Source organism: Pteronotus mesoamericanus, unplaced genomic scaffold (assembly GCF_021234165.1).
Source record: "Pteronotus mesoamericanus isolate MK-2021 breed Mesoamerican mustached bat unplaced genomic scaffold, CSHL_Meso_final scaffold_705, whole genome shotgun sequence".
In the NCBI taxonomy this organism is placed as follows: domain Eukaryota; kingdom Metazoa; phylum Chordata; class Mammalia; order Chiroptera; family Mormoopidae; genus Pteronotus; species Pteronotus mesoamericanus.
In genome coordinates, this window is record NW_026555326.1 from 10,196,573 (window position 1) to 10,318,645 (window position 122,073).

General features: G+C 44.0%; 2 protein-coding genes across 2 annotated transcripts; one reads left to right on the forward strand and one right to left on the reverse strand.

Moving 5' to 3' along the window:
• Window positions 1–11,565: 11,565 nt before the first annotated feature.
• On the reverse strand, window positions 11,566–91,012 carry KIRREL1 (kirre like nephrin family adhesion molecule 1). Its single transcript, XM_054563113.1, has 15 exons — window positions 90,652–91,012; window positions 28,497–28,732; window positions 26,488–26,637; window positions 21,792–21,949; window positions 19,811–19,961; window positions 18,681–18,786; window positions 18,419–18,567; window positions 18,083–18,210; window positions 17,299–17,473; window positions 17,116–17,216; window positions 15,468–15,666; window positions 14,087–14,194; window positions 13,773–13,912; window positions 13,121–13,198; window positions 11,566–12,867 (listed from the first exon to the last, which is right to left on the reverse strand). The coding sequence occupies exons 2-15, from the start codon at window positions 28,726–28,728 to the stop codon at window positions 12,391–12,393; spliced, it is 2,352 nt and encodes a 783-aa protein (XP_054419088.1). The 5' UTR covers window positions 28,729–28,732; window positions 90,652–91,012; the 3' UTR covers window positions 11,566–12,390.
• Window positions 47,839–50,905, forward strand: LOC129062086 (non-histone chromosomal protein HMG-17-like). Its single transcript, XM_054562849.1, is given in 4 exon segments — window positions 47,839–47,957; window positions 50,355–50,439; window positions 50,695–50,828; window positions 50,830–50,905. Coding segments are annotated over 4 exon segments (414 nt in total).
• Window positions 91,013–122,073: the final 31,061 nt, after the last annotated feature.

A 122,073-nucleotide genomic window follows, 5' to 3' on the forward strand; every position in this document is an offset into this window, starting at 1 on the left:
GCACTGAAGGCAGAACAATAGCCATTGGGTAAATATTGCAAAGGAACAGATTCATACTCAATAGAAAATTGCAAGGAAACAGATTCATACTCAGTAGAAGAAATTTCTTCCAATTAATACTGCCAAATAATAGAAAAGTCTGTTTTTTAAAGCAGTAATTACAAATTGACAATATTACATATTTAGATCTATCAGGTTGAACCATATAAAATTTCTGATGTTCAATCATTTTTTTTTTTTTTTTTTACTTTTAACTGTCTTTTAATCCTCACCTGAGGATATATCCATTGACTCCAGAAAAAGAGGAAGGGGGAGAGAGAGATAGAGTCATCAATGTGAGAGAAACACCAATTGGTTGCATCTAGTGCAGGCCCCAACCAGGGACAAAACCCACAACCTAGACATGTGCCCTGACTGGGAATCAAACATACAGCCTTTCAGTTTATGAGACAATGCTCTAACCAACCAACCCACACCAGCTAGTCTCAACCATTTCTGATCTAAAAAAACCAATAACTTCATGTAGCTTTATTTACTATGTTTTATGGTTCCAGAACTATTTCCGAACTGTTTTAATCAGCTACAAATTCTCACAAGATCTGTTCTACCCCATTCCTTTAACAGGATTTTCTACCACTTCTCCCAGCTGGACTCCTTGCTGGTCCTCAATTATTCTGCCTCAGGGTTGTTGCAGTTGCTGTTCCCTTTGCCTAGAATATTTTCCCCAACCTCTCTGCCCTCTTATCTTAGAGACTTTTTCTGAAAACCCAATGTAAAATAACATACCCCTTTTTCCTGAAACCCCTCACAATTGATCTTACCTATCTTATGTCTCTCCATAGCTTGTATCACTATATGACATACTTTATTTGTTTATTGTCTCTCCCACTGTTGGCAGCAAAATGAGCACCAGGTGTTAGGCCAGTAGAGTCAGGCTGGACCTTAGTTCAGCAACCTTGGTACTTGAGTCTGTCTAAGAAAGAATTCAAAGTCAAGACTCAAACGATAAGAAAGTCATGGAGCAAGAAATTTGAGCTGTAGAAGAAATGGGCTTAGGAAACAAGTTACAAAGGCAAAAGTAGGGCCCTTGGAGATTAGGAGAAAGAGAGAAGCAAGAAAAATGCATCTGGGGGAAGGGGGTGGGGAAAGGCATGGCTGAGCTGTGCTGTATCCTCTATATTGAGGGTATTTATCTGGAGATTTCAGGGGAGAATCCCATTAGACTGGGTGTCATCAGCTTTCCAGGTGTGTCCTTTCAGGGTCATGGTCTCTAGCGATTGGTCAGCACTGGGGCAGGGGGTCATTAGTCAATGTAGCTTGGTCCTGATGTCAGCCATGGCATTGCTTTTCTGTTTTTTTTCCTTCTTGGGCCTGCAGCTAAAACACAATTGAGGTCTAGAGTTAGCTCCAGGGATTAATGCTTAAGGGCTATTTTTCGGCCCCCTTGTTATTTCTCCTCTAAGGGGGTCTAACCCACATGACTAGTGACATGCTAGAGGAGAAAAGGTTAGGGGGAGGATTTGAGCTACATGACCAGTCATATGAAAGGTCAGGGGATGTAAACTTCATGATCATTTTAGGGGAGGAAAAGTCACCCTGGGGGGCAAGGGCCTTATTTTCTCAGTTTTGTAGATAGGCAGCCATGTCTCTCCATCTTTCTTGTTCTGCTCATGCCTAACTGCCTACAGTACCACCATTATAGTGTAAGTGCCACGAGAGCAGAGAATTTGTGTTTTTTTCTGATGTAACCTTAGAGTTTGGAATAGTGCCAGACACGTGGTAAATGTTCAATAACAATTTTTTTGTATGAATAAAAAAAAGATTTCATTAATAAGGAAATGGAGTCCCAGAGAGGTCAAATAATTTTCTCAAAGGTACAGAGTTGGTGCCTAAAGAAACTGGAGGGAGCCCAAACATTCAGGTTCCAAAGTTGGGACTTCATAAAAAGAAATCCTGCTATTCCATACCCTGATGTTGTTGATGTAGAAACCATTTTTCTCTAAGGCAGATGAGCTTCTACATTGGGTTCATAGTTAGACCAGGTGGCCCCAGAGGTACCTTCAATTTTTGAAATTGTATCTACAGTTAAGCATCTATTTTAGTGAGGGCTGTAAAAAGAAAAGGTTTTGGTTATTGCTCAGGCTACAGCATGACTGAGGTGCCAGACCAGGAGTATTGACATGATACTATTAAAAAAGAATTCTCAAACAGTGTCCTTTGGGGAAGTGAGACATTAATCTGAGACTCAACATATGAAATATTCCCCAGTTTGCAAATGAATGCTGAGTGTGTTGGCAAAGCGACCATCAAGAGAGCAGTACTACGTGCAGAGAAAACAAAGACAAAACTCCTCGGTTCAATTCCAGGAGTTGATGGCTCTGTTCTCCCCAGGAGATTGCCTCTGTGTAGCTAATTACAATGAATAAAGGAAATGGAAAAGTAAGTGTAGATGAAGTGATCTTTCTTCTTCCCGAGAGCCCTGCTTTGCTAAGAGCTGGTCTTTTGCTTTTAGAGTCCTAGGGGCTGGAAAGATCTGCTCTCTTGTGCCCAGCTGGTTGGACACATACTCCTGATATCAGGTCACTGATAGAGCTGCTAGTGTATGAGTGTGTGTAGAGGTGGTGGCATGATTGTGGCAGCCAGTTGTGTGGTGTGGAATGCTGCAGAGAATGGGGATGGGTTGGGGGTGGGGTGATACAAAAATATTAATAGATCAAAGTAATCAACTCTCATTTGAATACCATTTAGCAATTTACAATGGGCGCTTGTAAATCTCAACTTCTTGAGCACTCACAACATTTTCCAGATAAGAAAAAGTAGCCCAGAAATGTGTGCTGACCTGCCCTGAATTGTCAAATTTCACTGTAAAGTGCTGGGATTTCAATCAGATTTCATGCTCTTGTCATAAACCCTGGACAATTGTTGACATCTTTCATGATGTCTCTAAGAAAAGAGGCAAAGAGGTAGGGGGCAAATGCCCACTGTCCCCCTTTCTCTAGGCTCATACAAGTTAATATATATATTGAGTGCTCATGTACTAGTTTTGTCAGGGGAAATGAGGTCCTTTTATGGAGTTGTGAGAAAAGCATTTTCAGGGACACATGAGTGCTCCCAGGTTGCCAATGTCTCATCTCTACTCATCCTGCTGTAGAAAAATTCCAGCCTTCTCTTCATCAAGCCCAACAGATAAGGCCAGGGTCCAAAAATTCTGTGCCATCAGTTCAATCCACATCAAAACTTAGTCTAGTTTAGCCTTTGCCCCTGTCCAGCTAGCATAGTCTCTGTTCCTGACTGCACTCCAGCTGGAGCTGCATTGCCATACCCAGTCTCACATTTGGAGCCTGCACTTGGAATTTGTGCACCTACTGAGCCCCAGACAGCTGCTAGGCCAGTATGGCTGCTACAGAGAGAGAGTGCATGATAGCAGAAGTGTATAAAGGAATGGGCAAATGAGTGTTGAGAGGAAGAGAGAGAGATTGTTTTTGTTTGGATTGGATTATGTTACCTCAAGCTTTGAAAGGACCACACACTCTTTCAAAATAACTAATCAATTTCCCAGTTCTTTATGGGTTTGCATTGGGTCCTCCCTCTAACCAATTCCATTATCTAAGTCATCTGGGATTCTGTGTCCTATATCCAATCTGATCCTTTTCCCAGGCTAAATAGATAGGTCTTTATCGTTGCCACCTTGGCTTCTACTACACATGTACCCACAGTGGAAACACGCTCCCCTGTACCATCTTGGATTCTATTGTGCATGAGCCTAGCAGAAGAATTTCTGCTCCTCTCCCCAGTAATCTTGTACCAGGTCAGTAGTTCCCAGGGAGACTCTTCCTGCCCATGAGGAGATTTATCAGGGATTGCCCAGCGATTAAGCCCTGAGGGCAGAGGATGCAGCCATCTCCTGTAACATGTGAGTGAGACTATGAATGCTATAGCTGTCTAGTGAATTTGATTCAGCTTCCCAGTTTGTTAGACTTAATATTTGTTTCAATTCCCAAGTTTACTATACTTAATGCCTAACTCCCTTTGCTCCATTCCTTTATTAATATCTAACTACCTAAGCTAATACTAGAAACTCTGCTAAACATTTTATATGGGATAGGAGCTATTATTCACTTCACAAAGGAGAAAAGTGAGATGCAGAGAGGTAAAGTAACTTACTTAAGATGAGGTAGGAGCAAATGGTGAAGCTCTATATTGATCAGGAGACATTACGTTGCAGTAACAAACAACTCCAAAATTTCAATATTTTAATAAAAGCTCTATCAGTGACCTGATATCAGGAGTATGTGTCCAACCAGCTGGGCATAAGAGAGCAGATCTTTCCAGCCCCTAGGGCTCTAAAAGCAAAAGACCAGCTCTTAGCAAACCAGGGCTCTCGGGAAGATCATTTCTTCCACAAACTGTTGGTGGTAATAATGGAACCAGGTCTTAGACCAGTGGAGTCAGAATGGACCTTGGTTCAGCAACCTTGGTACTCAAGTTCTGGCTAAGAAAGAATTCAGAATCAAGGCTCAAACTATAAGAGAAAGTTTATTTGGAAAGTCTCAGAGGTAGATGTGAGTAGTAGAAGAAATTGGCTCAGGAAATAAGTTACAGAGGCAAAAGAAGGGCCTCTTGGAGCTTTTAAGAAAGAAGGGTAACAAACACCCTTGGGAAGGTAAGGAAAGGGGAACAGGAAAGGCACAGGAAGGCTCCCAAGAGGGAGAGTGCTCTGGGTCCTCTGGCCTAAGGGCTTTTAAGGGTGGAGACTTTAGGGGAGGTCCCAAGGGAGGATCTTAATAGAATATTCATGAGCTTTCAAGGTGTGTCCTTTTAGGGTCATTGTCTCCTCTGATTGGGCAGTGGGGGACAGGGCGTCATTAGTCAATGAAGCCTGTCTTGATGTCAGCCATGGCATTGTTTACGTGGTATTGCTCCTTTTCTGGGCCTAGAACTGAAACACAGCTGAGGCCTAGATGTATTTAATATGGGTCAGAACCTCACTGTCCTGGGAACTTAATGCTTAAGGGCTATTCTCTAGCCCCCTTGTTCATTCCTCCTCTAAGGTCTAACCTGCATGACTAGCAACATGCGAGGGGAGAAAGGTCAGTTGAAGATCCTAATCACATGACCAGCAATATGCTAGTGGAGGAAAGGTTACCCTGAGGGCAAGGTCCTTTTTTCCCCAGTTTTGCCCACTGTTAGACACCCAGGAATTTCTGCCCTGGTGACCTTCTGTACCTGGCCCATCGTCCTTGATCTGCTCATGTCTGTCTAACCACCTACTGCAAAACTACATGTTCATAATGGTTTGGCTGTGGGGCTCCACTTTGCACAATCAGGAGCCCAGGCAGAGAGGGACTCCACCAATATGAAGCTTTACCACATGGAATAAATGAGCTCTTGTCATTATGGGAAAGAGCAGGAAGGTCTCACGCTAGCAATTAAATGCTTTGGTCTGGAAATGATGTGACTTCTGTTTATAGAAAATTGGCCAAAACTAGTCAGGCAGGCCTTTTCTAACAGCCAGGGGACTCAGAGAGAACCCAATATTGGTAAGTATTGGTAATGCCTATCAGCTTAGCAGACTAACTTGAGAGTCACAGCTTTTAGTCAACATGCTATACCATTTCATCAAGCATGTGACTCCTAGGTTAAATTCCCTTTATACATTGCATTTATGGTTTATTTCCCTTCCTTTTTCCTCACTTCATCCCTGCATTTCTCCAGCACATATTGAGCAACTAACTATATGCCAGATACTCTGTTGAATGATGAGGATATTAAAATAAATGATACATGATCTCTGCTGTTAATTGCCCTTATTTTAAGAGAAAGTGCTAATGTGTGATATGCAAAACTCTGTGATAAAATTAAAGTAGACAGTTATATGAGGTCAGCAACATTCAGCTCACCTGTCCTGGGATTTCCCCTGAGGGAGAGAGGGTGAGTAAATAATTGCAGGCAAGGTTTCCTGGAGGAGATAGCTAGTAGGTAAAATTTGGAAATGAAAAGGTGAAAAGGCATGGGCATTCCAGCTGAGAAAGAGTAGGTACAAAAGCACAGAGGGGCAGGAAACTGCAAGGTTATACTACAAACAAAGCACAATTCCTCTTGATTGTGTTGAAATGCTGAAAGAAGTTTGAATGATTTGATTCTTTAGGAACTAATGTTTCTTGGGGACTTTGAACTTTCTCATATTTTGGTGGTAAAGTACAGCAGGAGCATGTTTGCGCCTATGGCAAGAGCTCCTGTTGTGAGGCAGACAGATAAGGAAGTGGCTTGATGATAAAGGGGCTTTTGGTGTCATTACTTATCTTCAGTCTAGGGTGACATGAGGGAGAGGTTTGGGTTCCTGGCAGAGGAAGAGGCCTGAAAAAAGGTGCAAGCTCCTGTGGCCTGTCTTATGCCTAGAGAAGAGGGTGCATTTGGTTCCTTGGAGCCTCGTGTGGTGCTCTCCTGCTGGCGCTGTGCTGAGCTCTGGGGATGCAGTGAAGAATAAAATGCATCGCAAGTGGACACTGCACAGAAAGTATCCTACCTAACACTACATGGTCTAACAGAATATTGCTGGGCCTCCATGTTTGCACAAACTTGCTTTTTCTCCTGTTTTTTTTTTTTTTTCCCCCTCCACCCTATTCTGTTTCCTTTTGGATCCCAACTATCATGCCATGTTTTACCTGTGCCAGTTCCACTTACCTTGCTATAACCTGCACCTGGGCCTCTTTCCCAACCAGGTTAGACTTACCATGGGCTAACTACAAGCTCTTGTCCTGGACTTAGGCCTCTAAACTGCAGCCTCTACCGCTCTGCCTCTCCCTCAGTAGTAGCTCTGAGCTGTAACCCCCAACCTTCTTGGAAATGGGTTGAAATACCTCTATTTTTTTCAACACTTACATCTCTGTCTCAGTCTCTGATGGTGTCCTATGTCCCATGTGTACAAAAAGGCTACTGTCAACACCTTTAGTTTGGTTGGCTGTTAACTAGATGAGAAAAACAGTAAACACTTCTATTGATTTATGGCATTCAAAAATATTATCTGAAAATAGCTTTTTCAATTATCCTTAAACACTCTTGTGAAATAAGCAAAGAGAAATCCTTGCAATCTCTATTAAAATAGAATTTAGAATTTCTTAGGATGGTCTTTGTGTGTAAACCTTTTTTTTGTTTTTTCATTTTGTTTCACTACAAGTTCAAAGGTTGAGACCTGATAACTTTGCTTTTGACCAAAATCACTGCATTTTAAAAATGAACCCCATACTGCTCCCACACCTACTCCCAAATCCTTTGGAATCTGGGTCTCAGATTCTGTCTCCCACTTTCCAATCCACATAGTCAGGTGCGACACTGAACATTTGGATTCTGTGTTCAAAAACAATGGAAGCGTGAGCTGTTTGTACATGGTTAGGGTTCTGCAACAGTCACAAACTGGTGAATAAAATGTGCTTGTCCCTCAGCCTGTAGGTGACACAAATATAGTCTTTGCAGTCTCAATCCAAACACCTCCTATCTTTTTCACAAATTTTTACCATTTCACCCCAAATCAGGCAAGCTTTTTAGTAACTAGAGCTGTTCCTGCATTAATAACACAAAACAAGGTGCTTTTTAGAACATTTATATTTATAGATATAAAAATTAAATATATAATATATAGTTTGAGACTAAAAATATAATACATAATATTTAAAAAAAGGAAAATGAAAAAAGTCAGAATAGCAAAAGTTGTGAAGGACACAGAGATACACATTGCTAAAAACTACGATGGTCTGTCCTAACAAAAATATTTCTCTCTTAATTATTATCATGGATCCATTTATTATTAGGGTTTCAGTGGAGAAAATTCAATTGGAGCCAGAAATAGAGGTTTTAATCCTAAGAGTAATTGGAGTAGAAAATGTGACCACAGGGAGCCCTGGATCTCTTTCTGGTGGAATTGGAAGCAGCCAAATCTTCTGGGTTACTATTGCTAACAAAATTGTGTGGAGCTTTTGACAGTACTGGTACTGTGGTTGCTCTATCCCCAGAGTTAGGGGTATTTACAGTGGCAGCATCTAAAAATCTCCATAAGTTAACAAACGAGCCCATGGCCCACCAACACTTGACAAGGCCTCTGATTGGGGCCACCAAAAAGTCAGGAGCAGGGGTCGGGATATTGGTAAGAATGATAGTTACATGCAAATAGAGTTATTTTATAAAGGGCAGTCTTGTACCAGAACCACCCAGTATACACAGCAAATATTTCTCCAGGAACAGGACCAGGAGCTCCTTCATAGTGATGCAAGAAAATGGGATTCTGCCCTTCCTTCCATCTCCCAATCCACACATTTTTCTGTCCTCTCCACCAGCCCAGAGATGGAATATCAGGACTAAGCTGATAAAGGTAAGGCCTTTCAGAAAGAGGCTGATCTCTGGGAGAGGAGAGAAATTTGGGGGGGGCGCAGGGGAAGCAGTTGGGTAGAGGAAGGCAGAGAAGGGAATGGAATGTTTAAATGCTAATTTTATAGACTCTTCATAAAAATAAATGCCTTTCCAATTATATCCCTGGGTCTGTGCACATCAGTGTTTCATTATCACTTCCTCAGTGTTCCCGTCAGTGTCAGCAGCTTCTCTAATGCCTTTCCGGTGATTCCCTCAATACAGAGCTCTAAAATGATTGAGAAGCCAGGGTTTCTGAGGCTGGGGTTACCATGGTAGTCCAGCAGTGGGGATTGTCCACACAGCAAGGAGAGGCAGTGGCTGAGTCAGTTCATTCCAACTGGGGTCTTGGCTCTAACATAATTTTCTTTAAACCCTATACTGACAGACCACCTGATTCCATTTTAAGGAACCCAGAACTCATGGCTCCTGACAGACTGCCAACTGGTTAATGACAGGGCACAAGGGCAAAGAAATTCCAGGCCAGTGTGCTCCATTCTGTAAAGCAGAAAGGCTATCCCCTCAAAGTGATGAGGGAAGTAGCCACTGCTGAGATAAGACACAGTACCTGGAGACAGGGTGGTCAAATTAACCATTTTCATACAAAGCAGACATTTCTAAGAAAATAGCACCGATCCCATCCCTGGCTGCTTTCCTTCTTGACTTGCTTAATGTAAACTCCGTGGTTGAGCTTTGAGGGATCCAGGACTTAGGATGCAGGCTAGGCCCTCCATGAAGAAACAAGGGCTCACTCAGAATCATAAGGACCTCTTCAAGATCCATAGGTTATGTCAGAACTGATGAACTCATCTACTCTTCCACATGCTCCTTTACAGAGGGATCAGCTGTACTCATGCCTTGCCCTCTGGCTTAAAACACCTTAGCTTGCAGGTTTGTTTTCGTAAGTGGTCCCTAGCCAGGAAAATGATCCTAAGGACTCGGGTACTCCTATTTGTCACCATGGAAGTTGGATACACAGTGGAGTCACCATGCCCTGCCTTGGCCATAGAAACCCTTGCAAAACTATTAGTTTTGAGTGGGGAGCAGTACAGTTAACCCAATGGTCAAAAGATAACCCCATATTAATTTTACTGAGGTTTAAGGTATGTGTTTGTTGTTTAGGGTCAAGGGTTTCCTAGTGGACATTCTTTCACAACACGTCTGACAAGATAATGAAGCCAGTGGTGAAAGCTTCTTTCAAAGGAATGTTTCAACACTTCCATCCTTCAGCTTACTGTTCTCAACTCCTTGCAAGGGATGGCCAGATGTTCCACTTCACCAAATGAATAGAGAATGAGCCAAATAATTCTAGTTTGTGCAACCGTTATCCCTCATTTTACAGGCCAGAATCAGAGGCAGGGAAAAGATTATGGAAGGTCACTAAGTAAATGACAATTTCAGAATGAGTTTCCTGACTCCTAGCCTCTTGACTGAAACAAAACTGTCAAAAGTGGTCAGGAAACCAAGGTGACCACATCAAGTACTGAAGCACCATACTGGAGGACTCCAGCTTTAGACAACAAAGCTCTATGTTCAAGGACACCTTCCACTCCCCAGAAAAGTGGTTCCATTTGGCCTAACAGGCAGGTCCCAATTCAGATTCTGATTGGACCAGAGTGCCAGTTGCAATGAACAAAGATGGTCTTGGTGGCTGATGTCTCCCTGTGCCTTGCACTTCAACACTTGCTTGATACCCAGAACACCCCAGTTAAGGTGCTAAGAAACACAGAATAGTGTAGTAGCTCTGTATCATGGCTCAGAAAACTAATGGACCCTAAAACATCACCTGAGTTACTTGGTGAACTTGGGCCCCCTCCTCCCCATCATTTCAACAGAATAGGCCCAACACTTAACACAAATGGGGGAAATAAGAGAATCTGACCAAACCTGGAAAAGGAGTTTTGAAATGTTTCTGTTTAGATTTTAACTGGATTACCCATGGCTTTTGGTTTCTGTGAAAATAATCAAAATATGTGTCAATGTCTCCAGAGGAATCTTCATCCTTAACAAGCCTTCTCACTGAGCTTACATAAAAGGATTGCGCAGGGAGGTGTCAACTTCTGAGGTGGATATGGGTAAGAGCCTGGATCATGTTTCAGAAAGGGTAGGTCCATGGAGCTCTAGCCCCTGCTGGAGGACAAAGAGGCAGCTATGAGGCCAGAGATGGAGCTATTTTATTCCTGGGCATTAGCTGATCCTTACCAGTTGGGTGGTGGCAAAGAATGTCACCCCTCAGACCCATCCGAAAAGGTGGTGATGGCCCATGGCTGATGAGTGTTTAACTCATTAAAGTGAATATGACTAATGAAAGGTGACCATGAGAAAATGCAATGTATATTCTGGGCATGATACAGAAAGTCTCACCTGTGTTGTCAGGACTGAGCGAGTCAGGAGTGCACTCCAAAGGAGAGGCTGGGCATGGATTCTCTTTGTAGCACCGGTTCTCTTTGGTTAGCAGGTAGTGGCTGAGAAGGGCCATGGGAATGTGTTGCATGCATGTGTGTGTACATGTGTAGGGGGTGTCAGCATGGGCCATGGTTGCCTGAAGTGCCCTCTGCACCACCTTACCCAGTCTACCCTTCCTTTTACAGGGCTCCCTTGCCAACCTGTTCCCTAAACTCTGCAACACTTGTCAGTGTGTTCGGGGCTCACAATACCCACTCCCTGCAGAGCCTTCCACACACAGCTGGTCAACAAGGCTCAAGGCACTGCCAAAAGGGGGAATATGGTTGACCAAAGAGGAAAAGAAGACTTAGGCAAAACCTGTGTAAAGAGCACATCTCCCATGCCCCCTGGAAGATGGCCTCTAACCAGCTGTGGGCTTCAGGGGTAGTACAGGGTGTTTGAGAGCCAGGCCCCTGCCCTAAGCCTGTCAGAGCCCATCTGCAAAACACGTCTCACCACCCAAATGTTTGAAAATGGATTCAGAAGTGCTTGGAAACTCAGAGTAATGGAATGTGTTAGGAATCTGGTGGAGAAGAACATGTACCCCTTCTTTCCTTTCCATTGGAAATTATATTTGGGTGGGGGGATACCTACAGCTTTATTATTTTTTTTCCAAATGAGGTTTTCATTTTATTTTTTGAAAAATAGCCTACAACACCCCTACCCTTTCATCTACAACTTCTTAGGCAAGCTCGAGTTCAAATCAGTAAGTGAGGCAGATTGGGGAGAAAAGGGGGCTTGGGTGGGATCCCCTGGTGTGGATTCTAAAAACTGATAGGTAATACACTGCTGTCTTGCTGGTGAAATAGGACATGGTTCCTAGCCTTTCCTTCTTCCACCATGACCTCCTGACTTACCTGGCTAGCCCAGCATAAAGGAGAAGGAAAAGGGGCAGCGCTGATGGAAGCACCTGGACCTCTCTGCAGACTGACAGACAAGTGTCCATAGTGGGCAGCCAGGATGACTGGCATTTTAATCTCAGCTGAATGAGGGCTGGGTTTGAACTCAGTGCCAGGCTGTTCTGTAGAAAGAGATAGAGTAAGGTCCCTTCTGCAGTCCTGAAGGAGAGATGCACTAGGGTATAAGTGCAGATGACAGAGGGCTGGCTAGGCCATCATGTTTCTATTTGTATGTGCCAGAGCCACTCAGCCCTACACTTCCTGTCTCCTAGGCCAAAGTCTACCCATTCCCACATGAATTCCCCCCCCCCCCCATTCACTTATGGGAGACCAGAGGGGTAGGATACAAAGGAAATGCTAAAAAGTGCCCCCTATGCTTTTCACAACCCTCACTTTACCCATCCTCAGGTGCGAGTGCAGGTCAGAAAACACAGATCCTCTCAAAGAAGAGGGAAGGGCAGGCCCAGGAGGTGTGCATAGAGCACCATCCTTGGATGGGGTGTTTCTGGGAGACCTATTTCCCACCTGCCATGGCCGGAGGAGGAAGGTTGGTTGGGGACAGGAGCAATGAGCAACGCACGCCCCTGAATATCAGGGAACAGCTTCTCCTCTGCCCCGCAGAGATGCTCCAACTAGGCTCTGGCCCCTACACGTGAGTCTGCATGCGCTGCTGGAAGCGCTGGCCATAGTCCGAGTGCTGGGATGTGTAGGAGAATCGAGTGGCTGTGGCATACTTGCCAATGGGGTCATATGCCTCAAATGGGGTCCGCTCCAGGGCAGAGGGTGGGGCTTGGGGGTAACCCAGTCGGTAGGTGGGGTACCCTGCTGCCCCAGGGAAGGGATGGGAGCTGAACTTCTCATAGTTCTCGTAGGACAGCTGGCTGGTTGTGTCGGTGCCAGCTGTAGTAGCTGGGCCAGGGGCTGTGGGCTCAGGGCCGTAATCGGAGGCTGGGCCCCGGCTGTAGGTGTTGAGTTGGGCATAGCCGCTGGAGTGAGAGAGACGGGAAGAGGGGCGGCCGTCGAAGCGGGCAGGGCCAGGGGCACGGTAGTCAGCATAGAGTACTGCTCTGGAAGAGGGTCGGTCTTCGTGGGCACGCACGTTGTAGTAGCCATTGGTGGGGTCCTGGGGCAATGAGAGAAGATGATGGAGGAGGGAATTCCCTCTAGTGGGGGTCGGGGGAGGGGGTCAAACCTCACATGGCCCTGAGGGCTCTGCCTTGGATTCCCAGCCAACCTTTCCACCTCCTTTGCTCTTTCAGGAAACCTCCTGACCTTTTTCTCTAACCTGCCCTCCTCTCCATACTCAAGCCCTCAGAACCCTACACTCCAGCCCAGCCCTGGTGCCCCTACCCCTTCCTCCTTTCCCCCTTTCCCACCTTCATCTCATACTCCTCCCGGGTGTCAATGGTATCACAGCGCAGCTCCTGCTTCAGGTCCACATCATCCTTGAAGGACTGCAGAGCAGCAGGTGTGGGGCATTAGGAGACCAAAGTCCTGCTCTTATACCCCAAAAACACCAGCCCCACACCCAGAGAACATCAAATGGGAAGGTTCTGGAGTCATGGGCAGGCTTGAGTTCTGTATCCTCTCCCAGCAAAGTCCCTGGAATGTGGTGGGAAGAAGCCAGAGACCTGGGTTCTAGCACCAGTTTTGTCACTAACATACAATGTGACCTTGGGTGTACTACTGCCCCTCTATGGAATCCAGCAATGAGGCAGTTGGGTACGAAAAATTTGAGGCGTTTCCAATTCTGACACTATGTAGGAAAAGGATGGGGCAAAGAAAGCCTATGGGAGCCCCACCTGCCTATCTTCTGCTGGAGGGAAACCAGACTGGGAGTGTGCATGTGTGTAATCGTGCATGCATGTAAGCATGTGGGGATGTATGTGCCCATGTGGGTGTGTGGCAGGACCAAGGTAAACTGAGTGAGGGAGGAAAGAGTGACAGTGGTTATTAAAGAGAATTGAGATAGGGCCAGTCCTGAGAGTGTGATGAGGAGAGTCAGCCAGGGAAGAACAGGACCCTTACTGAGTAGATGGCTTTCATGACTCGAGTCGCTGTGGAGACGCTGGCAGTATCGTCCTCCCGGTCAGAATGCATTGTGAGTGGCTCACGGTTTACTGTTTCCACCTTGATGTCCAGTTTCCTTAGGGTCACATCCTTGCGACCTGGGACAGGGGGAGGAAGTCTGGATGCTTTCTGCCAGCCTCTGCAGTAGGTTGTTTCTGGACCTAGCTTGGCTGGGACATGCAACTGCCACCCCCTAGCCCATCTGAGGCCCTGCCTGCTGGGGGCCCAGGCAATGGTAAGGGAGGGTTGTAGCCCATGGAGTCCATACTCACTGCCTTTGCGGCGCCGGTAGAGGAAGAACACCAAGGCAATAAAGAAGAAGGTGAGCAGGATGCCTGCACCAATGGTGGCCCCAGCGATGATGCCCACGGGTAACACCTCTTCAGATGAGGAAAGAAAGAAAGTGGTAAGGATGGAGATACCCTGGGGATCTGAGCTCAGTGTGGGCTAAAGACCAACCTTGCCACAAGGCCACAAGCTTCAATGGCATCCCTGGATTGTGTCTGGGGTTGGTTTAAGTCAAGGTGGGATTTCAGAGGAAGGCCTGCATTGCGTTTGGGTTTGGGACAGAGCTTACGTTTGATCACAGTGGAGGTCATGGTGATGTGTCATCTTAGCTGTTGGGGCATGAACTTGACCCTGGTCTTGGTGATCCATCTGTCCCTCTCCTGTAGCCCACCTTCCTGTGAGGCTTGGTCTCTCTTTTCTGGGTTGGGCTCGTTTGAAGTCAGCTGTCTCAACTCTCTGATCTGCCTGTGTGTTCTGACCTCTTTTATTACCTTCCCCACCCACACCATTGTGAAGGCCCCATCCACACCTACCCACCCAGAACTTCAACAGTCTACCTTGATTCCCCTTGTACCCCAGAGCTGGCAAGGACCTGGGACTCTTGCCTCTAGTATTTTTCCCCTTCCTGGAAGTCCTGGGTTGGTCAAATCTGTATAAATGGCCTTCTCCTGCAAAAAGCCTTGCCTGATGAGCTCTGCCTTATTATATCTTTTCTCTTCTTCCACACCACCCCCCATCCCCCCGCTGGTGCCCTCAGCTAAGACAGAACTGATAGATCCTCAGTTATTTTTCCCCATCTCCAATGTCAATATGACTAGTTCAAAAAAAAGGAAAAGAAAAAAAGAAAAGTCAAACATAATGCTGCTTTTGCCATATTAGAAGTGTAATAGGGAAGGGAACATGTGTCTCCTATCAGACAAATGATTCTTAAAGAGGTGAGGAACCAAAACTTATTGGGCCTCTATTATATGCCAAGTATTTTATAAATATTCTCTCATGTAAAATCCTCACACAAATACAATGAGGTAGGTAGTGTTATTCCCTTTCACAGATCACTTGACATTTCTCCATCTGAAGTCATTTGCTGCCACTGTGTAAGTTTCTGCACTAAACTGAAGTTCCTTAGGTTCCATGAGAACTGTGTTCACATCAGTCCCTGCAGCACCTAGTGCAGGGTCTGGCATATAGCAGGTGCACAATAAATGTTTTAAAAAGTAAGCAGATTTCCCCAGCTGAGCAACAAGGCCAGGTTCTAGTGGAGAGGCCCAAGACAGAGTTTTCTCCCTCTGAGCCTGGCCCCAGGAGATAAGAGGGAGAATCCCTAGGCCACCCTGCTCCCTGGCAACCAGCCAGAACTGCTGTCACCTCGTTCTTCCAGTTGGATGATGGCTGTGCCCGGCCCAAAGCTGTTCCAGGCAGTGCAGTTATAGTGGGTCTGAAAGTCAGCCTCCATGACGTTGTTGATGGTTAGTGTGGACAGCACTCCGCTGCCTGAGTTGGTCCTCTCCACTGTATAGCGTTCCAGGGTCCCCACCTCCAGGAAGTTCTCCTTCCATGCCCATGCCTGCAGTGGGAAGGGCAGGGGGTGGTAAGAAAGGATCAGGTGGCAAGGACACCTGACCTATCCTCAAAGCATTCTTACCCCATGTGCCCTGTGTATCTCTAAGCCCACTCTAACACATTCTGCAACAAATCTAAGCCACAGCTACTTTCTCAAACTTTGGCATTGAATCTTCAATCTAGGAGAAGCAGTGGCTCCCAACATTCAGATATATCTAGGGAGATTCTTTAGAATGCCAATTCTTGGGACTTATGTCCTAAATAGGAATCTCCCACAGAAAGGCTCAATTATTATTAAAAAATCTCTATTTTTATAATATTCTCATGTAATGTGGGTTCAGCTCATCCAATGAACCAACATTTGGGAACCCCTGATGTTGTAGAAAAATTCCTGGATTGAGGAGTCAGGAACACTGGGCTCCAGGCCTGGTTTTCCCCTCAAGTCCCCATGTGGCCTTTCCCTCTTTGGTTCTCTGTTTCCTCATCTGTAAAGTGAGAGGACCAGACTAGCTAATGACTAAGGTTTCTTTCACATAAGTCAATCTTTAATCTTAGCTTTAACTAACCCAGAGGCAGCCCCACACCAACCTGCTTGGCTAGCTTTGGAGACCCAGCCACAGACTCTCATAGTTGTGAGGAGTTATCACTGCAGTGGGGTATCCCAGGCTGTTTCACCCTGATCTCTAGGAAGGCAGTCCCCCTTTGCGACCCCTCCCTCTAAGTAGAGCCTGAAGAGTGGATAATGGCGAGTACTGGCCCCTTTCCTGGATTAGCCATCCTCATTCTGTAATCAAAGCCCCTGGGAGCCAAGTCACTCCCTGTCTGGGCAGCTGTGGTAATGAAGTGTCCCTGGGCAGCCCTGGAGTCAGCCAAATGGTTATTAAATGTGATGAGAGGTTTGACGGTTAATGGTCATAGAAGGAATTAATGGTTCATAGTGTAGGAAAGAGGAGAGAGAAGGGAGTGGAGCAGTGAGGGAGCTGGTAGAGAGGAAGACAGAAGGAAGGGAGAGGGACGTGGGTAAGGGTGGGAAGAGAGCTGATGGGGTAGCGCTGAAAAGAAGAGGGAAGAGAAGGGAGCAAGGAAAAGATCAGGAGGAAAGGGAAGGAGACGAGAGAGAGCAAGAGTGTTAGCCTAGGGAACTAACAATGAATCAAATGAGGGGCCTTCCACACCTGCTGTTATTATTACTAGTCAAAGCAGCCCTCTTAGTGGGGGATCACTGTCCCCATTTTATGGATGAGGATACTGAGGTTCAAAACACTTAATTTGTTCAGGGTCACACAAGAGAAGTGGTGGCATTTGAGCCAGGAAAGGGACAGAAAGTTGGAAGATTAGAAGTAGACACAAGTAGGAGCATAGACAGAAAATGGAAGGAGACTGAGCTGGAGTAGGGAAGTAGGGAAGTATGTGACTGGCTCTCCTCACACCCTATGCCAGTCCCAGCACTCACAATGCGGTCTGGGGGCGGTGTGCTCCCGATGAAACACTCCACCTTGCCACCGTCACCCCTAACAGCATACTGCACTGCCTCACTGGAGATAATGGGGGGCCCTGCAAGCAGAAGATTCAGTCAGGGTCAGCTGAAACCTACAGCGCCTGCCCACCCAGGCCTAGCCCCTCTTAGGTCACTTACCATTCACATAAAGTGGCACTTCCCTCTCAGCCACTCCTATACGAGGCACAATGGCCCGGCAGGTGTAGGTGCCCGCATCTGCCTGGGTCACGGACTTCAACAGCAGCTGGTTGCTGTTACTCAGTACCTGGGCAGAGAGAGCAGCCTCGGGTGGGGAGCCAGGAGGCCTGGGCCCCTAGGTCCATGTGGGCCCCGTAATGGATATATTGGAAAGAAAGCAGGAAGGGCCACAAGTGAATCCCCAGAAGGGAAAGAGGGTCCTGAGTCTCTCTGGTCCTTCCCTTGATTCTAAACACACCAGTTCTGCAGGAGACAGATGGGCCAGGGGGCAAGTGAGATCATAGAGAATGCAGTCTCTTTGCATGATCTGTTCTAGTGAAAATTTCACCCTGAAATCCCTCTTCCTGCCCAAACTGTTTAATGCAGGTCTCTGTAGTGCTGTAGAATTAAAACTTCTCCTATTTAGTGACCCATCTCAGTTCCCCTACCTTCATACATATCATTCATTCACCACATCTCCTGCCACCCCCAGAACCTCCACTCAGGCCCTCTTCCCTCCTTCCACATACAGGTCAGGAAATCCTTTCCACTGTCACTAAATCAGCCAGCTACTATTCTTTGAGGAGGGTGGGGGTTGATTGCAAGCACTGTCCTCCAAATCCCAAGACTCCAGAAGTGTCCAAGGTTCAACTTGAAAAATAATGCTTCACCTCCCTTGACACCTCCCTCACTGGTGTCCAAGCTCTTTTCTCCCAGTATCTAGGAGAGGAAGCAAATGTCTTACCATGTTTGAGTCCTTTTTGGTCCAGGTGAGAGTGAGGGGGGGATTCCCAACCCAGACACATGTGAGAGTCACATCAGAGCCAATGTCTGTAGTCGTAGGTTTAGGGTCAACTACAATCCGAGGGGCAACTGAGGTAGAAGGGAGCAGCTTGTTAGGGTCTCAGTGTTATTGGGATCAGCTCCAACTGACCTTCTCTTCTCTCTCCTGTCCTTACTGCGCCTATTCCCCATCTTCTCAGCTTCATGGAGCCTACCCAACTCCACCCCAGGCCTGCCCTCTGCTCCCATGTCCCACCCCTGCCCTCAAGTCCCTGCCCCTGAACTTGCAGCTACTCACAGTGGACATTTACTAAAGTGCTGACATTGGTGCTGCCCACTTTGTTGTAAACCTCACAGGACACAGGTTCCGTGAAGAAGGAATAATCAACATTTGTCTCATAGCGACTCTCATGGGCATCTTCAATCAAAAAGCCCCCCTTGGCCCATCTGAGGGAGAAGGCAATACAAGGGTTAGGGCTTGGAGTCTTCTCACACACATCCAGGGACACTGCCCTCCCTAGTACCCTTCCCAGAGTGCTCCCAGACTCTGCTCTTCACACCTGTAGCCCAGGATCTCAGGGTTAGCCATGGCCTGGCATGTAAAGACAACGCGCTCTCCCTCTTGCACCGTCTGTGGCTCAATGGACAGGGTCACCGTAGGCGGGTCTGCAAAGCAGGGGACAGGCAGTCATGGTCTTTTCTGTACCTCAGGTTTCTTTTTCTCTCCTTAGCTCATATACTTGGATACTACCACTGTGCAGTGGTCTGGGAATTTGAGTTTGCAGTGGACCAGCTCCAATAAATATATCTGTCTTCCTCATCTTTTCCCTATGGAATCTAGGGGGTTATTTAGGGTGATGATGAAGGATGATACCAAAGGAACAAATTCGGTGTAAAGGCCAATGGTGGCCATGAGGCGTAAGTGTGGGCTCCCCTGGCTGACTAAAATGGATTGGAGTAGTCATCCTTCAATTGCTGACCATGATCCCACCCCACCCAGGGCAGAGGTAATCTATTAAGCATGTACTTGCTAGCATACTCCATCCTAGATATGCTTATACTATATCTCATTTAATGCTCACAACTCTGAGAAACAGGTACAGGTCCAAAATCCCTTATCTGAAACCCCTGAAACTATGTGTTTTAGAATTTGGAATTTTTCAAATTTTAGAAGGGTAATAGTGTGCATGAACTGCTTACTATGCAAGACCTCCAGCAGGGTCTGGGCAACACCCCCTAGTAATGTACATTAATACTTCTGCAGTGAAACATGTGACTAGTTAAATTAAGTATATTAAATAAAAAACTATTTTATTGAGTGAGTTAAATAAAAAGAGACTTGGTTAAAGTTTTGCCACCAAATCACTTTTACTTTCAAATTTTGGATAAGGAATTGTAGGTCTGTGTTTTTTTTCTGTAGCTATACAGAATTGGAAACTGAGGCTCAGAGAGATTAAATAATTGTCTAGAGCTACACTCTGGTTTAGACCCGGGAACTGCTCAACTCATAGCCAATGCCTCTTCACCAGTCCTCAGGGCCCGTGGGTCAAATCAGAGAAACTTCACAGGATGAAGAAGGTGAGCCTCTGTCCTGGGGCCCCTGAGGTTTCTTCTGTACTTCTCCATGGTGACCACATTCCCTTCCCCATCCCATTCCTCCAGCCTGCTCTCCCCCTGGGACCCTGCTCACGGTGCACATCAAGCTCAATGGAAGTCTCCTTGCCACTCGGGATGGCTTCATTCACACTCCGGCAGGTGAAGACACGCCCAATGTCCAGATCTGTGGGGTTAATGAGCAGCTGGCTGATGGTGGTCTCCCTCTTCCCATCCTTCAGCAGCTCCTGGGGTGAGATAAGGGTGGAATACATAGTCAAGATAAAAGCTCCTCCTCTGCTTTCTGCATGACCCAACTCAGATCTGGACTTGCACTGGAGGGACACTTTAACCTGAAGCTCAGCCACAGCCCCTAGACCCAGTCTCTCCTCCAGATTTTGTTTGATTTTAATTAGTAGACTTTATTTTCTATAAAAGATTTAAGTTTACATAAAAATTGGAAGACAATATAGAGAATTCCCATATGTCCTCCTCCTCCACTCCACAGTTTCCCTGTCATTAACAGGAAGCATTAGTGTGATAAATGTATTACAACCAATATTAACACATTATTACTAACTAATGTCCATAGTTTACATTAGAGTTCACTCTTTGTGCTACAGTTTTCTGCCTGGTTTTGAGCTTGATTCCTGGAATTCTTTGATTCCAGTTTTAGTCCCTCCTCTTCTGCAAAGTCTCCCTTGGCCATCTCAGCCTTCAGAACTCTATCCCAGCCTGAACTTTTGCCTCTTATAAACAATCTGTCCTGCACACGGCTCTAGGCACATTCTGCCTTGCCTCTTAGATACTGTGCCTGAGCGTTTCTGAGTTGGGTATCTCCCGCTAGACTGTGAACTCCTTCAGGGCAGGGAATGGACTCACAGACTCGAAGTCTCATTGGGTCTCAATGGTATCTAGCCTGAGGTCCCCGAATATGATCAAAGGAGCCCTGGGGCTGCAAACTGCCTAAGGTATACTATACTATTAGCCAAAGTAAGGCCTGCCCTTTGACAACAATACACACATCTCTCCTGGGCCTGAACAGTACCAGCCCAGTACAATAACAGTGGCTCCCTTGTGCTGCTTGGCAATATAAAAAAGTAGGGGGGGGGGGAGTAGTGTATGACAAATGGTCATTAACAAATCAGCCTGTTAGGTTGACAAAATATTTCAAAACATGCAGCCCTGAAAGAGAAAAATAACAGAGTTCTTGGTGGTGAAAAAATTAAGCACCACTGAGGCCAAATTCTCAATTGTCAAATGGTGAAACTAAGGCCAAAGAGAAGTACATTGTCCAATGTGTCAAGGGCATAGCTAATACAAATTTGTCCTGGAGCTGCTCTCCAAGGCACACAGGTGAGCATCTCTCTCCCCACAATGGGAAGTCTCTTGCAGCACCTAGCAAAGAGCTGGGTGCGCATGTTTGTCCACAGCTGGCAGAAGGAACTCCAAAAAGATCACTTTTAACTTTGCCAGGTGATCCTGGGCAAGTCGTTTGATGTCTTTCTCTACCACAGGTTCACCTATGAAGTGTACATAATGATCCTCCATCCTTAGTCTCTTAACTGGGAAAAGGTTCCAACTAGAGGATGAGAGAAGGAGGTTGAGATGCTCAGTAGGCAGAGCACAGTCTGACCTAGGTATAAAACCCAGCACTGCTGCATATCAGCTGTGTGACCAGGGGCAAGTCACTCAAACTCTCTGACCATCAAGTTTCCTCATTGTGAGTGGGAAATAACACCCAACTTATGATACTTCTGTGAGGATTAAGATACACTGTCCACAAAGAGTTAAGTGTACACCATGCCTGGCACATAGTAGCTTCATCAATGTAGGTATTATTACTATTGTTCTTGGTCTCTGCTCAGCTACTGAATGGCATCATGAACCTGGAAATTCACTTTTCTTCTCTGGGGCTATATGTTCTCAACTGTATAACAAGAGGGTTGGTCCAGGTAACCTTAAAGTCCTCTTCTTTCATCTGCATTCCTGAGTCAGATCATGGGGGAAAGAAAAGGTGACCTGGGACAAAGCCCAAGAAGGGCCGTGGGAGCATGCAGGGTTCAGCTAGGTCTCACCGTGCTGGCCACAGCACCCTCCTGCTGAGTCCCATCCCGAAACCAGATGATGGTAGCAGCAGGCTTGGCATTAAAGGCTCGGCATGTGAGGTTGTGGGGGGTGCCTGCTTGCAGAAGAAGTACAGGACCTCCATCAATCCTAGTATCTTCTGGAGGGACTGTGAGGGAGAGCAGAACAAAGTCAGTCCAGGGTGCAGTGTGCCCAACACTGCCCTGATGACCAAAACCTCTGCCCCTGGAGGCATCCTTCCCTTGGCATGCCCACCCCTGGGTAAGGCAAAGGCCTCCGCTTACATAGTTTTCATGTCTTCCATCAGTTATGCTTTCACAGCCTGTACTTTATTCTGGTACTACATTTCCTGCCATTGCTCAAGGTTACATACAGATGAGGGAAGTGGCCTCAACTTAGGAAGGGGCTGGACTATCTCAGGGTTTGAGTACAGCTTATACCTTGGCGGGGGGGGGGGGGCCTGTCATAGAAAGGTGGCTACCTCCTCAGAGCTTCTTCCATTCCCTCTTGTCTGTTCCTCTGTCCTAAAGCAGCCAGTTGGGCAAGTCTATTACAGCAGCCTTCCAAATGGACTCTGACTTCAGTCCCTGCTGGCCCCAACCCATCCATTACTGCTGGCAGGTTATTTTCTCAATAGAGCATTTCTGTGCTACTGTGCTACCTCTTTGTTCAAACATCTTCACTGGCTACCAACTTCCATGAGCATGAGTTCCAACCACCTCAGCCTACTGTTGGGGGCTCCTCAGGCTAAGTCCTTGCACTTTGACATCTCATCTTTGCTTTTGCTTTTCTTTCCTTCATGGCTTCTGTTGAAGTGCTATCCATCCTGTTTGCATCCTAGTTGCTGTATAAGGCCTTCCATACCATGTCCCCCTTGCTCCCCAACTACCACCTAAGTAGTCTTGGCTAGTCAATCAAAGTTCCTTTCACCATTTACTCTGTGTTTGGGTTACTTATGATAATTAACCACCCTGTTTTGCAACCAAAATCATTATTCCTGGAAAAGTAGGAACCCTGTCTCACCAATATTTACAACCTCTAATGCTGAGGATGTGGCTGAGGCAGGCTCTTGATAACTACTTAAGAAATTGAAACGCACATGTTCGATACCCCCATAGCCTTCTAAATGCTCTGGTGAACGAGACTACGTTTCCTACTTGTTGTGCTCAACTCATGCATACAGAGTGGTAGGAGGGAAAAACATTAGGCTACTTTGGTTTTAAATCCTGGCACCTTCGTTTTCTTGTTTTGTGATCTTGGGTGAGTCCCTCAAGTCATTGAGTCTTAGTTTTTCAACAGAGACATAACAGTGTCTGCCTATGTGACTCTCATGCAGGTTAGGTGAGGCATTGTATGTGGACTGTAACGTGGACAGCACAGATGACATGTGAAATGTGTTCATTTTACTGCTCAGACAAGAGTCAGCCGTGCTTCCAACTCCTGGCTAGCAAATCATCCACTGAATGCCTGGCTCTTCCTCTTTGTTGTGGTGTACCTAGTTTCAGTGCCAAATGAATGCAGATGTGGAAATGGGGTGAGAAGGGGAGAAAAGTGCGAAGACATGGATAAAGAGCTGCCACTCAGGGTCTTCTCCTTGGACCTTTCAAAAGGACCATCTATTTGTCACTTCTGCCACTAGCCCACCTTTTTCTTCAAACCTGGGGCAAAAGAAAATAGGCTATTGAAGTATCTGCTTAGCTATAAGTTATATAGCATGTGTTCAGACATATGTTTGTTTATGAACAAATTTTTATCTTTGTGACATTTGCATATCAATATGTACATGACATTGGCCTCTGTTTCCTTCTTTGTAAAATTTCAAAAAGAACATTGATACCTATTCCCTAGGATAGTTATTGTGAAGGGGAAATGAGATCAAGAATGAGATGGTATCTATAAATTCTAATGTGATTGATAATATTTCTACCACCTGTTGAATGCTCACCAGGTATCAGTCAAAGTACCTTGTGTATATAATGTCACTTAATCCTGACTACCAAGTATATTTCATTAGTCCTTCCATGAATCCCAATTTATAGATAAGGTACTGAGGCTCAGGGAGGTTAAGCAAATGTGCTCAGAGATAGGAGAATGAATTAAATGGCAGGGCTAGGATGTGGAGTAGGCCCACCAACCCTCAGTGCTCATCACTGCTGCACTTGAGTTGTTACCACTGTGAATAATGAAGGAGCTGTAAGTCTGTAGATACTATATTATATCTGTGTCTGTGTCAAAGGGGTTGAGAGGCAGCATCTCTAAATCTTGCTGCAGGAAGAATGAAAGGCCAGTCTATGAAGAAGGCTAACCTGGGGTGGGTTTTAGAGGAGAGAAAACTGAGGGGTAGGGCTACGAATGTAGGGAGTTGATGAAGCTGGCTCTGTGCAGGCAGGCTCATACCAGGCACTGCACACAGTCCACTCTTGATTCTGCCCTGTCCAATGTCTGAGCCCCCCGGCTGCCATGAGAAAAACCTGTGTGTATGCAGGTAAACAAGGAAGGATGCAAGAAATGTACTGCCTTTTTATTGCCTCCTTGAGGCTGCAGGTGAGAGGTAGTTTGAGAATTCAAGAGAGACAAAGAGGGGAAAAAAGCGATCAGGCTAACCTTTCATCTCTTCTATTCTTGGGGCCTTTTCTTGCTCCTCTCATCTATCCAAATCATTCAGATAGGCTACAAAGGTCCACACCCTCAACACAATCGCCCTCCAAACAAGCTCTCCTACTTATGTGGTTCTCCCTCATTGGCTTTTGAGCTTTTTAACAAGGCACTCTTCCAAGTAGGTCTCCATTTATAGTCTCCTCTTCCGGGAAGCCTTCCTTGATAGAACCAAGCCACTGGATACCAGTATGAGCCTTGTTCCTGCATACCCAGGGGCTTGGTTGGCCTTTCTTCACCTTTTTTTTTTTTTTTTTCTGTCTATGCTCAAGTAGGAAAGGGAAGGAATGATTATCAGGGCCTTCTCATTACAATGGGAGTTCTCCAGGGCACATATTCTAGCACCCCAAAACAGAGGCAGTCAGGGTAGGAAAAAGAAGAAAAAAGGCCTCCTAAGAATTTCATGGTTCCTTTGGAATGCCTGGTCCAACATGGGGTTCACACACACACACACACACACACACACTAACAAGGGATGGAAGATGATTTCTTGTCTTCCCATGCACACCCTGGCGGTCAACTAACTCTTGCTCCCTCACCTAAATCCTGCTCCTTGCGAATTCTTCCCATTATGTCCATTCCAGAAATGAAAATAAAGTCTTACACCAGCCTTAAGCCCTAGTCCTTCATGGAACTTTACGTCCAACATATTGGTTGTGGGGTCCCTCCAGTCCTCATTTATTTTGAGACCTCATATTTTCCCAGACCTTCAGTTTACAATTTCTTGCATGGGGAGCAACAAAGCGGCAGTTGTTAGGAAAGGGTAGTATCATTATGCCATGTCACCAATAAGAAAACTAATGTCCAGAGGTTGCAACCTCTTTAGACTGTTGGTGCAGAAATGGCTCAGGTCTCTTGACTCCCAGTCTAACCCTCTTCCTGTCATACTCTAAGTATTTGTCATGCCCCAGTAAAAAACTTCCTTGTGTTCAAGCTCACTGATTTCCTCATTCCTTCCTCCCATCCTCGCTGGGGGCTTCCCCAACTTCAACAAATTCTGATGAGGGGAGGAAAAAGAGAGGGTGCATGATCAAATAGAGGCAGGAAAAAAGAACAGTGTTGATAACAAAAGGGAGGAGGGAGGGTCACCAGTGATCACAATCAAGCACAGACAGAAGCACAAGAGAGACAGAGGCCCAGTGAGAGCCCCTGAGCTTGTGTGAAACAGAAAGACTGAGAGAGCCAGAGGTCCTGCAAGAGAGACATGGCAGAGGTAGGGAGCACATCAGAGCTAGTCTCATTTCTGTACTGTGTGCAGCTGGAGAGAGTCCCGTCATTATGAAAATGGCCCCCAGTGTTAACGCAGAGGAACATCTGCTCTGTGCCTCTTGGGGGGCAGCTGAGAGATATTACCTCCTCCAGAGCCCATCCAGATGCAGGCAGAATCCCCTCCCAGTCCTTAGCCCTCAGCCCATTTCTTCCAGTCCTGCTTCCCTGCTTTCTAAGGAAGTGTCCAGGTGATTCTGAGGAGGAGGAGGAGGAGGAGTGAGCAATGAGGGAGGAAAAGAGGCAGAGAAAGAGAGGCAGGGCTGAGTGAGGCTGAGTCAGGAAGAAAAGGATCCAAGAAGGCAGCTTCTGGGTCTCAAAGGCAGCAGACTGGGAGAAAGGATAGGAGAAGCTCCCTCAACAACAGGCCTGTCTGCCAGGAGAGGCTAGGCAAATGAGAGCTGGGTCTCTATCACCCTAGCATTCCTCTGCTCTGGCATGAAGAGCCTTATATTCAGAAGGCAGAGCCCAATCCTTGAACAGCCTGGGCACAGGATGCCAGACCTCACACATCCACCAGTAGCTGTCCACATCCCCATTTTGCTTCCTATAATTTGAACCTGGCTTTAGAAGAAGTTATAAGAAGGAGTTGCGGAGGGAAAGCTAGGGAGATACAGGGACAGTGGGGACAGGCACGAGGCCAGGAACAGAGAGTGAGAAGTGAAAAATGAAAGAGGTAATTGGAGAACAGGAGGGACTTCCAGGATGCCAAGGGAAAGAGAGAAGAGTGGGCCGAGGGCATGGAGGGATGTTGAGGGCTATTACTGAGCACGGTGAGTTTCGCCCGCCTGGAGCGCAGGGCAGCCTCGGTGGCCTGACATTCATAAGAGGCATCATCAGAGAGCTCGGCGTCAGTGATCTCCAGGTTGTACTGCCCGGCGTCTGCAGAGCCAATGACCCGGTACCGCGGCCATGCTGCAGGAACAGAAAGGGGGAGCCCAGCGTGAGCCCCATTCCAACCTGGGAGCCAGCCTGAATGACTGGGCATATTCTCTGCCCACCTCTCATCCCCCCACATCAGGGATCACATCCCATTCCAGGCCAACACTCCACCCTCTGCCCTCTCTTGGGATCCCATCCCAGTTGATAAGGATGAAGTCCCAGATGTGGACACTGTGATGTCATAAAATTCCACAGTGAGGCTAGGAACCATAAAGCAGGAGGAGGAGGGGACAGGGTGCGGATGGGAGGTTGGGGAAAGGTGTGAGAGCAGATATAGGGGATGATCAGGAGCAGATGAAATCTCCAAAGCAGTTTGAAGAAAAATGTATCATAATAGAAAAGGGGGGAAAAAAATAAAGGTGACAAGAGAGTGAAAGGAGAGGAAGAGATGGGAAGATGCACAGCACTAGGTAATATAGGGCGTTGCAGCATAGACATGAGCTCACTGGGGTCAGAGGAAAGTTCAAGAAGGCCAAGGTCTTACTCTTAACTTGCCAAGGGAGAAATGGATAAGGCAGTGTCCTGCTAGCTCCCTGAAAGAGCCCCTAAACCAGAGATCTCCTGTTCCCTGAAGAAGCTGTGGCTATGGTAGATGGGCCTCAGAGAATCTGACCCTATGCAATTCAGTATCCCTTGTTCCTGCCCAACCTTTCACACTCTCCTGCCCTCCCCTCTCTCTCCTTCCCCACCACCAGCTCCCTCCCATTATCTCCATCTGTTCAGAAGTTATTGATTCTTCTCCATATTGATCTCTCTTTCCCTCTCTCTCTCTCAGCTTCTTTCCCTTTCTATCATCAATAGATCCACCAGACCCATCTCTTTCCTTTTCACAGATTGCTCTATACAGACAAATTTCACCCACCTGTATTAATACATGACACCCACAGCAAATAATCTCAACTTTTTGGACAATAAGTATAAAAATATACAGTCCCTCCCATACTTATCTGCTTTACAGTGAACAATGTGTTTTCACAAAGTCTATTCTCTCATTTGGTTCAAAACTCACAAAAGCACTTAGAAGGCAGGCAGGGTTGTGACTATTATACTATTTTATACAGTAGTAAACTAAGGCCCAGAGAGGTGAAGTGACTTTCTAAGGTCACCCAGCTGGTAGTGGCAGAGCAGGATTAGCACCAGGTGACTAGATTCCTCTACTCTGCAAAACAGCCTTTCCAAAAGAATCCTTACTTGCTTTGGAATACAGATTGGTTTTGTTTTGTTTTTGGGGGGAGGTTGTTTGTTTGTTGGTTTGTTTTTTACTGACATTATATTTGCTTCAGCACTGGTTCCATAGAGCTTAATAAAAGCTTGTTGAATAAATAAATAAATAAATAAATAAATAAATAAGTGCCCAGGCTGATATCAAAATGAGTTTTTGGCCTCTGAGCAGACATTGCCTGGGCAGGGGGGTAGGAGACCGGCTGGAAAAAAGCCAGCCTGACATAAAAGTTGCCTGTTTCTCTCTTGCTCTGCAGGAAACTCTCTCCCAGCACCTCCTGCTTTACCTCTTTCTTCCTGCAGCAGGTCTCGTGGTGTCTGTCTGTCTATCTGAAGCTCTTTGACATAAATATCTCTTGGTTTCCTTTGATCTCTCTGGCTTCTCATTGTCTTTCTTGAGCCAGTACACAGGAGGAAACACAGAACTGCAGGGTTTGGAAAGCAATGGAGACAGCTCTGGAGGAGAGAAAGAGAGCCTGACCCACTCAGAAGAGCCTGGAGCACAGAGAAGGGATGCTAAGTCCAGGAGTCTATTTTGGAGAATGGAGGGGGGTGATGGGCCAAAAAACTGGATAGTCTGGATCTTGGGCTAGGTGGGTGGCCCCACTCACCTTTGAGTCCTTGGCCCATGCCCAGCGCCAGCCCGTCCTTGGTCCATTGCACAATTCCCGAGTAGTTGAGCAGTACGCAGGGGAGCACGGCCCGCTGTCCGGCCACCACAGTCTGGTCAGCTGGCTCCTGGCTGAAGCGAGTCTGGGTCCCTGGCAAAGCCAAAGCTGGCACTGGGTAAGGAGATGCATGAGGAGTGGGGCTCCACCCTAGACTCCTGCTCCCACCTGGCATCAGGCTGGAGAGAGATGAAGGCTGGGCAGGTGAATCCTCTAGTCTCTGCCCTACCTCAGCCCCAGCACCTTCCTTGCAAGACATCACATGCTCACCCTTAATTCTTTCTCCCTCCATGGCCCACAGGAATGGTTTCAGGAACCAAAGTACTCAGCAATCATATAAAGCGGTACAAAGTTATGTAAAGGCCTTAGAGATTGGGCTAATTGAACCCTCTTACTTTACAGATGAGGACACTGAGGAGATGACTAAGTTACCCAAGGACACACAGTGAGTTCAGGGCAGAGCTGGGGGTTCAAACCTGAACCTCAGTACTCCAGGTCCTGGGCTCTTCCTCTACCACCACCCTCTCACCCTCACACCTATGTCAGTTTGCTTCCACTGTGCTAATAAAGCCTTGTTGAATTAATAAAAAATAAGTACTCTAATATTAAAAGGTTTAAGTATCAGTTAAATAAGTTAAATAAGTACTCTGATGTTAAAAGGCCTCTGAGTAGTCATTGTCTGGGCAGGGGGCAGGAGAGAGGCTGGAGCAAAGCAGGCATAAAGCACATTCCTCCCTTCCAGGAAGTCCATAACAAATGCTGCTCATGATGCTGCTGTCCCCCTCAATCCTTGGAACATCAATATACCATTGAGCCCCTACTTGGACATGTTTTGTATGAGCCAATGTGAAGTAACACACATGCGCAACTATACCAGGTACAGTTCCCTATGAATGTATCCAGCGAGTGCATAAGGGCAGTTTCTATGGGGCAGGTGTGTATATAAGCTTCCTGAGTGGCTGTGTATCCAAAACCAAGTGGCTGTGATCCTACTTCATGGCACACTTGCCCTGTTCTATATGTTTAGCCCTGGCTCCCACGCACTAGGAGCATGAGTGCACATATAAGGATACCCAGCACATGCTCAGCCTCCTGAACTGTGGGAAGCTACACAAGGCTGCCTGACTGGCAACTCAGCCAAGACCATTTGATAGAGCACTGCAGAATAATTGCCTTTAATTGTGGAGCCTAAATGGAGCAGGGAATTGGATGGCGGTTTCTTCTCCCCCAACACTCCCACTGCCCACTCCAGTCACTCTGCTTAGCCCAGTGCTGGGCAGGTCTGGGAAAGGTGCAAAGCTCCAGAAGCGGTGCCTCAGATTCCTGTGCAGGGCTGCGGGGAAGAGGACAGGAAATGGAGGAGCTGTGGGATGGCTAAGAGAGAGGTCTGGGTACCCAACCCATGTCCCCAACCTTTCATACCACTGGAAACAAAATCAAGTTTTTCCAGAACTCAGGGGACTCCTTCCCCTTCTTTTCCTCTTCAGCTCTCAAGTCTTTGCTGAGACCACCATCCCAAATTCAACTGTTTCCAAACTATGTTTTTCATCTCTCTGATTTTCCATTACTCTGTAAGTAAGCAAACAGAACCTGTGCCTCCCCATTCCAAGACATCCCTCTAAGTTATCAGAGACAGGACCCTTGCTGTGTCATTCCTTCTTCTTTTTCCTCCTCCAGTTTCATTTCTCCCTTTTTTCAAACCTGCTCCACATTCCTTTCCTCCAGGAAGTCTTCCTAGATTGGTCCCTTAGCGCCTTGAACAAACATTGCTTATCCCATCACTCAGCCCTTCTGTCACAGGTTTATCCATGGGATTTCCCATCCCAAGCTATCAGAATCTGTGTTCATGCTTTTGTTTGTCGTGGGGTACAGGGCAGCTGGTGGATGGGGTGAATGCCCTATCTGTGCCTCCAGAATGAGAACCTCTGCTCAAGGCCAGGGCCACACTCTCTCTTTCCTCTGAATTTCCCTGCGCATTTGACATCTGCATTGGTTGCTGCACATAAACGGACAAAGGGAGAGGGGACTGGACCAGAACTGGACTGATGGACAGCATGATTGAAAACATAGAGGAAGCCTCTTTTGGTTAAGTATGCAAATCTAGCTCTTTGGGTCTGCAGGGGATCAGGAAGTTAGAAATTGGGTTTCCCCCCACACTCTGTTATGAGCAGCTCCCCAACTCTGCTGACTTGACTGTCCATCCATGTCTTCTAAAGAAGCAAAGGTATAGGCTCACCCGTATATTTGCAAGAGAAGGGTGGGTCAGGTGAGCAGCCGGTATTATTAATTCTGGCATTGCCTCATTATTATTCAAATTTATTCATATCATTGCATATTTCTCTAGTATAGCTTCATGCTGCAAACTCTCTACACTCATGTTTCTCCTTCCTATTGTCTCCAGAGCCCAAGTCAAGGGCTTCAGATTTGGGTAGCCTGGGAGCCTTGGATCAGAGATTAAATTTATATTCACAGCTTTCCTGCTTGGGGCTTGGACACCCTGGTTTCCTAGTGAAGTCTCTGGAGAGCAGTGGGAAGCTGGGTCCTTGTCCACTGAAGCAAGGAGGCAGCTGGCCCTGCAGCAGGACAGAGTCAGTGGAAAGCCCTTGGGTCAGAGTCAGACATGAAGATCTTGCCAGAGGCAGAAGTGGTATGACCTTGGGCCTGCCACTCCCCCATCTGGACTCTGTTTGCTCACCTATACAATGACAAATCTGGACTAAGAACTGCAAAATTCTCTTTTAAGCACAAGTTTAGGAATCAGGTGTCTATAGTGCCTTTCCCACTTCCTAACCATGTGACCTAGGTCAAGTCATTTACTCTCTAAGCCTCATTTCCCTTATTGGTAAACTGAGGGACGCAATGCTTACCTCCCAGAGTGTTGTGAAAATCGAATGGGATGAGACTTACAACATATTTGGTGCATTCCTTTGCATGTGCACACTAAATGTTAGCTAGGACCCTTATCTTCCCTGGGCAGTTAAATAAGTAGAGGGACTTCCAGGAACCTGAGCAGCGACATGACAAAGAAAATATCTCTCCTCCTGGAGATTCTGAAGTAAAATGCCCTCTTTGTTTAGGTCTGATTGATGCAATTTATCTGGAGACAGGAGATTGGAGGCAATAATCCTGAAGAGAGAGTCCGGAGAGGAAGGAAAATGAAGGGTATAAGGAATGTAATTCGAGGGAAAGGTAGACTAGATCCTAAGCCTGCAAATGTCACAGGCAATGTTTCCTGGCTCCAAAACAGCCCCTGCAGCCAAGATAGTATCTGAGACAGAGTCCAGATGCCCATGGATTGTCCCGACTTGGTTCATGATTAGGAGAAAGCCACAAGCCCCATTCTCTCCTCTCTGCATGCTCCATGGTTTTGTTACCTCTTCATGCCCTTGGTCAGGTCTTTCCCTGGATTGGATACTATTTTCTCTCCCTCCTTTGGGATTCAAGTAGTTACCTCCTTTTTGAAGTCTTCCATGACTGGCCTGCATGCCCTCAAAGCTCAGTTTACTCACTTCTCACCTCAGCTACAGAAGGTCCACACTGCACTGTCTACCCTCATCCCTGCCCTGGGGGAATCCTTGTCATCTGGACTGTGTTTTTCAGAGCTCCAGCTCTATCACCTAGTACAGGGCCAGGCTGCCAGGCACACAGCAGGTGTTCTGAGTAAGTCTGTTGATTGAGCAAAGTCCTGCCTTTGAAACAAGGAAAGAAGGCAGAGTACTCACTCCCCCAGGCCATGCTCAGACTCCAGCAAAGGCAGAGACAGGGCAGAAGACTGGAGGGGCATGACGGAATTCTCCCTGCAGTGAAAGGAAGAAGAGTGCTGGGATAGGGCTTGGAGTCAGTCCTGGGAGCCTCCCTGAAAGAGGAAGTAGGCTTGGACTAGGTGGGAGAAACAGAACGCTGGAAGCTTCTGATGCAATGATGGGGGTGGTAATGAGAAAATATGGAGATTGCTGGGGAAAAAGCCTAGCAAGTGAGCAATGAGGTACAGGCATAGTACAGGGCACAAAAGGAAGGGCAAAGATGTCCTCATGGCATTACAAACAAAAAGGGGGCACTGAGTGTGTCTTTGAGTGTCAAGAAGGCACCAAGAACCAGTAACAGTAGCTAACAAGGATACACACAATTCTGAGACCATATACCTGGTCTTCCATCATTCTTGACACAGAGCAGAGCCTTCATGGGAATTGGGGGCAAAGTTTCAGTTACATTCTTCTGGCCATACCCCATTTCCAGGAAATAAAAGCAGCACCAAACAGAAATGCAGAGAAATACCTGACTGTGGGATGGTGATGTGGAGCCCAGGAGCCAGGTAGGAGGAGAACCAGAAAAGGTCTGGCCACAGACAGAACAGGAAAACAGTGTCAAATAAATGGCCTTGCTCACCTGGCAGCTCCAGTCTAGGGTGAGGGTGAATCTGCATGTGTTTTTAAAAGAATTCCCACTTGCCTTGATCCTATTCCCTTCCTCTCTTCAGATACCATCATAGATGTGGTGAGCTCCTTAGGCCTGGTTGAAGCAATTTATCTGGAGACAGGAGAATGGAGGCAATAATCTTGAAGAGACAGCCTGGAGAAGAAGGAAAATGAAGGGCATAGGGACGAAGCATAACAAACCTGCTATATACAGGTGCAGGAGCACAAAGACTTACACAGACCCAGTGGAAGGCACAAAGGACAATAAGAAATCCAGACTAAAGACAGGTAGAGGGAGAGCAGGAGAATTAAAGAGAAAAATGAGATTGAAGAAATAGCAAGAAAGGAAGAAGAGATTTTGGCTAGAAAGGCCAGGAAAGGAAAAGAAGACCTAAAGAGAAAAGCACCAGGAAAAGCCCCACCTTTGGAGTCAAGGGGACCCAGGCCTGGAGGCAGAAAAGAAGAAGGCTGAGGATGGCTGAGAAATAGAATCACAGGAAAGACAAAAAGCACAGGGCAAGGAGGTATGTATTGAGTGTGTGGGTCTCCCTGGGAGTCAGGCCCCATCTTCTGCTCCTTCTTTTAGAGTTGTCTCAGTTCAGACAGTTACCTTGGGCTGGTAGGGGGCTCTCAGAGGCCAGGTACCCTCCCCCACCCAAACAGTTGCTTCCAGGACAGGAAATTCCTAGGAGGCTCAGCCAGGGTTTTTGAGCAGGTAAAAGGTGAACAGGGTGGGGAGGGCAAGAGGAACACAGAGGAACCCTGGGGAGAAATCAGGAGCAGGCGGTCTTGATGGGGAGCTCTGTGCTTCTTACAGAAACCCCAACTCTCCACCAGCTTCCCCTCAGCCTCTTTCCCATATCTCCTTCCTTTTGGTTAACTCTTCCACCCTCACTACTTCACTCCATAACCCTCACTACTTCACTCCATAACTCAAAACTCCTCTGGCTTTCAACTTGGCATAGTTCTGTCCCCTATTATTTCTCCATATTGTTTCGGCTTCTGGTTATAGCACTTATCTTAGCCTGCCTTGGATTAAAAGTTACTTCTGTGTACATTTCTGTGTCTCCCACTCCCCTGGAAGGTCCTGGAGAACAGGGACACTTTTATTTACCTTTCTTGTCCCTTCAATTCCAGCAATGTTCCTTAATATTATAACGACTCCCAAGTATGAGATGCCAACTATGTGCTAGGCACCATTTTTAACACTGAAATCCACTACCAGTGGTGGTTCATATCTCCATTTTGTAGAAAACGGAAATGGTTCCAGGGTGCTTAAGGTACAGACATTAAGTGGCAGAGATGGAAATAAACTTAGGTTTTTAGCCTGCATAGATTGTCCCTGCTCTTCTCACTGTGCCACACTAAGGAATACCCAAGAATCTTCTGAATGAAATGGACTCATGGCCCCCACCTCAGAGAATTTCTGGTGCCTCTAAACGCTGCACCCATCTACTACTTCTACTCTTCACTTTATACCTCAGGCTCCATCTCAACCCTGTTTACGTCTTGGGAGAATAGTGTTCCTCAGATCTGGGGCTGGCCAGTGCCTTATGCAGGACATGCCCCACATCATGCCACAAACCATGGGAGAAGGCTGGATGTAAATGCCCCTGAATGAAGGGGAACTGGTTCCCAAGGCTGGAAAAACCATAACAGCATCCAGGAGGTTTTGATGATTAGCAAAATGCCAACCTTTAAGTCCCTGAGACTAATTCACTTAATGTACCCAACAACCTAATGAGGCCCATTATTATTTCTAAGAACAACCTAAGGCTCAGATGCAAGGGGCAAAGGGTGGGTGGAGGTGAAAGAGGATATAGGGGAGATAAATGGTAATGGAAAAAATATAATAAAATATTAATAAAATTAAAAATATAAAGGATCTAAGGCTCAGAGAGAGAAGCACCTTTCCTCCAATCATACCAGCTGGTCAGTATTGAAGCCAGTAAGCAAAACAAGTGGCCAGGACATCTGTTCCCTTTGTAATGCCATCGTAAGTCTGGCTATTACTATCTTCCTACCTCTTACCACCTCCTGGGACCTCTTAGCTCAGACTCTGGCCATTATCCAAACCTGTTCCCTGGGCCTTCCTATCTTCCTTTGATACTGTCCTCTTATTCAAGACACTTCTTCTCTAGCATACCATTTCTCCTCCTCAACCCAGATGTTCCTGAGGTAACATGCCCTTTCAGCTTTGTTCTCCAACTCCCTCTTCCATCTTTGGCACAGCACTGGGGTCCAGAGTTAGGCCAGGAGAGGCCAACTGTCCCAGTCTCTGTGTGTGAATGTATCTCCTGTCCCCATTGAGCCTATCCCTGGGGCTGGAACCAGGCTTCCATAGAAAGGCCTGGTGAAGACAGAGGAGTCAAATACCATTTTTGACTGAGAACTATTAAGTGACCTCTAAAACCTACCATAAAGAGGCTGGAAATGCTTATAGAATTTCAGACATGCATTGTTTACTTTTTGTGAGCACACATGAACCATAACACACAAGCACACACTTTGCTGTTGTGTGTGCATATGCGCACATACACACACCCCACTTCAGCATCTTTACATTAAAGTACAGGTTTCTTCACCCCATGGGCATCTGTCTGTGTTCATGTCTTAGTACATATGCCCTGGCAGTGATGTTCCCAGAGCCCTGCCTGCCAGGTCTGTCAGGAATCAGAGACAGAGTGGGGCCAAGCAGATGAGAAGCCAAGGAAGTCAGACTACAGGAGAAGGGGAAGGTGGAGGCCAGGTCCTGTCTCCCAGGATTTATCAAAGGAGCAGTAATGAACCCCCTGGGCTGAAGCAGTCCCCACGCTCTCCACTCCAGATGCTGCTGCTTCAAAGGAAGCCTTTGATACACACCGACAGCTTTCAGATGGAACTAAATCTTCTCACACTACACTATTCCTCCCTCTCTTTGCTCTCACATCTTTGTTCTCCCCACTCCCCCAACGCCTGATTTTTTTCCCCTTCCAACTCTAACCATTCTTTTCCTGTTCTATGAAAACTACAACACCAAGAGAGGCTACTTCCCACTGGATCCCCTCACCAAGAAAAGAGGATTGCAATTCTCTGTGTGGGGCCAGCAAAGAGAAAAGGAAAGAAGAAAGGGAGGTTTGCACTTTTGATAGAGGACAGAAGGTGGAGAGGAAGGGAGGAAGTGAAAAAGAGAGGGAGGGTGTGGAGAGAGTGCTGGCTGGGGCAGGGCACAGTGAAGACAGATAGGAAAGAAATAAAGAAATTCTAGCCCATGGAGGCAGACAGCGAAGGAGGTTTGTAGGCTCACTATGACCCTTAGACTCAGAGGCTCCCAGGAGGGAAGTACCAGGCCTGCCGAGCTGACTGATGATTTTGCTTCATACAGAGCCCAGCCTGAAAATGTCAAAATGTGATGCGACTTCATTGCCCAAGGACAAGTTTCCAAACATTCACAGATTATTATCACCCTCACTCTGTGCTCATCAGCATTTATGTTATCAAAGCACTTTCACTATTTGAAGTAAAGATGACTCAGTGAAAGAGTAGGGGCCTCTAATGCCTTGACTCAACTGACCCATGGTCTTTACCACCTTCCCATTTTTGGTCCTTTCTCATCCCAGAGAGCTGAACTCATTAGTTGAAGAACCTGTTTTTCCTCCGTCCTCTCTTCCTGCTTGGCCAAGCTACGCTAATGTCTATCTCCAAGGTGGGGGTATTGTAGGGACAGCCAAAGGGGAATCTGTCCAGAGACCAGATGGGATTTTACAAGTGGCCACAATCTGGCCTGGTTTTCTTGCATTTGAGTAAGAGGCCTGGCTATAAAGGCTGGCCACAGGGCCTGGCTAGTATTACAGTGACAGGTATATGAGTTTATTGGTTTTGGCCAGTAGGTTAGTCACCAAAAGAGGCAGAAACACAATCCTGAAAGAGGCAAGGGAAACTGGCCTAATACTGCCTGCTGGGGACAGAGTAGTTTAGGCCTAAGTCAGGAAGTGTGGGCTTTTTGGTCCTGGCTCTGCCACCAACCAGCTGTGTGACTTTTAGGAGGTCACTTCACTTCTCTGGGTTTCAGCTTCCTTAAACTCTAGAGCGAGCTAAATTACTTGGCCCCCAAGGGCCTTTCCTGCTCTTCTGGGACCTCAGCCAAATCTTGCTGACATGCCTAAGGACTCAGCCTGTACCCCTTATCCTTTCAAATTGTAAGGAAGAGTTGTTATATCTGAGGCCATCTTGGCATTTCCTCCCAAAAGGGTGTAGGGGTGGTCTGTGGGTTTGTGGCCCTGAGAGTGGTTGAGAGGACCCAGATGATGTGTAATATCTAGCATAGGAAAAGAAAGGCCATTCTTTGTTTTCCCTGTAAGGAACTCTGATGTGGAGTAAAGAACTCCTCCTTTTTCTTGGTTTGTGATGAGAAAAAAGAAGATAGACATGAAGCAATCCTGGGTCTCTGAAGTGACTTGTCAGGCCACACCCACTCACAAGAACCCTAAGCTCACAAACTAAAAGGGACTGTCAGGTGTAGCTGAAAACACTCCACTTCCCTTCCCCTCTCCCCATTTGGAACTCTAGCCCCCTCTTACCCAGCCAGTTCAAGGCACTTGAGCTAGACCTGATCTGGCAAGCCTATGTAAATTGGCTATGGCAGAGGACCCTGAGAATGTTTTATGGGAAGGAAAACAGTATTGTGAGCCCAAGTGGTACTGATATACAGCAGGGATGACAGGAGGGAGCAGAAAGGGGGTGGCAGGAATGATGGATGGCTTTGTTGAAAAACTGAATTTCATTCTGGCTTCAGTGGGCAAGAGAAGTGTGGTGCAGGAGAGTAGGCATGTGGCTAGCAAGGACTTTAGCTCAGACAGGAAACAAAGGATAAGGGGAAAGAGAGCAAAAGACAGAGAGAGGGAAGAAGAGAGAACAAAAGCTAGGACAGTCACAAAGCCAGAGAAGGCTGGAAGAGATGAATGAAATAAGGCATCAGGAGCTGGGTGAAAAGGAAGGAGAGGAAGGAGATGATCTTGCTGCCCCCCCTTCGCCCAACCTAAAGAAGCAAACAGAGGAGATGCCCAAATGCCAGCAGTTCCCAAGTCCATAGAGCGGGAAGCTGAGACAGGATACTGAAAGAGATGGCCCAATGTGCAAAGACAAAATGAGAATACCACAGAGAAAAGGATGGGAAGAGAGAATCACAGACAGAAACTTGAGAGCAAAGTAGGTGAAGACAGTGGCAGGAAGAATGAGAAATAGGCTATAAGAAACTTTTAAGGTAAGGTAGGAAGGAGGAAAGAGCTAAAGTGACACTGGCATAAGAGACAGAGAATGAGAGACGGGAAAGGAAAAGAGAAAAAAATTAAATTAGAAAGAGAATCTGGGTTAGAGCTGGAAAAGACCTTGATCACCAACTCAACACATTCATTTTGAAGAAACTGAGGATCACCTAAGGAGAGAGATATCTGAAGTAGGCATGTCTCCAAATTCCTGGTGGCGTCTGAGTCAGCCTCTCAATTACAAAAGGTTCCCTTCTCCAGGAGCAGGGTATACCCCAAACCCTCCTCATCCTATGTGGATGTTGGGGGTAAGATGAGGGGTAGGTAGGGAATGTACCTGGAAATCCTCCACTAAAAGAAGGGAGGTAAAAGGGGCACTTAAAGAGAAATTATGGAGGAGAGGCCTGGGGAGATAGATACTGGAAAAAAAAAAAAAAGGTAAATAAGACCATCTGGGAGAGAAAAATGAGAAGGGCAGGAGAGAAAAGAAATTGGAGAAGGTTAGGAGGAGTGCAACAGAGGCCTGGAGGCTATTCAGTAAAATGGGAGGGGAGGTCTGGAGCAGATAATCACCCTCAGGCCTCATCTGAAGGTCTGGAGCATTTAAATCAAAGAAAAGGAGTGAAATCCTTAAGAAATGGAAGAGATTTTTGATAGGATTAGCAAAGGAGAGACAGATGGGTTGTATCTGAGGTAATTCCAAAGGCAGCTAAGGCAGGGTTCTCATCTCTCCAGACAAAGACTGTCCCAAGTAGCTCCTACCACTTGCCTCCCTCCCACAGGGGTCCTCAAGGGACTAGCTAATTTTTGCCCCAGGCAGTAGGGTGCCCTCCAAGAGAGAGATCAATGAGTCACCCCTCTTCTTTGCTACCCTGCCCTTCCAGGGCAAACAAAAAAATTGTCCTGAGGCCTAACCCCATTTCCTCCTCCTACATTAACCCATCCTCTCTCTCCTCTCCCAGGCAGATAGGCAAAGGCCTCATACAGAAAAGTTCAAGTTCTGCTCTGAAAGCCACCCTCTGGTTGCTTTAACATTCTTAGTTACCACTGTTAGGAATATGGCTTCAGAGTACAACCTGAGAGTCCCCTCAGTAGGCTTACCTCACAGGAAGAAATGCAGGCTGGTCCCCAGACCCTCTCCAAAAAGGTCTCCTGGAACTTTTAGAAACAGCTCCAGAATAAACAACCTTAACTCTGAGAAATACAGAAAAGTGAGGGGTGGGGCAGAAGTAAGAAGGGCATTTTCTCCTTTACACTGAAACCAAAAGTGTCAGAAGGAAATCAAGGTCTTCTGATACCAGATTGGAACTCTTAATTAAGGACACTTCTCTATTTCTAAGTCAAATGAACTTTATTATTTTCTACACCTCCTCACAATCCCTTCCCCCCAAAAGACCACAGATCCAGGTGTTAGAAATCTCCTTCCAAAGCCAGAAGCCCTTCATCACAGGTAACTGCAGATTCTCTAGCACTTGAAAGATGGCCTATCTGACTCTGTGAGCCAGGTGAGCAACCAATGCAGGAAGGCATGGGGCTCTGAAGGATGTTTTTTAAATAGGCACTGGCTCTCCACTAGTATCCCTGAGAGAGGCTGACTTGGCAGATATGCTACAAGCCTTTAACACAGGTGTATCCCCAAGCCCCATTGCTGAGCCTTCATATACAGGCCCTCAGGACAGACATTAATAACTGTGGCTCCTAAGGTAGCAGATTTTCCTCTTTATTCATATAAGAACTTTGTAATAGTATGTGGCAGTGAGTTCCTATCACTAAAGGTGTTCAAGACAAGGGTGGATGACTATCTGTCAACAACGTTCCAGAGGATTCTGAGAAATATTTAAGATCCTTTTCAATTATGGCACTTTAAAAATTCTATTCACATACTGCATATATCTTCTTCTTACTCTGGATGCACATTTATCAAATAATCAATTTGTAACAGTTCATTTGAGGTGGACTGAAATGATTTGCAATACCAAAGTTTAAAGGAAGGAATTCTGAATAGAGAATCTGCAAGGAAAAGAACAGTTCAAAAACGGTCTAGGATGGAAGTCAAAGATATAAGCAAAACTTTTATCCTATGGCAATTAATCATGAAACTTCAATGAGATAGTGTTGTTTTATTTAGACCGGTAGTTTAGTTTGCAGCTACATTGTATTCTGGCTGCTTTTTCACATGACTAGATTGTAGACTCCTTGAGGCAACAGGTGTATCTTAGTTGTGGATCTTCCAAATTTACTAGTACAAAAGTGCTTTGTGCACAATAGATACTTAATAAATACTTGTCATTTGATTACCTAAATTAATAATTAATGAATAAAGCATATGCACTCAAAATATAACTTAATCCAATATTCATTCATTCATGTAACAAACATTTTCAGTGTCTACTACATACTAAGCACTATCCTGGGATCTGTGATGCAAAGTGAACAAGACAAACCTATTCCTGCCATCACCCAGCTTACAGTCTAGTCAACAAGTATTCAGACAATATAGCATAATGAGTATCATGATGGAGCAGCACAGAAGAAAGCACCTTAGATCAATGACTAAATTGCATTTTTCACATGCCTGGCTTCCATACTGGTCTTCCCTTAGGCTGAGACCCATATCTTGTTGGCCTTTGTTAGCTCTAGGCCCTTTCTACAGTCATACAGGTTGGACATTGGAGGTCTTACTTGGCATACAGTAAATATTCAATAAATATACATTTACTTACTAAACTTGCAGATGAAAAGATTTTCAACAACCACAGAATGGGGGAGAAGGCATTCCAAAGATACAGCATGAACCAAGATACGGAGATATAAAAAAACCAGTGAGCATTTGGAAATGGCTAGAATTCAGGCACACAAAAAAGTTGGAATCAAGTTCCTATCTCTTTAAAAATTAATCGCTTTCTCCTTCTGAGAATTCCTCAGTCTTTGCCCTCCAGAAATTTCTAGGCTGTTGAGAAAACCTGCACATAGCAAAGAAAGAGGTCCAGATGCAGAGATAGAAGTGGAGGCTGTGGCTGATGTGAGTTGCAATGTGCCAGTCTGGTAAGATTCAGGGATGGGCTTAGAATCAGAAAAAATCATGCAGCTGTTTGGAGGTGTGAGGGTGTGTGTGTTACTGGAGCACAAGGGAGTCTCCCTCATTGCCCAAGATGTTGGCAGGGGGAGGTTCTTACACTGAGCATGTGAGAAGATAGAAATATTAATGGCTAGGGCTAGAGCGCAAAAAGCTAGTGAGATAATTGGATAGGAAAAGCCCTTCTCCTCTCTCTTCCAGTACTGGATTGGGGGTGGGACCAGGTGAAGGCAGGAACATGTGCCATAGAAGTCAAAATGGCACAGGGGGAGGTGCTGGACCAAAGAGGCCTGTCTGTCTAGCCTGGGGAAAGAAGGAATTGCCTGGGAGGTGGACCCACCCGAAGTGCGCAAAAGTTTGGTAAGTTGATTGGTCATTTTGAGAAAGCACCTGGCCTATTATCCCACACCCAAGCTAATATAATCCCAGGGGAACAAAGAGGCAGGCTTGTGGCTCCCTAGCTCGTGCTCTGCACTCACATGGTGAACTTGCCCATGGCCTCCAAGTGAAGGCTCTCTCTCTTTCTCTCCCCCTCTTGCCCACTTGGTTATGCACTGGCTGGTGCATTTGTATGCTCTTGTGGCCCTAGCAGCCACATGGCCAATGACCCTGTGAACTCAACACACAGCCTCCACATGCAGGCTCCAGGAGGGAACCTGAAATGAACAGCAGCTGAGAACAAGCTAAGCTACCTGAATGGGAACTATGACTCCTTAGCAGATGCCTGTGAGCTCTAAAGGACTGTATTTTAAAATGGAATAGGAACTCAGGACACTGGCTTTTGTCTTGGTCTTGCTGAGGAGATGGGCTTTAAGGCCGGAGTTGGCCTTTCTCCCAGACCATGCAGCACCTGAATAAAACCTCTTTCTTTTTGCACCAGCATCTGTTTCAAGAGTTTGGCTTTTGTGGTGACAGACAGGTGAATCTCCGTTTTTTATTCGGTTACACGTGTGGTGGTGGGGTTCACATCCTTATTTGAATTCATGTGTCTAGTAAGTTCATGTGTTACTGTATATCTACATACAGGTGTTGATATGTGGTCACCAAAAGAGAGAATGGGGCACTTCTGACTATAACTAGGACATTCTAGGCTCTTCTAATTAATCTCCATTAAAAAGATTCTCTACAAAGGTGCTTCTAAAGACCCCAGGTTAGGGACAACTGAATCAACCCTGTGTAAAGTAAAATCAGCTCTGACCTTGATCCAGGTAACTTTGTTCATTTTACACATGCTAGGGGAATGGAATGTTAATTTGCTTCAGGGAGCAGAGAGAATCTGCAAGTGGAGGCTCTTTAATTAACAACTAAATGTAGGAGGAGGATTTCATTAGGCAGTGGCTAACATAGGAGAGGGAGAACCCAGGGGTTGTCCTTCAGGGTTGATGACACAGGATCTGGAGGCTAGGGCTAGGAACTCTGGTCTTTCTGTCTGCCCCTGATATTTCCTGTTCTGCCAGAGGGGTTGTAAAGAAGGTATTGATTTTCCTCTACAGTCCCATTCAAATCAGCTACTCTGACCAGTGCCCTCATCAGCTTCTCATACATGCCCTTTTCAAGTTTTCTACTCACAAAAAATTTCACTGATCTGGGGAGCCCAACTTTGCTCACTTGTCGCTTTGTTTTGTGTCCTGTTTCAGCCTCGGGACTGCCCAGAGGCCAGAAGAGAAGCCAGAAGCACTTCATGGATGAAGGTGCTCACTAAAGCTTCACAAAAGACTGCATGAAGAGGTGCTTGATGGGGTCCATGGCAAAAAGGCAACAGACATGTAGGGATAGAAGAAATCTTGGAGAAAGCAGCCTCCCTCTTCTCTCATATCCTCTCTGCTTCTCTAATTCTCTACTTGCCTTTTCAGTCTTGCTGTGTTACCCTACCCTGTCCCCAGTGAAATGGGGAGGGGTTTCTCATTCATTCACCTCCGTGGTCTCCTCAATAACCTAATGATTTCTCATTTAGCTGCCCAGCCCTTGATGGCAAGAGGCTCCCTTTGATTGCTTGTGACACCAATATCACAACAAATTTAGCACCTTGTTTCCTGGAGGAGCCAATATTTCTCCTCAATTATCTCCCTGCAAGGGGCCAGGGTGCCATACATTCCAACTAGCAGCTTATGCCTTCCCTGATGTCAGAGTCAATTAAGCTCACAGTCCTCAGAAGGATGGATGGAATGGGGTGGGAGGAAGGTCTTGTGGGAGCACATGAGGGCTACAAGAGCAAGCAAAAGGCATAGGAAGGGGCAGAGGAACAGGGAGGATTGTGAGGAAAAGACAGAAGCTTCTGGACACCTGGCCCTCAACAAGTTTATATGTAGATTCTCAGAAATTGAAGGCGGTGATGGGAGAAGTTTGACCTTTGCTGAGATTCTGGAACTTCCTTCCCAAGCCACTCCTGATATCCTAGCTTTTCATTCAGCCACCCCCTAAACAATGGGCATGGACCTAATAGAGGGCAAAGGGGATGATCCTTGAATCATGCTATTTCACCCTAAAATGAAAAGGGAAAGAAGAGACACTTCCCTACTCTAGGTTCCTACTCTAGTATTCCTCCCATACCCTATATCTTTTCTGAATAAAATCACCTGCTACTGGCTGGGAGGCCAGAAGAGGCAGGTATCCTGAGGGGGATCTGCCTCACATGACTGATGAGTGAAGGTGAAAAGAAATTTATCGAGCCCAAGAGACTATGAGTTGGAGGGATGGGGCTGGAGGTTCTCTGAAGGGAGATGATGGTGGAGGAAAGGCAGACTAACACAAGAGCCAAAGGAAACTTCCATGGGACCCTAGAAAATGAATCAAAGGAGGTGAGAAGGAGTGATAAGAAAATACTGCTTTAGGGCAAGAAGGAAAACAAATGGAGCACAGAGAACCCTGAGAACACTGGAGACAGAAGCACCCCCAAAGTGTAAAAGATGGAACTATGAAAGCCTGGGGCTTGGAGGGATAGTAGTGCTCGGGAAGGAGGGTAAGGTGTGTGCATATTGTTTATCTGTAGTGACTATGGACAGAGATGGAGAAGGAGGGACAAGGCTCAGAGTCTCCTAGAACAAGTGAGAGAGGGCAGGATTCATTAGGCCCCACCTCTTGGAATGCACAATGCAGGACTCCAGCCAGGAAACGGGGAAGGAGGAATGGAGGAGGGAAACGGAAGGGACTGATCACTAAGAGGAATGGCAGGTGGTTGCTGTCATTAAATGGATTCCAGGAAGTCCAGGAAGCCTTAGGCAGCAGAGACAAGCTTGGGGGAGCAGTGAGAGGAGAGAATTATGGAGCAGAGCCTTGAAAAAAGGAACTTACACAGAAGCCTTACACCGACCTATATGGGTCCTACATAATCTGATCCTCATTCCTACTTCAACAATAACCTGAACCCAACCCCAACTCCATACCTAATCCTAACAATCATTCTAACCCCAAATCCTAGTGAGAAAATGTGTTGCTTCACATCTCAAATTCTCTCATTGCCTGGTCAGCAGAAGTGATAATAGGTGTTGATTGAAAAATAAGTACATGAACCAAACCTTCACCCCTATCCTTAAAAGTCACCCTTGCTTCAAGCCTATCCCATACTGGCCACTGATCAATCTCAAGATCAAGCTTTTACTATTTTCCCACCCCAATCCTAAAGGCTACTGTCCTCAATGACAATTTTACTTCACTCACTCAAATCTCAGTTTTTTTCTGTTCCCACACCCCTGGATAGATGGTTATAATTAATCTGGGCAAGCAAAGGTAGAGATAAATAAAATATTACCTGTTCAACCTGGAGGTCAAATCAAGGTGGGAATGGAGGCCCCTGAATTCCCAGGCTAGTTATAGGTGGTGGTTCCTGTCTCTAACCCAGATACCCAGAGCTTCTGCTTCAGGAGCAGGGTTCTAGGAAGTGGGGCTGATAAAGACTATAAACTTCAGGACAAAAAGAATGTGAGACTTGAGACACCAGGATGAGCAAGTTAGATTTGAAGAGGCATATTTGAGCAGAGAGAAATGCAACAAAAAGGAAGCGAACACAGTCCATATCAGAAGCCAGAGCCTGAACTTCTTCCACCCACAGCTGGGATCCCTCGCTCAGACACAGGGCACAGAAACTGTTCATAGGGCGCCTGTGGGAAGCCTGCATTGGGGAGGATGCTGTGAAGGTGCTGAGTTGCTCTAGAGACTCTGCTTATTTGCCACAGTACCTTTCCCTCTGGACCCTGTCCCTCCCTGGAAATTCCAAGGAGCAAAGCTCTCCGCATATCTCAGGACTTGTCACTGTGGCACCAGAGAAGCTGAGTATTATGTTCTCTTTTTGCTACAGCTGAATCTGATTTTTGGGACATGTGATGTATGAGCTGGGTTTGGGCCCCAGCTCGGGGAGTGGAATGATGGAGTACGTCTGTTACTCTTTTCCCATGTGATGAACCATCAGGTCCCAGATGTCTTCTAGAATGTGCACAGTTCACACATGTCTCCCTAACCAAGATCCATGGGAGACTGTAAAGCTCTCTGCAACCACTTTTTGATATAAAGAACTTTGAGCACCAAAGCACCTGCACAAGCTCCCTAAATTCTGCCAAAATCAGTATCAGGAATGCAGGTGTGAGAACTGCCAGCCCTGGGTTAGACCCATTGCCTCTGGTCAGCTGTCACATCTGAAGGGGCCACTTTGAGGAAAAGGGGTGGAAAGTCTGCCTCTGCTTGGTGAGGGGCTTCCAGGCATTTTTCAGTGACAGACATGAACCTTGAATGCCTTGGGCAGGGCAGGGAGGAAAGAGGACGAAAGGCAGTACAGAATAATAATGAAGGATTTTTAATAACTCATCAGCTATGGTGTCAGCTGAATGGCAGCAGCAGCACAACCTACTGGGAAAAGTTTGCGAGGAATTGTCTTCCTAGGAGTGAGAGGTGTCAGAAGGGCTGAGGGCAAGTGGAAGCATTCTTCTCACCCCAGCACTAAAAAGCTGTGAGTTAGCATCTAGCTGGTAGTGTAGAAGGAAGTGAAAACAAAATTATAGAGCCTTCAGCTTGGCCCTCTGGGGGCTTCCACTCTAGGCCAGACTCACAGGCCATAGACACGGCTGAAGAAAGAGCAATCTAAGAAGGCATTACAGGATACAGGCAAGCCACCCTCCAGGTAAACACCCTCCAACCTGCTCTATGAAATCAATCTGTTGGAAGACAATTACATGCTTATCAAAGGGCTTCTTTTCTTTTGAAGTAGGAGTGTCATCAAAGAATGTTACAGGGAGTCAGGTGATCACATTTTCAATGGCCTGATTTTGCAGATGGACACTGAAGTACAAAGATGCTACAAAGACAGCTGGTGACAGAGTAGGACTCCTAGAAACTAGAATTCCAGGTCTCCTAAAAGTTAATATATTATAAAAACATACTTTCCAAGGGTCCGACTGCTACAAAGAGGCCACTATCCTAGTTCTCCAGTGTGTCAGCATAAACTGCCCTTTGTGGGGGAACAATGGGAAAACTCAAGATAACTCACCATAACCACTATACATCTTTTCTTTTCCTCATTATCACTCTAGAATGGCTTTCTGGAAGCAGTCGCTTTAGATGTTGGCTGGGAAATGGAGACATTTCCTAAGCCTTTGGAATGATAAGTGGTGAATGACTCAGTGGCATGAATACAGGGGAATATTGTAGGTCTGTGAAAAGCCCTGGAAAGGAATGAAAAAAAATGGGGCTACTTCTCATACACATCTGTGAAAGACTCAGGGGCTATGATGGGAGGGCTGAGAAAGGTTCCAGGTTTTAGAAGGTCAAAAAACCTTCAGGATTAGTGGCTCTGAACAGACTACCAGGTCAATAGAAATGAGCTAGCTTGGTCCCCCTGGAAGTCTCAGGAGCCAGCAGAGTGTCCAATATCCCCACAAACCCAAAATAAAGTAGAGAGGAGGGTGTCACCTCTCAGTTGCCTTCACTTTAGGGAACCAGGGGACTCATATCTGTATCCCATCCACTCCTAAGAGCCCCAAAAGGTAGTAGCACCTCTGTATCCCAAGCCCTGGCACATAGCAGGCACTTAATTAGGGTTTGAGGAATGAAAATGCTGGGGCCTTTCTAGATGGTACATGAGGAGAAATGTGGGTCTGGAAGAAATGAGTGGGGGTGACAAGGGGAGACACCTCCACACCCTGGCAGGAGGCCAAGACTGAATGAGTCCTCCCCATTTCAGAGAGAAACTAAGGCACATGTTCCAGAGAAAAATGTCTTCAAAGGAATCTGTCAGCCAGCCCCACAGCCCCAAGTTTAGGCAGCCAGCTCCCTTGGCTGGCCAGCCACTCTGGAAAATGTAAAGTACTATCTAAACGTGATATGTTATTAACACTTTAGAAATATTTAACAGCCACCCAGCTGGAGCTGGGAAATGAGTTGTTCCTCCTGCTTTCTGGCTGGGGGATTATTGTTGGAGCCAAATGTGACAGCTGTGACATGTGACTGAGGGACAAAGAAAGGTGGTTGAGGGTGGAGGTCATGGGCACTCACCTAGGACAGGTCCTGCGTGCTCTTCCTCTATTTGTGGTCTTGAATCAAACACTCAGCCCTGACCAGTCAAGATGGCTAAGCTGACCCCTGCCTTTCCTACCTCTCAAAACTTCAGAAGTCCCTGGAAGAAGGCAGATAGAGCTGTGACCCAGCCTCTTATGTCTAGGCCACTGATGCTGCACCTCTGCAGGTACAGCTTGAACCTCATGAGAGTCACAAGGGCAGAAAATCTAGATGGATGATGGGCCCTAAGTCACTACTACAGGACTTCACAGATGAGAGTATAGAGAAGGCTGGGGAAGAGTGCAATGAAGAGAGAGCTGAGGGAGTGTCCTGGATGGATTGAGTGGATTCCAGGCAGGCCCTGATGTGAAAAGGGGAATGGTGTTGACAAAAAGGGACTGGTTTTGCATAACTGGCTGGAAGGAAAGGACTGGGTAGGAAAGGAAGTTGGGGGGCTATACCTTGGGCAGAAAGGAAGAAATAGGCACTGAGCTGCATCCTCTTGTCATTGGAGAATCACCAGCCATGGAACACGGAGGAAGGAGGGAGGGGAAGGAGAGTCTTCCCTGCAAAGACCAATGCCTGCTCTGTGGTAAGAAAGGCCTCATGTGGTGGATGTGGAAGAGGGAAAGTTGCCAAAGTTGCTGCCATCCCCATCCCAGGATCCAACCCTGGTCTACCTTGAGGTGCTGGGCTCCTGTCCATGTGCTCTGTTGGCAATGCAGGCAGCTTGTGATTACACAGGGGACAGAGACAAATGAATTTTCAATTAAAACCTGAACTGAGGGGCACATAGATGCAAATGCAGGGGGGTTTGATTCTTTTCTAAGCCAGCCTTCAAAATCTGCAGTGCCTAGAAGAAGATGTAGGGAGAGTGCCTAGGCAGTCCTGGTGCTATATAAATTCTACTCATAATTACATGACTTTCAATGCCGTGATTGGGTTAGCCAAAAAGTCTGTATGTTTTTTTTCCCATAAAATAAGGACACATTTTTCATTATTACTAATAACTTTATTGATTTGGATATTTTGAGTATGTTGGCTACCTCCCACATGGTATGACATTCATTGTTCTTAATTAATGTCTTGATTTGCTCACTATCAACTTCAACTGGTCTAACCAACCATGAGGCTTTTTCCAGTGAGAAATGTCCAGCACAAAACTTCGCAAACCTATTTTGACACATTTGATCGGTCATAGCACCTTCTCCATACACTGCACAAATCTTTTTTGTGTTTCAGTTGCATTTTTACCTTTCTTGAAATAATAAAACAAAATAAGCTAAAGTACATATTTTCTTCCATCTTCAATATTAAAATGGCTACATAAAAATTCACCAATTTTGATGTTTATTTAAAATGCATGCTGATATGACAGCTATCACAATATAATCTAACAAAATTGTTTTGAACGAAGTTTAAGAAAACTAAGCACTACTAGGGCCATCTTACAGAAAAAACCAAATGAACTTTTAGGCCAACCCAATATTTGCAAGTTACATAAATTAACAGTATGTTGACATTCCCAAGAAGGTGCTTGGACAGCCAGGACACAGGGAGGAGGCTGCTGCATCTGCCTATGAGGCTGGGAATGTCTAGACTGCTGCTCCTCTACTTCTCAGCAAAAATCCATGATATTCAGGCCTGGACCTGCCAGCTCATCTTTTTGGGACTCCCAACACTGGGATCAAGGAGAGTGGTCTGTGGAGCTGTGGAATAGATGTTGGTGGATGACAACAAATATCAGGCTATAGGAGCTGAGACTCCTACAGGAGCAGAGGCTCTCTCTGCTTCCTGAGTCTGATCTCTTTCCTCACTCCCATCTCATTCAGGAGGACCAACAATAGGCTAAGCAACCCTGAGCTGCGTCCTTCTCATTTAGTCAGTTCAAAGTTCTTGGAGCTTAGATTCAGTCAAGTGCCAGCTCTGCCTCTCAGGGCCCCAGCTGCATCAAAAGTAAAACAGGAATAGTGAATGGCCCAAGAAAGGAGGCAGCAAGAAAGCACAAAGCCCTCACTGAGAATGCCTAATGAAGTGCATATGCCCATCATACCCCACCTCCACTCATAGTTTATGCAGTAAGCTTGTCAAGGTCAGGAACTTCACCTTCCCCATCTACTGTTTCAATGTCCCCAAGTACAGGCCTCTCTGTAGGAGTAGATATTTGATAAAATAAATCTTTGTTGAATTAAACAGAATCAAGAGAGATAGGGCATGGAGAATTCTAATGTCAATTTAGTGGGGGTAGATTTTTGCAAAGAGAACAACAAACAACACCTGCTAGGTTTGAACTCCAGCTCTGACATTTACTACTAGGGAGACCATGAATGAGCCAGCATCCCTTCTCAAGGCCCTGGTTTCCTCATCTGAAGTGGACATGCTGCACATATCTGTAAGATGCCTCCAACTCTTGAGACGGTATAACAGTGAGTGGGTTCTGTGAACCATTCTGAGAAAATGCCATGTTGAGTTTCTGGAACAGACTTAGGTTGGTCAAAAGCATGTTACTCGGGACTCAGCAAGCTGTTTGGGATAATCAAAAATTATATAATACTAATAATGATGCTTTCACAAACATCCACAGGCAACTTGTTGAAAAGAAATCTGGCGGCGTCACCACCATTCCCAAGAGAGAGGCGGAAGGGGATGTTAATGGGGATGAAGCTGAAGTGAGCCCTGGCCAGGTACCTCAGTTGGCTGGAATGTAGTCCCATAGAACAAAAGTTGCAGATTCAATTATGGGTCAAGGCACATACCTAAGTTTCATATTGGATCCCCGATCAGGGCATGCACAGGAGGCAACTGATGGATGTTTCTCTGATGTATCTCTCTCACATTGATGTTTCTCTCTCTCTCTCTCTCTCTCTCTCTCTCAAATCAATAAGCATATTCTCAGGTGAGGATTAAAAAAAAAAAGAGCCAAGGTGAATGATGAACCACAGAAATTTTCCAGGTTATCTGTTAAATTTGCTCCTCCAAAGCCAGAGCCCAAGGCTAAAAAGGCTCCTGAAAATAAAGGAGAAAATGTATCCAAAGGGAAATAGGGCAAAACTGATGATGAATAACCCTGCAGAAAAAAGAGATGCCAAAACAGACCAGTCACAGAAGGTTGAAGGTGTGGGAGATGCCAAGTGAAGTCTGTGCATTTTTGAAAACTATGTACTTCTGGTGACTGTACAGCTTGAAATACTACTTTTTAATCAAGTTTTATAAAAATGTAGAATTTTCTTTTACTTTTATTTAAAGCAATGTTGTTAGCACACAAGACACTTCATTGTTATTTTTTGGGGAAGGACATATATCACCAATAGAATGTCTCCAAAGCTGAGTTGACATGGGAAAAAGAAAAAAAGAAATAAAAACATAAACCCTTTACCTTTTAGTTTCAAGAGACTTCCTCTTGTTTCCTCAGAGAAGAGATCTCTTGAAGTTGACATGTTAGCTACCTTGGCACAAATATCTTGTGGTGTGGAAAACTGTTTTTTTATGTCCCTTTCTCACTCTCCACTTTAAACATAGACTTGAATCGCTTAAATTCAAAGAACCGTAGGGACCTGACCCCCGAAAATTGGTTACCACTATGTCAGGCAATCTGGCCTTTTCAGTGTCACCAGTGAGACGGCATCCCTCAAAAAAGTAGTTCCTACCCTGGCTAGTGTGTCTCAGTGGATTGAGTGCCAGCCTGAGAACCAAAGAGTCGCCAGTTTGATTCCCAGTCAGGGCATATGCCTACGTTGCGGGCCAGGTCCCCAGCAGGGGGTGTGCGAGAGGCAACCACACATTGATGTTTTTTTTCCCCTCTTTCTCCTCCCCCCCTACAAATAAATAAATAAAATCTAAAAAATTTAAAAAAAGCAGTTCCTATAAAAGAACCTATGCATCCCAGTGTTCATAGCAGCACAATTTACAATAGCCAAGTGCTGGAAACAGCATAAATGCCAATCAGTAACGAGTGGATCAAAAAACTGTGGTACATTTACAGAATGGAATACTGCAGAGCAGAAAGAAAGAAGGAACTCCTACCCTTCGAGACAGCATGAATGAAACTGGAGAGTATTATGCTAAGTGAAATAAACCAGGCAGTGAAAGACAAATACCGTATGATCTCACCTACAAGTGAAACCTAATCAACAATACAAACAAGCAAGCAAAATAGAACCAGAGACATGGAAATAAAGAACAAACTGACAGTGACCAGAGAAGAGGAGGGACGGGATAAGAAGGGAAAGAAGGGTAAGGGTCAAGTCAAAGAACATGTATAAAGTACCCATGGACAAAGACAATGGGAAGGATGATTGAATGTGGAAGGTGGGAAGCAGGTAGGGCAGGGGATAGTAATGGGGGAAAAATGGGGACAACTGTAATTGAACAACAAAAAATTTTTTTAAAATATTAAAAAATAAAAGCAGTTTCTGCTTTACATTGTGGACCTACAGATAGATAATTCTTTTCATTTCATTTCCTGAGAGTCAAGGTAAACTTGTGAAAGTTGTTCAACATGCTTAATGTATACATTAATTCAACATTGTATAATGTTAACATTGTATAATGTTAAGCCTCACTATAAGTTTTCCCACTCTGAGCATTAAATGAAGACTTCATTTGGTTTCATAAAGGCTTTATGATTTTGACAGTACATTGAAGAAGGGAGTTTGAAAGTTGTATTCTATTAACGATCGTCTGCCCATGTCCTGCCTGAAATACCATGATTGGTCATGAAAAATATCTTTAATAAAGCTGGACACAGTATGGCTTGGGAAAAATATCTTGTATATAACTTCTATGGAAGAGTTTCTTTTTTTTTTTCTTTTAAATTTATTTATTTATTTTAATAAATAAAATAATACATCTGTCTCTGCCTCCCCCCCACCACTTTCCTTTGTCCCCTCCATCCTTCCCTCCCTCAGCTCTTCCCCTTTGGTTTTGTCCATGAGTCCTTGTTATATGTTCCTTGACTTTCTCCTTCCCTTCCCTTTCCCTGCACCCCCCCCTTCCCTCTTGTCCCTGTTGATTTCTTTTCCTTTCAGTGTTGCTGGTCATATTTTCCTTGCATCTTTGTATTGTTGGTTAGGGTCCGCTGATAGGTGAGATCATATGGTATTTCTCTTTCGCCCCCTGGCTTATTTCAGTTAGCATAATGCTCTCCAGTTCCATCCATGCTGTCACGAAGTTTAGCAGTTCTTTTTTTCTTTCTGCTGCGTAGTATTCCATAGTGTATATGTACCATTACTTTTTGATCCAATCATCTACTGATGGGCTTTTAGGTTGCTTCCAACACTTGGCTATTGTAAATTGTGCTGCTATGAACATTGGAGTGCATAGGTTCTTTTGTACTGGCATGTTGGTGTTCTTAGGGTATAGTCCCAGCAGGGGAATCACTGGATCAAAAGGCAGTTCCATTTTCAGCTTTTTGAGGAAATTCCACACTGCTTTCCACAATGGCTGCACCACTCTGCATTCCCACCAACAGTGTACAAGGGTTCCCTTTTCTCCACAGCCTCGCCAGACCCTGTTGTTTGTTGATCTGTTTATAATGGCCATTCTGACCGGTGGGAGGTGGTACCTCACAGTGGTTTTGATCTGCATTTCTCTGATGGTTAGTGATACTGAGCATACTTTTAAATGCCTCTGGGCCCTCTGTATCTCCTCCTTGGAAAAGTGTCCACCCAGGTCCTTTGCCGATTTTTTGATTGGATCCTTTGTCTTCTTGGAGTGGAGTCGAGTGAGTTCTTTATATATCTTGGCGATCAAACCTCTATCTGATGTATCATTAGCGAATATATTTTCCCATAGGGTTGGCTCCCTTTTCATTTTGCTGATTTTTTCTTTAGCCTTCAGAAGCTTCTTATTTTGATGAGGTCCCACTTGTTTATTCTTTCCTTGATGTCCCTTGCTTTAGGAGACATATCAGTGAAAAAATTGCTGTGTGGGATATCTGAGAGTTTCCTGCCAATGTTCTCCTCTAGCACTTTGATGGTGTTGTGACTTATATTTAAGTCTTTTATCCATCTTGAGTTTATTTTTGCGTATGGTGTCAGCTGATGATCCAATTTCAATTTTTTGCATGTAGCCGTCCAGCTCTCCCAACACCACTTGTTGAAGAGGCTATTATGGCTCCATTTTATGCTTCTGCCCCCTTTGTCAAATATTAGATGTCCATAGAGACCTGGGCTTATTTCTGGGCTTTCTATTCTGTTCCATTGGTCTATGGGTCTGTTCTTGTGCCAGTACCAGATTTTATTTATTATAGTGGCTTTGTGGTACAGTTTGATGTCCGGTATTGTGATCCCTCCTACTTTGTGTTTCTTTCTCAAAATGGCTGCGGCTATTTGGGGTCGTTTATGGTTCCATATAAATTTTTGAAATGTCTGTTCTATTTCTGTGAAATACGTCATTGGTATCTTAATAGGGATTGCATTGAATCTATAAATTGCTTTGGGTAGTATGGACATTTTGAGGATATTAATTCTTCCAATCTATGAGCACGGTATATGCTTCCATTTATTTGTGTCTTCCTTAATTTCTTTTTTCAATGTTGTATAGTTTTCTGCATACAGGTCTTTTACGTCTTTGGTTAAATTTATGCCTAGGTACTTTACTTTTCTTCTTGCTATATCGAATGGTATTTATTTTTTGATTTCTTCTTCTTCTATTGCATTGCTGGTGTACGAAAATGCCTTTGATTTCTGAATGTTGACTTTGTATCCTGCTGTTTTGCCAAATTCACTTATTAGGTAGAGGAGTTTTTTGGTAGAGTCTACAGGGTTCTCTATGTACACTATCATGTCATCTGCAAACAATGATAGCTTTACTTCCTCCTTTCCTATTTGGATGCCTTTTATCTCTTTCTCTTGTCTAACCGCTGTGGCTAGGACTTCCAATACGATGTTGAAAAGAAGTGGTGAGAGCAGACATCCTTGTCGTGTTCCCGATCTTAGTGGGAAAGCTTTCCGTTTTTGCCCGTTGAGTATGATATTGGCTGTAGGTTTTTCATATATGGCCTTTATTATGTTGAGGAATGCCCCATTTATTCCCATTTTGCTGAGTGTTTTGATCATAAATGGGCGCTGTACCTTATCGAATGCTTTTTCTGCATCTATTGAGATGATCATGTGGTTTTGTCTTTAATTTATGTGATGTATCACGTTTACTGATTTGCATATATTGAACCATCCCTGCATCCCTGGGATGAATCCCACTTGATCGTGGTGGATAATCTTTTTAATGTATTGCTGGATGCGGTTTGCCAATATTTTGTTGAGGATTTTAGCATCTATGTTCATCAGCGAAATTGGCCTGTAGTTTTCTTTCTTTGTGGGGTCTTTATCTGGTTTTGGGATCAGGGTGATGCTGGCCTCATAGAAAGAGTCTGGAAGTCTTCCCTCCTCTTGGATTTTTTGGAATAGTCTGAGAAGGACAGGGGTTAGCTCTTACTTAAATGTTTTGTAAAATTCTCCTGGGAAACCGTCGGGCCCTGGGCTTTTGTGTGCTGGGAGTTTCTTGATGACTGCTTCAATTTCCCCAGCTGTTATTGGTCTGTTCAAGCTTTCTGTTTCTTCCTCCTTCAGTGTTCGAAGATTATACTTTTCTAAAAATTTGTCCATTTCTTCAAGGTTTTCAAAATTCTTTGCATATAATTGTTCATAATAGTTTCTGATGATCATTTGTATTTCTGTGGTATCAGTTGTGATTTCTCTCTTTCCTTTCTGATATTATTAATTTGGGTCCTCTCCCTTTTTTCCTTGCTGAGTCTGCTTAAAGGCTTGTCAATTTTATTTATCTTTTCAAAGAACCATCTTCTGGATTGGTTGATCCTCTGAATTGTTCTTTTTGTCTCTATGTCATTCAGTTCTGCTCTAATCTTGATTATTTCCTTCCTTCTACTTGCTCTGGGATTTATTTGTTGTTGTTTCTCCAGTTCTTGAAGTTGTAGTGTTAGGTCTTTTATTTGAAATGTTTCTATCTTTTTTAGGTAAGCCTGTATTGCTATGAACTTCCTTCTCAGGACCGCCTTTGCTGTGTCCCATAGGTTTTGGACAGTTGTCTGTTCATTTTCATTTGTTTCCAGAAATTTTTTGATTTCTTCTCTTATCTCATTATTGACCCATTCATTGTTTAATAGTGTACTGTTTAGTCTCCATGAATTTGCAAGTTTTTGAAGTTTCTCTTTGAGGTTGATTTCGAGTTTCAAGGTCTTGTGGTCCAAGAAAAAGTTTGGTATTATTTCAATTTTCCTGAATTTGCTGAGCCTTGCTTTGTGACCTATCATGTGGTCTATCTACGAAAAACTGCCATGAGCATTTGAAAAGAATGTGTATTTTCCTTCTTTGAGATGTAAGGTTCTATATATGTCAGTTAAGTCTCTTTGATTCAGTGTGTCATTCAGCGCTGCAATATGTTTATTACTGTTTTGTTTAGAAGATCTGTCCATTTTTGACAGTGGGGTGTTGAAATCCCCTACTATCAGTGTGATGCTGTCTGTATCTTTTTTGAAGTCATCCAACAATTTCTTTATAAACTTGGGGGCTCCTATATTGGGAGTGTATAAGTTTACAATGTTGATGTCTTCTTGATAGATTCTTCCTTTAAGTATGATAAAGTGCCCCTCTGGGTCTCTCTTTATGGCCTTTGTTTTGAAATCTACTTTGTCTGATACAAGTATGGCAACCCCGGCCTTTTTCCCTTGCCCATTTGCTTGGAATATTTTTTTCCTTCCCTTTACTTTCAATCTGTGTAGGTCTCTTCCTCTGAGGTGGGTCTCTTGTAGGCAGCATATGTGTGAGTTATGTTTTCTTATCCATTCAGCTACCCTGTGTCTTTTGATTGGGGCATTTAGTTCATTCACATTGAGAGATATTACTGATAGAAACTTACTCATCTTTTCTCTTTGGACCTGTGTTCCTCTCTCTCTCATTCTTTTCTTTCATCTGCTTAAACTGGTCCCCTTAGTATATCTTGAAGTGCTGGTTCGGTATAGATGTATTCTTTTAGTCTTCTCTTGTCCTGGAAACTCCATATTTCCCCTTCTATTTTAATGGAGAGCCTAGCTGGGTAGAGCAGCTTTGGCTGTAGGCCCTTGCTTTTCATGGCTTGGAATATTTGTTGCCATTCCCTTCTGGTTTGTAGTGTTTCTGTTGAGACGTCAGCTCCTAGGCGTATTGGGGACCCCTTGTATGTTACTTTCTCCTTCTCCCTTGCTGCCTTGAGGATTCTCTCTTTGTCTTTGACATTTGCCATTTTAATGATGATGTGTCTTGGAGTGGACCTCCTTGGGTCCTTCTTGAGTGGGGTCCTCTGTGCCTCCTGGATCCATGAGAGCCATTTTCTCCTCAAATTAGGGAAACTTTCCATCATTACTTTTTCGAGGAGGTTCTCTATCCCTTGCTCCTCTTCTTCTCCTTCTGGTATCCCTATTATACAGATATTATTGCGTTTCAGGTTGTCCTGCATTTCCCTAAATGCCTCTTCATTCTTTTTGAGCCATTTTCTATTTTTTGTTCTTTCTGGAAGCTTCTTTCTACCTTGTCCTCCATCTCAATGATTCGATCCTCTGCTTCATCCAGCCTGCTTTGGATTCCTTCTACTGTGTTCTTCAATTCAGAAATGGTATTCTTCATATCCTCTTTTGTCTTCTTGATAGTTTCTATGTCCTTTTCCAGGCTGATATAGTTTGCTGTAAGATCCTGATAGTTTCTCTGCAGTTTCTCATAGTTCTCTTTGAGCTGGCTGAGCTCATTGAGCTTCCTTAGAAGCATTGTTTTGAATTCAGTATCTGATAGTTCCCTTGCCTCTATTTCACTTAGCTCTCTCTGTGGGGAGTCCCCTTTTCCACTCATTTGGTGGGAACTTCTTTTTCTTCCCATTTTTGTGAGAGTCTGTTAAGTATTTTTGTCATTTTCCTTCTAGGCCTGCCTCTGATGATGTCAGTTGTTGACCCTAGAGGACCTTGGGTTGTTTGTTTGAGCCTTCCAGGAGTCTAATGCCTGTGTCTGACTCCTGCTTGGAGCAGCTCTGTGACCCCTTCGGTCAGGGCTCGGCTATTTTTTGGGATCTCTCTGCACTCTCACACGGGCTCCTTGAGCGCGCTCCCAGCGCGGCAGGATCCCCCGCCTGCCTTGGCTCCCACATGCTTGCCCCAGACCAGGGGGCTTATTCGCGACCTCGCATACTCATCTGGCCCCCTGGCCAGCGAGCTCTGCGGCACTGGTCAGTTTTGGGTCTTCTATTGTGTGTTTTCCCTGCTTTTGGCTCTTTGGGTGCGTTGCTTGGCCTCGCCAAATGGGGACTATGGAAATGGGAGGAAGTCAGCTCCAGGACTCTTCGGTTAATCCTGTCTCTGGTCTCTCCTCCAGGGACTCTGGGCAGCTCTACTAATTTTGTGGGCCGCTCCGCAATCGCGGGCGGGCGGGTCAATTTACGCCTGTCCTTGCCGCTCTGTGCACTCCCTCGCAGGCTGTATCAGTGCCAATCTGTAGGAGGCCTTGCCTGCTAGTGCAAGCATTCACCAGCCCTTGGGGGTGACACACACGCTCGCCAACCCTCGCCGGTCACTCGGCGCAAGTGTGAGCGCCTACACTGGGTGTTTTGGGGGAGTCTATGTGTGCTTTTCAGCTTTTGGCTCTTTGGGGGTGTGGCCTCTTTCTGCGCAATGGAGACTATGGCAAGGAGAAGGAGTCGGCAAGGAGAAGGAGTCGGCAAGGAGAAGGAGTCCGGACTCCCCGGTTCCTCCTCCCGTTCTTTCCCCAACACCTCCGTTTCTAGTCTCTCCTCAGGGGTCTCTGGGCAGTTCTGTGACCCGTTCTGCCACGGATCCACCACTTGTGCGGCCTGCGTTTCAATCACAGGCAGTCTGGTTCCTGCGCGCCCCTCTTCTGCCTCTTTGGGGTCGCACCTTTCCAGCCCACCATGGAGACTACAGAATGGGGGAGGGAGTCCGGACTCCCTGGTTCCTCCTCCAGTTCTTTCCCCAACGCGTCCGTCTCCAGTCTCTCCTCAAGGCTCTTCCAGCCAGTCTGCACTCAGCCCCGCAGCTCACATGCGCACAAGCTGTGTGCGGAGGGCACAAATGGCAGGTTAATTGATTCCCTTATGCCCGAGGGAGATGGTAGCTGCAGAGGGGGAGGTGCATTATCATGGGGCTCCACCGGCTGGCGTGTCAGTTCTCTTCACAAAGTTTTCCTCACCAGTCTTTTCCCAGGCACCAGCTCACCCTGCTGCCGCCTCTACCCAGAGATCAAGGAGGGTGGCTGCCACTGCAACTTTTCCATTGGCCCTTTAAATGTCTCTTTGCATCCCCAGCCACCTGTCTCTGGCCGAGAGCGCCCCTAAGCTTTTTGGGGTTGCATTTTGTCTGTATTTTCTTGGCTTTAGCTGCTGTAGTTTAGGGGTCCCTGTTTATGATTCAGACCCCATTCTTCTCAGGGGAAGCTAACTGGCCGTTTCAATGTCCCTCCGTTGCCAGTGCCTGTGGGCACCCAGCCCACCCTTTCGAGCCTCCACCGCACTTCTCACCTGTCGGGATGTGTGAGAGTAGAATCCACTGTCCACGGCACCAAGGTTCTTCTCCCACTATCGCTCCACTGCTTTCCAGGTGATTACTCCATTATTTAGTTGAAATTCCAGTTTGGTTTGGGAGGAGGTCAGCGTGACTCCCATTTACTCCTCCGCCATCTTCCCCGACTCAAGAGTTTCTGTCAAGTTGAAGCTGTCTGTCCTCACCTATCTCAGCTCCAACCTATTTCCAAGACTTTCTTGATTACTCTTCTAGCTGTGTTTCCAGCAAAAACTAGAAAAACTCAGGAGTCTGAACAGGAAGAAAGCACAAAGTTCAATTCTAATGTATTCTAATCAGCAAACAAGTATCGGAGACCTATGTGTCAGAGTTTATGCTTAGCACCAGGCTCAGGCCACTTATCAGCTCTGATGTTTAAGGGAGAAAAATGATTAATTCCTTTGGTGGGAAAAGAGACAGTGATTATGAGAGGGGTCTTTGCAAGGGACAAAATTTACCTTTGAACTAGGAAATCTGAAAGTAAAGAGATCCTAGGCACAAAGAACAAAGGCAGAGAAGTGTGTGGTGTGACTGAGGAAGAATGTGGCATGGCTGGAGCTCTGGATATTAACGGAAGGGCTGAATTTTGAGGATTAAAAGTGATAATCCCATCCCTGGCCAGTGTGGCTCAGTTGGTTCAGCATTATCCCATAAACTGAAAGGTCGCTGGTTCGATTCCCTGTTGGGGCATATACCTGGGTTATGGGTTCGGTCCCAGGTTGAGGTATATGCAGAAGTCAGTCAATTGATGTTTCTCTCCCTCTCTTTCTCCTCCCTTCCTCTCTCTCTAAAATAATTTTTTTTAAAGTGATGATCTCAAATGAACTTGCAAGCTACATGTGCCTGGCAATTATGAAGTGCTGCATTTTCAAAAAATGGGCAAAGGACGTGGGCAGATGCTTTTCCAAGGAAGAGATACAGAGGACCCAGAGGGTCCAGGGACATTTGAAAGGATGTCCAGCATCACTAGCCATCAGAGAAATGCAGATCAAAACCACAATGAGCTACCACCACACACTGGTCAGAATGGCCATCATAAACAGATCAACAAACAACAGGTGCTGGTGAGGCTGTGGGGAAAAGGGAACACTAGTACACTGTTGGTGGGAATGCAGACTGCTGCAGCCACTGTGGAAAGCAGTGTGGAATTTCCTCAAAAAGCTGAAAATGGAACTGCCTTTTGATCCAGTGATTCCCCTGCTGGGACTATACCCTAAGAATCCCAAAACACCAATTCAAAAGAACCTATGCACCCCAGTGTTCATAGCAGCACAATTTACAATAGCCAAGTGTTGGAAGCAACCTCAATGCCCATCAGTAGATCACTGGATCAAAAAACTATGGTACATTTACACAATGGAATACTACGCAGCAGAAAGAAAAAAAAGAACTACTAAACTTCGTTACAGCATGGATGGAACTAGAGAGCATTATGCTAAGTGAAATAAGCCAGGGGGCGAAAGACATATACCATATGATCTCACCTATAAGCGGAACCTAACCAACAAAACAAAGATGCAAGGAAAATAAGTCCAGCAACACTGAAAGAAAAAGAAACCAAGAGAGACAAGAGGGAGGGGTGGGCGGGGGAAAAGGAAGGGAAGGGGCAAATCAAGGAACAGAGAGCAAGGACTCATGAACAAAACCAAAGTGGGGAAGGACTGAGGGAGGGGGAGGGAAGAGGGGCAGGGGAAATTGGTGGGGGGAAGGCAGAGACAAATGTATTTGGAAAAATAAATAAATTAATTAAAAAATAAATAATGAAGTGCTACATTTTTACTGTTTACAGAACCTAAGAAAGGACTGGTAGATGGGCATCACAGTATTGCAGGTCTTGAATGCTGTTCATTATTCATCCACTCAAAACTTAATGTGCATTTACCCTCCTGTGTTGCAGGCACTGTGCTGGAGGCTGGAGATAGGAAGTAGAATCCCATATGCCTCCTCTCAAATAATGTAAAAGGGAGTACAGACTTTAACAAAGAATGTACCATGGGGTTATAGGAGCCATGATGGAAGTATGAAAGGGATATAATGGACACACAGAGAAAGGATCAATTTAGCCTGGGGTGAGGGTTGGTAGTCAAAAAGGCTTTATTGAGGGGACATCACTTAGATTTAAGACTTGACAATGGAAGGAGTTCACTAAGCAGATAAGAGGTGTATGGGGGTGGATAAGTTCCTCCAGGCACAATATAAATGTGAGCAGAAAAAAAAAAGGCTCAGAAGTATGGAATTTTGATGGACTAAGGCATCTGTAAGTGGCTCTGATTAACTAGAAAAAGAGAGAGGGGACAGAAATGGGATAGGAGAGGGTAAGCTGGGCCAGATTATATACACTTTTAAATGCTGGATCAAGACTTTGGATTTTATCACAGTGGTTAAGGGAAATGAATGAAGAATTAAATAGAATACTCTGCCGGTAACTAGGGAAGGGTAGGCACAGTTGGGGAGCTGCAGCACTGCTCCTGGACAGAAATTATAAGGACACAAAACTAAGAAAGTGGATAAAAGGAAACAGAATAGATATAAAATATATGAAGGAGGTAGATTCAATAGGATTTAATGGTTGGGAGAATGCGGAAGCTAAGGGAAAGGATAACATTTTCATTTTGGGTAATCAGATATTGGGCAAAGGCAATTATGGGAAAACTCGAGAAGGACGCTGTGGTGGTAGATGTTGAGGCAGGAGATATGAAGGAAGAAACTCCAGAGGTGCCCCAGGGCTAAGATAAAGAACATGGATAAAGGATGGAGACCCTGTTCTAAGACTGGTAGTTCCTGCTTTCTGGAAAAGTACTGAATCCTAGTGAATCAAGAATGCACCTGAGCAGAAGATGCTATCTGCTCCCTGTTTCATTATAATATCATTATAATAAATTAGCATTGTAGGACCACCCCCTCTTTCCCGGTGGCCAATCAAGGAAATCAGGGGAGACTATATGCACAGTAACTTTAAAGTAATATAACTACTTGTACATGTGCAATAAAAGCTCACCAAAACTAGCCAGGAGACCCGCCCTAAAAAATAAAAGCCCTCTGGCCCCTGAGGTCAGGGCTGTTTGGCTGTGCTCTGCTCTGCTTGGAGTTGGCCTGCTCCCATGTTCTGTGTGGCTTAATAAATCTATTTTCTCTTGCTTTCTGCTATAAACTCTGTGTGTTTGGTTCAATTTTTTGTCTGCGATCACCAAGAACCTGGTTATCTGTGCCTACCGGTGACAACGTGGCCTGGCAATCGTCCAAGGTCATTCTAAGGAGTATGGACTTTATCCTGTAGGTAATGGGGAGCCACTGTTGGGTAGATTTTCAAAAAATTACTTCTGTACTCATTGCAGAGAAAGAGGAAGCAAGGCAGAAGGATGAATTAAGGGAAGGGAGAGAGTGGGAAAGAAAAGGGAGTTGGGGTACCCATTTACTATGTCCCTCTAAGAAGGAGAGAACCACAGGTCAAGTGTAGTGACAGTTACTCTAGTGTTGATGGTGTTATGGCTATGTGTTGGTTGTTGGTAATGTTGACATTTATGAGAATTAAGTGAAGTATACACATAGTAAATACTTTAAAATATTATCTGTTGTCAAATTGCTATTACTTCATTAATGTCAACCCTGACATTTATGAGCATTTGTTGCATTACCATAAGCCACTAATAATAATTATAAAATAACTTATCTGCGATTGTAGATGACAAAAATTAGAAAGAGGCAGGGGTCAGGGTTCTCATGTCTTCCCTTGTTTCAGGAAAGGCCATGGAAGGAGAGAAAGCCCTTCTAGGTAGAGGGAACGACATGAACACAGGCACAGAGGCAGGAGGATCACATAGACTTTGGGTATGAGTGTGAGCAAACCTTACAACAACCACACTGGGCCGTCTGTGCACCCTTGCCATCTGCTCACCAGGGTCCTTCCCACATCTACCATCAAAAAAGCTGAGGATATTCTAGCCAAAACTAAAGGCTGAGGACAGGGACTTTGTTCTGAACAGTAGTAAGCAGATGCTCTTTCTCCCCAATAAAGTATGCTACAGCAGGAGAAAGGGGTGGGGGTAGACATGAAGGAGAACTTCCTTACTTTCAAGTTTTCAAGAATTAAGAAAAGATTCGGAAAAGTTTAGACAGTGAGACCAGGGAAGGATCAAATGGACACTAGCTATCTGACTGCACTCTTCAGAATCACAAAATGATTAGAACTGGAGGAAACCCACAAAAAAAGATCTAATCTAGATAAAAAACCTGAGGCCCCAAGAGGTGAAATGAGTTTCCCAAAGTCTCAGAGCTGGTCAAAAGCAAAACGAAAAGCATAACTTGCTTTGTCTGGATTCCTAATCAGGTGCTATCTCCACCCTTACTCCCACCCCAGTTCCCCATCACGATAAAGGTCTATGATCACAGAACTTTCACAGTGCTGAATGGCCTCCTGGTATTCAGTGACTCCTGTGTTTACATTACCCTCCATCTGATTTCCCTGAGTCCTTGCAGAACCCTGAGATGGAGAGGACTGTGGTGGATCCTCTGTTCTCACCAGAGGGCTGTGGTGTGGGTCACTACTGTGGCATGAGGTACAGTACACATCAGAGTGTAGCAGTCTCTGGAACCCAGGCATTCCTGGACAAATGTTCTCGAGACTTTCTCCAACCACACATCATATATATGCACACACATGCATGCATATGTGCACATGCACACCCCTCACCCTCAATCTCCACCTCCAGCCATTGAGTTTTGGCTTTAAACCTGAAAAACTGCTAAGTTCTTGGACTTTACCCAAGGAATTTCCAAGAATTTCTCACCAACACTTGAGACCAGCTCGGTTTATAAAAGCTATGACTCTGACACTGACCCTGGCTCACAAACTGCTGTGATCTGAATATCTTCAGCCACATTTCCTTGGTTCTTCTGCCCTATGGACTCTGCTCCTTGCCCACCCTCATTTAAACTGAGCATTCACTCCAGACTCTTTCTTTTGTCTTATCAACATCCCCTCTAAATGTCCCAATTCTATTCATCTCTCTCCTATCTATCCCTCTCCATGTAGACTCTCTTGTTTGAAGTCTTTGTAATAGCTCTCCTGGACTATTGTATCAATCTCCTTATTGCCCCCTCTGCCTCCAGCTCTTAAATACTTTCTGCATACAGTTGCCAGAATGATCTTTCTAAAACACAAATCTAAAATCATCATGCTATAAAAAAAAACCCTTTTAATGGCTCCCCAGTGACTTCAGATGAAGTTCAAATTAGGTCAGGTCCTGCCAAACCTAGATGCTAGTCACCTCTTTAGCATCATTTTCTGTTCTCTTCGATGTGCATTGTACCTTCTAGAAATCCCCAAGTGTCAGACATACTTGTACACTCCAAGAAGCATTCGACCTTAGAGCTCTGCCTTATCATGCTCCCTTCTCCTACCACTTGGCTCAGTATTCTTCATCCTTCAAGACACAGCTAAGTCTTAGTGCCCCAGGAGCCTTCCTGAAAATCTCCAGCCTTGAGGACAGCTGTTATACTTTTAATTTATTCTCATATTGACCAAGGGTGGCTGGCTTTTAGTAGACTCTCAACTAACATTTGTTGTACATATTGAACTGAACCCAAAATTTGACTTCCTTCTCCTTTTCTACATCCTAAACCACCTTGTCCTACAGATATTTTTTACATTCTGCCTCCTTACTTGCAAATCCAAGTTTTTCTTCTCTAATGCAACTCAAAGGCCCCCTCTTCCAGGAAGCCTTTTTTGATAAGCTCCATCTCACCTTCTCTAGATATCTGTAAGCTCAGTGTGTACTACATTCCTTAGCATCTCCACCTTACCTTTCACTTCTTTCTTAAAAGTAAGCCCTACACCTATGAAATTGGACTGCTCATTCTTTCTCAAAGACAGTAAATGCTTTGCACTCTCTTAGTCTTGTCATACTATTTCCCACCCTTGTAATTCCTCATTTAGCTGTGGGGTGAGTCTTTGCAGCACTCAGCGTGTTTTCACTGTAACAGATGCTCAGCTGTGGTTGTTAAGGGCCTGCATTGTACTGCTAATTTGTATGTTTTATGTTATTTTTGTATGTGTACATATGTATATATTCCCTTTTCCTTTCTTAGGTGTTTTACTTCACCTCCCTGTACTCCAATTTGAACATCTCTGAGATGTCATCCTGCTTTGATATTCTGTGATTCTGTATCTGTGAGTTTACGGGGGGAGATCTTCCTCCACATCTTCAGCACAATGGAGGCTCAAAAAGATCATGCTGAATGAACTGAGCCCCTTTCTTAGTTTTTCTCTCTCTCCTCCTTCTTCCTCTTAAGAGAGGCAGTAGGCCATAGCAGCTCAACATGTTTACTCAGTTGTGAGCTCTGTTCCTCATCTTGGGGCAACGTACTTTACTTCTCTATGCCTCAGTTTCCTCATTTGTAAAATGGAAATAGCAGTAATAGTAGTATTTCCATATAGATAGTAAGCCAGAGGTAAGTTTTATTAGTATTGTCCTATTCTTACTTCCATCTTTGTTTACAGTTTTTGGATAGCTCACTCTCTAATTCTCGATTTAACAGGTCTCATCAACATCAGAGGAACCCAAGGACGGCTGGTCCACAAAGCCCAAGGAATCTCAGTATTAAGCCACTCTTCAGTTCCAGAGATCTGGAAATAAGACAATTGGGTGCAAGACTTAAAGAAAAAAAAAGAAAAAAAGAAAAAAAGAAGAAGAAAAGCCAGTTGGGGTCAGAGAGAAAGAACAGGAGAAAGTTTTAATTAGAGTAGACTAAAGTGTGGGAATGACTGAGAAAATCTAAGAAATCAGGGGAGGGGCACGGGTTATAAAACATGTCACAAGAGACCCACACTTTGGCCCTAAAGCATTGCTATGCATGTATCAGCAGAGCAGCCAATAGTGTAGTTTAGTGCTGGGCAGCTCTGGGAAGGGTGTACTTAGGACTTGGGGCTCATGGACTTAATTCTGGCCCCATTTCCATCTTTATAATAATTTTGTGACCTTAGGCAAGGCTCACTGCTCTGTGCCTCAGTTAACTCTACTATAAAATGGATCATAGAATGATCATGACAGGGCAATTGTGAGGATTAAATGTGTTCTATAAATGATAAAGTACCACCCATATGTTGGTCATCATTTTTATTAAGGCTGAGTCTATATGGCCTAGTCATCTAGAAAATGTACCTGATAACTGAGGTTCAAGTGCCTTTTAGGCTTCCTTTATTTAGGCCAAATAGGTTCTCAGTTATCAGAAGGTGAAATATTCTTAGTGGACATTTATGGCTCCTTTGTCCAGCCTGACCTTTCCCTGAACCCCATTCCTCACCCTGTACCCCTTCCCAGTCAGACACAGAGGCCCTTGTCAGCTTTTTCCATGCTGTATTACAATTGTTTGCTTGTGTAGCTCTCCTCCACTAGCCAGAAGGAACTGTGTCTTCATCATGACTTTATCTCTGTTGCTAGTCACATAGTAGGCATTTAACATTAATTTCTCGAATGAATAAATAAATGGACTCACAAAGTTCTTATTTAGGCTGCACTACAATCCTCCTCTTTGTAGCTTCTAACCAGTGATCCTAGCTATTCTTTCTGAAGTTCCAGAAAACAAATCTAATTCACTTCCATATGATAGTATTTTAAGTATGTGAAGAGTTCTGACATGACCCCAGAGTCTCCTCCTCTCATAACCGAACATCCCTGGTTTTTTGAACTTCTACTTCCTCTCCCTCAGCATCTACATACATCTCTCTGGACCCCATATCCAGCTACTGCCCCATTTCTCTGCTCCCCTTTATAGCAAGACTACTTAAGAGAAGTTTGTATAATAATTCTTCTTTCATTCTCTCATGAATTCACACCAGAATTTTTCTGGTCAAGGTCGTCAGTGACCTTCAAATTGCTAAATCCAACACTAATCTTCATCTTAGTCTTTATCTTCCTTGATGGATCAGCAGTATATGTGACAGCTGATCATTGTCTCCCGGGGCTCGCAGAACCCCATGCTTCCCTGGTTCTCCTACTCTCCTGCCCCATCCTCTGTCTCCTTTGCTAGTTTCTCCTTGTCTTCCTGTTGGAGTGATCTAAGGTCCCAGAATCCTGTCCTTTGTTCTCTTCTTTCTCTCCATTCACTCCCTCAGCAAATTCATCCAGTTACATGGTTTTAAATACCAGCTCTATATCGATGTTCTAGCAGATGTATCCAGCTCAGATCTATCCCTCTATTTCCTATAACATCTGTCAAATTTTTTATTTAACATCTTTACTTAGTGTCTAATTGGCATTTCATACTAATATGTCTGAAACTGAGCTCCTGATCTTCCACCGTAGAACCTGGTCCTTTCAGTAAATGACAACTTTATTCCCCCAGGTCCTCAAGACAAAACTTCAGGGTCATCCTCCACTCCTCTCTTTCTCTCTCACCCTGCATCCATCCAGCGGTAAATCCTACTAGTTCTGATTTCAAAATAATTCCAGAGATGGACCTGTGGACAAAAAAAGGTGCCGCAATAAATCATAAATTCCTAACTCGGCAGGTCATGGTGGGCAGTCATTCCCCAGGCCTGTAACTTCTATAATAAAAGGATTTTAAGCAAGCCCTGTCCATTGTCCTTGTGTAACTGGGTTAACATACCTTTGTAATGCCAGAAGTAATATCCCCCGAGGGCATAACCACCCTGGAGAGAACACAAAATCTTAACTATTCTGTAACTCAATCTCTGTCTTGCATTCTCAGACCTTCAAGTACTCTGCCTTACATTTCCTCCTTAATTCAAAATGCATAAAAGAAATTGCAAACTGTTTTTCTCTGGAGCATTGGAAGTCTTGCTCCCCAGCTCAATTTTGACTCAGATAAACTCTTATAAAAATTCTCTATAGGTTTGGATGTTTCTTACGGTGACAACCACTTTACACTGCTTTTCCTGGTACCCTTGTTGCTCATGCCATCATCTTGTGTCTGGATTACTGCAGTAGCTACCTAATAGTTTTTGCTGCTTCCAAGCTTTCCTCACACAGTCTATTCTTGATAAAGCAGCCAGAAAGACTAAACAGAAATTATATTACTTCTGCTGAAAAGCTACAGACTTCTCATTTCATTTAAAGTAAAAATCCAAGTCTTTGTGATTGCTTCAAAGTCAATGTCTTGCCTTTGACCTGGGTTCCTGGGACAGAGGTTCTAAATCTTTGGAATTTCCCAAATTATCAGAGTGTCTTTGTTATTCATGGTGGCCCCTTGGATTACAAGTGGGTTTATGCTAATGAAGTGACTCTGGATGGAAGCTGGTGCTGCTGAAAAGACCAACCATGTTATTAGAAGGTTGGGGCTTGGGGTTATGGATATCAACCTGACCTGCTGACCTTCAGGAAAAGGAAAGAAGCTGAAAGTGAGCTCAATCACAAAGCCCATGATTCAAAAATGAAACTCCAATAAAAACTCTGGACACTGACAGGAAGTTTCTTTTGGTGGGAGGGTGAAAGCTTGGTTCAACAGGTAGAGGACATGGAAGCTTTGCACCTGGGACACTCTCAGACCTCTTCCTATGTATGTCTTTGTTTGGTTGTTCCTAAATTTTACCTTTTATAATAAAACTATAAGTATGGCACTATCCTGAGTCTGTGAGTTGTTTTATCAAAGTATCAAACCTGAGGGGGCCATGAGGGGAGCCCTTGAGTTCATAGCTAGTTGGTCAGAAATATGGGTGGCCTGGGGACTCACAAACATGCCTCTGGCAACTGAAGTGAGGACTATTTTGTTGGGGGCTGTGGCCCTTAACCTGTGGAGTCTGTACTAATCCTAGGTGGTTATTATCAGAATTGTGATCTGTGTGCATGTGCACATACACATACTCACATCTTATTTCTATTACTTGTGCCTTTGCTCAGTTCACTACATTCATGACAGATTTTTCTCAAACACATCAGGCACACTCCAACCTCAGGGACTTTGCATTTAGTTTTTGTTCCTTCTTCTTGGAATGCTTTTCCCCCTTAATATGTCTTCTTTCTGACATTCCTTAGATTTTTTTTTTTTCAGTGATCACCTTCTGAGTAAGTTTTCGGTAACCACACTACTTAAAACTGCACCACTGATCTACCACATTCCAGATTCCCTTTCTGTTGCTTTATTATATTCTCCAAAGCATTCATTGATATCCAGCTTATGTGTTTTACTATTAATTTATTTTTTGTCTCTGTCTCAGAAGCCTTATGAGGTCTGTGAGAGTAAGAATATTTTCTCCTGAAGAATATTGTCTTCACTGCTACATCCTCAGCACTTAAAGAGTGCCTGGTGCTTTAAAAACACTGAATGAATAAATAAACATTAGGATTTATTGAAGTTTTACCACTGTCCTCCTTTAGGGAAGTCCAGTTTGCTCACTTCCCCTTAAAATGGGTATCCAGAAAGGATGGAAGCTCTTCTGGAATGGACCTCCAAGTGCAATGCAGAGGACCATCTTCTCCTTTCGAGGCAGGCAGAGGTCAATTCACCTCCTCTGCCACTTTTTTATGCGCCTTTTACATAATGCTTTCTATATATGGCACTTATCAGACCATGCAGACATTGCTTGTTTTCAAAAAGGCAGGAGCTACATCCATCTTGCTCACTTTTGTGTATTTAGCATGTAACACATTTCCTAGCATTGCATTGGCATTCATTTCACATCTGCTAAATGAATGAATGAATGAATGTTGAAGACATTAAGCTTGATATTTTACATAGATAGTCTCACTGAATCCTCAATACCTACCATAACAATGCATATTATTAACCCCATTTTACAGATGGAAATGTGGAAGCTGAAAGAAATAAAATAATTTGTCTAATGTCATAAAGCTAGTAATTTGCAGCACTAGGATGAAAAATTAGGATTAAACAATAAATATTCTATGAAGGACTCATGGACAAAGCCAAAGTGGGGAAGAATTGAGCATGGGAAATGGGGGTAGGTAGGGCGGAGGAAAACGGTGACAGGAAAATGGAGACAAATGTATTTGAACAATAAAAAAAAAAGTCTTCTGTCATCAAAGAACCTGATCATAACTTCAGTGCTGTATTGTCTTAATGATAACATGACCATAGACAAGTGAAGTAACCCCTCTGAGCCTTAGTTTCTTCATCTATAAAATATGACTGCAAAGATTAGATGAATTAAAGTATGTAACGTGCTTAGCAATATTAAATGCTATGTAAGTGGTAACTATTAGCAAAAATTATGATTGTAAAGTGACATAAAGCTGCATTCGCCTTTTTGTGATCTATACCATGGTTCTCTGCTCACCTTAAGCTGGTTAGTAGTTGGCACCCTCCTTCTCCTGGAAAGGAATACATGATGTCCAAACAGGAATAGCCACCAGCCAACAGGCACAAGCTGCCAACAGCCCCAGACCCTCTCAGGACCCCCACAGCTGGTTTTGGTGGAAGCACAGGTGGGGAAGAGAGCAGGTGAGGAGAACTCACCCAATACCGTGGTTCACAGTTCCCTTCCATGGCCTCCTCAGTACCTCTTCAAAGGTACATTTTCTGTTTCTTCCTCTTACCATAAGCAGGGACCAAGGAAAGTCTCATCTACAGCCCCTGAAACTTAACCATAATGGGATACCCCAGCTAGGGGAAAATGATGAATAGAAGTGACAATGGTTGGAGAGAAAAGGTGTTTATTTGGGGAGGCTGACTTCTCAAAGCTACACCTTGGGCTCCCCAAACACTTAGTGTTCCCAGACACTGAAGTTTTTATACCCTGAAAGGGAGCAGCCAGGCAGAAAGACAAAGGCCATATCTGACCCAGGCTTGGGTGCAAGCCACAGATTGGGGAAGGGAGGAGCACAGAAGGGGTCAAGCAAAGAGTAGAGGTTAAACATGAGTAGGAATGGGGGTGGGGTGGTCTGGAGTCGAGTGTTCTTAAATTTTTATTTTATTTTTTAGTTGATCTTAGAAAGAGAGAGAGAGAGAGGAAAGGACAGTGAGTGAGTGAGAGAGAGAGAGACATCATTTATGCATTCATTGGTTGACTCTTGTATGTGCCCTAACCTGGGACTGAACCCACAACCTTGGTGTATTTGGGTGACACTCTAACAAACTGAGCTACCTAGCCAGGGCCAAGGAATCAAGTGTTCTTAAGAGGAGATGAAATGCCAGCTGGTCAAAAGTATCTTGCTCTTGGGTTACCTTTCTTATTTATTATTTATTTAATTGTTCGAATACATTTGTCTCCACCTTCCTGCCACCACTTTCCCCTGTCCCCCTCCTCCACCTCCCTCCCTTAATCCTTTCCCACTTTGGCTTTGTCCATGGGTCCTCCCTTTCTTATTTTTAATGAGCTTTCCATCAACTCTCTTTTCCAATATAGATCTCAAGACCCACTCTACACTCAACTTCTCCCTGTCTCCCCACAGTCTACCTCCATACAGTAGCTGTTGGGGAGTGCCTACCATGATGAATAACTATCCTTTAAAAGAAATACAATAATACAGCACAGAAAGATAATGCAGTTGGTGCCAGAGCCAGAGTGCCTAGCCTGTTGTACAACCTGTCTGCGCATCCATTTCCTCAGCTACAAAAGTGGAGAGAATAACTATACTTACCTCAGGTGATTGTGAAGAGGTAATGAGGCAATATGTAAAGAACAGTGTCTGGTATTTAGTAAGTACTCAGTCATTCAGTAAACATTAGCTATTATTATGCAGCCTGGCACTCTGCAGATTATAAAATGCTTTCATTTCCAGAGTCTCACTTAATTTCATAAATAACCCACCACTCCTTGCCCCTTATATGGGAGCCTCAGTACCTTCCTTACAGGGCCCAGACCCAGTCCTCACCTTCAACTCTTACCTCAAATCAATCATCAATTCCACTCCTGAATGCTAGTCTAAGAGAAATGCCTCCTCTTATGAATGGTCTCCCCTTTGGTTCTAACTCACACTCTCTCCTGGACAGTTTCAATACCTGAACCACCTCATGTAGTTGTTGGTGTAAATGAAATCCCCAGAAATTGGGCCATGCATGCACAGCTGTACAGGTGAGTGAGAGGCCTTGTCCATAGCCTCTTTTATTAGCTGTCCCTCTCTCAGGCCTTTGCAGGACCTGTGCTTTTCTCCAGCACAGATCTTATCCCAGCTAACTGCATTCTCCATTTATCTGTCTCTCTCGGGGGTCCTATTTAATTCATCTTTGTAATCCAATGTTCAGTAGAGTGCCTGACACAATAGCTGCTCAATAAACTTTTGTTGAATGGACTGCCTATAGTCTCTCTCTGGCCCATAGTCAACCTGCAATCTCTCCCTTATTCTACTCCTACCTCCACACTTTTCCCCAAAGTTATTATCCTAAAACATAAAATTGATTCACATTACTTAGTGCTTAAAAATCTCCAATGTCCCTATTGTTTACAATAAAACACAAAATTTATTTTTTTAAACTCATATTTTAGATTTTTCTTTGGAGTAAAAGATGTCCATCATTGTTTACAAGATTATTTCTGAGTTGCAAAACCTCTCTCCACGTTTTTTTCTTCCATTCAGTCTTGGCTGTCACTATCAGATGGACAGAAAGCATGAGGACCTTTTTTACTGGCATCTGCAATGGATAAAATTAAAAATCTTTAGTTATACACCAAAGGCCCTTCATAGCCTGATTTCTAACTTCCTCCCCGTCTTGTCTCCTGCCACTTGCTCCACAGCACATATTCTTGCCCTCTTTCTTTGAATAGGTCAGGCCTTTACCTAACATTGGGGATTAAGGAAATACCTGTTCCCAATGTCTAGAATATTCTTCCCCTCCATTTCCACTTGGACAACTGTTTGTGTGCTATAAGATCAAGCTCAACAACCATCTGAATTGTAAAGCCCTGACTTCTCCAGACAAAGTGAACTCCTTTTATATTCTTTCAGTCAAAAGAGAATAGGGATGATAGTTTTGGGGTACTGGCTCCACATTACCTAGTTTAATTTTCCTTCATAACATTATTAAAAGATAGACATCATCACTCTACTAAATGTGGGTTCAAGTAGGTCACAAAACTAGTAAAAGCTGAAGTTGGAATTTGAATCATGGTCTGTTGGACTCTGAAGTCCCTATTGATCACTGCCTCTCACCTCAATTACAGAGCCTCTTTGTTATGCTTTATGGCACTTATTGGCCTTCATGTCTGTTTCCCTGTTAGACTTATAATTAGAGGTTGTTTCTTACGCATATCTATATTCCCAGAGGCCAAGCCCAGAAATAGGCTTATAGAAGGCCCTCAATATATGTAGCTAATTGAACAGATAAATGAATGAACTGAGGATTACATCACTTCTTTAGGCATAAGCAGCAATGAAGGAACTTTCCAGAGGGGAAAATATACAAGACAGACCCAGTCTCATGCTCTGAGCAGGAGGAGCCTTTGTACGCCAATAGTCTCCTCTCTTGGAGCTCTGCTTTATACGCAAAACAACAACTCTCAAAGAGATGGCATGGTTGCCAAAATACAAAACATCAAACACACCAAAACAAACCAAAAAAACATAACAACAACACCCAGAGGCAACAAGTACAGCTCCTTATGAAGAGCGAACAGATGCATCCATTGCCTTCTGGGACCTCCCTCGGAGACCAATACGCCAACACAGGTAGTGACATCTAGGCCACTCAGAAAAAAGGCCTAGAAATAGAAAATCAGTACATGAACAGACTGTGTTTACATCATTGGCCAATTAGAAGACATGTAAGAATGGGATGGCAAGAGGAACATTGCATTCAGGCACAATCATTCAAGAAAGGGAGTTCAGGGACAATCAGGGTGGTTGGAGAAAATAAGCTTGATGAATTCATGTGCGGCATGGAGTGGGATACTCTAGGCATAGGCAACGTGAGTGCACGCTCAACTGGCCTTGCCATCCCAGCCTGCCAGGCTCCCACCCTCTGCTCAACCCTTGTTGTTCTCCTGGTCCTCCAGCCTGCCACTAATTGTTCTCTCCGCTGGCCAGCTGGTAGGAATGAGGGGCTATAACGGAAAAAAACCACATGTATCATGTGTCCAGCAATTTTACTGTTGGACTAAGCTGCAGGGTCAGGAAAGAAGTCTATTTCTAAGTGATTTTCTCTCTTAATGCTGAGTATTCAGGGCTCCTTTTCATGGGCAATTCTATTTCAAGCAATATACAAGCATTGTCAGCAAAGTCCAGGTGTTTACAGTGCAAGACCAGGCAGGCTGGGCCTGGGGAGAAGTGATGATGGAATGGCAGATCCTCAGTGTTGGAAGGGACAATGGAGGTCATTTTGTCCAACTTCCCTCTCCATCAGAAGTCCTAGATCCAACCTGCATACCATGTGGTCATTCAGGCTCTTGCAGAACACTCCAGGGCAGTGGGGTTTATTGCCTCATGAAACAGCCCTTTTTATTTGCTGAATGGCTCTGGATATTAAGAACTACGGTATAGTCAATGAAGCTCTGTATCCCTGTAATGTCCATATACATTCATCTCAGCTCAGCCTTCTGGGGCCAATCGATATTTATTTAGGACCTACAACTATTCTGGATTCTGAAGTTATAGCTGTGAACAACACAAAGTCCCTTGAAGTGCTTCTATCTACTTTTTATCCACGTGACACAGGATTGTTCCCTTTTTCCCCAGACCCTATTTGTATTCAGTCTACAGTTTATGAAATCTCTGAGGGCTAAGATCTGTTTCTCCTATTATATAGTAAGAAGCATTTCTTAAAAGAGGAAGAGAAAGTTTTAAAGGAACTGGGAGATGTTAGTCTTTTTCATGACGCCCTGTGTTATTTTCAACATCATAATATAATACTTATTCCTAGTTAAGTTCTTACTGATATACTTTCTGTCCTCTACTCAGTCCTACCACCACTAACCAGCTCTCTCCAGTTACACCAGGGAAGAGCCTCATTTACCTTATCATCATGGATCATGAGGCCTAGAACAATGGCTGGCACATAGTAGAATCTCAGTAAATATTTGTTGAACCAATGGGGTCCCTGTGCAGACTTCTATCCTTAGGCATAATCACCTGCCTAAGGAAGAAATAGCTGGCCTTCTTCCCCTGTCAGACAAACAGATGGGTAGCAGGCCTGAGAGTTGCCTCCCAGGAAGGTTTGTGGGTATAGAGCCAGGTCACTACTCAGCCAGAGCCACTGGGAAGCTGGCATGCTGGTCTTGCCTGGTAGAGCTGATGCAGATCCTGGGACAATTTTCTGGAAAGAAAACAAAAGTGAGCCACAGGGAGTCAATCAGTCAGTCTCCTGTAGGCTTATTACATGCCCTGTGGGCAGGAATCTGCTCTAGGTCTGAGGAGAGTTGTGGGAAGAGGAGATAGGCTCTTGCCCTGGAGACCATTTTTCTAGGACACTCAAGACAAGCCAACAGCACTCAGGAACCCAAAGTGATGCACAAAAGCCCAGATTCAATGTACAGGAACTACTGAAGTCCTGTGAGCTTAGTCAAAGAATGCTTCTTGGAGGAAGGGAGTTGCAAATAAGGTTTGAAAGGAGAGAGGGGTTCAATAGCTAACAATTTCAAATAATATTTATGTATTGAACAATTAAGTATCCTAGCCCTCTGCTAACCACCTTAGAGATACCAATTGATTTTAGGCTCATAACACCCTGAGAAGTAGATATCATTAACCCCTTCACAAATATAGACACAAAAACTTAAGAATAAGTAACTTGTCTAAGTCCAAGAATAGTCAATGGCAGTACCAGGATTTGAGCCCAGATATCAAAAACTCTAAATCTGAACTCATTGCTACATGGTCTCAGTGGTTCCTCTGGCATCAGGGACCCTACAGCATCCTCTGGGATTTCTCTATCATAAAAACTCAACCTTCAAGGGCAAAGCTGAGACTGTACCTACCCTGGGATCCATCAAAGTCCAAAGCTCACAGAAGTTCCCTGCAGGTCTGTCAAGGCCCTTCAGACACACAGGAGAGCAAAGCCATGGTGGTTGGCCCACCAGCCTTCACAACCCTCACCCCCAAAGTCCTCCCTGTTGCTTAACTGCTTTCATGGGGCTGTTTTCTCACAGTGTTTCTTGTCTAGCCAGATTGCTCTCTACTCTAGTTGCCTTCTCCTCTCCACTTCAATCCTTAGACCCTGGCATATGGGAACTATCAAGAGGCCTTAGCATCACAAAGCCCTATCCCCTTACTTTACAGTGGAGGACATCAGCTCCAGCAGGCTGACCAAGGCTGCATCAGCCTCTGCAGTCTGTGGGATATCTGCCCCTTCTATTAAAATACCTCTTTCACATGGCCTATGCCTTGTCTGGGAGAACTCACACCATCTTTTGCTCCATGAAGATCCTGCCTAGGTCTGGAGAGGTCCAGGAGCCCTCTCTGATTGTTCTAATTTTCTATGCCCATTGTTATGGGCTGGATGGTGCTCCCTACCTCCAAATTATGTGTTGAAGCCCTAACCCTTAATACCTCAGAATGTGACTGTATTTGAAAATAGGGCCTTTAAAGGGGTAATTAAATTAAAATGAGGTCATTAGGGTGGGCTCTAATTCAATATGACTGGTATCCCTATGAGACAAAATTTGGACATGCAAAAGAACTGCCAAGGTTGTACCCACAGAAGAAACACCATGAGAAGGCACAGAGGGAAGGCAGCCATTTGCAAAACAAGCAGAGAATCTAACCCTGCCAACACTTTGACCTTGGATACCCAGGCTCCACAACTATGAGAAAGTACATTTTCATTGCTTAAGCTATGCAGTTTGTGGTATTTTGTTATGGCAGTTCTAACAAACACATATGCCCCTTCACCATTTGTAATTGCTACAGGTTGCCCAACAGATTGTTTTCTGTTATCTGAGCATGAGGCATGTCCTACCTTGTCCTTGTCAGCTAAAGAGCTGTGCATTTTTTATCCCAACATGGCTCCCTAAAACACTTAAACTGTTCGCCACTGCCCCAAACACTCCAGCTGATACATATACCCAGCATATATCCATCTCCATAAATCAAACCAGAAAATAAGTCTGGAACAATGATTAACAAACAAATGATTAAGTAACAATTTTGAGATTGTATACTCTGATTCTGTACTCCAGGGGATACCATTTGCATTGTAGTCTATGTCTCACATCTTGCAATGCCAAGGCCCAATCTTCCCTCTATATCAAAGAACAAACTAGCCACAATACTTCCAGCTTATCCCAGTATGCTTTGATTTTAGGGAACTATCTCTGCACACCTTGGTTCTCTCCAACTGTTGAGAATTGTGGGCTGACAATATACTGTCTACATATAAATCTGCCCCTGGAAACATCTATCTTCTTGGCTCTGAGTAGTTCTGTAGAACTCTGTAAATTTCTAGAACTTTAGAAAATGTCTTTTTAAGGGGCAAAGGCATGTTCCTCTGAAATTACTGGCATTACTGTTATTAGGATATAAAATGTAACTAAAGCCAGCCAAACATCCAGTCACTGTGATTAGCCACTCAGTCTCCATCTAGCCTGTCTGCTTCATCAGAGTGGTTCTTTGAGGTCCTGAGAGATTGTGGACTGATAAAGAGACCTAGAACTTTGAGGTTAGACATCTTGATTTGAATTACAGCTCTACCATCACCTATCTGGGTTTTGACACCTCACGAGAAAATAGAGTTAATAATTCTTATTTAACAGGTCTCCATGAGAATTAAATTAAGTGGGTCAACAATAAGTAGAATATCTAGGAAAGTGTGTAGTGCAGAGTGCTCATTACATATTAATTCTTTTTAAAAAATGTATTGATTTTTCAGAGAGAGAGGGAGAGGGGGTTGGGGGGAAAGAGAGAGAGACATTGATTTGTTGTTCCACTTATTTATGCACTCATTGGTTGATGCCTTCATGTGCCCTGATCAGGGATCAAACCCACAACCTTGGCACATCAGGACAATACTCCAATCAAAGCACATATTCTTTCCTTCCTGATTTTCCTCTTTCCTCTGTATTTACCCTCCTTGTAAAGGTCAGGTTCTTCTTGTCTCCCTCCTGACACCCCTGCACTGCCCCCCTCTCCCCCCACCCACAGCTGGATAGGAGATGCAAAAGACAGGAGGAAGAGCTCTGCAGTCTTAGCTGTCAGCATCCACAATTGCAGTTGCAACCATACATCAACAACATAGCACCTGAACCTTGCTTCTCTAGTGGCACTCACTGTCCAGGGCCCCAGTCCCCAGGGAGCTGTTCTAAACAGATTTCCTTCCAAAAGAAAAAGAAACTAAGGGATGGTAAGTAACTGATCCCTTGCAAGAGGTAAGAAGGGCATCTGAACAGGCTGCCTAGCCAGGAGGTAGGGAGATTGGCCCCCTACTAGTTCCTGCTTCAATTCCCCAATTCTAATATACAATACAATACATATCAAAAGAGGTGAGAGAAAAGGATAGAAGCAAAGCAAAACAATGACAAATGTATATATAAACACAAAAAAATACACAGTTCAGTATAAATGTTTGGTAGGTAGAAAATACAGAATAGAGAGAATCTACATGTTGGCTTTCCCTAACATACCTCAATTGTTTAATGAAAAAGTAATATACATTTGTATCTGGTGGTATGAGAAACAACTGTGTGATTAGCAGTAATAACTGAGTAACCTTACATTATTTAAAATGTCTCTTCAAGCTACCCAACTTGTGGATCATCAATAAGGGCCCCTTGTCTCTCAACCCCAACTGACTGGGTAAGTAACAACAGAACTAACATAGAATTTGCAAAAAAATAATAATCATTTAGAGTTGATGAACAGCTTTATAATTCACAAGTCATTTCCATATTCATTTCACATTTTAAACCATAAAACTCAACCCCGGTTAGCTGAATCTCAGAAAGGTTCAGTGACTTCCCTAAAGGTTAGAGTTAGGGTTAGGGTTAAAGTTAGCTGGTAAGAAGGGACTATGAACTTGAACCCACATCTCCTGATTCCTAGTATATGCACTCACTTTTTTTAATAAGTCACAAGAGAGAACCATAATGTCATGTGCCAGTGGCTTATACACATGTGCATGTACACTGGGTAATGAGATAACAGAGTTTGACAACTCCCTTCTATTTTGGGCATTGCTCAGGATCCTATTAGAACCTAGGTTTCAGGGATGTGAAGTATGCCAAGTACTTGAACATAAAATAGAATGGAAATTGTAAGAGAGGAATCTATGGGAAACTGAGGTGCCTAGAACCAAAAAGGAAAACAATAAAGAGAAACTTCATATTCTATCCCCCAAGTATTAGCTCCATAGTGCCAAGTGACCATTTGTCAAGGGCCAAACAAGAGAAAATGGACTGCAGCAGTAGGTTCAAGACAAGGATCAAACAACTTCCTGATTAGGGTAGTGGTGGGAATGAGAAATAAAATTAGTTGCAAAGTAAGGAAGAGAAGGTACTATGGTGTAATACCATCAAAAAGCTCACCTATCTGGCCCAGAACTCTGAGGTGCTCTGTGAGCAGTAAGGTGGCCACTCATGTTTTCTGCAGAGAGGCATCATAGGGATAGTAATGATGATCCGCAGATGCTGGAGAGGCATTCTCAAAAGAAAGCAAAGATTCCCTATCCCAGGTTGGGGAGGATATGTAAAGAGACTGGGGACAACTAGTAAAAGGGTGCTTTGTGGGGGGTCAGGTCTTACTCCTAGGGCAGACTGCAGTTAAAGAAAGACATATCTCTTCTCAGATGTGCTGGGAAGAGCTTCCCTTTCCACATTCTACTTTATGCGTCCCATTCATAAGGGAAAAAAGAATAAAAAATTCTGCCTTCAATACCCTTCTGACTCCTATTAACCCCAGAGACAATGGGATGGGCTCCCAATTCCCTTACAACTTACATATAAAACCCAACTTCATACATTCACTTGAACATACATTCACTTGAACACTATTCACTTGAACATAAAACCCAACTTCATACGTTCACTTGATCACTGAGGTGCTAGGGGAAAGTCAGTCCTGCTCTCTACCTACACCATCCTCATCTCCCTGCTCCAGGTTGAGACCACATTCCTGCTTTGGCCACACAGACCCAGCCTCCACTCCATCCTCTCCAGCATCTGCAGATCTCTGTGAAAGTGACTTTCTTCTCATGGTTAGAAAAAACTCGACTCTTCCTTCCTGCTCTAGTTCCAAAGCAGACCCCAGTCCCCCAGCTCCCCTCACATACCAAATGTCTAATACCTAGTTTTGCCTGATCTTTTCTCATTTGCATGTTTTTAAAAGACTTTTCAGGCTTCTGTAATCTGCCCCCCATCAAATGGGAGCCCTCTGATTCTTCCCCTCCACTCTGTCCACAGGGGGGCTATCATACCAGGAATTCAAGACCAACCCACAGTTTCCAGATGTCACCCAGCCATTAGATTCAACAAGTATTTACTGAGTACATACTCAAAACCCATGGGATGGAGTATTATACACCTTATTTTCTTAAAACTAATTTCTTTAAAAGATTCACTGACTCATTAACAATGAAAAGTGATGACTGATAAAAAAATAATTGCAATTGAAGTCTTCTGACTAGGTATAGTCAGTATCATCCGCATCCTAGCCCCAAACGTAAAGACTAGGATACCCAAGAAGTATCAGAATCCGCAGGGCAGTTCAGGCCAGTTTCTGTAACAAGAATGGAATCTAAATTGTCCAAGCGTCCTAGACAGAAATGTGTGTGTGTGTGTGGTACAGAGAAGGGGGAAAAAAAAAAGGAATAAAGAGGAAGGAATGAGAAGACAAAGGAGGCAGGAGGACAAAGGTATCTGGCATCAAAGAAGTGGTGCTAGAACCAAAAGGAATCTTCCTACTTAATATTCTATATTAGGGAAGACATGCTACCATTTATTTCCCATTACTGCATTCAATTAATTCCCTTTCGTTCAGGGGACCTGAAGCACAGAACTGGCTTTTTTATTAGATTGGATTGAATTCATTTGTGTAATATCCCTGATCAGGACAATGTCTAATTAACACTTTTGTTGGGGGAAATAAAAATTCCCATATTCATTAATGAATGGGGGAAGGTAGGGGAAGCTTTCCCAGGCAGCAGCCTTGATTCTACCAAGCTGTTTGCTGGCTCCATCTTAGAGATGTCTTAATGAGACATGTCTTAATAATATGATTATCACTCACTTAGGACCAGGACAAGCAGATGGAGCTGAAATTTAATGATGTGATGCTCAATGCTACATGAGTCAGCATTCACATTATTACTGGGGACTTTAACACTGGGTGCCAGATCCAGAGAGGATACATAGCTAGATAGCTTCCACCAAGTAGTATAGGCATTCTCTAAGACACTGGATGAAATTCCAAGTGTGAGTTTATTTTCTGTTTTTTTCACTCCCTACAAGCTTTGCAAGGATTCCTTAGATTTGTTTTGTAATTTCACAGTTTGCAAAATGGCTATATAAATGTTAGTAGAGCTTCCAGGCAAGATGGCAGCGTAAGTAAACATGGATTTCCTCCTCATACAACTATATCAAAATTACAACTCAACTACAGAACAACCATACTTCAGAACCACAAGAAATCGAGCTGAATGGAAGTCCCACAACTATGGAATTAAGGAGGAAACCAACTACAGAATTAAAGAAGAAACCTCATCTAGACTGACAGGAGGGGTGGAGACGCAGAACAGGCTGGTCCCACACCTACATGAGGCAGAAAAAAAATTAGGAGGGATATCTCAGGAGCAAGGAGTCCTAGCCACAAACTAGACTCCCCAACCCCAGGTTCCACTGCCAGGAAAAGTTGCCATAACTTTTGGCTGTAAAAAAAGAGCAGGGATTAAGGCGGTGGAAGACAGAAACTTCTAGAGTCCCAGGCAGTTCCTCCCAAAGGGGCCAGAACACTCACTCACTTAGACTCCCTCCTTCTGAGCTCCAGAGTGGGGGCCTCAGATTGAAAGGCATCAGAGACATATGTGGAGGAACAGAATTGTCCAGCAACAGGAGAGTTGGAGGGCAGCTTTTTCTCAGACAGAAGTACTGGCAAAGGCCATTGTTCCTTTTCTGGGCCCTCCACCCACAGAACCACTGAGCTGGCAGGTTGGCACCATATCTGTGACTCCATCAACCTGGCTCACACAGTTTACGCACCCTAGTAGGTTCCCTGACACCCTACCCCACCTAACTTTCAGGCCCACCTCAACTATTTCCAGTGGCTTTTTCATACGAATGGCTTGTCTTAGCCCAATCCTTCAGAATTCTCTACACTTCTCTCAAACAGGCAATATCTGGCTTCAGTGAGCCTGTACCTTTAAGTGGCCTGAGGCCCAGCACTAGCAGCAGCTGGCCTTAGTTCACAGCTTGGCCTTACCTGGGCACCTCCAAGCCCTGCACAGGTAATGGCCACCTGCAGATTGCTTTGTAGTTTATGCTATGTGACCATGGACAAGACACAGGCAGTGGCTGACCTCAGACGTGCCAACAGCAATCAAGGCTCAACTACAATAGGAGGGTGAACACAGTCCACACAGTTGGCACACCTTGAGTACCCAGCCTGGGCAATAGGAAAGGCTGTGCCACTGGACTCTACAGGACACCTACTACATTAGGCTACTTTACCAAGCCTAGGAGACATAGCAGCTCTACCTAATACATAGAAACAAACACACGGAGGCTGCCAAAATGAGAAGACAAGGAAATGTGGCCCAAATTAAAGATAAGAACAAAACTATAGAAAAAGAACTAAATAAAATGGAGACATGCAATCTACTAGATGTAGAGTTCAAAATGCTAGTTATAAGGATGCTCAAGGAACTTAGTGAGGACCTCAACAGCATAAAAAATATATCCAGTCAGAAACAAAAGATGCACTAGTTGAAATAAAGAACAATTTACAGGTAATCAACAGTAAGTGGATGAAGATGAGAATTAAATCAGTGATTTGGAATATAAGGAAGCAAAAAACCCCCAATCAGACAGAAAGGAAAAAAAAGAATCCAAAAAAATGAGGATAGAGTAAGGAGCCTCTGAGACAATTTTAAGCATACCAACATTTGCATCATGGGGGTGCCGGAAGAAAAGAGAGAGCAAGATATTGGAAACCTATTTAAAAAATAATGACAGAAAAATTCCCTAACTTGGTAAAGGAAATAGCCATGCAAGTCCAGAAAGCACAGAGTCCCAAACAGTATGAACCCAAAGAGGCCTATACCAAGACACATCATAATTAAAATGCCAAATGTTAAAGACAAAGAGAGATGTTAGAAGCAACAAGAGAAAAGCAGTTAGTTACCTACAAGGGAGTTCCCATAAGACTGTCAGCTGATTTCTCAAAAGAAAATTTGCTGGCTAGTAGGTGTGGCAAGAAATATTCAAAGTGATGAAAAACAAGGACCTATAACCATGATTACTCTACCCAGCAAAGCTATCATTTAGAATCAAAGGACAGATAAAGAGCTTCCCAGACAAGAAAAAGCTCAAGGAGTTCACCACTACCAAACCATTATTATATAAAATGTAAAGAGTCTTCTTTAAGATCAAAAATATGAATAAAATGACAATAAGTACATATTTATCAACAACTGAGTCTAAAAAACAAAATAAACAAACAAGCAGAACTGAAACAGAATCATAGATACAGAGAAGTTTTCATGGTTACCAGATGAGAAGAGGGTCTGGGGGATGGACAAAAAATGTGCAGGGATTAAGAAGTACAAATTGGTAGTTACTGTATTATCATGGGAATATGAAGTACAGCATAGGGAATAGAGTAGCCAAAGAACATATATGCATGACCCATGGACATGGGCAACGGTTTGGGGTTGCCTGAAGGAGTCGGGGTGGGCTGTGTAGAGAGGAGCAAAGGGGGAAAAACTGAGACAACTCTAACAGCATAAACAATAAAGTATAATTAAAAAAATAAATGTTAGTAGACAACTCTTGGGGACAAAGAACACCAATCCCATTTAATAGGTAAGGAGAGTGAAAGTCAGAGGAGAGAATTTTTAAAAGTCACAAAGCTTTTTTGGTGACTTTGTGACTTTCCAAATCACAAAGCTAAGACATGCCATGGCCAGGAGTGGAATCCAGATCTTCTGAGACCAGAACTCTGGGCTTCTTGGGGATCACTCTGTTTGAAGGTGACTGGCCATGTGCCATTGCTCCCCAGAGAAGTCCCATAGAACTAAAACCCTGCTGAGGATATAAAGAAGTCATGGGAATGGTTTGGGCTTCTACTGGCAGAGAAATCATATAAAATTATATGTGAGAGTCTGAATGGCATGCAGGAGTAGTGGGGGATCAAGAGTTTTCATAAGATTTTTCAAATTGTCTATGGCCTCGAAAGCACAAGATTCATCAACTTTGAGTTCATCTCTGACCATGTCTTCTACTGTGAAATGTGAACTACAATAAGCTTGGTTATTAGTAAGCGGACCTGGGTTCTAATCACCATTTTCATCTGGGAGACCGTAGGTAAATTGTTTACATTTTACCTAAATTTCCATTCCCGAAAAATAATAATACTCAATCCTGCTCTGCCTACTACACAGATATTTTGTGAGAACCAAAATACATAAGGAGAAGAGAAATGGTAGCTAGATGGTAACAATGGAAGAGAGATTTCACTGTTTATCCTTTTGCATTTTGAATTCTGTACCATGTAAATTACCTCCTAAAAGACAAAATTAAAAATTTAACAAAAATAATTAAGTCACCATATTATAGAAAGCTTTATACACACAATCTCACTTCATTCTTGCCATAGCCCTGCAAGGTAAAGATAATTTCCCCAGTTGCACAAGAGGCAATTGAGGTTTGACAAGCTTAGCTAAGTTGCCCAATGCTATGAATATGACTAAATATTAACAGGTCTAGGATTAAAATTCATATCTCCTTAATTCCAGAGTTGCTTTTTGGATCTCTCTCCCTCTTCCCCACCCCTGATATTACAAGTGTTCATTCCACCTCATAAAAGCTTAGTATTAAGAGAGAAACTTGATACTTGATATTGATTATATTGGAGAAGAGTTAATTTTACTATATTACTACAGGAGGGCTAAAATTTTCCCCATCATTATCTAAATATAGGACTCCCATAACTACTTGTCTTATAACCAACCCAATTGTGCACTGGCAGTCTGAAGGAAAGTACACATACACACACACACACAGAGGCTTTTTTTATAGCAAGAGGAGAATAGGATGGGTATGAAAATGCCCACCCATGGTTAGGCACTGTGGAGATCAGCCCAGGCAGCTTGGCAAAAGTTTATTCTGTCCCACCCCTAAAATGCACTTACTCTTGCCTTGCATAGTCTTGTTAATAATTGGCTATTGATTCACATTAGGTTATTATTTTTATTCTGTTGCCTAAATGTCCTTCACAGGCTTATCCATATCAGTGCCTTAGCTTAGACTACAGTACCTGGAGGGCAGGGGCTAGGCCATATGTATCTCTTCATATTGCATTCATACTGAGTGAAACACAATTATGTGCCTAATAAAAGATTTGAGCAGATGACCACAAAGATAAAGGTCATTTATTCCAACTAAAAGAGAAACAAAGCCTCTGGGTAGAGTAGTTTTTACCAGACAGTGCTGTGCAATGAGACATGTACTAATACCTAGAGAAAGAGCAAGACCTGCATCCTGGCTCTACCTGTCTTTACCTAACTCTACCCAGCTCCATAGCAACAGAATTATCCTCTCTCAGTATCAGTTTGTCTATTTACAAAATGGACATAATAGTACCTACTTCACAGGACCGTAGTGAAAATTAAACGAAGAGATTGTGAAGTACTAGTAAACTGAAAAATGCTATATATCTGTTACTTAGAAAAAGAGGGAGAAAAAAATAAATGAAAAAATAACTGAACAAACCCCTAAGATGCCAAAGCATCCCATAGTTTATCAGGAGGAAAAATGCCTCCTGTGCTTTCCATTCCCAGTGATGAAAACTGTATTGTTCACCGGGTCTCCTGTGCCTGGATTAAGGCCTAACACATCATCAGCAAGTGGAATGAATGTTCCAAAGATCATTGTAAAAGCTGATTGCTATAATGAAAAGTTGGATTTGCACTCATGTTTGGGAACAGCTAAAGAGAAAATAAATAGCTCAAATTCTCTTTAAATTTTATTTAAGTTGTACTAATCAATCTCTAGCCATTCTGGATGGGACACAGCTACACATTCCCTAACATTAGGGAGTGTTTGTTAAAATAATAAACCAACTAGTACAAGTGTTCATGCAGCAGTGCACTGTAAGGAGGACCTGAACAACAGACAAAGTAAATAAAGTCATGATTCCTACAGGAGTGCTGAGGCTGATTCTGCAGGAGGTGAAGGTCAAGGGTTGGCAGTAGAGAAAGACAGGGTATTCCAATTAGTGACAGTGACATATTCCAAGCCTAGAGGCATGAGAGCAGGCCTTACATTAGAGACTTGGCAGTAGTTGAGGGGGGGATGGTAAAGGAGGGGTTGTGTAGGGGAGTAAGGAGAGATACCATTAGTAAAACAGTATGGGGGTTCAATGGGTGTGGGTAGGAGTGTTGGCCCTTTATGAAGTGGTCTCTGGATTATTATTCCTTCCCCAAGGGTGCCCTATTCAATCCCTAAAACTAAACTATTAATTCTTAATGGTTTAGAATTCTTAATGGTCCATGCTTCCCAGGACACCCTAAAGACAGGTGATTTTTCCTTACTTTGAGCATCCTGGCTACGCTACGCACATGACAGTTTATCATCTACTGTCTTTTTCTGAGATGACACATATTGAGGACCTAGTATGTACAGAGTTCTTTCAGCTGATCTAACCCTCCCCACAGCCCTGTGCTCAACTGCATTATCACCATTCCAAAGAAACACTTTAGAGCAGGGCTGTTAGCAGCATGGTCTCCAGGCTGGACTGTCTGATTGCAGTCCCAGATGCCCTGTCACATCTTAGCTGTTAAACTTTGAACAATTTACTTAACTTCTCTGTGCTGCAGATTCCTTTTCTGTAAAAATGGGGGTGATAAATCAATCTCGAGAGAATCAAGATGGTGGAGGTATGAGTGGAAATCACACTGACCTCCTCCCAGGACCAACCAGGAACTACAACTAAATTGTGGAGAAATCACCTGGAACGAACAACTGAATAGCAAGAGAGGAGCCTTTTAACCTTGGACAGACAGAAGAATCAGCTTTAGCACAACCTAACTGGTAAGAACTGCAGTAGAGACTCGAGAAGATGGGCAGGGCACTCATGGGCAGCAGCACCAGAATGATATTGAAAAGGCCAATTCGATCCCCCTGAGAAGAGTGGGGTCTAAACCATATGCAGGGATCTCCAGGCTACCGCACCAGAGCCCAAAAAGTACTCAGATAATAGCCAACTGCGAAAAGTGGCAGGGCTGCTCTCTGCCAGAGATGGACGGCTGGATGTTAAGAGCTGCTTAAAGGGCCAACACATACATTTTTGTTTGTAGCCACTCACCCTGGGCTCCAGCACAAGAAGGGGCAGAGTAGCCTTGAGACAACTGAGGAGAGACTGGGGAAGGAGGCTTTGGGGAGAGAACTCAAAGAGTAGCTGGCAGGATCCCAGTGCTGACTCACCCCCCATAAGGCAGCAACCATTTTGCTCAGGCAGATCACTCGACTGAGCAGGAACAGCGTGAGAGGACCCAATAACCCTGCCGCCAGGAGGGGCTCTGCCCCACCCTGTGGTGTCACTAAGCTGGTCTACTGAGTGCTGAGTGACTAGATTAATGGTTGAAGGAGACAGCCACAGACAGCAGATTCCCGGAAGTCTTGAAAAGACTGCCTAGGGTAAGACAGGGTCAACATCTGACATCATCAGAGGCAGATCCAGAAAAAAAAAAAAACAAAACAGCGGTATCCTACCATAGAAGTTCACACCACAAGTCAGGAAATCAGGACAGATCAATTTAAGAAGCAGAAGCAGAAAAGAAGAGTCTCACAAATAATGGGAAGACAAAGAAACATGAACCAGTTGAAGGGAAAGGAGGAATTCCCAGAAAGAGAACAAAATGAAATAGAGGAAAGTAAACTATCAGATACTGAGTTTAAAACAATGGTTCTAAGGAAGCTCAATGAGCTCAGTGAGCTCAGAGGGAATTACATAAAACTACAGGAAAACTATGAGGAACTTACTGCAAACTATATCAGCATGGAAAAGAATATAGAAACTATCAATAAAAACAAGAGGAAATGAAGAATACAATTTCTGAATTGAAGAATACAGTAGAAGGAATCAAAAGCGGGCTTGATGAAGCAGAGGACTGAATCAACAAGATGGCGGATAAGGTAGGAAAAAGCTCCCAGAAAAGGCAGGAAAATGAAAAAAGACTCAAAAAGAATGAGGAGGTGTTTAGGGAAATGCAGGACAACCTGAAATGTAATCATATCCATATTATAGGGATACCAGAAGAAGAGGAGCAAGGGATAGAGAACCTCCTCAAAAAAGTAATGATGAAAAACTTCCGTAATTGGAGGAGAGAAAATGTCACACAAGTCCAGGAATCACAGAGGGTCCCATTCAAGAGAAACCCAATGAGGCCCACTCCAAGACACATCATCATTAAACCAGCAAATATCAAAGACAAACAGAGAATCCTAAAGGGAGAGTGAGTTAGTGACACATAAGGGAGCCCCAATACGGCTAGCAGCTGACTTCTCAAAAGAAACACTACAAGCCAGAAGAGATGGCAAGAAATATTCCAAGGAATGAAAAACAAAGGCCTGCAACCAGGACTGCTCTACCCAACAAGGCTCTCAATTAAAATGGAAGGTGAAATAAGGAGCTTCTCAGACAAAAGAAGGCTAAAAGACCGCCACCAAACCAGCCTTGCAGAATATGCTAAAGGGACTGCTTTAAGGCGCATGAAAATAATCTATGAATACCCAGTTCCTTTCACAGTGACCAATACTTGATATTACCAATATTTTTAATACTTATTAATCCGATTGTGACAATGATGTAATTGTTACTTTATTTGTTGAAACTAAACCTGTTTTTGTATATTTCCTGCCTATTTCTATTACTTTAAAAAAAGCTTTAAGTGACTTTTTGGTATTCTTTATCCATTTTTTGATTAAATGTTTATAGAATTTTTTCCCTAAAAAAGCAAACAAAAAAAGAAAAACAACTATTAACCCTTTTATAGATGTGTTGCAAATACTTTCCTATTCTATTACTTGTCCTTTACCTTTTTTTACATGAATATTACTGTATAGTCTTAAATATTTAATATAGTCATATTGCCAATATTTTACTTTATAGCTTCTGGGTTTGAATGTTACTTCAGGGTAAGAAAAATATTATTTTGTATTTTCACCTAAAACTCCTTAGATTTTACATACTGATTTTTAACTCATCTGAATATTTGTTGTATAAAGTGTGAAATAGTGCTCTATATTTGTTTTATTTCAAGTAATAGTGATCCACGCACCTTATGTTGAATAAGCCTTATTTTCCCCATTGATTTGAAATATCAATTTAATCATATATTACATGGTTAGAAAGATATATACGTTTATTTCTAGAATGCTCAGTTTATTTCACTGATCTACTTGATTATTTCTGTGCAAGTGTCATGACTGCTCAGACTTTATAATGGATTTAAATTTTTTAATTTTATAATGGATCTTGATATTTAAAAAAATAAAATCAATCTGTATAGAAAAAGAAAAATAATCTCATTTGATCATTGTGAGAATCAAATGTATTAATATCAAATGCTTAGCACAAGGTTAGTGCATAAGGAAACTGATCCTTGGGAATTTGATTGATACCTAATAAGCAATACAGCTGGAATTATAACCAAGTATTTCTGACTTCAAAAGCCATGCTCTTCTCACCTTTCCCCATTGTCTCACTTCTTCGGATTCCCTAAGTATGCTATCTCCCATTTCTTACAAGTCCCCATTATATGATAAACTACTCATGGGACAGTGGTGGCCTCTCATTCATCTCTCTGTTCTCCATAGTACCCTGAGAGTGTTTGATCAGTTCTGAGCCCAGGTAAGTCCAGGCTGTGGTTAGTATATTAAAGTCAGTTTCTGTATTACCCAACAGCACAGGAGCAGGAAGGAAGCTTATGTGACCTGAAGCTGGAGCTTCACTTGCCCCTGGTTTGCTTTCCATGCCTTTGAGATTCATAGGTGAAGCATTAGCACAGGGTTGAGAAAAGTGCCCCATAAAGTGATAGAGGAAGGAAACCCCTGCCTGTAGCTCTTTCTTCTTTCCCCTCCTTTCCCCTTCTCTCAAGGCCTTTGGCTCTTTTATGACTTTCCCAAGAAAACTGCAGTGCCCACATGCTAAGCAAAATAAATGTGTCCTCTACCACCACCCCATCCTAGGCTGGCAGTATGCCAGCCACCACTCTGAGGGAGACCTGGTTGATCCAGGGAAGCAGCCCCTCTGTCAATCTGCCAGCTCCGTACTCTTACCTGCTCCTCGCCCTGTGCCCTCTGGCATTCTGCTTGCTGAGGGCATTTCTTCAGACCTCCTGATCTCCTCCAGGCCAAGGAGATGGAAGCATAATTAGCTGTGCTTCCTCTGGGGAGTAGGAGAAGAGAGTGGCTCATTAACCCAGCCATGCGTGCCTCTTCTTCGGTTCCCTCCTAGTTTCTGCCTGTTTCTGCCTGCTCTCTCCCCTCTCCTTTGCTCCAAATTTCCCTTTCCTTGTCCTCTCATGCTTCTGGCCTTTCCTCCTACTACCTTGTTCTCTCCCTTTTTCTGGCTATGTCTCTCCCTCATCTCGATGTTTGTCCTCTCTTCCCAGCTTCTTTCTCTGGCTATTTCCTCCCTGGCCTTTCCCTCCAGTCTCCCAAGATCCCCTTTGCTGTAATCCCCTCCCCTTTTCTCCCTTGTTTCCTGTCTCAGATGCCTGCTCTGGGCCACCTGTCCTCCTTGTGGCAGTTTTAGCCTTGTTGCTTGCCTCAGCATCCTATTTCCTTGTTTCTCTTTCTCTTTTGCTCTACCTCTTCTTTTTTTTCCCAGCTCCTGTTTCTTGGTCAATTTTTCTGATTTCTCTCTTTCTCCTTTCCTTACTGTGTTCCCTTCATTCTAGTTCTTATCCTTCTATCCTTTTCCCCTCTTCCACTCAATGCCTCCACCACACTGAAAGAAATGTATATTTTCAGGAATTTATATACATTCCATCCCTTTTCTGGTAGGATAAAGAATGGGGGAAAAAGGCGGGGGGGGGGTGCGGTTTACTTCTGACTTCTCTGACCTTCAGTGCCCAGCTGTGTTCAAAATCCATTAGTTAGTTGCAAACATAAGACTCAGTGTCAATTAATAATAGCATGTGGAATCAAGGCCAAGAAGACAAAAAATGGTGATGCCTTCTCCGCAGATAGGAGGATGAGCTCTCTGTCGGCGGTACGATGGGTCACCTTGGTGACAGGGTGTCTGCCAGCCACACCTGGCCTTCCCATAGCTATTGCTGAGGGAATCTGAAGGGAGGACTTCTTTTTAAATCTGGTCTCCTCAACTTAGGGCAAGCAGTTCCAACTTTTGAGAAATTACTGACTTGGTTTTGCTACACTACTATTTCTCTTTCTAAAAACGCAGCTGGTGGTATGCTGCCTTAAATTCTGAGGTCAGGGCAATCCTGCCAAGTTGGGGGTGGCGGGGACTTGCCTTAGGGAAACTATCCAAACATCTGGACTCCCTCTGCCAGGTCTGTTTCAAGTTTCCCACTATAAACTATCATGCCTTCAGATATGATCTTCCAAAAGTCCAGCTTGACCAACTCCTATACTACTTGTTCACAATATCCATTCAAAACCTTTTGTCTCCATTCTCTGCCTTCCTCCACTCCTTCCCACCTCTATTTTTCCTGGATGATACTGCATAACAGAAATGCCTTTCCCAGAACAATAACAATGTTTCTTTTCCATTTTTTAAATACTGAAATTGCACTTCTTCCAGAAAGCCTTCCTAGATTGATTCTATCTTAAAGATGGAAGAGAACTAAGAAATTTTTAATGGCATCTCAATTTAGAGTTAGGATACTGAGTGCCAGAGTAGTTCATTGACTTGCCTGATACATATAGATTAATTGCAATGCTGGGATTAGACATCCAAATCTCCTAACTCCTATTTTGTGCTTTCCATTGTACCCCAAGCTGCCTTCTAATAGAGAAGGGAGGATTGCTGGCAGATCTGGTGGTCAGGCGATTTCCATAACTGTTACTTGTTCTCTATCCTCAAATAATTTTTTCTGTTGTCTTTATCTTTGCCATGTCTGCTATAGGTGCTATGTAGGTCCTCAATAAAAATTTACATAACTATGTTCTCCTGGAAGGCAAGTAATTATATTGTATTTATCTCCATTTCTTGGGCACTTAATGCCTGGCACTCAATAAATGCTTGCCAGATTTAAACTAACTGAAATGAAAACATACTACTGACTGTCTAAAACTGTCAAGACCTTACCATCAATAAGAGGATGACTGATGTTTCTGTACACAGAGTGATGAAGGACAGTCCCCTCCATTTAGGGCAGAGTCTCGTCTGCTGCTCCCTACAACTCAGAAAGGACAACAGGGTGATGAAATGATTGCTGAAGGGGCACAATTTACACTTTTTGCCCAAAAGTGAAAGGTCTAGGCTTCCAGGCCAGAACTTTACAATTGCTTAGCCCATTTCATAGCTTTAGGTCAAACCTATGTAGAGGAGAGAGTAGGGGCTACATAGGGCTCCAAAAACAATTTTATAAGGTACCTGGGGACAATAACATCATCGAGGGTGGTTGCTCTTGGCACTTCCTTGCTCCTCCTGGATGAAATCCTTGTGAGCATGTGCAGACAAAAGTCCACAGAAATAAGCAGCAAGCTGGAAATAGGGCCTAGGCACGTCAGCAGAAGGTCTGCACGTGCCCTTACACTATTCAAGGAATGCCGATGGGGATGGACAAGTGAGGAGTCTAGTGGAACAGCATTTGCCTGAACACTTGGACCCTCTCCTTCCTTTCTGATTAAGTTATTGTGCAGTCTGTGCAAGAGGCTGTTGGGGAAGATTAAACCTCAGGCCTGGGATTTGGGTATCTGGCAAAGGATCTAAGCAAATCCTGACTTTTGACTGCAGGGGGCAGCATATCTATAGTAGAGATCTTGGGATGCGTTAGGTCACTATACCCACGGGAGCCCCTCAGGCACAAAATGCAAATTTAATGGAAAAATTGAGGTCAATGAATAAGGGTGGTATTTAGCTATAGTAGAAAGAGCACTCCACTGGTCAGAATCAGCTGTGTGGCACTGGGCAGGCCCCAACCCTAATCTGGTCTTCAGTTTCCCAATTCATGTGATAGATCACCTCTATGATCCCTTCCAGAACTGATGCCCCTGAACTTGGCAAGCGTTTAGCACATAAGTGAGTGAATAGATCTAATTCCAAGAATCCCTTTCTCCAGATATTTATAACGTTTTCCACACTGCTCATATTCCACTGGCCTCATTTAGATAATGGCCCCTTCAGCATCTTTCCTGCATTTTGTCTTTCCTTAATTTCATACGCCCAGAAATCTGAATGTAGTCTCTCAAACTTCATTCTGCTGGACCACTTTTCAATAACTCACAATAGCTGTTCATTGAGAATCCAGGTATATAATAAGGTTTTTTCTTTCAACTTTTTATTAAGTTATTGAGGTAACATTGGTTAATATGATCATGTAAATTTCAAGTGTACTTTTCTATGATACAAGATTGCATATTGCACTGTGCGCCCACCACCCAAAGTCAAACTATCCTCTGTCACCATACATTAGGCCTCCCCCATCTCTCACCCCCTTCTCTCTGGTAACCACCACACTATTGTCTGTGTCCATAAGTTTGTTTTATATCCCACATTTGAGTGAAATCACATGGTTCTTTGCTTTTTCTTACTGACTTATTCCACTTAGCATAATATTGTCAAGGTCCATCCTTGTTGCAAATGGCAGTATTTCATCTTTTCTTATGGCTGAGTAGTATTCCATTGTATATATGTACCACATCTTCTTTATCCAGTCCTCTATACTAGGACACTTTGATTATCTCCATGTCTTGGCCACCATGAATAATGCTGCAATGAACATAGGGGTGCATATGTCTTTGTGAATACATGTTTTTGAGTTCTTTGGGTAAATACCCAGGAGAGGAATTGCTGGGTCATATGATAATTCTATTCTCAATTTTTTGAGGGATCACCAGACTGTACCAGTCTAGATTCTCACCAGCAGTGAATGAAGGTTTCCTTTTCTCAGTCTCTCCAACACTTGTCTTGTTGGTAATAGCCATTCTTACAGGTGTGAGGTGGTATTTCATTGCGGTTGTTTTTAATTTCTATTTATTAATATTTAAAAAATTTTATTGTATTTTTCCCATTAGTTTAATTGTAGTTTTGATTGTAATTTCCCTAACAGCTAGTAAAGTTGAACATATTTTCATGTATCTATTGGCTGTTTGTATGTCTTCTTGGTAGAAGTGTCTGTTCGGGTCCTCTGCCCATTTAATTAGATTGTTTGTTTGGTGTTAGGTTTTATGAGTCCTTTATATATTTTAGATATTAACCCTTTGTCAGAGCTGTTATTTGCAAATATCTCCCATTCAGTTGGGTGTCTTTTTGTTTTGTTGTTGGTTTCTTTTGCTCTATAGAAGCTTTTTAGTTTGATATAGTCCCATTCGTTTATTTTTGCTTTTACTTCCCTTGCCTTTGGGGTCAAATTCATAAAATGTTCCCTACAACAAAGGTCTATAAGGTTTTAATAGCTACCCACCAAGACCCAACCCTTAACCATACTCATCACATACCTGGAGTATCTTGCTTCACTCGCAATCCATGCTGTGTCTCCTTCTTCTGAGCCCTGCTCCAGACTTATCCAAACTAGCAACATCTGTAACCATACTCAATATTATTTCCTGTCCCTTCAACATTCAATGCCTCAGAATGCATTATATTTATCCAAAGTTGTGTGTGTGTACTTGCATGTGTGTGCTTGTATGTGTGTGTATACTGATAAATATAAGCATATCGTACAAGTGAACTTATGGGACTAAGTAAAACCCCTTTCATAAAGACCACCAGAGCTGCCACAACTGTACAAGTTCTGGGGCCCACTCAGTCTTCCTCAGGTAAAGGAGGATGGTTAAAAACCTAATACTTTTATATATAAATACAAAAAGCTGCAATGAAGCCCTGGCTGGGTTGCTCAGTTGGTTGCAGCATTGTCCCATACACCAAAAGGCTGTGGATTCGATTTCTGGTAAGTGCACATACCAATGCCTATGTTGCAGGTTCTATTCCTGGTTGGGGCACATATGGGAGGGAACCAATCGATGTTTCTCTCTAACTTCGATGTCTCTCTATGCCTCTCTCTCTCTCCCCCCTTTCCTCTCTCTAAAGTCAATAAGTATATCTTTGAGTAAGGATTCATAAAAAAAAGCTACAGCTAAAATGAGCTTCTGCTTTTACTGAGTCCAATTTCCTCATGTTAGGGATGACTGAGGTCCAGAGAGATCAAGAATCTTGTTCAAAGTCACACAGCTCATTTCGTAGTCAGGAAGGAAACTGGGAGGAGGGCAATATCCCACAGACTGTGATCCTTTCACCAGCTGACTGAATTAGCAGAAGGAGAGTCATTTTGACATCCTGCAGCCAGATGAATTCTTTTTTCAGTGGAGAATCTGCATTAAAGTTCAATAAAAGACTAATCCTGTTCACCCAGAAAAGAGTTCTAATAACAAAAGGGGATAGACAGGTCTGAAGAACTGAAAAGATTTTATATTCCCAAGAAAGAATTAACAGCCCTTGGATGAAGCCTGGGACATAACATTTTTACTGTGAATTTTTGAGGTTTTGATGCACATACTTCCTTGATTGCAACCTACATTGGACATTTTTAGGTTGTGGCTGAGGGCAGGACTGCCAACAATATGTGCTCTGTGTTACTGAGAAGAATTACAGCAGCCACTGCTGCTTCTTCTTCCTACCTAATAAATCCAACTCCCCTTCAGGCAGTCCCATCATCAATTATGACAGAAACATTCACATCTCAGTTATCCACACCACTGAGAAAAGAGCATGATTATAGATAATGCAAAAGCCATTTCTTTTTAGCTTTGGAAAACAGGATTGTGAGTTTTTAGCAGTCTCTAATTATGTTCTATTGAAGAAAATATTTTAAAAATGTTTGTACTCTCTGAACACATACAAGTAATAGTATAAGGAGCAGATGTGGTTAGCTAGAAGAGAAAACAGACTTTGAATTAAATATTCATTATAAGGACCCACCAAATAGACAAACCACACTGAAATAACTGGAATACTCATGCAACAAGCATTTTGTGTGTGTGTAGACTTATTGTGTGGCAGGAACTCTGCTATGTGCTGGTAAAAGAGTTAAGAGAAGAAAGTTATAAATTGAACAAGACATATTCCTTATCCTCTAGGAGTGCTACTGTCTGGTGAAAGAGGAAGAGGTAAATAGCTCACTATGATTAAGACAAAAGAGAAGTATGTTGAAATTCAAGCAATTTTCTTTAGGAGCCAGAGAGAAAAATAGTTTATTCTTTGTGAGGAGTGGAGAAGACTACCTTAAGAGAGAAACATTTAAAGTGTATCTTGGAGACAAATCCAGATTTCAACGGGAAAATATATGATAAAAGAGATCATTTGGGCTTAAGGAGCATGGAATTGAAGAAATGTACAGGCTGTTCAGGGAACAGTGAGGTGACACATGGAATAGCATCTGCTTTCCCGGCCCCATCAAGTGCTCTGGAAGATCTGACTGGTTTTCCCCTTCAGCAAAAGGGAACATTGTCAACCGAGACTCCTATTGATGTGCCCCCTATTTGGTCACCATTTATTTCAACAAGGCAGTTCTTGCTCAAATTCTCCTAAAGCAAGTTCCTTTCCACTGGTTATTCCTCAGAGTTTTTTTTTTTAAAAAAAAAAAAAAAAAAAAAAGACCCCGGGAAATGCCCCTGTCCCAATCCACAGCAGTCTGTTTTCGATCTCAACCTTCCTCAACTACGGGCCAATTTTTCTAGGATTCCCAGACCTGGGACTTTCTTTACAGTGGACTATTATTTGGGGAGCCTTTTTCTTAGCCATCAGCCCCTCTAAACACTTTGTTTGCTGCTGCTTTAAAACTGCAAGGGAAAAAAGATGGAGACAAGGCGGCCCTCTTTACTTCTCTCTCTTGCTCTGTGGTTAAGCTCAGCAATGATCCCACAAGCCTGGAATTTGAGGAATTTCCTGCCCCGTGCTCCCTGGAAGAGCTGAGAGAGACCTAGCAATTAAGCCTGGAGTTTCCACTCCTGCCTTCCTCCACCCAAGTGAAGTGCCCTGAGTGAACAACTTGCTCTAAGTGGATGATGTGGAGCTGAGCCTGGAAAGTGTCCGTGGCCTTAACGTTACATAAGAACATCACCCCCACTGCCACCCTCATCCTTACTCCCTTTCCAACCTCCCAAATTGCCTCTGCCAAAACAGTTTACATCCTTTCCTTTCCCCCTCTTAGGCTGTAGAAAAAATAATACAGGACATACATAGAGTTAATTCCTTTCAGAATCCATCCTGTTCTTCTGCAAGTATCTTAAGATAACTCAGTTATTTTGTTTCTTTTGCCCTTTCTTTCCCCAATCTCTTACCTTCAAGGCACACTTATGCCTTGGTTCTTTACTCTTTCTTTGATCTGTTCTTCTCTTTTGCCCTCTTTTCTATTTTGCTTAAATGTTTACTATGTATCGACTTGTTCAACTTGTGCCCTTTCTTTGTGTTTGCTTGCAGGCTTATTGTGTTAGATCTGCTCCCTCGTGGCGCGTCTCTGTCTCAGAGACTTCTAGGGAGCAGAGGTGGAAGCTCTGTGCTTCTGTTTCTTTGATTCAATCCAGAGAAATGGGGACAACAATAAGAAAGATGTTCCTAAGTCATTAGAACAAACCTTGTGTAACTTCTTCTCTGCAGCAGCCAGAACAGCTAATTCTCTTCCTAATTATGTTTTTTTTTCAGGCTAATATTAAAATTGGTCCTTATTCTCTGTCACACATCAATCCATGGTTGGATATCAGGTGCCAGGCAAAAGCAGCCTGGGATTTAAAAACTTCCACAAATAATTCTCAAGTTGGCTCACCATCATCGGTATGGCCTCCTGAGAAGGTAAGCATTTATGGCGCCTAATGAGTGATGAGACCTCACCCCAGTCTTTGTCCTTGTCTATTTATTCTAGTGTCCTCTTGTCCAGGTGTCCAGCTTTGTGTTTTCTTCCACATTCTATTTGTTCTATTTTTGACACTCCTTCAATAATGTCCCATGTTATGCTTTGCTTTCACTCTTCCGGACTAAACCAAAGAACATTTCTGAATCTTTTTCTTCCCAAAGTCCTAGAGAAGTTATAACCAGTTGATACCTTGTTCCCCCACTTCCCATCTCTGTCCATATACCCTCCCACACTCTATTCCTAGGCTGGCATCCACCTCACTGCATCTGGGTCCCATGACAACACCACCAATGTGGCCTCCCACCTGCCCACAGGTCTTTCCTTGGGTTTCACTAGCTTTGCTATCACAAGCCACATTAGAACAGTTCTTACAGCTCTCCCATTGCACCTCAACTCTACTTACTACCCTCTTCTTACTGTTTCTCTTAGAAAGTATTAAGGCCAGGACTACTAGTACAGCACACTGGGGCCTAGGCTTTCTTTGTAATTATGCTGACTTGCACAATTCTGACACGGTAAAATTAAAATGATGTTTTTCTGCTTCCCTTTTGTTCCACCTCTCAATTCTCAGCATATTCTATAAGTGTACAATTATCAAAAGGAAAAGACTCCCGGATTAAAAAGAGAATCAAAGCTATTCTAATACTTTAGTGAAAATACTCACTATCTCTAGATTTCCTTCAGCTCTCAAGATATTTGCCTTTTGAGGTTGAGAATTGATAGTTGCCAGTTCCTTCCTCCCCCTCCACATTCCCTTCAAACAAAGTTTTTCTGTCAGGTTAATGACCCTGATCAGGATTTTTAACTGGAAAATTTTTTTTCTTTCTTCCTTTCTTCCTTTCTTCCTTCCTTTCTTCCTTTCTTTCTTCCTTCCTTCCTTCCTTCCTTCCTTCCTTCCTTCCTTCCTTCCTTTCTCTTTCTTTCTTTCTTTCTTTCTCTCTCTCTCTCTTTCTTTCTTTCTTCTTCTTCTTCTTCTTCTTCTTCTTCTTCTTCTTCTTCTTCTCTCTCTCTCTCTCTCTCTCTCTCTCTCTCTCTCTCTCATTATCTATCTGGTTTTCCCCTTCCTTTCCAATTCTGAAGGATATTTTGTCTTCTGAGCAAAAGAACTGAGAGATTGAGAGAGCTTTTTTTTTCCCTCTTGAAAGTAATTGAGGAAGTTATTTATTTTTTAAACAAAGGATAGAAGACCAAAAAAAAAAAAAAAACACCAAACAATATGAACCTATTTTCTTTCTCAGAAATTATTTTAATAGGAAAAAAAGAGAAAGTCATTGAAAATGTGAAAGGAAAAAGACCTTGAAAGAGAGGGAGAGACAACAGACAAAATGAGGGAGGGCTGGAGAAAAAGACCTAGAGGGAGCAGGACCTTAAGGAATATATGAGCAGGAAAAAGGGATGAAAGAGAAAAAATGACAGAGCAGTAGGAAAGATGCCCATTATCTGGGCTGTTTATCCACTGAGAGTTTATCCAACTTAGAGAAAAGAAAAATAACTGGAATCCTGCACTTGGGAAGTAAAGAGCGCCCTTTGCACACTCACAGCACCTAACAGTGCCTAGCAAATACTAAGTGCTCAAAAATGCAGAGTTGAATAAAACAGGGCTCCCATGGGTAGTTGTTTTCTTTTTCCCTCAGGACCAAATGAAAGGTTGGTTGGAAATGAATAGACAAGAAAAAAACAAAGAACTCAACCTGATCCAGGTCTGGTTGTGTGTGAATCACAAACAGAGGTCACATTTTGTCAACCTCTTCCTGTCTTAGCTGGTTCTCTTCTCTGGGCTTAGTTCTCTCTCTCCTCTAGATAGGCACAATACCATCAGCTTTCAATAGTGGCACAGAGATTTCTCACTTTGGGGATTATCCCTGGAAAAATCTTAACCTCAGGCATGTAGATTCCCTTTGCCACACAGAACTTTTTAGTGGTCAGTCTTGGTGTGAGCAGGGAATTAGAAATTCATTCAAATAACAGTTCAGGTCAACTCTAATAAGCAAGGCAAATCTGAGTATTATCATAATTATTACTATACTACATTCTGAGGTTAAAAAGAAGATTAAAACAATCAGTGACTGGATGCTATACATGGGGCGGAGGGTTCTCCTGGGTTTATCAGAAGTTAACTATTTACAGATGCCTTCAATCTGGGGACCCAAATAGCTTCCTATAGCCTCCAGTCCATGTTTACAGGACCTCTGAAAGGAAGATTGTAGATAACTTGTATTATTTGTTATTTAAAATAGCTGACATTTAGTAGCTGCTTACTTACTTTTTGCCAGGTACTCTGCTATCTGTTTTATATATCTTAACTTAACTCATTTGATTAATTTATTTGTTACACGAAAGACTTGAGGCAGGATACACAGACACATTCAGTCAATGATGTAAACAATATAATTAAGAGAAGACCAAAAAAAAAAAGAGAGAGAGAGAGAGAGAGAGAAGACACTAGACATAGGGAGAGGATGGTGGTGATTAAACAAGCAGGGAAACAGAAAAGGACAGGAGAAATAAACTGAAGTTGGGGTAAAGATAATATACTAAATATATGCATCAGAGATGAACTGCAAGGGTAGCCTTGAGCTTCCAAGTAACCAGGGCAAAAAGAAAAGAATCAAAGTAACACAATTTACAATGTCCATAAAATAAAAACTAACCAGTGTCTTAGAAAAAGTATCATTACAAAACTTTCTCCCATGGATCCTCATAAAAGGACACAACGATGTTTTGAACCATGTCCTGGGCAACATTGCTACCATAAATACAATTAGAAGTTTCACAGGGCTGCTCCTAAGAACATTCCTCGGTGCAAACTGGTGGCATAGTGCCAAATGCTCTGCTCAGTAAAAGCAACTCTTTGAGGAATCATTCAGCCTCAGTTGCTACTCTCTGCTGGTTTGGCTTAGTCTTTAGAGTGTCTGGAGGAATGGCCTGGAGGTGGCTGATAACAGTGGGAGGGAAAGCTACAGATATAAAACAGGACTCCTGTGACTTAGCTATTTTAGCCTTTAGTTCAAAGTTGCATCCTGAGATGACAGAAAGAAAAGGACATCACAACCTTCTCTGATATCCACAATTTCTTGGGAGGCATCTGAAGGAAGATAGCAGAGGCAAAGCTCAAAAGATTATTTTCCTGACACGATGTGGCAAGGGGCTAGCCAGCTGTTGTGATGTCTGGGGTCAGAGTCAGATGACTGAGTGAGACTCACTTAAAATATTAAAAAAAGGACTTTGACATTTAAAAAAAAAAATTCTGCTGAATATACCTAACCCCGAAATATCAGTTTAGGTTTTGGCCATCTTGAGGTTTGAGAAGATTAAGCCTCCTGGAAAAATCCTAAGGAACATTAAAAGAGGAATAAGAGGTGGAATTAAACAGTTAAGTAGGCCCAGCAAAGCTTCCAGACTAGAATGTACCTCCCTTTGTAAAGGAAGAACCCAGGTACCTTAGCATTTCAGAGACTCAGGGCAACAATCAACACAGAGGTCAGCCTGTCAGTGACATCTGACTCTTTAACAATGGAGAATATCCAAGTGTAGAAAATTCACAACTTAATTATCCATCATAATTAATTCAGTGTTCAGAAGTTCTCCCGCTTATCAGACCAAAGCCTTTTTTTGTTGTTTTCCCTACAAAGACTATATTTTTCCTAATAGTTCAGGGAAAGCTTTTTCAGCCTTCGTCTGGGGATTTTGGGAATGAACTGAGAAAGGCAATCCCTGATAAAGGGAAGAAGACTGGAGGGAGGGCTGGTGCTCCCTAGTTGCTTCTTTGAAATCCTCACGGTGAGTGAGGGTAAATAAAGGGTGGAGAAGAGAAGTAGAACAGGCTGGAATCTCAGGCCAAGTCCCCTGACAATGGGCAGGGGTCTGGAACCTGCAGCTTGTTAATCATCTCTCAATGGCTTTTGTTCCTGGCTTTAAACATTTACCCCTACTGGGTTTTCATGGCTTCACAAGCTATCTCCTTTTCTTTGACGTTGCCATAGCAACAACTCCAGGCGTACAACTGCTCTGTGATTTTTAAATAAAAGTTGAGGTTTCTCTCTCTCCTTTCCCCCCTCCTCCCTCTTTTTCTCTTAGGATAAATGAGGTTTCTCTCTCATCCCCTCTTTCCCTTCACCTTCCTCCCTGCTCAACCCTCCCTCCCCCTACCCAGCTGTTTCCTTATCATTCATTACCTTATTCTCTCATTTCCTCGTTCCACCTGCCTCCTTTCTAAACCCTCTCCAACATCACTGGGCTTCCAAGCTGGCCTTAATCCTCCAGTTGCCATGACAGCAAGAGTAGGCCCCTTAGGAGAGGGGATGGGGCCAGAGACTACAGGATAAGGGCATGTCTGGGGAAGGTGGGAGGGATCTGCTGGTAGGCCTAAGTGATGTCCCCCATATTCTTTGGGGACCACACCTTCCTGTGCAGGCCTCAGTTCCTTAGTAGGTCCTTATCTCACCACCACCCCACACCCAGAAAGGACTTTTTGATCTGTGCAACTGAAAATGGTGTGAGGAGGCAGGGAAGTCCATGGAGGTTTTCCAAACTGATGAAAGAGAGGGGGTGGGGGAGTGTGTGTGTGTGTGTGTGTGTGTGTGTGTGTGTGTGTGTGTGTGTGTGTGTTGCTGGGGGACAAGGCAGGGTTAAGGTGGAACTTCCAGTTCTAGTGTCTGCTTTGGGGCAGTGAGTCACTTACCCTCCTGAGTCTTGGTTTTCATTGGTAACTTCCAGGAGTTGGATTAATCTGTGACTTTCATATAGTACTCCCAGGTGCCCTAGGACATCGGAGAAGTCTCAGCAGCTATAGCTAATGGGGGTGGGAGGTGAAGGTGAGATGACGGGGTGCAGCAGGTAGCTGAGGCTCAAAAGAGTTAGTCCTGTTGTCTGTCACCACAGGAATCTGCTTCTATCTGCTTGAAGCAGAGTTGTGGTATTGTGGTAGATCTTCTAGCAATCCTTATCACAGACTTTAGAATGGATGTCCAACCTGCGGCCTGCAGGCCACATGCAACCTAGGATGGTTGTGAACGCAGCCCAATACAAAACTGCAAATTTACTGAAAACGTGAGAATTTTTTGTGATTATGTGTTGCAATGTAGTTAACGTGTGGCCCAAGACAACTCTTCTTCTTCTCGTGTGGCACAGAGACGCCAAAAGGTTGGACACCCCCTCAAGATGTTTCTAAAGAAAGTCAGGGCCTCCATCCACTCACCCACTGTGGATTGTTCAGGTGGCTGTCTTTGCCACCTGCCTGCTTCTTCCCTAGCCCCAACCCTGGATAGAGAGGTAAGTAACAGTTTAAGGGGAAACCTAATCATTTTTGATATGGGCTGGAAGCAAAATATTTTACTTTATGCTCAGCAACATAAACTCTCTAATTTTATGGGATATGGCAAAGGTTAAATATTTGGGTAAAGAGAGAGATAGGCAGTAATGTGGCATTTTAGAAAATGATATGGATTGGGAGTCAGAAGACTTGACTTCTGGGTCTAGTTCTTCCTATGGTTAGCTCAGTGGTTCTCAATTGAGGTGATTTCATGTCAGGGGACATTTGGAAATTGTCCAGAGACATTGTTGTTGTCACACCTGTGGGTGGGAGGTGTTACTGGCTTCTAGTGAGTAAGGCCATCCTACAGTGCTAAACATCGTACAGCGCAAAGAACAGCCCCCACAACAAAGGATTAGCTTATCCATCTTGAGTAAGTCTTTGTACTAACCAGAGCTTCAGCTTCCCTGCTCATATATTAAATAATTTATACTCAGTCATTCATTTGACACATTTTCGGAGTGTCTGCGCCAGGCACTATTCTAGGCAGAGGTCATGGGGGTGGGTGGGTAAATGCAAGACTAAGACAGAGAAGGTTCTTGCCCCCAAGGACTTTCAATTATTAACTTATATTCACAACTCCAAATGAACTTGTATAGGGTCACACAGAAAATCAGGAGGGGAGCTGGAATCTGAACCCAGGTCCCCTGACCACAAACCCACAGCTCTTTTTTGTTGTTGTTACTCTTCACTACAGAATGTTAGTATTCATTAACAATAAGAGTCAAACATGTACTGCATGTCTAAAACATCTCAGATATCTTGCCATTCTACATAGATTTTTTAAAAGATTTTATTTATTTATTTTTAGAGAGAGGGAAAGAGAGGGAGAAAGAAAGGGAGAGAAACATCAATTGGTTGCCTCCCACACACCCCTGCTGGGAACCTGGCCCACGCCAGGGAGCCGAAAATTGAATTGGTGACCTTTCTCGTTCACAGCCCAGTGGCACTCAATCCACTTAGCCACACCCACCAGGGCTACACAGATTATTTAATATGATCTTTATCACCACCCTATGAAGCAGATTCTGCTATTCTTCTACAAAAAGGTCATGCTGGTAGGAGGCAGCAGGTCCTTGATTCAACCCAGAGAAGTCTGCATTCCAGATGCTGCTTTATCCAGAAGCTAAAAGGCACATCAGAGGCTGCAGGCATGATCTAATAAACTTCCTTACCTAACAGTTGAATAAACTGAGGCCCTGAAAGGGCACAGGACTTGCCCAAGAAAAAAACAAAGAAGAATCAAGATAAAAATCCCTGTCACCTGACTCGCAGTCTAAGATCAACTCAAATATACCCTCAAGCTTTCAATGTTTGTAATCTTAATGGGGACAGGGAGTGGGAGGTGCAGTATAAGAAATAACGTCCAAATGCCCAAGAATCAAAGTTTGAGCAAGGTGGGGTGGGGAGTGGGAGAAACAACTGGCTGTCAGAATTAAAAGAGCTGCCTTCTGATGGAGAAAGGGAAATACAGAATTCAGAGTTGGGTGGGATGGAGGTCTTGGGGAAGAAGCTCAGAAAGAAAAAAGATGCATAGGAAGAGGGGCCCAGAACTGGAAAAAGAGGAATTTGAGCATGGCTCCCAGCCATATCATCACGTGTCTTCCCTATCCTCCTCCTGCCTCCCAGGCTAATCCCAGGTTCTGCTTCTCTTCTGATCTGATCACTCATCATGCCACTTCAGGCTATTTCCTGATTCATTCCCTGACCTTGGAACCCCCACCTTGTCCCCTAGGCTAGGGAAAGTGAAGAGTTTAGGATCCCCCCATGGCCAGGGGCTTCTCCTGCTACCTTTCCTGACAACCAGCCCCACCACTGAGGGAGGGGGCATAAAGACTGGCCATGTCCTCCAGGACTCTTACAGAACAGTCCTTGAGACCATCCTAAAGTTAACAACATAGAACACAGCACAGAGTAGGCACCCAGGACCTGCCAACCTCCCTCCCAGCCCCCTAGTTCCTACGGAGTCTCTTGCAAGCTTAACTAATCTCTTCAAATCCATTTAAAAAGGAGAAAAACAGGACCAGAAGCTCCTCTGAGACTGACCCTCACTGAGAAGGTCCAGGAATGACTTATGATAGAGGTTGGGGTTTGTTGTTTGTAATATTTGTTTTGTTTTTAACAAAACATAATCCAGGGCCTTGGGGACTTGCAATCTGATAGAAAACTGAAAGGTCAGTGCTCTAAAACTGAGTCTGTGAAGTGAGATAAAGGGGAAGGTAAGTCAGGAAGGGCCCTTGGGGGTGGTAACCGTTTGAGCATCAGATGGCACGAAGAGGTGGAGGGCGCAAATGGAGAAGAGTAAGAAGCCTACATAAGGAGGGCTTTAGGTATTTACAGACAGATTCCTGAGCACTGGCTCCCAGTGGATGGCCCTGGCTTTCATTTTTACCCCTCCCCCCACAGCTCTGCTCTGGTAGGCCTCCAAGATGATTAAAACCAAAAGAATTTTAAATGTCTGGAATTCACTTTTTACCCTGATGCCATTTGCCTATTTTTTTCCTCCCTCCTCCCTCCTGATAATTTCTCCTCTTGAGAGAGCTGTTTGCTTCAGTCCTTTCATCTGGCCCAGTTTGCTCTGACATGATTCCCAGTACCCACCAGTTCACTTTGTTTTCATTTAAGGGAGATGAAGAGAGGGGGTTGGGTGTCTCAGGAAAACGGGAGGGAGGAGAGGAGGGCGGAGGAGGCTTGATTCTGCTGGCGAAATTTCCCAGAAAAAAAAAAGTAGAAATAGCTTTCAGGGAAAGAAATCTGCCAAATGTTTACGTTCCCACAAGACTCTGCAAAACCTTTTCATGGACCAAAGCTAAAGTTCAGAGTAAAGCCAGAGCATGTTTTTTCAAGGAGAGAATCTTATCAACATGCACCCACACTCTTGATCTAGGGTCTCCCACTTTCTTGGAGCAGACCAGACCATCCCCAAGACAGGAGACTATCTGTGTGTGTGTCACTCCTGCTCTCCTTATCCAAGTCTAGGTCAGATATGAAAATGTATAAAACTTTTGTTTCCACCCTTGCTCCTGAGCAAATGATGCTTCTCCTGGGGTACGCTCACTTTAGCCCTCCGAAATCAGTACTTCTGGCATGCAAACCAAATCAAAGATTCAGGGTCTCATTCAGGAAGAACCCTTTTGTGAAATCCCACAGGATGGCAAAGAGTAAGAAAATTGATCTCATTTTATGTTAAGAAAACAGGCCCAGATCACTGTATAAGGTCACTCCATTTGAGACACAAATGATGCTCAAATCCATAGTGCTCTTTCTGTATTGCCTCTTGAATACAGATGTTCCTATTGTAATGCCCAGGAACCCTAAGCTGAACCAGAATTTGCAAGCTGTATGAGATGACACATTTAACCTTTTGGCACATGGGCTTTGCTGCAGGCAGCAGGTGCACTGGGCAGTCTGAGGCCTGAAGGTCAGTAATGGGAAGATCAACCCTGCCTGGAGCTCGTTGCCAATAAGCTCTGCATTGGAAGTACACCTAGCTAGAACAGACAACTTATTTGTAGAAAGAAAAATTGCATTGGGACAGTGTCATGGGCTATCAAGGCTTTGTTCAGCAGTATACTCCAGAAGGAGTACAGGCTAGACATTTTGTGCCTTACCATACTGAAGAAGTTGAACTAAAGTACCCTCATTCCCTTACCAATTTTTAAAAAAATCAACTTGTTTTATGTGGTTTCTACTAGGTTAGGCTAGGTGCTGTCACGTATAAAGTAATAACAGTAGTTGTAGTAGTAATAATAGCTATTTGTTTATAACTTTTCAAATGCCAAGGACTCTGTTTTACATACAGGGTCTGGCACAAATAATGTCTCTTTTTTATTACAAAATCATAAGCGTGTAATTCTATAACATAACAATATCACACTCAAGCACACCATATAACATTTTAGGTAAAATGTTCAAAATACATCTATAAATTACACCCATATTATTACCCTACCAACCACACTCATGCAGGCCTTACTTCTGCCGGACTCTATATATTGTCTGCAGTCCTTTCAAGATTCCCATTTACTAACAAAGAACATAATATTCTGGTTATATAACAATTTCAACATTTTATAGCTAGTTAATGGCAAAATAGTAGGATCCAACTTATTTTATTCTAAAGACTAAGAACAGTGGGCAATGGTCATAAAAGAAAATTCAATCTAGAAAGGGAAAAAAAAATGTCCCCCATTCTCCATTACCTCCTGTGGGACAGGCAGGAGCCAGGCCACAGAGACATCATCATAAACAGTAATGAGGAAAAAACACAGGAGTTCATGCTAGAGCTGTAGGTTCTAAACCAGCTTGCATCTACCTCTCTGGATAAACTCTTCTGTCTCTTAAACTTCTCATATCCATCACCTGGATATTGTCCTCTCTCCTCTCTGGGTTGGAAGGCCAAGAATAGCCCCAGGCCCTGTAATGATAGCAGAACCAGAAGTCCGGCAAGTCCAGGGGCGAGGGCCCAGTGGGAACACTCTCTCTCCCTGTTTTTACATCATCTCCTTGAGCCATACCTTCTCTCATCTCTAAAATGGAGATGATGAGCTCCTATAAAAACATAGTGTAGTGTCTACTGAGGTAGGTGTGAATTACTGCTAGGTCTTTTCCTCTTCATTTGATCACATTACTAAGATATCATTTCCTAGTCATTTCCACAGGGTTAAGCCCCAGAGTGAATGTTCTGCTCTGCTCAAAACAGAAAAATCCACAGGCCAAGCACCGAATCCTAATTGGATGGTGGCCCTACCCTTCCTTTCCTTGACACAGCCTTTCCCACCCCAACTTTCCGCATATCCCAGCACATGGTTGAATGAATTTCACTTGGGATCATCTCCTGCTAAATCCTACTCCACCACGATAGGCCAAGGGAACCAGCAATACAGCTCAGGCTGCCCTAGTGCTGGGGGACCAGGTGTGGTCTTCTGGCGGGAGAACTGCTGGCTTCCCTGCCCACTTACAGAGCCTCCTTGGGCCTGTTGGGCAGACTAGAGGTTCTGTTTATCACTCTATGTGTCCCCCTTGTTGCTGCCCAGATGCCCCTTTCTTCTCCTTTGGTTTCACCCACCCACTACCCATTGCCCTAACCTTCCTTCAACATTTCTCTTCCCACCCTGCCCCCACCCCCACCCTGGTTCCTTCCCACCCCCACACCCTACCAACTTGGAACAGGAGGTTATGAAAATAAACTTTCTACCCAGGAGACTGTAATTATCTGCTAAGTGTGAAAGCCAGAGTGATTAATTAAGAGATAATAAAAAGAAAAGGACAGGGGTTTTGCTTTGAAGATAGAACCTGAGGTGAGCCAAGCAATTAGAAGAATCTTTATCGAGAGTTAACTATAATCCACAAATTATCAAGCACCAAATGCTTCAGGAAAAGAGAGTATTTCATTCTTGCAAGTGACAGGCAGACAGCAGGAGGAAGAAGGTCCAGGGAGTATCCAGCTAGGTGATAGCGAGCAGCCAGAGCCCTGGAACACGTGGCTCTTCTGGTGGATGACAGCCTGACTGTGCTGCAGATTGTCCTGTGCCAGGTTACTGTACAGTTCCAGGACCCTGGGCCATAGCTACCCTTGAAAAAGAGTTGCTATCCCTCATCAAATACAAGCTGCCCCAGAGGCAGGCCTCATCCTGGAATCAAGTTGTAACAGCTTCACTATCTCCTCCAGGAAGACAGGAGGCTCAAGTTTCTCTCAATCCCTAGACACATCAGCTCCTCCTCTTTGGAGGACTTGCACTCTGCTCTGTCCTCAATGGAGCAGGAACTGCTTTAACACAATTCCTCTGCTGAGGAGCACGGCTGCCTGTACATGTTGGGGAGGATGTCACAAGGCTGGCTGGATGTAAATGCTGGTGGGGCCACAACTTGACAAGGCAACAGTGCAGCTCTCAACAATCAGAGCCTCCAGACTACAGGCCCCTAGCTGGCCAGACCTCTTCCTGCTCCCTATTCTTCCAACAAGCCCTCCCGTAGGGTGTCCTCTGCTACCTTTTATTTCAATTGATTCTGCCCTATCAATCTTTCCCATCCCATTCCATTGTTCCCTCTGGACTTTCCCAAGAACCTTCCTTAACTGATCTACCAGCTCCAGTATATCTTTCCATCTTCTCCTGTGCCAATGCACAACAGGGTTCAAAACCCCACCTCCACCTTATTTAAAAGATCTTGGTATGGGTTTAGACCCTGAGGAAGCTGGAGAAACCTATCTCCCCTATGCTAATTAGCTATCCAATAGAGGAAACCAAGTCTCCTCCCTCAAGTTCAAGTTTAAAGCTAAGAGTTTGCACTTACCTCATATAGCCCAGCATCCCAGGGAGATGCCCCACTCTTTCATCAGATCAGGAGGTCTCCAAAGACAGACATCCCATTTCAGATATCCCCTCCTCTCCTTTCTCTGCCCACACAGATGTCACTTGGGATCCACTCAGGCCTTCTAGGCAAGGCTGGGCTGATGGGCATTCCTGTGTGATTCCCAAAGGAAAACATTCCTGCTTTGAAATTAGAATAGGTCCTGATTGTGGGTAAGCCTACTCCTACCATCTCCTCTCTATGTCTCACTTTTCTATAGGTACCTAGTTCAGGAGCAGATGCCAAAACCCCTCTCAGCCTGTTCCCAATGGAGGGAGGAGGAGGGGCCCTCAGGTCATTAGCTAGAAAAGATATAAAGGACACCAGAGCCCTCCAGGGCCCAGCTGCTTTGAGTAGCTGAGAAGAGGAAACAGACAAGTAAGGGCATGGTGACTCATCCAGCAGGCTCCTGTGAACACTAACCTTTTGGCCCTGAGTGGGGACCATGGAAGTATAGCCTTGGTGGTTTGTTGGAAAATAAATCTGACCCCTAAATAGACAACCTGCTCTGGCTCACCGGGGACCTCAGAGGTAGTCTCGTCTATAACCTCTCTGAGTTTACTTCTCTATTATAAAGAACTTTGCCTTAAGTGAGACAAAATTAACCTTTTTGGGGAAATGTTATTTATCCAGGAATAGAGAATACTAGAGTCACAGTCCTTAATAAGAGGTTCTTCTTTTTGTTTTGTTTTGTTTTCATTCAGGAAAAGGAGAGGTCAGGTTAGACACAAAGAACTTCCTGCTTGCCAGGGATTATTAAATATAAAAGTAAGCAGACAGAGCTAATAAAATTCCTTTCTCTTCAGAAAAAGGACAAACACTGAGTGTCAAGGTTGATTCAAATTAGTCTTACCTAAAGGAAATACCATTGAGTGTCCAAAGATTTGGGGATTCTTAAAGAATCATCTCCCCATTTTCATTCCTGGCCCCATGCTCTAGGTTTCAGAAAGCCTAAACTGATTGATCCCACCTACTTCTTGATTTACTCAGAAACTCCTCAGGACTTACGTGTGTAGTTTGCAAAGTCTCCATTTGCACTTGAAGATGGCCAAATATGTGTGTTTTCTAGGGGACAAGTAAGGATGAAGGATAGTTAATGGGAGTCTCTTGTTTTCCCTAGTGGGGAGGATTCCTTAGATATAAGGGCCAAGCTTCCCCTACTGAATGAGGAGGATTCTGAAGGTTTAGGTTCTCTCTTTTCTGGCCTGTGGATCTTCTCTACATCCTGGAGTTCTGAATACAGATGGAGAAGGGAGGTAAAGAGTGAGTTAGCTCATCATGTTGGCTGAACAACCATTAGCTCTATGTGAATTGTGAGAAACTGACCTGACAGAGATGGCACTCTTTTGTTCCCACCAAAACATGCTTCCAGTTAAGCCTATGAACCATCTTCCTTCCCAAATCACACAATTTGCTCTTGACCCAATTTCCAAGTTAAAGTCCTGGCTAGCAACTCCGAAAAATGTCTTCCCCCAAATCTACACCAAATTGGGAGCTAGATTATAAGGACATTTTTCATAAAAGAAAAAAAAAATGGAGTGCAAATGCCCAACCAGCTCAGGCACGGAGAAGTTTCCACCAACATACTGGCTGGTTGCTGTTGAACTTTGCAGTTGCCAGCTATTGGCATGAGTGCACACTTAATGGGGGTGGGCTGAGGAAGACTGAGAGTTTGTGAGGTGGCAGGGATGAGGAAGGTAGGGCCGGTCAATCTTTGAGTCAGAGAGGGGTACACTGGCAAGCACCATACCTACTCCTGTCCCACAAACATACAGGTGCTCCTGAAGCAATGCCCCCCTCTGTTATACTACTAAGTTGCTGAAAAGTGATTTCAGTTAAATGAATTCTGTCTTCTCTTCACTCCCATTAAAATGTTGAAGATCTATCCCCCTAGAGGAAAGCATCCTTTAACATTTCAAAGTGTGGCCCTAGGAGCAACGTCATCAGGATCATCTGGGAGCTTGGTGCCAATGCAGAAACTGCACCTGACCTTCTGATTCAGAATATGCACTTTAACAAGATCCCCAGGTGTCTCATAAGCAGGTTAAAATGTGAGTATCACTGTTCTAACACACTGGGTTGAAACCTTCTGGAGAGACAGGGCTAAAATGATGATCACCCTTACTGTGCACATCCAAAGACTGCTTTTCCAGGACTTAAAGTAGAGGTAAGTGGCTGCTGTCACTGCATTTCACAAATGAAGAAACTAAAGCTCACACAGGTGAAAAGGCCACTCAATCTTCAGATCCATGATTCAGATCTAATTCTACACAAAGTTGCTTTCTATAACCCTGTACTGCCGTCTCCAAGCTCCCACTGCATTGCATGCCAGAGACCATAAATTCAGAGATAACACAACACTGGTCACCTCCCTTGACACACTTAATAGAGACTTATCTGTATTTGGACTGTTATTTGTTCTTCACTCATCCTATTGTCTGCCTACCTCAGATCTGCTTTGGACTGTGAGCTGTGAAAAACAGGCACTGTCCAATATTAACAACTTTGATTTACTGAATATCTATTGTGTTTCAGATACTGTTTCTTAACACAGGTTCCTTCCTTCAGTCAACTCTCTGGGGTAAGTATTATTGCCTCCATTTTATAGATGAGAAAACTGAGGCTCCAGTGAAGTGACTTGCTCATGACTGCAGAAGTGGCACCCCTGCTGGGAAAGACTGGTTTACCCACAGACCTTCTGGCAAGGAGGTCCCACTGCATTTGAGGGATTACTCAATTCTGGGGTTGTGCTGAAAGAGGCCAGTCTTATAATGTGACCCTGATATAAAAACCAAAGGCAAACTAAACCCCTTAGGTAAAAGCTTTATAGGCTTCCCTCTCAATTTTCTGCCTAAATGAGAGCAGAAATGGTACAAATAATCCAGAGGTCACTTCACCTAGGTTTCGCAATGCATTCAATATTTCTTTCTTTCTTTTTCTTTCTCATTTTGTTCTTTACAAAGCCAGATTTTCCTTTCTAATTATATTTGGCTTAAAGTGACATTAAAATGAGTTTGGATTCTCACATCACCCACTGCCTAGTGAGGGAGACTTCCCAGATGTGTGCATCACTGATAGGTACATCAGTCTAGGATCAAACTTCATCCACACAGTAGCTAACTTGGGGGTTGGTGCTGAAGAGTTGACAGCACTGTCAGTGGCAGCCACTACCAGTATGTATATGGGAGAGGCAGACAAAGAGGAGTGTCCCCAAATTCAGCCCCATAGTGAGGTCAAACTGGTAGACTTCTAGGGAGATTAAGAGTTATGCTAGAGCAGCAAGTTAAATGCTCAGGGTTTGGCATTATAACCCAAGAATTCTGCTGTCCAGAGGAAAGTCCTTTTGGATGACTAGGGAATCAAGGTGAATAAAACCCCACCTTTCTCAGAGCTTTACACTGCCAGCCTGCCTATCCCTGGCTTCCTGTTCCTTTGAATATGCCTTCTCTCCTCCCATTGTCTGCCTGTCTGTCTCTCTCTCTTACCCCCTCCTTCCCTCCCTCTCTCTCTCTCTGTCCCCATCTATGAATCTCAGTCCCTTGCCTTTTAATAATCTCCCAGTTGGGAAATAATGGGAAGAAGCAGTTAAAAGCACCCCATCACTTGACAATACCAGGTAACGGAGCAAGCAGGTATCCCAGGCTGATTCTGGGAACCTTCAGGAAAGAGGTGAAAAAAGGAACTCAGCCAAACTAATTACAAGGACAAAGTTAATTTGGAAATTAGCTCAGTTAAGTGGAGTTGGGGTAGGGTGGGGGTGGAAAGAATGAACAGTTGGACATAAGAGGTTGGGAGATTTGGAAAAGTGTGCTTTATATAAACTGCCTTTGTTTATGGAAATCATAATCCTTGGGATGACCAGTTCCTCAGATTCCTCGGCTCCTTCCATCTGGAGCAGGGGGCACAATCAGGGATTGTTCAGAGGCTGAGGCTCCGGCTCCAGCCCCAGCCCCAGCCCCAGCCCCTGAGCCTCATATCTGTGGAGGTTCCCTCCCCCTGCCAGGCTCCCACCCCCACACCTCTCCTTCTATCCCTTTCTGTCTCTCTCTCTGTCTGGGACAGTTAGACTTCAGCATTTTTCACATACCTCTCTCACAACCTTTATCTTACAGCATTGCCAATATGTGTTTGTATATATATCCATCTCCCACACCCAACTGAGAGTGCCTCAGGAAAGGGACAAAATTTCACTTACTTTTTTATCCTGGTGCCTAGGTGAGAGCCAGGCTCAACCAGTAAAAAACAAAACAAAACAAAACAAAAATAAAACCAGAAACAAAAACACAAAATGTTTTCTTAGGAGAACACAGGCTTTACCCTCCTCACAGGAACACGGGAACTGTCTTCAAAGGTTTCTATTTAAAAAACCAGAATTCACTTCTTTTTAAGAGGTTTAAAAGTATCTAGTCTCAGCCCCTCAAAATGAACATACACCTATTGCAACTGACGGAGGAAACAGTCCAGGCCTGACCCTGCAGGGATTGGCCCTCTGATGAAATCAGGATTCCCGCCAGACTCTGTGCAATGCATATCCAGCCTAGTCTCCAGGGAACAAATGACAAACACCTTAGGTATCTACCAGGCTGCAGGGCCCTCCTCTTGGTTATCTTTACTGAACTCTGCCTCCAGGTGCATCTTTATCTATACTTGAAGATTCTTAGAGAAAAAAAAAAAAATTTCTCATTATTCCAAAGCCTCCCGAACTAATGTCACAGATCCAAGATTTCTCAAGGGGGAACTGATATTTCTCTGAGGTTTTCTGCTCACACCCTGACTGCCTTTTCTCTTTTCTTTTTTCTTTTCCCTTCCCTTCCCTTCCCTTCCCTTCCCTTCCCTTCCCTTCCCTTCCCTTTCCTCTTCTTTCCTTTCCTTTCCCTTCCTTTCCTTCCTGCCTTCCTTCCCTTCTCTTCCCCTCCCTCCCTTCCTTCCTTCTTTCCTCCCCCCAACCCCTTCTTTCTTTCTTTTAATTGAAAGGGTTACAAATCTCTACAGCAACTCCAGCAGATGAGGAGTTTAAGAAAAGGAGGAGTGTTGGTGAGGAATGAGGTAGTGATCTTACTGGTTTTTAACATATTCTCTGCTTAAAACACGTAAATCCCTGGCTCTCTTCTTACAGGATATCCTCTGGACTGGTCGGTCTTTCAGGGCCTTCACGGGTCTGGCCCCAGAGTCTAGTTTTCTAAATCACCTCATTTCTTTCTCCCCACCCCCAATCCTCAGCTGCACCAGCCTCCATATACTCTGAACATTCAGGCAGCCACACGTTGGCAAAAGAAGTTTCGCCAGTCTGGTAATGCTCTCCATCTTCCTGCCACATCAACATCCTGTCCATCCTTAGATCCTCTTCCTCCATGGAGCTTTTCCTGGTCTCTTCAACCCACAACAAACTCCCTTCCTGAACTCTCCAGCTCTGAACTTGTACACAGCTACCCAGGCACCAACCATCTTGGCGTATGCACAGCTTAGCTTCCTGGAGAGAAGGGACCATATGATGTCATTTTTAAAAATTCTCCATAAAGCCTACCAATATGTCTTACACATTATAATATCCATTTGCTGATTTGAAAAAATAAAAAATTCTTCCCATTTTACAGAAGAGGAAATTAAGGTCTATTGAAGTTCAGTAATTTGCACCTAAATCAGGAAATGGGACCCTTAAGGGCAGGGACAGTACTTTACTCATTTAACAATACCAGTACCTAGCACATAATAAGCATACAACCCATCTCTGCTGAAGGTATTAATTGAGGCTTTACTCTCCCCACACATCCTCACATTCCTTTAGAAGGAAATAAGGGGCAGAGAAGAAAAGCACCAAATGACCCAGTCCAAGAGAATCTATGATTCCTAACCTGGCCTGTGGGTGAAAAAGCACCAGAAACCCAGGCTCCTGATGTTCCTTCCCTACCTGAAAACCCAGGCCCACTGCCTTCTTGAAGATTTTCCCATCACTTTCCCAGATCCAGGCCACCAGAGGAAGGAAGCCACATCATTACCTCCTGGGAAACTAACAAAATTTGAAAGGGAGTGCTACAGCTTTCCACTTCTGGATTTAAGATCCTTAATCCTGAGGAGGTTGGTTGGTTGCAAGGCCCATTTATTTAAATACAATCCCAATTTTGTTAAATGGGCTCCAGGAAGGCAGAGAGAAACAAGGCTTCAGCCTCTGCAGACTACAGAGGTTAATAAAAGTTGCTAGAGAGAGGGAAGCTATGGAAGGAGAGAGAAACTGGGAGCTTGGGGAGAGCTGATGAAGGGAGAGAGGGTGGGATAGAAAAAGAAAGAAAAATGTGATCATCAACCATGTCTGGGAGCTAGAGCAGCTTTTATCCTAAGTGGTCAAAAACTTAACTAGGTTCATATTATCTGTGAATCAGAAGCAGGAAGGTATAAAAACTGGGCTGCAGGATGGAGAGAGACCAGTGTCAGTGGGGAACACAAGGGTTCAGACTTCTACCTTGCAATGTGTGCATCTATCAGAGGGAATAGTGAACATGCAAGACAAGACAAAAAGTAGTGCCTTCAAAAAGCAATGATGGCTGCCATAGCTAGAAGTAAAATGGTACACAGAAATGTGGCAGGGTTACACACCAGTGCTCTGATGAATGGAAGGACTATGGTAAAGATTGAGGTATTTGTCTGTACATGTATGGGGTAAGAAATGGTTACCTGTGCAAATGCATGCGAGAGCATGTGTGAACTATGCACCTGCATGTAAGCACACATGCTGGACACAGAGACAACATCTGCAGACTTGCGTGCAGGAGTGCTATAGAACACATGGACATGACAGTGTTAAGGGTTTCCTTCTGGGAATCAATCCCTTTACTTCACTCCAACTTCCCTACTTGGGTTCTAGTCCTGGCTGTCACTTACTAGCTATATAATCTTGGACCTAACTTCTTTGGGTCTCCCTTTGTCCACCTATAAAATGGAGATAATTCTTACCTTTAACAGATTGGCAGTATTAAATTCGCTACTTACACATGCAAAACACAAAGTGTGTACTCCACAAATGTGAATGACTTTCTTCCTCACTTAGAATGAGCCCATTCTCTTTCCTGAGTCCTGAAACTGCCTCTCCTTGGCTTCACACTTCAGGATCAAGAACATGGCTGTCTCTTTCTCCTTCACTGCTGACCACCTACTCACACACTTAAGTTCTTTCCCAGTCAAAGGGTCTAGCATACACCAGTAAAATGGCCTGGAGGCCCTGGGAAAGGACCACACAGGAGCTGGTAGGTTGGGAAGGGTACAGCTTTCTCTGCTCTGGAACCAGGGGCAGGAATTTCCCCATCATCAGCTGGAAGGGGGCCCCAGATATTGATAATGGAACAATTAAGGAATTTTCCCCCTAGCCCTTCCCTTCAGTCCAACTTACACCTCTTAGCAAGTTGTTTAACCTCTTTAGGTCAGTTTTCTCATCTACTAAATGAAGAAACAATAACTACCCCTGCCTACATCGTAGGACGGCCTATTAAATGAGATGGTATACGTGAAAATGTGGCTAAAACTGGAAAGCACTTTATAAAATTAGAAGACTCAAAAGGGGATGACTAATTATAAACCTCCCTCTCCTGACAGGGGCAGTATATACAGTTCTCCACCTCCATTGAATAAAACACGTAATTATCAAAGTACAGCACAGAGATGGATGCAGGCTAGGTGTCCTGGGTTGAGTCTTGGGAAAGAAGGCTGAGAGAGGCACCAGCAGGAGCCTGTCTGCCATTGAGAGGGAGAGGGAAGGAAAGAAGACCTACCCATGCAGAGCTGCCTCAGCTCTACAGGAGGCACTGCCATGTTGTGGCTCTGCAGTGGAGGCTGCCTGCCCAAGTATGGGCTTTGTAGTGAGACAAAGAGTTTAATCTGGAATCTCACACCCCAGGTATGGTCTTGAGCAGGTTACTTAAACTCAGCTTTGGTTTCCTCATCTATAAAATGGGAACAACATTAACTCTACCAGGTCCTTAAGAGAATAATAATGAATATGAGAAGCACACAGTAGGAATTCAATAAAAAGTCACTTTGATGTTCTGGTATGGAGCCTACCTCCTATAATCACTTTTCACTACCCTAGGCCAAAGTAGGGCCTCCCACAGCAGATAGGAACAGGCCACCCAACACCCAGCCTGCACACCTGCCAGGGATAGGGCTGCTTTGGAAGCTGACTATCCTGAGATTGTCCACAGGCCCCCATTCAGCACTTCACCTCTGTAGGATTCTAGACCTCTCCAGGAGTCGGCCTTGAATTAAAGTTCCTATATTTGTAGTTCATAGACCTAAGGCTGTGTTTATTAGTAATAAACACTTGTTGAGAACCATTTCGTTTCCCCAGTAAAGCCTTTTTTTAAAAAAAGTCACTATGAGCATCATCGATCCTTCAGTACAATAATCTTACACTTAAAATAGCCAAGTATGGAAAGCAGCCTAAGTGACTATCAGTAAATGAGTGAATCAAAAAACTGTGGTACATTTACACAATGGAACACTATGCAGCAGAAAGAAAGAAGGAACTCCTACCATTTGTGACAGCATGGATGGAACTGGAGAACATTATGCTCAGTGAAATAAGCCAGGTGGTGAAAGACAGTACCATATGATCTCACCTATAAGTGGTACCTAATCAACAAAACAAACAAGCAAGAAAAATATAACCAGCAACACTGAAAGAAAAAACAAACCGACAATAACCAGAGGGGTGGAGGGAGGGTGGGAATAGGGGAAATAAGGGGAAGGGTCAAGTCAAGAAACACATAAAGGACCCATGGACAAAGCCAAAGTGGGGAAGGATTGAGGGTGGGAAGTGGAGGTGGGTAGGGCAAGGGAAAGTGGTGGCAGGAAAATGGAGACAACTGTACTTGAACAGTAAAATAATAAATTTTTTAAAAAGTCACTTATGAGCACCATCAATCATCAAAGAAAAATCACTCAACACCAAAATATGTAGGACAAAATTTTAAAATAAAGGATTGTTTTAAAATTTTTAATAAGTTTATCTTTATGAGACACTAACTCCCTTTTCCTCCTACTTTTCATTCTGCACTGGACCAAGACCTTTTCCTAGCCCAGCATCCATTCCTACTTGCATGTGGGACCCATGGCAAAAGAGAAGGGTGCAGGCTTTGAGATCAGCTGGTTCCCACAGCTGGTGGCAAGATACTTAATCTGTCTAAACCTCAATTTTTCATCCATGAAATGGAATTATAAAGCTGATCTCAGGGGATCATTGTGTAGATTACATTAGATAATGCACATAAAGTAGTTAGCACTGGGCTCAATAAATGATCCATATTATTTCCAGACTCTGAAATGCTGCCACTTGGGATTAGTGTCTCTCCTCATTTCTCACAAGTCTTGGTTCCTTGTCACAAGAATGCCATCATCTTCCATTTTGTTCTCTCCCCACTTTCCTTCCCCAGACCTTTTTTGAGTTCTCTAACCAGGGACAGACTGGTCAGTTTCCCCTTTTGGGTCTGCCTGCCACAACCCAGTTCTTTCCATTAGAGACAGAGGAGGAGACTCTGAAGCCCAGGATCAAGAATCAGTGCAGCTGGATCAAGAAAACAAAAAAGAAGCATAAAAAAAGAGCTAGAAAGAAGATACAGACAATTCAACTGCCTATCAAACTATGTCTAGCCACAGAATCATAGCCAGAAGCATTACTGAGCACTTCTCTCTGTGCCAGACACTGTTCCAGGCACGTTACATGGATTAACATATTTAAGTGCCATTGAAACCTTGGGAGATATTTCTATCCTCGCTTTACAGATGAGCAGACTGAGGCACAGAGAAGGCACATACCTTGTTTAAGCTGACAGAACTGCAAAGTGGCCTAGGTGGTTGTGATTTAATCACCATCTAATACTGCCTTCTAACATTGTAGCATTCTCATCAAATCAATTGATCAGATACTTAAGGGCACTTACTGCATGCATAGTACTGTGTCAGAAACCTAAAACATAATTAAAAAAAATTAAGATCTGGTCTCTGGTGATATAAGGAGGGCCCAAAGAAACTTCCATTAGAGTACAGTTTTCAAGGGGGTAAATGCTAAGACCCAGAGGACAGCTTTTGTCCCATACCGCCAGAGAACAAGGCAGAGCAAGACAACCAACCATGCAGGAGGTGGGAAGATCGAGGGGCCTCCATGTCCTTCTGATCAAAGGTTGTAGCCACAGGTAATATCATGCACTGAGTACTGAGTTTATACCCTCCCTTTAGGGCTGAGTAGAAGGTAGAGTTCAGTCAGAATCAAGGAGGGAAGCCTGGTCTCCTGATTTCTGTCTTGTCTGCCTGCCTGTTCCTTACCTGCAAGGCCTTCTCCGAGCTAAGCAGGCAGAAGCAGGACATTTGAAGTGTGCGTGAGTGTGTGTGTGTGTGTGTGTGTGTGTGTGTGTGTCTGTGTGTAGTGTGGGGAGGGGAGACTTAATCCCCAACTACTCTTTTTCCAGACTCAAGTTCTCTGCCAGGATGTAGCCATGTTCAAGGAGTTGAATACTACAAATTTAGGAGGGTCTCAGGCTTCTTGCCTTACTTCTCATCCCCCTCCCAGAAGGTGGCATGGGTGCCCAGAGGACCTCTGGGAATTGAAGGGACAGAGTTTTCTCCCACCCCTACCTCCACTCCTTACTCTGGAGGCAGCTCTCACCTCGAGCCAGCCTGTCATCCCACATTGCTCTGATTAGCTATAATCTTTCTTTTTCAATTTCTCCTCTCCAAGACTGGGAGTAAAAAAACTCCCAGAAAATGATTAAATATTTCAATTTTTGGCACAGTCTGAGGAGCTGGTGAATGATGGAAATAGTGGTAAGGATAATGGTTTTCATTTAGATAAGATACAGAAAACTATTTAGTGAAAATTGAGGACTGATGAAGCCCATTGACATTTTTAAAATGTGATTTTTATTTCTCTGCCTCAACTGAATCTCCCCTTCCCTCTCTTCTCTGTTCTCCTCAGTTCAATTGCTTTCTCATGCCACCTTCTCCCCATTTCTCACCACTGTCCCTCAATCCCCTGGCTATCTCCATTTCTTCTCTCACTGCCCCAGTCCCTGACCTAGAATACCTTTTTATACATGGAAGCTAAGAAGAGGAGTCCTACAGCCTCCCTGCTACATTTTCTCCCCAAATCTCCACTTTTTCTATCCCTACCTCCACCCTAGTCCTTACTCAGCTTCCCAGAACACTCAGTGGTGATTTCCTGTCCCCTCTGGTCTATATTCTCCCTTTCTTTTCTTTGGCATTTACTCTTCCTTTCTCCCCCAGCCCCCATCTCTCAATACTTTTGCACATTTTCATCAGGTCTTGTTTTCATACTTATTGGAGGCAGGGACACGGGAGCTCAGCTAACCCTTAACCCCTCCCCCCCTTTCCGAAGGAAGAAAGGCACAAAACACACTTCTCTCTTTCTGACCATTTTTCTCCCCGATTCAATCCACATGTTTCCTAACTGCAGCTTTTGTTTCTTGAAGCTCATTCGTATCCATGTTGCTGACATGTAAGAGCTGCAGGAAAAGGGACAGACATAAGCCTGCCTCCAACTCATACCAATACTGACCCAGCTGCACGGCCCCACCCCCCACCCCTCTTCTTCCTCCCTAGCAGCCTGGCTGAAAAAAATCAGAACTTAAATCATCCTCCCAACTTTCTGCCAAGTGGCTGGCTTAGCCAGCCAACCCCAGGACCAGGCCTTCTTTTTCCCCCAGCACCAATTCCTACCCAACTCACACGAGGAATGTGCTCCTCCCACATCTCAAGTGTGTGTGTGAGGGGGGGAGATGATGGATCAAGATCCACCCCCATCAACTCAGCCAGGCTTTGCCTTTGGAGCTTGGGAGGAGCCCCACAAGGAGAGAAGGGGTCCAGAATAAAAGACCACCCCTAAAAACAAACCCAGAAAGGAAGGACAATGAAAATGACTGAGTATATTTTATCCAAGCTGACTTCTCTCTTTCCAGATTTTCCCCACCCCAAAAAGGGACCACCTCCTCCATTTTGTAG

Excerpts from the sequence above, each read along its gene's own strand:
- KIRREL1 (XM_054563113.1), bottom strand. The coding sequence starts at position 28,728 with ATGCCAGGTGGGAGCAGGAGTCTAGGGTGGAGCCCCACTCCTCATGCA. Across the intron at positions 26,638-28,496 it reads CATGGGCCAAGGACTCAAAG|CATGGCCGCGGTACCGGGTC; the intron begins GTGAGTGGGGCC and ends CTGTTCCTGCAG. Across the intron at positions 21,950-26,487 it reads GGCGAAACTCACCGTGCTCA|TCCCTCCAGAAGATACTAGG; the intron begins GTAATAGCCCTC and ends TCTCCCTCACAG.